The 144,179-nt window shown below is 37.7% G+C and overlaps 1 pseudogene; it reads left to right on the plus strand.

Moving 5' to 3' along the window:
* Positions 1-57,460: 57,460 nt before the first annotated feature.
* LOC103567125 (ADP-ribosylation factor-like protein 5A pseudogene) lies at positions 57,461-58,292 on the plus strand (annotated as a pseudogene).
* The last annotated feature ends 85,887 nt before the right edge of the window (positions 58,293-144,179 follow it).

Raw genomic sequence — 144,179 nt, forward strand, 5'->3', positions numbered from 1 at the left:
ATGATATTTTTCTTTTTCTGACATTTTACTTAGCATAATGCCCTCAAGTTCCTTCCATGTTGTTGCAATTGTACAAGATTTCATTTTCTTATGACCGAATAATATTCCATTGTTTATATACATATACTACATCTTGTTTATCCATTCATCCGTTGATGAATGCTTAGATTGTTTCCACATCTTGGCTATGCTGCAATGAATATGGGAATACAGATATCTCTGTGATATCCTGATTTTGTTTCCTTTGGATATATACCCAGAAGTGGTATTACTGGATCAAATGATAGTTCTATTTTTAGTATTTTCAGGAAGCTCGATACTAGTTTCTATAATGGCTGTACAAATTTACATTCCCACCAAGAGTGTGCAGAGGTTACCTTTTCTTAACATCCTTGCCAACGTGTTACCTCTTGTCTTTTTTATAATAGCCAATCTAACAGGTGTGAGGTAATATATCATGTGATTTTTATTTGCATTTCTGTGATGATAAGTGATGTTGAACATCTTTTCATGTACCTATTGGTCATTTGTATGTCTTTTTTGGAAAAATGTCTATTCGGGTTTTCTATTTTTTAATCTTTTTGGGTATTTTTTGCTATTGAGTTGTATGAGTTCCTTATATATTTTAGATATTAACCTCATATCAGATAAATGGTTTGCAAATATTTTTTTCCATTCTGTAGGTTGCCTTTTCATTTTGATTGTTTCTTTCACTGTGTTTTTAGTTTGATATAGTTCCATTTGTTGATTTTTGCTTTTGTTGCTTGTCCTTTTTTGTGTAGTATCCAAAAAGTAGTTGCCAAGACCAATTCCAAGGAGGTTTTTCCTGATGTTTTCTTCTAGGAGTTTTGTGGTTCCAGGTCTTACATTTAAGTCTTTAATCCATTTTGAGTAAATTTTGGTGAGTGGTGTAAAACAGGGGTCCACTTTCATTCTTTTGTATGTGGATTTCCAGTTTTCCCAGTACCGTTTATTGAAAGACTATCCGTTCCCCATTGAGTATTCTTGGCTCTCTTGTCAAATATTAGTTGACTATGTATACATGGTTGTATTTCTGGGTTCTCAATTTTGTTTCATTGGTCTATGTGTCTGTTTTTATGCCAGCACCATATTTTTTGGATTACTATAGCTTTGTAATATAGTTTGAAATTGGAAAGTGTGATGTTTCCAGCTTTGTTATTCTTCATCAAGATTAGTTTGTGTATTCATGGTAATTTGTGATCCCATACGAATTTTGGGATCATTTTTTTCTATTAGCATGAAAAATGTCTTTGGAATTTTGATAGGAATTGCATTGAATCTATAGATGACTTTGCGTAGTATGGACATTTTAACAATATTAATTATTCCAATCCATGAACATGGGATATATTTCCGTTTATGTTGTCTTCAATGTCTTATAATTTTCTGTGTACAGATCTGTCACTCCTTGGTGAAATATATTACTACTAATTTTATTGTTATTGATACTATTGTAAATAGGATTATTTTCCTTTTTTAATGATATAATTTACATATAGCATTGTATTAGTTTTAGTTTTAGGTATATAACAATGATTTGGTGTATCTATATTTTGCAAAATGATTATCTCAATAAGTTTAGTTAACACCCATCACTGCACATAGTTAACAAACTGTTTTTCTTGTGATGAGGATTTTTAAGATCTATTCTCTTAGCAACATTTCAAATATACAATACAGCATTGTTAATCATTGTCACCATGTTGTACATTACATCCCCAGGACTTATTTATCTCATAAGTGGAAGTTAGTACCTTTTGAGCACCTTCATCCATTTTGCCCACCTCCCACCCCTTACCTCTGGCAACCACCAATCTGCTCTCTGTATCTATGAGGGTTTTTTTTGATACATTACACATGTAAGTGAGATCATACAGTGGGATGCTTTTCTTTATTTCTTTTACAGATAGTTTGTTTTAGTACGTAGAAATGAAGCTGATTTTTTGTATGTTGATTTTCTATCCAGAAACTGGACTGAAATCCTTGATTAGTTCTTACAGTTTTTTGGTGGTGTCTTTAGGATTCTCTATATGTAAGATCATGTCATCTGCAAAAAGAATCAATTTTACTTCTTTGTTTCCAATCTGAATGCCCTTTCTTTCTTTCTCTTGCCTAACTGCTCTTGCTCGGATTTTCAGTACTATGTTGAATACAATCGGTGAGAGGGCAACCTTGCCTTGTAGCTCATCTTAGAGGGAAAGCTTTCAACCTTTTACCATTGAATGTAATGTTAACTGTGGGCTTGTCATATATGGCCTTTATTATGTTGAGGTATGTTCCTTCTATTCCATATCTGTTTTTTTTTTATTATGGAAAGATTTTGAATTTTGTCAAGTGCTTTTTCTGCATCTATTGAGATGATCATATTTTTATCTTGATTTTTATCTTTCATTCTATTAATGTAGTGTATCACATTTACTGATTTGCATATGTTGAACCTTCCTTGCATCCCAGGGATAAAGCTCACTTGATCCTGATGTATGATCTTTTTAATGTGCTTTTGAATTTGGTTTCTTAATACTTTGTTGAGATTTTCTCCATCCATATTTATCAGGGATATTGGTCTGTAGTTTTCTTTTCTTGGAGTGTCTTTTTTGGGCTTTGGTATCAGAGTAATGTTAGCCTCATAAAATGAGTTTGGAAGTGTTCCTTCCCCTTCAATTTTTTGGAACTGTTTTAGAAGTTTTGGCATTAATTCTTTAAATTGTTGATAGAATTCACCAGTGAAATCATTCAGTTCTGGGCTTTTCTTTTTTGACAGGTTTTTAAAAGTTTTTTTATTATTATTTTTTATCTATTTTTTAATTGAGATTCATAATAGTTTACATCATTGTGAAATTTCAGTTGTACATTATTTCTTGTCTGTCACCACGTAAGTGCTCCCCTTCACCCCCTGTGCCCACCCTCCACCCCCTTCCCCTGGTAACCACTGAACTATTTTCTTTGTCTGTGTGTTTGTTTATATTCTGCATATAAGTGAAATCATCTGGTGTTTGTCTTTCTCAGTCTGGCTTATTTTGTTTAGCATAATACCCTCCAGGTCTATCCATGTTGTTGCAAATGGGATGATTTTGTCTTTTTTTATGGCTGAGTAGTGTTTTTTGTATATATAATCCTACATCTTCTTTATCCAATCATCGGTTGATGGGCACTTGGATTGTTTCCATGTCTTGGCTATTGTGAATATTGTGCTGCAATGATCATAGGTGTGCATATGTTACTTTGGATTGTTGATTTCAAGTTGTTTGGGTAGATACCCAGTACTGGGATAGCTGGGTTGTATGGTAGTTCTATTTTTAGTTTTTTGAGGAATCTCCATACTGTTTTCCATAGTGGCTGCACCAGTTTGCATTCCCACCAGCAGTGTATGAGTGTTCCTTTTTCTCCACATCCTCTCCAACATTTGTTGTTTTTGATTATTGATTCAATCTCCTTACCAGATATTAGTCTGTTCAGATTTTCTGTTACTTTATGATTCAGACTTGGTTGGTTGTATGTTTTTAGGAGTATATCTATTTTTTCTAGCTTATTCTATTTGTTGTCATATAATTGTTCGTAATAGTGTCTTGTGATCCTTTGTATTTTTGTGGTATCAGTTGTAATATCTCCTCTTTCAGTTCTGATTTTATTTGTTTGAGACTACTCTTTGTTTCTTAGTCTCACAGGAAGTTTGTCAATTTGTTTATCTTTTTAAAAACTACCTCTTAATTTTGTTGGTCATTTCTATTGCTTTTCTGGTCACTAGTTCATTTATTTCCACTCTGATCTTTGCTATCTCCTTCTTTCTGCTAACTTTGGGGTTAGTGTATTCTTCTTTTTATAATTCCTCAAGGTATACAATTAGGTTGTTTATCTGAGATTTTTCTTATTTCTTTGTATAGGCATTTATCGCTATAAATTTTCCCTTTAAGACTGCCTTTGCTGCATCTCTTAAGTTTTGGCGTGTTGTGTTTCCATTTTCATTTGTTTTAAATTTTTTTATTTCCTTTTTAATTTCTTCTTTGATCCATTGATTGTTCAAGAGTGCCTTATTTAATTTCCACATATTTGTGAATTTTCCAATTTTCCTCCCCTTATTGATTTATAGTTTCACACTATTGTGGTCAGATAAATTATCTGGTATGAGTTCAATCTTCTTAGACTTTCAATTTTCTGAGACTTGTTTTGTGACCTAACACATGATCTATCTTAGAGAATGTTCTGTTTATGCTTGAGAAGAATGTGTATTCTGTTACTATTAGAGGAAATATTCTGTATATGTGTGTTAGGTCCATTTGCTCTAAAGTATAGTTGAAGTCCAATGTTTTCTTATCAATTTTCTGTCTGGTGAAAGTGGGATATTGAAGTCCCTTCCTATTATTGTATTGTCTATTTCTCCCTTCAGTTCTATAAGTGTTTGCTTAATATATTTAGGTGTTCCAATATTGTGTGAATGTATATCTATAATTGTTATGTACTCTTGATGAATTGACCCCTTTATCATTATATAATGTCCTTGTCTCTTTTTATAGTTTTTGTCTTATTTTGTCTGACATAAGTATAGCTAATTTTGCTTTCTTTTGGTTTCCATTTGTGTGGAATATCTTTTTTCCATTCCTTCACTATGAGCCTATGTGTGTCCTTAAAGCTGAAGTGACTATCTTATAAGTAACATATAGTTGGATCTTTTTTTTTCTTTAATCCGTTCACCCACTTCGTGCCTTTTGATTGGAGAATTTAAACCATCTGCATTTAAAGTAATTGTTTACAGGTAAGGACTTACTAATGCCATCTTATTGTTTTCTGGCTGTTTTGTAGTTCTCTTATTCCTTTCTTCCTCTATTGCTGTATTCCATTTTGAATTGATGATTCTTCATAGTAGTATGCTTTGATTCCCTTCTCTTTATCTTTTGTGTATCTATTGCACATATTTGCTTTGTGGTTACCATGAGGCTTACATAAAACATCCTATAGATATAACAGTCCATTTTAAGCTGATTATAACTTAACTTCAATTGCCTCCCAAAACTCTACCCTTTTATTCCTTCCCCAACATTTTATGTTTTTGATGTCATAATTCTCATCTTTTTATATTGTGTATCCATTAACAAATTATTCTGAATTTGACTATGTACTTGCCTTTACCAGTGTGTTTTATATTTTCATCTTATGAATTAGCATCTTTTGTTTTTCAACTTTAAGAACTACTTTCAACATTTCTTTTATGGCAGGTCTAGTGGTGATGAACTCATAAACTTTTCTTTGTCTGGGAAAGTCTATCTCTGCTTCACTTATAAAGAATACCTTCCAGGCAAAGTACTGTTGGCTAGCAGTCTTTTTTTATTTCAGAATTTTAAATATATCATTCCACTCTCTCATGGTCTGCAAGATTTCTGCTGAGAAATTCACTGATAGCATTATGGGAGTTGCCTAGTATGTGAAGAATTTTTTTTATCTTACTGCTTTTAAAATTCTCTCTTTGTCTTTCCTTTTACACAGTTTTATTATAATGTGTCTTGGAGAAGATCTTTTCAAGGTGAAATTTTGGGGCGACCTATGAGCTTCATGAACTTGGATGTCCAAACATCACCTCAGATTAGGGAAATTTTCAGCCATTATTTCTTTAAATAACTTTTCTGCCCCTTTCTCCCTCTCTTCTTCTCTTAGGCCTCAGATAGTGCATAGACTGTTTCTCTTAATGGCATACTATACTTTACATAGGCTTTCTTTATTCTTTGTCATTTCTTTTTTCTCCTTGGACTAGATGATTTCTTATGACCTTCTACTTCACAGATTGTTTCTTCTGCTTGATCTAGTCTACTGTTGATGCTGCCTATTGCATTTTTTATTTCATGCATTGTACTCATCAGCTCCAAGATTTCTGATTGGTTCTTTTTCATGATTTCTATCTTTCTGTGAAACTTCTTGTCTTCTTTGTGTATTGGTTTCTTGATTTCATTGAGTTGTCTTTCCACATTTTCTTGCAGTTCACTGAGCTTCCTTAGAACAACTATTTTGAGGTTTTTATTAGGCAAATTGTACATCTCCATTTCTTTTTCTTTTTCTTTTTCTTTTTTAATAAAGAGTTCCATGGTCAAATTTATTTGAGAAATCCTGGGTTAGGTCAACCTTTTTTTTTTTAGATTGGCACCTGGGCTAACAACTGTTGCCAATCTTCCTCTTTTTTTTTAAGGATTGGCACTCTTTTTTTTTTTTTCTGCTTTATCTCCCCAAACCCTCCCCCTGTACACAGTTGTATATCTTAGTTGCCAGTCCTTCTAGTTGTGGGATGTGGGATGCCGCCTCAACGTGGCCTGATGAGCGGTGCCATGTCTGCACCCAGAATCTGAACCCTGGGCCACCACAGCGGAGCGCACGAACATAACCACTCGGCCACGGAGCTGGCCCCTACATCTCCATTTCTTTCTGGTCGATTTGGAGAATTATTGTGTTCCATAGGTGGTGTCACGTTTCCTTGATTTTTTCCCATTCCTTGAAGTCTTACATTGCTGTGTTCACATTTGAAGAAGCCCTCATTCTCTCCAGTCTTTACCATGCTTTACTGACTGGCTGTGGGAGAGAAATACCTTCTGTCAGCCCCGTTAGGGATTCTGAGACTTTCCCAAAAATTTCTATGGATGTGTCTGCTCCATAGTTGTTGTTCTCTCTTGTTGGGGAACACTTAAGATTCTATGCCTGTCTCAATCCTATAAAGGCAGGTGGGTGCTGACAGCCTCTATTTGCTTTACCCTAAATTGCTGCTGAATGTGTAAATTTGTGTGCCTTCTCCCAATCCCACAGAATCAGACCGGGTTTCTGCACATGCTCATGAGACGTTTGCAAAGGCTCTCTCTCACCACCCTCAGGGGCATTTGCAGGGAGCCAGCCATGAGGTCGTTGGGTGTGTATGTGACACAGGGAGCACTGGGCTACTTGGGGGCACTCATTGGTGAGGTGTCCACAGTGGCTCATAGGCAATCTTCCTTATGGAGTCTGAAATGCGATAGTTGAATCCATGCCTCCTTGATGCAGTCCAAGAGCCTTGGATGCTGTTCTCCCAGCTGCTCCCCACTACGCAATCATGCAGCACACCTCAGTATTCTAGATGGGGTGAGAAGGAAGTGGATTGCTTTGTCAGTGTCCTGCATGGCTGGAGAAGTTAGGCACTCATTCACATACTCGTCCTTTCCCCCCTGGGAGAAATCACAGGCTGAGAAGTTCTCTCTTGTGGAAAGGATTATGTGGGTAAAGTGAAACTGTTCCTCTTACCCTGTCTAATGTGTCCAATATTGGATTTTCTTTGCACCAACAGTATGCTGGTACTTCTTTGCTGTAATCCTGGTCTTCCACAAAGGTACTTTTGTCTATGGGTGATTTTCAAAATTGGTGTTACTTCGGGGGAAGATAGTAGAAAATGCCAATTTTGCTGTTTTGCTTATATCGCTCCATTTATATTTTTAGAATTTTAAAATATAATGCTTATATTTTAATTTCTGGTTATATTACTTTTACTTTGATGAGTTGTGTGCCCTTGTTTTTTTTAATCAAGATCTTACAGAAGTATGTTTATTTTATAGTTTTCTTTTATTTTTGCTCCATAAAAGCCATTTGTTTTTGTATCCTAATGAGAATAACAAGTAAACTAGATTTCCTGTTTTCTCTATTAAGTAATTTTAGAAGTGTGTTTCTCTTTTAAACTAACAGTAAGGTTCACTTTTTCTGATACCATAATAGTTTTTATAGTCTCTATATAAGATTAGGGTATTTTTAATTTGGTTTGGCTCTGATGGAATTACTTATCATTAAATAAAGAGAGATCCATTTAGAGCCATAGTTTACCAATAAATAAGCATTTGGGTTATCTTTTTCCCTTCCCAATATTCATTTGGGTAACATTGCCAGATCATTTCAAAAGAAATAACTATGTAGTAAGGGTCACACATCTGTTAACAACATAGCAGACTGGGATAGTATAACACGGTAAAAGCATCTATGTGTGAAAAATGCTTGTGCAAAGATCCCTTCAGAGTACTTCCTTATATGTAGGACACGAAAACTGAAATTTTAGACTTTCTTGTTAAAAACCAACTGGAATTAGGCAATGGTACCTTTGGATGTCCCTTTTGAATCCCCTTCTCAGTTCTGTCATTGAGAACAGGTTGTTATGGACAACTTCTATTCCAATTTTCAGCTCTCTTACTTTGTTTTAGCATGGCTTTGCTCAGCTGAGGTTTAATTGCCAGTTCCTGTAGGGGATCAGCTACACCATGGTCCCCTGGCAACCTATCATGCATCTACCCAGGCCACACAGGCAAAGGCTTATACCAAAGCTTGTCTGAATCTTGGCAAACATCTTGTTTTCCTCCTGAAACGTGAGAATATGAGAGGCCTGTGAGTAGCTGCCATCTCCCACTCACCTACCTAACTCCCCTGAAATGCTGTCACGAGACAGTTTCATGTCACCGCCCATGTTCTGACAAGGTATGGGACTTTCAGTCCTGTGCCCCTCTGAATAAAGCTACAGAGTATGAAACCTCTTGGCTGCAGTCTGGAATTGGCTCCTCAGCAACACCATAGTCACTTACCCCTTTGCTTTCAGTGTCTTTTTGGTGTGCAGACCAAGGATCATGGGAAGCTGGCACCTTGGCTGCTCTTCCTTTTCTTCTCTACATGTCTGAATATAAAGGTGGCTCCTTTTATCTTTATTGGCCATATCAGCCAAGTATCGTCCTTAGCCTCAGCCTTGCTGTTTTGGGTGCTTGACGCCTCCACAATCCCTTTCTTTGATACTCTGAACTAAATAATTCAATAAAATAATATAATACCTAATATTTCTGCAATAAAGAAGTGGCTTACAATTTTCTGATTGGTAGAAACCTTGGGTCTCTAGTTTGGGTAGAGGCAATAAGAAAAGTACCATGTGTCTGCTTATTGTTTATCAGGACATTGTGTTTGCCTTCTCTCAAGTGATGCTGCTTAAATCAGTATCTAGTGATTGTTGTGATTCCCATTTTAAAATAAGAGGTTTTATAATTAGTGAAAATATCTCCAAGGATATGACGATAGGCAGGCTTGTGATTTTGGTTTCCAGAGCATTTTATCAGCTTTGGCTTTTGCTAAATATTCATTGAAAGCTGAGCCAAGGTCTGAGCATCAGATTTTACCTAAAACAAGAAGGCTTACCAAGCAATGTTTTTATTATAGTAATAATAACACTAGATAGGACTCACTGAGGACTTACTATGTGCGGGCATTGTGTTGAGAGCTTCACATGCATTATCTTCTTAGTTCTCTCAAGAACCTTGTGAGAGGGAGTTACCCTTGTTGTCCCCACTTTAAATATGAGGAAACTGAGGTTTTAGTGGGCTACGTGACTCGCCTAAAGACACACATCTAGTTATTCAGGATTTGATAGCAGTGGCCTTGTCAATGAAAAATTCTGGTCTTTGTTACAATTTGTCTTTTTAAATAAAGCAGGGGAGAAAAAATTTCCCTCTACCTTTCTGAGTTTTTGGCTGAGACCTCTGTCATAAAGGACAGATTAACAAGAGAAAAACAAGCAGAAGTTAACTACATGTATGCCTCATGTATACATGGGAGATTCCCAGGGAAAAATAAGTAACTCAAAGAGGTGGCTTAGAACTCTGGCTTAAATACCAACCTCACCTAAAGGCAAAAAAAGAAACGTTATGTGGGAGGGGAGGCCTGTTACGGGGGAGATTTCCAGGAAAAGTATGGTAAACAAGAGTAAGATGTGTTATGTAGATTTAAGCCAGTGCCTTTGGCGTTGATTTTTTTTTCTTCATGATTTATTCATCATTCTCTTCCTGGTACAGATAAGGAGACACCCTTACAAGTGATTATTTCCTTTATAAATGTAAATTTCCCTTACAAAAGGATAACTTCTACTCTGTTTTCAGAATGTCTATGTCTACAGGTTCTCAAAATAATTCTTATGCTAAAGGGATATTTTGGGGTGGAACATTCTGTATCCTTCAATAACAATGAATACTTTGATGTTCTGATTATACAAATCAATGTCTATGATATTGGCTTATCACTCCAACTTTGAGAGTTTTACTTACATTTGCAATTGAATAAAATCATTTTTTCAAGCCTGGCAGTGTGAGAATAAACCTTGGACTGTGATAAACTCACAGTGATGCCTCTTGGTGAGGACCTGTCTGGGAAACTAGATGGCATTCCCTGGCACCATCCCAGTCTCTTCATTGATTGGGCACCTTTTCAGGGGGACTTCTGAAAACAGTGATCATCAGTGTTTGTGACCAACACATGAGTGTCCTAGAATATCCTTACGGAGCAGAGAAAGATTATTGCATTTGTTGTATTATCCTTTGTCAGGAAGTGCAATGTATATTCTAGAATTAGTGCTATAATGAAGACTGAGGCCAAACAGGTTTTCTGGCAAGCCTTCAATTATTGGAGAAGACTCCATTGATGGGAATAACCTCATTCGATTTCAATGAGGTTTTACTGAAATACCTCTTGAACATAGTGGAGGTGGAGGGACATTTGTGCCATACAGCTGTCCTTTAATGGCTTCCCCAAAGATTTCTGTTGTTGGTCATCTTCAGTGCAAGTCAGTTCAGGGGGAACCTCAAGGCTCATATCTGCTCTCCAATCAGGGCTCAGAAACTGACTTTTACCCAAGCCTGCATTTTACTCTTCTCACAGTTGTTCAAGACATTAGAGTGTGTCTGATAAATTCTGAGGCACCCACATCCATTGCTTCGAAGTTGAAACTTTAATTTTGATGTAAACTTCAGACAAGTTGTATTAGCACATTTATTTTTTCCCTATCAAGTTTTGCCCTTCACTTGTTCACCCTGCCCAGACAAGCAGAAAAGACTCACTATTTACAAAAGATAATAACCTGGCAGGGCCAGCTCACTTGCTGTCCTGGGTCCCTGAGGTGTCAGTGATGCATTGTGCTCATCTTCTCAGGGTCGTTGCCCTTTATGTGAGGCTTTTGCAGAGGGATTGCTTATCCCACTGGAATGTATCTCCAAAGCTCTCTTGCAGTGTGGTTAATAACATAGGATTTTGTATCACAGAGACGTGTGTTCTAATCTCTGCTATATCACTAACAAGTGTGTACCTAGCACATGTCCTTAACCTCTTAAATCCTTGGTTTCCTTATCTGTCAAATGAGGATAGTGATGGTTTCTGTCTCATGTCATGTTAAGTGATTATAACAGTGCTTGGCAACAGTTAAGTAGTCAAAAACAGATAATAGTACTGCAAATAACATTTTTCTTTAACACAAGTAAGGATACAGTATACAGTCATAAGCAACAGTGGCTTAATTGGCAGTGATTCTCAATAAAGGGGAATGAGACAAAGTCTCAGAGAGAGGCAATTTGAAAAAATCCCTAGGAAATTCGGAAATATTTCCCAAAGGAAGTGTGCTGCCACAGAGCAAAAAAAAAAAAAAAGAAAATCATTGCTCTAATGGTAAAATTTCAGACATTGTGGCAGTCAGATTGTTTAAACATTTTGAGACAGCTAGGGAATTTCAAGGCACTCCTGAAATCACAGATATGGCATTATTTCTCAAAATGTGGTCTGTGGATCGCCTTCATAAGACTTGTTTAAGGAATCGGTAAAAAAAATTACACATTCCTGAGATCCTCCTCACTCCAAACCTACCGCTGTAACAGAATTTCCACAGGGCAGAATCTGGGGTTATATATTTTCAGAAAGCTTCCCAGGTAGATTCTGCTGCAGTAAGGTCTGAGAACCATTAAATGGTTGTGCTGTATACTCTGCCTACAGGAAAGGCCGGTCCAGAACCTTGGGGGAAGTGATTGATTGTCTCCAATTGCAATCAATATATAATAGCAATAATAATGATATATTTTGCAGAGCTTTTTACTGTGATACAGACTTGAGGGGTGGGGATCACAATAGAAAATTCTGTTCACTTTGTATCCGGGGCAGTCCCAACCTCATGTGGATAATTGCTTCTCAGTTGCAAGCTCAGTCTGGCCCTTCATTCCACTGAAGACTATACGTGGCTTGTCTCCCTCCCAAAAAACCTCAGAGAATATTCAGTCAACTCCACCCGCTGCTTACCGTTCTCTCCTGCTGTTTGGTCTGTCTAGCTACTCAGTGCCGCCTTCTGAATGTATTGTGACCTTCCCTTGTTGGGCCACAGCTTAGGCAGAATACAGACCCCCCCACCATCTGTAGGACACCCCTGAGGCTTTATTTCTTCTTCCTCCTCTTCCTCTATTTTCATCATTGCCACCATAGCCTACATTCCTGGCTGCTGCCACACTTGATCTCTCTCTGAGAGGTCAGACACCATTTTTCTACATCAAAGCAACCACAAGAACAATAACCAACAATAAAACAATCAAGTTGAGACCTAAAACTCTCCAATGACATGCACCTGGTTTCCCTTAATTCTCTCCCCTTATCTCAGAAAGGTGAGAAGTAACAATCCCCGGAGGTACTGTTTTGCCATCCTTCACCATGGGTTTGGAAGATTGTCTTCTTAGGAAGGTGTTTGGGTTAAGACAGTATCCTAATCATTGACATAGAATTACTAAATAGTACCCCTTACTTTTTTGAGTCATGATTGAAGCCAATTTGGGGCAATACTTCTAAAGATACTATGCTACTACTACCTATGATTGGTGCCGCTGCTACAACTACTTCTACCATTACTAATACCACCACCAGTACTACGACTAGTTAACATTTATTGAGTGCTTACATTGTGTCAGGTGCTGTTCCAAGTGCTTGAGCTATAGGATAGCATTTAATCCTAACCACAATGTGAGTTAGGTTTTATGATTATCACCGTTGTTTTTAAAATGAGGAAACTGAAGTATAGAGGAATTAGATAACTTATCAAAATTCACACAGCTAGTAAGTAGTTAAGCTGACTTTAGAATCCAAGCAGTGTGCCTGGATTTCTGCTCTCAGTTAATCCAATCTTCCAGCAAGAAGGAAATCATTTTTCCCCCTCTGAGGAGTCCTGGCCCATGTATATAGTCTTTCGGGAATAGTCCCAGTGCCTGATACCTTTTGTCCATAGCCTCCCTCCAGTGGTGAGCAGTTTTTTTTGTATGTGTTTTGTTTTGGTGAGGAAGATTGGCCCTGAGCTAACATCTGTTGCCAATCTTCCTCTTTTTGCGTGAGGAAGATTGTCGTTAAGCTAACATCTGTGCCAATCTTCCTCTATTTTGTATATGGGATGCTGCCATAGCATAGTTTGATGAGTAGTGTGTAGGTCTGTGCCTAGGATCCGAACCTGTGAACCCTGGGCCACTGAAGCAGAACACGTGAACTTCATCACTATGCCACCAGCTTGGCCCCTGGTGAGCAGTTTAATATCATTGATTTTATTGTTGGTTTATGAAATTCTTGGTTATACTTTTTCTTGGTAAGGAAAACAGTGCAGGGTTTGTTTGGTTTTTTTGTTCACTAACATTTGTATATTTTGAAAACTGGGGCTTGGAGAGATTATCCTAAGGTTAGTCTTTGCAGAACCAAGACTAAAGCCAGACTTTAAGCCAAGCCTTCAGTACTCTATTGTCAGAGTAGAGGTTAGCAGAGACAGGAAGAGGCAACAGGGTCTAACTGTAGAAACTACAAGTTCCCAATCATGGGAGTATTTTCTATCTAGTCACTCAGGAGACAAAAATACATCACAATACAAATTTATGTTGTGATGGCAATTAATTTCCTGTCATCTATCTTGAACTATTAATCCTATTTATCATGTAAAGATAAAGAGTTAAAGAGTTATACAACTTTTGAAGACAGAATTTATGAGACAATTGATCTGTACCTTGACAGCCCAAGCACATTGCTTTTGCTTTGTATTAAGCCTTGTTTTGTGTAGCTAAATTGCGTCTTATGTTGTGTCTGAGACAACTAATCAGGATAAAAATTATGGGAAGAAAGGACAAAAATGGGAGGACCCCAGCTGAAAATTCAAATCTGTGTATATTTTCAAAACAAAATGAAAATGATGGAAACAACCAGGTTTGAAAACCTTGAAATGTCCTATAAAACTGTATTTTATAGGAGACAAAATTGAATTTAATCAGTAGAAGTAACTTCCTGATATGAAGACACATGCTTCCAATGAGTATGATTTATCTTGGAGTATAATTTGACTGAGTAGTACTGGCAGAAAGACACGTAAAAATACGTGAATTGAAAAGTCAGAAAAATCAGATATTGTCTTATATCCTGAATATGAGAACGTGACTAGAGAGCCCACAGAATTGCTCTTTGACTTTGGCCTTGGGAAAACGTGCAATCTAATGTTTTCATGACACACTGACGCATATAGAAATGAGATGTTATTTTGAAAGTCGATTGGCAGAGGACAGAGCTGAAGAACCAAGAGGGTTTTTTTTCTGTTTTTTCACTTATAATATGTTATGATTGAAGATATTTATACTTCAGAGTCCACTGGAATTGGTCAAAAGCCTATGTATCCAGCTAACTCAAGAGTTGTATATTAAGGATACCAGGTACTGAATTGCAGCAGTTGAATTTCTACAAAATCCTAAGAAATATTTAATTGGCAAAGAAAGTATAATGCTCAACTGATAATCACAGAACTTAGAATTTCTGGAAACCAAAGGCTGGATCTGCCGTAAGAATGGAGAGACAGCTGAGAAATGTAATCACGACTATGATTAAGTGGTATAATTAAGAATAAATACAGAACCATTGAATGGAAGACATGGAGAAAGAATTTGACATCCTATTGATGTTATACTTATTGTATGAATTACTGTAAGTTATTGTATTGGGTTGAATAGTGTCCCCCCCAAAATTCACGTTCACTGGAAACTGTGAATGTGACCTTATTTGGAAGTAGGGTCTTTGCTGGTGTAATCAAGTGAAGGTGAGGTCATACTGGAGTAGGGTGGCCCCTAATTCAACAACTGGTGCCCTTATAAGAAGAGGGAAATTTGGACACAGACACACACACAGGGAAGATGGCCATGTGATGATGGAGGCAGAGATTCAAACTATGCTACCATAAGCCAAGGAATGCCAAGGATTGCCGGCAACCACCGGAAGCTGGAAGAGGCAAGGAAGTATTCTTCTCTAGAGACTTTGCAGGGAGCATGGGCATGGTGACACCTTTATTTCAGACTTCTAGCCTCCAGAACTGTGAGTGAATAAATTTCTGTTGCTTCCTGTCCCCCTGTTCGTCGTACTTTGTTATGGCAGCCCTAGGGAGGTAATACAGTTATGTTCCTTGGATTCTGGATACAATGTGATGATATCTGTTAAAGTGCTAGAAGATTAGCTTAGCTTTGTAAAATGGAGTTCCTGCAAGGACAAATTCTTTAAAATTCTGATGCCAGTAATGATGAATGGACGACATTTAAGTAAGGAAATGGTGTGTTCCCTGGGATGCTGCATGAGGGAGTGACAAGACCATACAGGAGAGAGAAGCACAGACCAATAGAAAGATTCTGGGAGGCTAACTTCCCAACTTATCTGAGGCCTACAACAAATGCAAGGAATATAAGTAAGGATTTTTAAAGCTAGGGTGACCAACCATCCCAGTTTTCCCGGGACTGAGGGGTTTCCTAGGACATAATACTTTCAATGCTGAGACTGGGACAGTCCCAAGCAAACCCAGATGAGTTGATCACCCTATTAAAGCTACGAACAGAACAATAAAATGGTCAAGAGAGAGACTTTCTGCTGCTTGAGGTACATTAGGTAATGTTTATAGATGCCAAAAGATCACAATTATTCAACTTTTATTTGACTCCTATGTGCTCGGTCAGTGAGAATTATTTTACATGGAAAAGGTGAGAACATAAATGGCTATAAGGAATTTGAACTTGGTGGAAAGATTGAAAGCACATAACTGCATCAAATTAGTTCGCATTTCATTTATTCAGCATTCAATGCACCAGACACCATTTTTAAGTCCTGGGGATACACAGTGAACAATGTATCTTGCTGTCTTCTTGGCACCCTGTAAACCAACAACACTGGGAGAGTCTAAAACTTGTCATTGGCATTGTCTGTGCCTCTCCTTCCCCAAACCATCCTGCAGAACTGCTGCAGTCCTGCTTCTCTGCAGTGCTCCCATCCTCCCAGGATTCATGACTGTCAGGATGCAAAGCTCTAAAAGCACCCGATTATTTCCTGTCTCCAGCCTTCCAAATACAGTAACCAGCTTCCCATTCCTCCCAGTTTCACTCCTGGTCAGAGTCTCAACCTGCACTGAGGTCTTTGAATTTGAGTCCTTCCCTTCTTTTGGAAATCTGCTCAAAACTCACCTACTTTTGTGTACTAGAAATTTTCTAAGAGTATATTAAGTTTTCTGAGAGTAGATTTCAGGTGTTTTCACCACAAACACACACACACACACAAAGGTAACTATGTAAAGGGATGGATATGTTAATTAGCTTGATTGTAGTAATCATTTCACTATGTATATCAAAACATCAAGTTGGGGCCAGCCCTGTGGCCGAGTGGTTGAGTTTGCACGCTCCGGCTTGGTGGCCCAGGGTTTCGCCAGTTCAGATCCTGGGTGCGCACATGGCACTGCTCATCAGGCCATGCTGAGGCTGCGTCTCAGATGGCACAACCAGGAGGACTCACAACTAGAATCTACAACTATGTACTGGGGGGCTTTGGGGAGAAGAAGAAAAAAAATCTTAAAAAAAACCAGGTTGTACATCAATAATACAATTATTATAAAAAAATTAAAACTCACCTCCCCCAAGAAGTTTTTCTTGATCAAACTCACTCTAGTCACTCATTATTTCATGTCCCTGAGTTATTATATACCCTACTCGGTAAGTATTATTAATTGTAACTGCTATGAAAAAAGCATACCAAAAGCACAAGCAAAAATAGAAAAAATAGATAAGTTGGACTTCATCAACATTAAAAACTTTTGGGCTTCAAAGGACACCATAAAGACCTGAGGAGGGCTCTCCCTAGATGTTTGATTCTTTGATTCTATCCTGCAAACTAGCTGGCCTCCAGTTTAGTCTGTATTTCTAATCTCCTCCCAGTTGCCCTTCACCACAGACTCCTTTGTGCTTGAAAGTGCTTTTAGACTTGAAAAATCTTCATTCTCTCTTAGAATGAAGTCAATTCCTTTGGAAAGAGATTAGGAGTTATCTGTTTCATGACCTGTTTCTTCCCCCAGGCTAAATCTCTGAGTCAGTGTTCTGGAGCTGGGACAATGGCAAGCTTCTTTCTGAGTGATATCCCTAATCAGTGGAGAGGGTGCATAGCAGCCTTAGGTTCCTTCAACTTGCTTCTCCTGGCATGGAACTACCACATCACACGTTAAAGCAAGAGTGGGCAGGGCCCAATAGCTCTGTGTGCTGTACGCAAGGTAGGGTCTCTGTTCCACGAGTGGGGGTCAGGCAGAAGGGAGCCCAACCTCTTAACCACACTTGCCTGGGACTTAGTTTCAGTATCAGGTAGCTGGGAACAGGATGAAAAACACTGATATGCTGCTCCTCCCACGAAGAAGACCCTCTGTCAGGATGCTGGGTAGAGAGGGAGTCCTGTGTTCTTGGTTAAAAGTCTAGAGTGGAGTCTCTGCCTTGCTGAGTGGGATGGAGAGGGAAGATGTAATCTTGGTTCAAATACCACAGTCTCTTGCTTTTCTTACTGAATTTTCATAGATATTCTTGAATAGATTTTTCATCATTTGCTGTTTTGTCCCTTAGGACCATTTTCAGAGGCTTTAAATACATATTTTTTGTTTATATTTCTCACCAGTTTCACTAACAAGTGCATCACTAGAGCTCCTCAAGCTGTCATGCCAGAAGCCAACCCCCCTGACTGGTATTTGATATGGACCATTTTGGTAGCTGTGGGTAGAGTTGATGGGTGATGAAAACAACTGGAGTCAGTTGTTACATAGTCCAAGATACAGATAATGAGAGCCTGGACAAAGATAATGGTTTGAGAGATTTGAGAGAGAGATGGAAGAGATTGAATATGGAGGATTTGCTGATTGTATGAGTGGAACAAGGGAGAGAAGGCAACAACACCACCCTAGGTTCTAATATAGGTGATTGTAGATAGAGCTAGTTCCTTCCAAGTAATGAACACGGGAGGAGGAATTTGGTTTGGATATGTTGAGTTTGAGGAGTGCTTGTGGTTCATTCAGATAGAAGTGTCAAGTAGCCATTTCACACGGATGTGTGAATCCTAGGGGAGAGATCCAGGATGCATATATATATATGTATGTTTGGAAATAATCACCATTTAACATGGTAACGGAAACCACAAAAGTAAATGAAATTGCTAGAGATAAATATAGAGAGAGAATAAGAAGAGCAGTGTACAGAGAACAGAACCCTGGAGAAGAACAACACTGAAGGGGAAGAGGCAGGACCAGAAGGAGCCTATGAAAGGGAAAAGGAATGGCTAGAGCAGAGTGCGGTGTAATAGGAACTTAGTGTTTCAAGAAGGAACTGATCAACTTCTCTGATGTGGCAGAAAGTTCCTACAGAATAAAGATGTTAAAATATAGATTGATTTCAGCAACTTCTGCTCCTTATCCCCTTGTTCAAATGGAAAATTCCTATGGAACTTTCAAGACTCTGCCCAGGCATCACATGCTAAGCCTTCTCTGAACCTTTCCCTTGTCACCCATTCTCCCCTCTCCCTTCCGGGTAGATTTAGACACTCCCTTCTCTGTGTCCTCAAAGAATTCTGTTCATAATTTTATTATAGCACTTGTCACAGAGGTTTGTAAATGTTTGCCATTTTCCCCCATTGGACTAAGAGTGTCCTGAGGGATGGGGAATTTTATACTGTTAATCACAGTGCCATTTCACCTAGCACAGTGCCTGGCACATAGAAGGTACAAAAATCAATATTTGGTAGTGGGCAAGATGACTTGAAACAATGTTTTATAAAAAGCAGTTGAAGGAACTGAAAATATTTATCAAAGAGAAAAAATAATCTCGAGTGGCCTACTGTCTTCAGATATTTGAAGGGTTGACATATGAAAGAGGGATTTAACTTGTTTTCAGTGGCTGCTAAGACTAGGATGAATAGAAAAAAAGTGTCAGAAAAAGAGAATTTGCTTAATTTTAGAAAAGGTTTACTAAATGATCGAGGCAGACATCAAATGAGCTGTCTTTTAGGTAGTGAGAATTTCCTGCTATTGAAAGTATCCAGTTATAAGATGGATGACTTCTTGTGGAGGACATTGTAGGTAGCATTTACACTTAAAATGTGTGGCTGAATTTGATGATCTTAAAAAAATTCTTAGCCATCCTGGAGATTTTTATCATCATGTTTCAAAATTTCATGTATTATTAGTCAGGAACATGCTTCAAAATCAGCAAACCATAGCTATGGGATCTTGGTCTCAGAAAAATATAAAAATATAATAAGCATTGTCAGATTTACCAAATAAAAATGCAGGAAGTCCAGTTAAATTTGAATTTCAGATAAAAAAAGAATAATGTTTAAGTATATTTTTATCCCATGTAATATTTGGGATGTACTTATACTAAAAAAATTCATTGTTTATCTGAAAGTCAAATATAACTGATTATCCTGAATTTTATCCGGCAATACTATCTGTGATGTTATGTACAAAATATTCAACTGCTATCAGTGATGATGATATAGAGGGTGGATTTTTAATGTTGTGTCACAGGGAATGTCATAATTCTCACATGTTTTTCTGTAAAGAAGAGATTCCATTTTCAGCTCATATTCTAAAGAAAAGTGACTTTTCTCCTTAAAAGTGGTTTATAATACACCACCATCACCACAGTGACAGAAGAATATTTAGTCTGCAGAGACTGAAGACATGTCACATGTGGATTAAAGAGACACAGAGCTGCAGCATCATGCAGCTATAGGCAGCTCCTTGTTGAGCATATGTAGAGGCAAAGCTGCCCTTAGAAATAAATAGATAAAAAACTCAATACTCAACATTTCTAGTTTGAGTGAGTGTATACATAAAAGCAAGAGTTGGTAATAAAAGCTTTGAAGTAAGAAATGGATAGCCCAGTGCATACCAGATGACATGAGACAACTCGTATACAAAGGATTAATCACTCCAATATATAAAGAACATCCTCAAATGAATAAGGAAAAAGTAAGCTAATAGAAAAGTAGACAAAGGATATGAGCAGATAGTTGGCAGAAAAATAAGTACATACGGCCTTTGTGTTTGATTTAATCTTATTCACTTATAAAAGACCTAATTAAGGTTATATTGAGATGCCATTTATCACCTTTCAGATTGAAATGAATCCAAAGGCTAGTTAAACTGTGGCATGGGGAAACAGGAACTCTCACATATTGCTCATGGGAGTGCAAAATGGCACAATCTGTATGAAGTCCAATCTGGTGATATCCCTCAATATTCAAATGCATTTACTTCTCAAAAATCGATGCATATACTCTTACAATGTGCAGAATAAAATATGTATTGATATATGTTACCTGTTTACTGATTGCACCATTGTTTGTAATACCAAAAGCAATGCAAATGTCCACCATTGGGGGGTGTGACTAAATAAATTGTGGTATATCCATACAATGGACTATTAAGTAGCTGTAAAAAAATGAATGAGGAAGCTCTGTATTTACTGATAAAGATCTCCAAGATATATAGTTAAATGAGGGGGAAAAAAGATTCAGAAAATTGTGTTTAGTATGCTGCCAGTTTTATAAAAAGGAGAGAGCAAAAAGAATAATTATTGATATTTGTATGTGCCTAAATAACCACCAGGCAGCTACACAGGAAACTAAAAAGAGCATTTACCTGTTTGGAAGTTGGGTTGGAAATTGAGTGGAAACAAAAGAGGTATGAGGGGCAGACTTTTCACTGCATACATTTTTATACACAACTTTTGCATCATTTTCGAAATGTTGAGTGGTCATTTTCAGAAATGTTGCAGAAAGAATTCTGTGATAATTATCTTTGGTTGAGTAATACATTTTTTTAATAAGAATCTCTTCTTTCCACAACCACATAGACCTATCCATCTGGAAATAGTGACACCATTGGGCTAGATTGCTGCAGTGCCAATGGTATTTGTCAACATGGAGAAGAACTCGCCCTTTTAATCGAACATGTCTTAATATCCAAAACATTAATATATTAGCGTGAAGCTTTAACTTGTTTCTCTATGACGTGTTTGTGTGAAATTGTAGGTTGTTCTAATTCCTTTGCTCTGTGACATTTCATTTCTCCTTATGTCAGTCCCTGTTCCCTTGATTTCATTGCCTTTATTTTTCAGCAACCATAATTTAAAAATTTCTCATTAGTTCTACCTCATCTCACCTTGCCTCTTCCTGCCCCATCTCCCTGCCCTTTCATTTGCACATACCATCTCTATTAATCTCTCACTTTTAGTGTGAGTGTATGCATACCCTTACAAGCATGCATATCTGCATGGAATTGTGCATTGGATTGAGTTATTTGTACAAAGTTTCATAGCAAGTCAGTGACACAGTTAGGATATGAACCATGAACTATGATTCTAGATCCCAAGCTCTTAAACTTTAAGAACCAAAGCAAAAACTATGGACTCAGTACTGGGATGGCAGTGGCAAGGGAAAGCTGCAATCTGAGGGCAAGTCAGGGATCTAGGTGTCTTTAGGCACAAAATCACAGGCATATTTGACAGCCATGTAGAACTAGGAAACAATTTAGGGGCCTCTAACTTGTGACTGGAATTCAGCCTAGGGTTGGTAGCTTACTTCTAAGCCCCACTGCCTGTTGTGGTTGAGATTACTGATAAACCGTCTCAGTCAGGAGCTGAGGCATACCTGGGCCTGGTGGAAGCACCCATAAAACTCAGCTTTGAGAAACTGAGAGAAGCAGAGGCAACATTGTGGGGTAAAAAGCCTGCTTTCCCAGTCTAGTGCAAATCCTTTTCACACAGGAAGGAAGCCTGAAGAAGGCCTCCCTTTGTCTGGAAGTCCTGTTATTCTGTAATTATCATCCAGATTCCATAATATTCCTTTGGATCTAGACATCTATGCTTGAGAATGACTAGATCTTTTAGGTCATCATGGTACCCTTCAATAAACAACTCAGGATTTGTTCAACTGGGCCCTTTGTGACCTAAAAGGCTATACATTCATTCTGACAGTGAACACTGCTCAGAAGCCACCAGGGAAGCACAAAGCCCTCTACCTCGGTGAAAGACTCCTCTACAGCAGATTTTGGCCTTCTAGCTTTCCCCAAACAGGAACAGCTGCTGAAGGGGGGCTGTGGCTTTCTCTTATTGTGAATCACTAAGAGCCACAGACATTTCAGGAAGAGACTTTGAATTACGTATTAGAACATTGATTGGCATCCATCTAAGTTTGAATCCTCTGGGCTTCCTCCTTAAGCAGTAGCACCTCTTTGTAGATACTGATTGGGCTTTCCAACAGTGGTAAACAAGCAGGCGGCATGAGTTTGCACATTTGCTTTTTCTATGTTTGGGTAAGCAGTGAATATAAAAATAAAAATTAATATATGACCTGAGTCATCATGTGCCTCTTTTAGGTTGAGTCCTATAGTGCAAAGGCAGGCTGAAATCAGCACAGTTCCAAAACCCACAGGAGTTCTGTGTTACTTGTTCAGCAATCAGCTAATGGGCAGACCTTGCACAATAACTTGCTCACTAAGGACGTTGGTACTTCTCACAGAACACCAGGTCTGTAAGATGAGAGAAAATTGAGACAATCACTGTAGCTAGGGACTTCAAGTATCTTTCTTCCTTAGGAACTTTTCCAAATTCTCATCATTTGTCCTCTTCGATAGTTGCCTTGAGAGGTGACACTATTGATGGGCGATTTGGTCAGTTATCAAGAAAGAAACTTAGCAGCCGCCTCACGCTTCTTTTGCTGAGTTCTCTTGATAGATACAGAAATCATGTGCATTGTGGAGGTTATCGGTTGGCTGGATGTTCTTAGGAGACAGGAAATAAGTCACACTGATGGATGAATCAAGAAAGACCTCCTCAAAGATCACTCACTGCCTGTGGGCAGCCAAGAAAAACCATTGCATACCATGACCTAAAATCTTTCCAAACATAAATCTGAAAGACCTTGTCAATTGTTTTGAAAAAAACAAAAACAAAAAACCCACTGCTTTATTAAAACACAGAAACTCCAGATGAAGTTCCTCCTGAAATAATCTGTTCCTTGAAGATAAATCCCTGATCAGATCCCAGGGCCCACCTCCCAGAGCAGAGTGTTGGAGTCCCTGTTTGGAATGCAGATTTAAGTGGGAATACAGTGGTGCTCTTGTTCTGAGTTTGGATTCAGACAATCTATATTCAAATCCTAGCACACAATTTCCTGGCTTGGTGGTGGCAGTGTCTTTATCACTGCTTTCCCCCCACCCATAATTCCGATGAACCACTCACTGAAACCACCCTCGTAATCTAAGATAACGGTTTACACAGCCAACAAAACTTCAAGACAAGTCCCGTGGCTTTTCCCTTTATTAACACTCCTAAACCCCTTCTTTACAGAAATCCTAGAGTTATTCTCTGACTGTGGTCAAGGTACTTGAGCTTTCATTTTGAAAAAGGTGATAATGACTGACTAACCTACATTTCAATGTGGGGGAGATTAATCAAATAATGTATGTAAAGAACTTACAATAATTTTTGAGATATATTCACCACTCAATAAGTGGAAGGTTATCACCTTTCAAAATTAATAGCACTAATATTTTTAATAATAAAAATAACAATACTCTTTGTCTTTATTATTGGTTGTGCTTAGCTTGACTCAGGGGGTTCCCTTCTTCCTGGCCCTATGTTACTTCCTGATTTTTTCCTTTCTTGGTTCTGATGGTATTTTTACCGCACACAGGACATCCATACCTGAAACTGAGAAATTAAGACTTATTGCATGCACATTTTTTAATGTTTCGTATGAAGAATTACTATTTGCATAACCCCATCAAATATGTATTTATCCCTACTATGTGCAAGGTTCTGTGGCAAGCATTGTCATATTTAGACCAGGCTGATTTGGTTAATGGCATTAAGATGGAAAGGACTGATATAGATCATATAGATTGATAGAAGTGACATGGATTCTGAAGCCACATGAATCTGGTTAAAACTCCAGATCTGTCACTTATTTACTAGATGACTTTCTTTCTTCTGATTGCTCAAATCTACTGTTGAGGCTCATCTGGTGAATTGTTTGTTTCAGTTGTTATACTTTTCAACTCTAGAATTTAATTTCTACTTGGTTCTTTTTAAAATAATTTCTATCTCTTTTTTGATATTCTTTATTTGGTAAGACGTTATTTTCATACTTTCCTTTCATTCTTTAAACATGATCTCCTTCACTTCTTTGACCATATTTAAAATAGCTGATTTAGAATCTTTGTCTAGTGAGTCTAAAGTCTGGGCTTCCTAAAGGATAGTATCTGTTGACTGATTGATTTCCTATGTGTGGGCAATAGTTTCTTGTTTTCTTGGATGTCTCCCAATTTTTCGTTGAAAATAGGACATTTTAAATAATATAATGTGGCAGCTCTGGAAATCAGATTCTCCCTGCTTCCCAGGGCTTGTTGTTATTGCTGTTTGTTGCTGTTTGTTTATTTAGTGGTATTTCTGAACTAATCTTGTGAAGTCTGCATTTTTTGTCATGTGTGGCTACTGAAGTCTCTGGTTAGCTTAGTGATCAGCAAATAAGTTTAATTTAAAATAAATTACATTAATTTAAATTTAAACCTAAATAATCATTTGTGTCTACTCTATTGAACAGTGCAATTCTAGGTTCCTAAAATTATTTGTTTTGACAATATATATGTATGAAAAGCTGACTAATAATTCATCAGCTTAAAATAGTTGTCAACTTAGTATCATCTCACATGATTAAAAAAATAGCTTTCAGGGACCAGCCCTGGTGGCCTAGTGGTTAAGTAAAGCGTGTTCTGCTTCAGTGGTGCAGGTTCAGTTCCTAGGTGTGGACCTACACCACTCTGTTAGCAGCCATGCTGTGCTGGTGGCTCACATACTAAAAAATAGAGGAAGATCGGCACAGATGTTAGCTCAGGGTGAATCTTCCTCAGTGAAAAAAAACTAGCTCTCACAGTAAGCTCATGAAAGAGAAGTCTTTTCCAAAGAAGTAGGATTTGATTTGGCCTTGGGGGAATTTTAGAGTTTGCAATGAGGAAAAGGAGCAGAGATTGTAAGTGGTGAGCAAATGATATGAGCAAAGCCACAACAGAAAGCATTTTCCAGAGATCATGCTTAGATTAAGATCTTTAAAAAAGAGTTCAAAAAGGTGACTGATCAATGACAACTTTGAGAATTTAGGTTGAGGACAGATCATAGACAGCCTCAAATTACCAGACTGAGATTACAAACTTATGCAGAGTGGGCAGCCATTGGAATTAAAAAAACATGGGGTTTAGTATTTTCATTTTTCTGCTTAGAGAAGTAAATACATTTATGTTGATTTGCTAATGGTTTTCAAGAAACAGAGACTGCTACTTTCTTCCATTTACTTATAGCATTCTTCAATTATAAAAACAATATGTATATATTTTAGGACATTTGGAAAACATAGAAAAGTATGAAGAACATAAAAATTGTACCTAATTCCAGACCAATACAGATTTTCCAACAAGAGATTAACATGATTAAAAGAGTATTTAGGGTAAATTAATCTGGTGATGGTGTGCAGGATTGACTGAAGGGGGTGGGAGTTATCTAGTCTCCTCCAAGGCAGAGACATTTCTGAAACTTAGAACATATTGGAGCAAGCCTCTAAGAAATCTAGAGCAATAGTTGCCAGTTGGGACCCACATATAGGTAAAAAAATTATAACGGGAGAAGGATGTTCTTCCAAATAGATGACTCAAATCATAATTCTTACCGGAACGTCTCTTCTATGCTGTGTGTTCAAAAACAGAAACAAAATCCTGTATTTGGCAATATATATCCAAATTAAAAATGCATACACATCTGGCCCAATAATTCCACCTCTATGAATTTATCTTAAAAATATTCTTACACAATAACCCAAAGTTGTGTGTACCAGATGTTCACTGAACATTAATAGCAGTAAAATTGGAAACATTGTTAATGACCATCAAAAAACAAGTTATTAACTAAATACAATGGAATAATATTAAGCTGTTAAAAAGAAAACAATCACTATGCACTGCTTTGGGAAGATTCAGAGCAGTATGATTGATATGATCTGATTTATTCATTAAGTAAACACTTATTGAGCCTGGCATTGTGCTGGCACTGAAAATCTAATAGTAATAAAGACAGACGTGGTCCCTGCCCCCATGAAGTTCACATTATAGAGGGAGCATTGTAAAATTCATATGATAAGAAAGTACTGTATCAATTTAATTTGTAAAATAATAGTTTGTAACAATATCATTTTAGGTTTTACAAGTTACATAGGTAAATAATCATAAATTATAGTGTGTAATAAAGACAAAAAAAACAAAAAAAAAGGGAACCAATAGAATGAACAAGAGAAACAGAAAGGGCTGCTTTAGAAAAGGAAGGCCTCCCTCACTGAAGCTGCGTCCTACAGAACGGGAAATGGCTAGCCATGAGAATAATTCAAGAATATTATAACTGTTTGTACGACGTGAATTTTTTTTAAGCGTGGGCCTATATTTATATAATTAAAAGTATCTTTAACCAATGAGTTATTAACAAATATAACCCCACTATACTTGTTATTTTATCTTCAGTATTTATTGTTCTAAGGTGTAATAATGATGCCATTTTCTAATGTCATGGGTAAACCTAAGGACCCATCCAAATGTTAGATTGTCTGTGGGCCCGGGATGTGTTCCTCCCCGAGTTTTAGGGGAACTTGAAAAAGCTGCTCCTTAGGGTTTTTTATATTAGATTTAGGATACCTGGCAGTGCAATCCATCAATACCACGTACTGTTGGATGAAGCTGGGCAGCTTCTTACCCTTCGAATGCCTGGCATGTAGTTGGGGTGGGGTGGGGTGGTATCTTCAGGGGGACATCAAACCCTTTTTTCTAAATGCCTCTTAACTCCCTAAAGAAACACATGTGAATTTGGAAAATAAGTTTCAATGTTTTTCCTTTCGCTTCATGTTTGTTTTTCCCAAAGGGTGAGACGATGATTGGGGATTGGAGAGAACTTCTTCAAATTATTGTGTCCCAGCCCTGAAAGGAGTCCTTGGGGCCGCGTTTTGCTGCATTCTGAGTCTGAGCCAGGTTACAGTTGTTCCTGTATAGCTGCTGTCCACAAGACGGGGAGGTGGACTGATCTGCAGGGATCCTAGGCATGGCTTAAGCATTTCTAGCGAATTCGATTACTTGTTTTGGGAAGTAGTACCACAAACTTTAAACTGTCTATTTGGGTCAGGATATAGCATCCTTTTGGGGAAATCAACTGTGGTGTAAATGACTGCATTGTTCCTCTGAGTGACTTCAGGTTGCTAAGTGACTCAGTGATGTGTATTTGTCCTGCTGAATCTTCCCGGTCTATTATTAGAGTCACGTTATTGTAGTAGTTCACTCCGTTGCTAGAGCCAGATTATTTATCAGCAGAGAGTTGGGAAAGTGTGAGTAAAGAAAACAGAAATGGCGGAAAGTGATAACGTTGATGAAATTAGATATATAGGAGAATATTTTTGTGTACAAGCAAAGCCATTATCTGGAAACATCTTGGCTGTTTCTAGACATTTGGGACCTTTCCTAGTTCAGCCTTTACCTCACCTTAGAAATCATATGTGGGGATCACATTTGAAAAAATCTTTCCGTTATTTAGTTACAAACAATGGTGTGCTGATAAATGTTTAACAACTAGCTGGAGGGAGTGGAGTGAGGGAAGCTGATTATAGCATTTGCTGATTGCTATGGTATAAACACTCCCATTCCCATGGCTGATTTTAAACTACCAACATAACATCCCTGAACACAGAGTTGGGAAGAGATGTGCACAACCCACTTTTGAGATCAATGTTGATTGATTCTGCTAAAACATGGGGGGAGGTCGTCCTGAAATTGCCACTGGTATTTAGTTCCAAATAACCCCTATCTCAGGCTCTGCTTCTAGGGGACCCAACATAATAAAGTCCCCCAAATACTTTTTGCCTTTGTCACTTATCTAATTGCTAAAAATAATTGATAATATTTACTGAGCTCATATTGAACCAAACGCTATGCTAAGTACTATTTGTATTTATATTATTTCACATAATCCTCACAGCAATCTATGACAGGCTTATGATTATCATCACTTTGTAGATGAGAAGGCTAAGGCTTAGAGAGGTGACTTAGTCTGTCTGGTGTCACACAGTTTTTAGATGGCGTAGATAGGATTCAAGACCACTGTTCCGTCTGGTTTCAACGCTCCTGTGTTCTATGAAATGCTCAGGACGCTCGGGGGCCTGAATTTTCTGGGTTAGTGCTTCAATTCTTGCCTTTCCTTTATCATTTTGCAGACACAGAATCAGCTTGGGGGCCTGTAAGTTGTCTCATTAGCTCTCCAACTGAGCTTTCCAAGTTTTCTCTTCACACACAATATGTTAGTCCTGCCCACATGCTTTGACCTGCCTAACTGTCCTGGCTGTCTCTCCATTAGAGAAGGCAAATACAATTAGACTTTTCATCACACAATTGCCATCTGCTCACAAATGCCTTTTTAGCTGTTTGGGATCCAAGGACACTTTGAAACCCTCATTCAGCTACCAGGGAGATGTTTGAGCACCGTGATGCTCTGTACTACTGCCATGATGTCTGAATATGCAAATTAGGAAGGCTGGAGTCTGTCATACCCTCTTTAGGTGGCCATGAGAGGCATTTCCTGCTTTATTGTCCAGAAGAAAAACAACTGTATATAGAAACTACTTCTCTCTCTAGTTCCCTAGCAATCCTTTTGTTTTCTCTCACTCCTCTGCCCTCAGACCTATTTTAACCTTATGAAGAACTCTTAATTTTCTGTCCAAAAGCTCAGCATTTCATCAAGAATGATCTTGTCGCGGGTGCTTTATCAAAGGGTGGCTGGTTTGACCTTCAAGCATGAGTGAAAATCATTTAGTTTAAGAACATGTCAATAAGCAATACACCCAGGCCTTGTACATTTAATAGCATCTATCAAACATTTTCCCTTAAGAATTTGCTGACCTTCCTGTAAGAAGGTGTTCTCTGAAACACACGGGTTCTATTCATCACATTGATCAAGGAGATTGACATCTATTCATTTCACTAACTGATATAAATTAGGTCAACAATTAGTAGAAGCAGCAGTGAAGTTCCTGAGTTCACCTTTTTGTATTGTGCTAAGCACAGAGTCTCAAGTCACCTTTTAAATCCCAGAATATTATATTTGCATGCCTTCCCTTGGTGTCACCAAGGAGAAAAGAAATGTACGTGTCACACAATCTTGATGTCATCTTTGTTTTAGTATTAAGGATCAGTAAATAAATAGATAAGTCAGTTCTGCAATATTGAACTTTTTTTTTTTTTTAAAGATTTTGTTTTTTCCTTTTTCTCCCCAAAGCCCCCCAGTACATAGTTGTATATTCTTTGTTGTGGGTCCTTCTAGTTGTGGTATGTGGGACGCTGCCTCAGCGTGGTTTGATGAGCAGTGCCATGTCCGTGCCCAGGATTCGAACCAACGAAACACTGGGCCGCCTGCAGCGGAGCGCACAGACTTAACCACTCGGCCACGGGGCCAGCCCCTGCAATATTGAACTTTTAACAATAAAATAGGTTTGGTTTTGTTTTTTCTTCTTCTTCTCCCCAAAGCCCCCAGTACATAGTTGTATAGTCTAGTTGTAGGTCCTTCTGGTTGTGCTAAAATAGGTTTTAATGTTAGTCATTAAATTATTCTGTAGTTGTCATAATATAGAGAAATGTCATGGGAATTTTACAACTTGCAATTCTTAGTAAGATAGCTTGTGAGAATAGATTTTAAGAATCTAGACTTTTCTCTGATTCAGATTAATTTAAACCTTAGGAGGAATTTTTAATTCCTGAAAAAACATACTCTCCTTTTTCTGAGGGAAAGAAAAGAGATTCTAAATACTGACGTGAACATTTAAACTTGAAACTATAAAAGCTTCCTGAATATCTAATGAACTGTTATACGTAATGATGAAATTCATTGAAATAAATTCTACTGGCATCTAAAATTGGAAAAGGAATCTGCCCCAAATAAGAGCATGAGATCAACTCATATTTGGGATTTTTTGATTAATAGTTTATAAACTTTGATGAAATCCACAGTGATGTCTGTAAGGTATGTCAATAATTTCAACTAGACTGTCTGATGAAGAAAAGTAGCCGCCTTGATTTCTGAATCAAGACAAATGACATCGACAAAGCCTGCATTGGCTGCACAAATATTACTTTATTTTATTGACTCAAATTGCCATATTTTAAGGAACAAGCATGATGATACTTTTCAGTAGTAGTATACTTCAATCTTTTTAAAATATTCTAAAGCTGTACAGCTCTCCGATCCCTCTGTCACTGAGATGGAACGTGCAGATGCACTGAAAGAGTGAACAGATGGTGTGCTGGAGGAATTTGAATATTGAAGGGCCTTACAGAATAAAAAAAGCATGTTTATGAGTCCACTATGAATTAGCTGAAAGGGCAATTAATTTTCATTTATCTCAAATTCTATGTAAATATAGTGAATTTCTATTTAATGTCATTTTGCCACAGGTCCTTCCAAAACAAATTGGGAATATGCAATGTAAATGTTCATACTCAGATCAAAGCTTGAGCATTAAATTAAGTTACACCAAATTCTCTATCCAAAACTAGTCTTTCAAATGTTTTCACCATCCCCTTACGCTACTTTGAAAGACTATTCATTTTTATCTCCTTTTGCAGTCGTCTTCCAACCTCCTTTATTTTTCAACTGCACATAAAGTTGTCTTCCTCAAATATGTCTTGAAAACACAGGGAAAATATTAGAGTAGGCAACTTTTTCTTAGAAATGGTGGGAGCCAGTTGATATATTTCCACCATAACTGCAATCATGAGTCATTATGTCTGAGAGCATGCAAAATTTTATGACTTTGATTTTGCAAGGCTAACCTTATAGAGTCTATATTATAGACTCCTGAGGTACATCAGAATCTCCTGAGAGATGTCCTTAAAATGCAGGGGGTTCTTTTCCATTGGAGCTAGTGCTGAGCTCAGAAATTTTCATATTTAAAAACCACTACATTCTGAGAAACACAGAGATGATGTTTACAGAACACCTAGCACTACATTTTTTATCACATAACTATCCATTCTTTTTGTCCATATTGTTGCCTACTCTTCAGAACTCAGCTTAAATGCAGCCTCCTCTGTGAAGCCCTCCATGAATTCTGCCCCCAGGCACAAAGCTGTGATCGCTAGTGTTGTGACATGGGGCTGCGGGAGTGGGTGAGAGTACTGGAGTGAGGCGGTCATGAGGAGAGAGAGGAGTGTTGGATATTGGGATGGGATGTTTTACATGGATCTGGAGTATTTTATTCTGGGATTTGGTATCTTGGATTGCGCAGTAGGGTTGAGGTTGTTAAAAGGTTGTAACCTCGATCAACAAATAACAAACACTGCCTCTGGGTGACTGGAGCAGTGAAATCCAACCACAGAGTTTTCACGACTGGGAGGAGGTTTAGTAGATATTTTATGGGAGTATATGAAGGAAACAAAATGGCTACCCATTAGACAATTAATTGTACACATGTAATGAGGAAGGGGCAGGTAGCACTCAGCGAGGTGGCTTAGATCTATTACACGTAGGCAGAGAATAGGCAGTTTCCTAAATCCCTAGTAAGATCCGCCTTATATGCATGGTGCACGCTTTCTATTCAGAAGCAAACTGCTACTCACTGAGGTGTTGCCTTCCCCACCTCCTGAAGTAATTTTCAATGTATTTTCTAAGAAACAAAAGCAAATAATATTTTTTAAAAATACAGTTATGTAGTGCTTTTCTTCCACTGTTCAGTAATTTGCAGTACCTGAAAGAACTATCCATAATAGTTCCTGTGATTGAGACCAATGGGTGATGACTGCATGTTAGGAAGCCAGAGGTCAAAAACCTTGAGAAAATCTTTAATTCCTCGAAGGGGCAAATAAAAGAAAAAAAGTTTCCTGGAATAATAACAACAACAACAACAAAAATTATTATTATCTAATACCTCTATTTTTTTCTACCAGAAGGAGTTCATTCTAGACATTGGCTATAAAGTACATATATTAAGACTGCAGATTAGGAACTGTGTAATGCTCTTCTCAATGTAGCCAATCCACCTAGGGACCTATTCGCTGAAATATTTGTTTGTAGGAAACTTCCAAGTATATAGATGATATTACATCTAAGAAAGATGCACATCTTATAGCTAAAGTAGATAAATTTGAATATCTTTCACATTACGCCAATGCTTTCCAAGAAGCCTTTTTTGGAATTATGAATCATCATCATCATCATCTATCTGCATAAGGATGTTGATGGCTATTATTCTCCTGGTATCATTACAATAATTTCCTTTGGAGTATTACTGAGTTATGGTGTCACTGTTGTTAGGAACTCCTAAATTTCTTCCTTTAGCCAAATTCTGTGGATATTGCAGTTTTGTAAAAGAGGAACTTTGAGTCACAAACACCCACATATTGAAAGTCTTATCAAGACAGAAATGGAAAACAGTAAATTCCTGGTATAGTTTGAATTTCAAACTGAATTCTGATTACATCTTTTGCACCTAGGTCTCATTTACAATTCTTTCAAGTTACATGTGTTTGTCATATCAGTTTATTTTGCTTCCCTCTTATAGGCTGTTAAGGAATAAACACAGATTAGAATAACAGTTCTAGCCCTAAGCTGCTCATTTGTATGTCTGTAATGTCATCCCTCCATGCTGATGTTTTTGTCAGCTGTACTGGATGGTTAGTCCTCTCACTATTCCCACAGCCTTCCTTAGGAGTAGCTGGTCATGCTTAAAGCCGAACTGGTTTTCTACCTTCTCACATCTTTCTGGCTGACTCAAGGAAGTAAAAATTAAAGAACATAATTATGATGTGCAAAGTTAAGATGTGTTTAGTTCCCTCTCCTCTCAGTTTCCTCTTACATCTTTTTGGAGATGCCTGTTTCTAAGCCTGTCTTCCTACCAGGTGCCTAATCTGGTTTTCATTCTTCCTCTTAATTGCCAGCTAATCCCTGCCCATTCTATTTAATTCATACTTACATGTATGCGTATCATATTTCCTTTCCCAAGGTTACGAGGTTCTTGAAAGTAGGGATCAGATCATATTCACTTTTGAACCCTCTCAAAGTACATTGTGCCTAGTAGAAACTCAATATATTTATTTTTGAAAATGAATAAATTAATGAACAGAAAATGTTTTAGGATGTGGCCCTACAGGAGAAGATTGCTATTTTAATAAGTAACTGGGGCAGATCAGAATGCTCAGGCCCAAAGGAAAAAAAAAAAATGGGTCTTTTTTGAGGGAGATTAGCCCTGAGCTAACATCTGCTGCCAATCCTCCTCTTTTTTTGCTGAGGAAGACTGGCCCTGAGCTAACATCTGTGCTCATCTTCCTCTACTTTTTATATGTGGGACGCCTGCCACAGCATGGCTTGACAAGCAGTGCATAGGTCCACACCTGGGATCCAAACTGGCGAACCCTGGGCTGCCGAAGCGGAACATGCGAACTTAACCACTGCATCACCTGGCCAGCACTCAAAAGGAACAAACTTTTTGACGGTAGCCCTGTATGGTGCCTCTTAAGCACACTATACAGGCAGCACCTACTCATTAGGCTGCCACTAGTAATCACTGTATAGATTAGCACAATCAATAGCTCAATTTCATAAATGGCTTCTTGCAGCATTGCAGGGATTTACTATCTATGAAATCAAAGAAGCTTTGTCAAGCATTCGTGCTTAATGACTGAACACATCAATTTCAAAGCTATTTCACATTCTTGAACAGAGGCAAGATTTCTATGATTTCAAAGAGAGCAGTATTGGTTTTTTCCCAGTGGACAGTCTAAAGTCTTTAAATTTCTAGGAATTATACAATTATATTTAAGAGTCAACTCACTTGAATTTAAATGAACTGATGTTCTCAAGCCAAAGCATAAAACATGTTTCTCTGTCGAAGATCCACGATACGCATTGCCTCCCTCTATTCCTCTTTAAAAAACATCTTTACTATATAACACCTGCATGCTTCGTGGTGATTAATTATTATTTCTGAGGGTTGATCATTCTGTGCCCAAGCAAATCAATCATCCTATATCTCATTATCAATTCATTGCTTATTATTTTCTAGATGCAATGTATGGAGGAAGCGTTAGGCCAAACTCATTAGCATTTATCATTCAGCACAGCTTGTTTGTTTGTTTGAACAAGTACAATTGAATAGATGGATGTGAAGTATCTTAGTGTGGCCTAAACAGCTCTTCCTTTTTATGTTTTTCTGACAGTGTCCTATAGACAAAGCCTTGTAAAAAGTTTGTTTGCAAGAGATTTCCAGAAATAAAGAGAACCTGAGTTCTCATGGTCATATGAGATCAAAGAAACTTCACCTTGGAGATTTCTAAGTAAGACAGACTTTCAGATGGGCAGATCAAAAGAAAGAAATTCAACAAGCTTGTGTGCTTGGCATAGCAATAAACTAACCCAATGTTTCTTTTGGGTGGCTGGACTGAAGAGTTCATGGATTAAGTGTTTCTCTAAGAGACATAATTGTTATATTTAAGACATTTTCTCAAACTAACAACCACATGAAAAAGACCAGTTTGTTTCCTTTCCAATAACCTATGGAACCAGAAAGAAATCACAAGGATTACATTTTTAAATAATGGGGCTGAGGTCACAATTATTCATGGTTCCCTAATCTGTATCCTGTTAGTAAGAGAACAAAAAAAAGAATAAAAACTGCCCAAATAAAATGTCTTATTGAGTTAATCCATCTGTCAAATATATGTTGTCACAAAGGAAATAGAAAACTACATTTTCACACACCAGAAAAATCTTGGTTTAGAATTTTGAATAGCTGGTTTGACAGGGAAATTATGCACCCAAACATTTTTACGTAAAAGACTATTCAAAGTCTGTTATAGATGTGGTTTGTCACACAGGTTTCTGCTATTTCTTCCATTCTGCCAACATTAATTTGAACTCTTACTCAGATTCTGTGCTGGTAGTCTCATTTTCTTTAATTTATTTCTTTCCTTCTCTATTATCAGATACCCTTTCTCAACTACATTGGCTGTTACATCACTGGCAAAGAGTTCTGTTTCATCCTTACCAATGAAGTCTCATTGTTTCCCTATGAAAAATGAAAAGATACAGTCTGCCCCTCATTCCTGCTCAGCTATGAGAATCTTGTCCATATGAAGGAGGCATTTTATGGCACTCATTTCCTTAGCAACCAAAAAAAAAAAGACTTTTGGGTCAAATTAGTGCTTTGGTGGGTGGCCATCTGCACAATGGGAGTGGTTGATTCAGTTGACTGGACTCCTGGAGACTGCCATCAACTTGCAGAAAAGGGCTGGCTAGCCAACCCATATTTGGAGAAGGGTAGATCCTTCCAGGCCTCCCTTCCCCATAGCAATCCTGTCTGGGTGAGGATGGGAGCCAGACATATCTATTAATTACACCCAACCACAAGCAGACAGCCCTAACAGAAAGCCTGAGCTACCTGAAAATACCTAAACTGGTTTTCTCTGCCATACTGAAATGGAGGTCTTCCTGTTTGAATGAACATTTTCTTTCTGTCACTCTGTTGGCCTCTCTTTCTCTTCCTTCCCATTCCCACCCCTCCCTTCCTTCCTCTCACTCTCTCATGGCCCTGCTTCTCCCTCTGTGTCCTCCTATGCAATCACTTACGCGTAGACACAATATCAGTAGAGTTAGTCATGGGGAATGTTGAGATTGAATGCTTTGAGAATCTCATTGCCTACTGAATCAGGGTCTGTTTTTTTTTTCTTTCAGTTATCAAGTCAGAGTTTACTTCTAAAAAGCTACAGCTTCCTATTTTTCTGCTTTCATGAGAATTTAGGTAATTTTTCAAGAGACATTGTTAATACCCCTTTCATTTTGCTAATCATCTTTTACGCAAAATGTGACCTTCTAACTGAGCTAATATTTGCTGACAAAGAGGTAGCCACAGTAATTACAGAGCATAGTAAGAGGATCTTAGCTGCATCTCTAAGAGTTCACTGAGGCTCTGGGTATCCAGGCAGCTTTATGCTTCTTGGTACCCTACCTCTGTAATTGTATTAGGCGGGCACCACCTCGTTCTTTCTCTCTCATCACAAAATATTTTGAGAACAATTTTCTGTGCCCTTTGGAAAAGATTACAAATATTCTGACTGGCCTTAGTCTTGGCTCCATCTGGATGAAGAAACAAAAATGAGATCAATTATCTAGATTTTTCTAAACATCTGGGTGTGTAGTATCACAGATAGGGTCTGCCTTTCTCTAAAGTTAAGGCGAAGTTTGACTTAGGTCTTCATGTCATGTGGGCTAAGATACACCTTACTTTGAATGTTCACATAATTACCATGAAGGCGTGAAATTTCTGGAATTATTTAAAAACCACCTCATATCTCTTCACTTTGCGTGTTTAGAGACAGCCTTTGCCAGTCTCAGTGCCAGCTGCTAGAATGCTTTACATATTTGGCTTTTTTCCCCTCTGCATTGAATTCAAGCTCTTTGATGTAAAATTTGTTTCCATTTGAGAACAGCAATTTCACTTTCTAAAAAAGGAATGTAATGCCTCATCAAAGTTACAGAAGATGTTTTAAACTATCTAGACTATAAAAAAGCAAGAACTTTTGGAAAGAAAAAAAAAGATTTGGCATTATAGGTAACCCACACGGAAATGTTAAATGAATAAGTAAATCTGGTCAAATCTGCTTTATGAGTAGTCAGTGGAAATCTCCCCTCATGCCACCTCTGCCATCTAAGCTGAGTACCCTTTTTCTGAAGCCTCTGCAGGGTATTCCGGCCCACTAATTTGGGACTGGGCCTATCCATTGAAGGCAATTCCCCATAAGACTTCAGAGATTCAGTATTGGATGGGATGAATCTCCTGTCTGACTCCATGTGACACTTATTAGCTGCTCTTTTTCCTCAAGACACAAACTGAGGCTCTCCACCAACCTGTCATGTGAAACACCTAAAAAACTGCTCTGCAGCTTCCAGTTACTTTCTTATTTAATGTCATCCATTGTGTCCCAAATCTGCCTTTGTCCTCCATACAATTGTATTGGCATTTCCCTCCATTACTTGGGATACTGATCATTAAGTATTAATAAGATAATGTTTTTTGTATTATGGGTTGATAGGCAAATAGGGACTTGAGACAAAGATAGCAATTGTTCATCATGGAGTTGCCTTCTGTAATAAATATCCTTTCCCTAAGGGTCATAATGGATTTTAGCCTGGTTATAAATAGATAACTTGGCCTGGAATTAAAGTGTAGTGCACCAATTGACAAATAGAAATGGCAAGCAATAGGATATATCAGGGTATATGAGGAAGCCATTTCGTGTAAATCTAATTCGGCCTGACTTTGTTTTTCCAAAAGGGCCTGACATGGCCATTGAGCATGCATTGTATGTCGGCTTTAAGCATTTGCTGTGGGAAGAACAAATGCCCTTAAGATAAAGGTGCAACTTCCCCCCACATCGGCATTTCCTTAAGGATAAGCCTCTTTCCCTAGGCTGGGAACTGACTGCTGCACTCACCTGTGACCACCCAACTCACCTGTGACCACCCAGCTTGAGATAACAGGCCTGCCACCCTGCTGTGTCCACTGAGACAGACCTACCCACTGTGTCCATCAATTGCTGTGCCCACAGAGCAGTCTCATGACTATTGTAAAAGAGACATTTCAATCATATGTGAAACATCCTCTTTGAGGGCATATAATCACTCTGTAAACTCTACTTCTTTGGTGTCCTTCCTTCCTTGGGGAAGAAAGGCCCTGGGCCATGGTCCTCACATTTTGGCTCATAATAAACTCACCAAAATTTTCATTTATAGATTGGTTATGGATTATTTGTGTCGACACAATTGAGAGTTTCTTTAGTATGTTAATTGTGTACATGGCAAACCAAGCTTTGGAGATGCTGATGGAATCTTCTTGGGTAGAAATAGGACTTCTGGGCATGAACAGTTCTAACAACGTTCAGTACTAAAGAGGGCAATTAAAGAAACGTTGGACAAATCACTATTAGTGGAGAGACTGAGTGGTAATAAGTTCACTAAAAGAGTAAAAGAGAAGAAAATTAAGCACAAAGTTGGGCAACAGAGAAGGGAAGGACATGAACTAAAGGAAATATGTGTGTCAGTGGAGATAAACCACTCATTTCTATTCATTCAGTGAATATTTATTGTTCATTTTCTGCCAGGCATTGTCATTAGTCTTGGGGACATAGTTATGAATAAGACAGCTCAGGCAACTTCCATACTCAGAAACTGCCCGGGAGTGGATGTGTGCACAGAACCTTGAGAAAGTCCTGATAGTTTCTTTCAGAGCATAAGTCACGCTGTTTGAGTCAGAATCGATGGCGAAGCAGAATAGGGAAAGAGGCTGTGTGAGACCCTACTTGGACTTAAAAATCAGTGAACAAAATCAAAGCAGAAACCAGATTTTCTAGGACTCTAGGTAGCAATGAAAGTCAGGGAATCTTAGAAATAAAGACATAAGCAAATGGAAGGTGAATACACAGCGTTTGCCTTGAGGAACAAATAAAACAAACTGTCTCAAGGATCAGGGCTCCAAAAAGTCTGCAGACTGAAGTGTGGCACTGGGAAGGAAATGGTGCTATCTTCTAGAGCTGTGCCAGCTCAGCACTGTGGTGCTTATCTTTAACATGCACACAATGTACTGACAAGGCCAGGAAACTAATTACATAATCACTGGGTGAGAATAATCTGACTACTTTGTATTTTCATCTCACGTAGTTTGTACTCTGTGAATTCAACATGCTGTAATGGTTTCATCTCAGAGTTTGTGCTCTGAGAATTCAACATGCTGTAACAGAAATTATTTGATCCCCTAGAATGGACTGGGAACAAAATGGTAGCTGAGGATTGCCACCAGCCGGAGAATTTTTGGAAGGGCCATGAACCAGAAGCATAATGATGACAACACCACCCCCACCCTTCTGCCCCTCTACTTATACACTTACCATGCACCAGGCACTGTTCTAAGAACATTACTCACGTGACCTCGTTTAATCCTCACAACTAGTGAGGAAGATTCTAGCCTCATTTTAGAGAGGTAGAAATTGAGGCAAAGAGAAGCTGTATATGTTTCCAGGGTCATACAGCTAATAGGTTGCAGATTTTGTATTTAAACCCAAGACTTCTGGCTCCAGGATCAGACTTCTAACTACTACAGTAAATTCACTGCTTTCATTCCCACATGGTGAAAACAAAAATTATCCAAGAAATTCTGCCACATCATTTTGTAGTTGATTCATCTTACTTCCTTTTGACAAGATGGAAATCCAGACTTCTCAGAGCTAACTCAGAGTAGAGACTCAAAGATATTGGGATAATGATAATAGGATAATTCCTTACAAAAACGTGTTTTTGATTCAAACTCAAAACAATTCGGGTACTTTTTTCCCTCCTAGCCATCTCTGAATGTGTGGATGTGTCCTTATGTGATATTTGCATACACAGGAGTTTCAATGATTCATGATCAGGTCAGTCAAACGCTAGTTCTGCCCCCCCCCCCCCCCCCGCCAAAAGCAGTCAATCTTTGGTCTAATGACCAAATTTGACCAATTTTTTTGTCTAATGAACAACTAAAGTTGAACTAGCTCCGCTTACAGTAACAACGTCTGGTGAGGGTGTTCAATGTTAACTTTAGACACACTCTAAAGGGGAAGTATTGCAATATTAAATTGGGAAACAAGGACCACGGCGGAATAGCGAATCCTCACTGGAGATGAGCTCTGCGCATGGGTTGTATGTAGTGCTCTCTTACGTTTTTAGAGTGGCAGCTGAAGAGCAGATTGAATGGGATTAAAATATTAGCTTTCTCTTGTCAGAACACTGCCCCACACTGCTTCTTCCCCATTCGTTTGTTCTGTTATTGCCGTGTCTTATATTCAACAAGTCATTTCCCTTTATTAAAGAGAAACTGCATTTTATTTCTTCTATAATGCTTTTATTCATACCTGAATATGATTAAGTTGAATTTTCTTCACTTTCACAAAAATTAATGAAAACCAATTTCATGACCAATTTAGCATTAAATATGTGTTAGTCAAAAAAGTGTTAGCAGAGTAGTCCAGATTGGGTCTTTTGTGTGGTTAGAACAGCAGTGTTCAATTTTTAGTACAGCATGAATGAATGACAGGTGGGGAAACTTTGTCAGGTAGGTAGTCATGATTTCTGCATTTGTAGGAGAAAGTCACAGTGTTTTTCAAAGTATGGTCCTAGAACCACCTGCATCAGAATTACCTGGGTGGCCTGTTAAAGGTCAAGATTCCCTGTCTACATCCCTAACTGGTAAATCAGCATTTCATAGAGTGTAGCATGAGCTGCAACATTTTTAACAAGTTCCCCAAGTGAGTTTTGAGAAGAACGAAGTTTGGGAACCACTGCCTTGCAAGCATATATTTATATCTGTTCCACAAATGCAAATAGCTTGCCAGGCTGGTCCTGCAACAGAAATATGGATGTTTCCAGCTGGAAGGTCCCTTAGAAGTTATTTATGTCAATCCCTTCAGAACTTACCATTTTGCTATAGAGTTGCCAGACTTAGGAAATAAAAATACAAGAATCCCAGTTCAATTTCAATTTCAATTTCAGATACACAATGAGTAATTTTTTTAGTGTAGATGTGTCCTGTGCAATATTTGGAACATATTTATACTAAAAAGTTATTTGTTGCTTATTGAAAATTCAGGTTTAAATGGAAATTCTGTATTTTATCTGGCATCCTATGAGGAAATTGAGGTCCAGAGAGGTGGAGTGACATTCTACAATGCTATCCTGTCCCTAGGATTTCCAGCACTTCTTTCCTTTCTATGTTTGCTATAAATCATTGATTTCTGCTTTACTGAAGGCTTTCTTTTTTGACATGTAAATATTGTTGTAAAAATACATAACTATAGTATCAACTAACTTTCAAATGCCTAAAGATCTAGAATATTTACTTTATAACAGAGAAATTCATACACATCCAAATGTCTTTTCATAAGTCATTCAATGCTACTTTAGTTTGTCACAAGAAAAAAATGATAGAAACATGATTCTACACAATTAAGATGATTTTATATAGACTTCCTCTTCTTCCTTAGAACTTCCTGAAAGTCCTTTTATCTATCTATCTATCTATCTATCTATCTGTCTGTCTGTCTATCCAATCATCTACCTACCTATCTCACAAAGAGTCATTGGCTGGCAAAGGGAACATGGGTAGAATTCTGAGACCTCAGTTCTGCCCATTTCCCAAATTGTGAGGTTCCAGGAACTGAGGCAGGCCAATCTGAAAACAGGATCCTAGAATATAAGTGGTTTGAGCATGGAAAAGCAAGGTTGCCCTTATGCTTTCAAAAAATGTATTTAGGGACAGAGCCAAGGAGTCATGTGTGGGGGAAGGGGGTCATGCCGCCTTCCATCTTAAGGATAGAAGGATCCAGACAACTTGTTAAAAATGTTTTATCCCAAGAGTGAATATTTAAAGGTAATTGGTTCAATTCATTCATGGGCTATATCTTTGGGTGCTAAAAGTGTGGCAATTCATTAAAAAACAAGAAAAAAACAGTTTGATATATTTGATTTTTAATTGAATTGATTCCCAGAGCATTTGGTCTAGTTTTACACACTCATCCAAACTGCATCATCCTCCAAAGAATTCAAATAGTTTGGGAAGAGATCATTAATTCATGCAGATAAGGGTGTTCACTGAATATAACAGGAACCAATTGTACTCTGCAACATGTTTAATATACAACTCTACTTCAAATACAGTACTCTATTTTGCCTATAGAAAAATCTTCTCAGGAGTAGTTATAGCACACTTGGCCTCCTCTTTATGCCCAATTCAGGTCCCTATAAATGCTATGGAAGAGGTTAAGAAGAAGCTTTATGTCAAGCATCACTTATCTTTATTACATATTTGTCTAATACAGGCTTCACAGAATGTTTTTTAGGCTTCTATTGAAATTAGTAGATATCAAAGGCCTTTCGTATCCATTATTTCATTTAATTCTTACAGCAGTCCTGTGAATATGCATAGCAATTATTATCATCAGATTCTAGATTTTATACGTTAGAAAATTGAGGCAGGCTCAAAGAGATGAACTAACTTTCTTGAGGTCACACAAGTATTGTGGCAGAAACCCATGTTCTTAACCTCCATTCTGTTACTGCCTACAACCATAGGTTCTTTACTCACCACAAGAGGAGCCAAATAAAAACTGGGATGCCAGGCTTATGGCAAGGAAAGGGTTTTTATTTCCGGTGATATCAGCCAGGAGATAAGAGAGAGTCCTCAAATTTGTCTTTTTTCATCTCGTCTCCCTTAAATAGGGGAGATGAGGGGTTTTAAAAATTTGTGAGGAATGTGTCTGCTTGTAGAGAGGTGGGGGGAGTCCGTGGCCTTGCTGGTCAGAGCTTTCCCACCAGCCTGTGTTCGGCCTTGGGACACTGGTTACAGGAAGGAGGAGGAGATGATATGGAATCCAGGTGGCTGTCCTTGGCCATCTGTCTCCATGGTAGCAGATAGTAGATTCTGGAGCCAGGGAGCTAGGGAGTAAGCAGGGAAAGAGTGCTTTGGTTTTAACCCCATATATGCTGAGTTTAATGTAGGGGAACTAATATCAGGTCCGGCACCAATTCCACCACCACCAAAACCACCACTACCACTTCTTACAGCTTCTCGTCCTCCTCTATCTATCTGTTCTTCCTCCACCATCTCTTCCTCCTCCTCCTCTTCAACCTTCTCATCCCCCAGTTGGATTTGTTGAGCTTAGTAGGTGCCAGGGATGATTCTAAGTGCTTTAAATACGTGTTTTCACTTAATTTGTACAATGACCTTATGATTGTCCTTTTAAACAGAAATGGAAGTCTAAGAGAGTGAATATCACACAGTTAATATGTGATGAGCCATAATTTGAACACAGGCCTTCTAACAGCTAGTTCATTGTTCTTTGATATGAATATCTGATCCACCAAAGCACATTACCTAAGTGTAATAATGCATGTTCTTTCATTGAAACAAAGGGAAAAAAATGTGATATAGAAAAAACATCTCTGGAGCTTGTATTTCTTCTGCTTTGTTTGACTCTCATTTGATTCCCTCATAAGTTGAATATACCTAATGCTATAATGGTATTGTATAAATAATGGTTCAGGTAAGACCTTGAACATAAGGGATCAAAGCAGTATCCTGGTACTTACTGAAAGTAGGAGGCAAGTCAGTGTGAACGACAGTATTTCTGACTTAATACTAAACCTCAGAAGTTTGGATCTCCGAGTGCGGTTCTTATTCTTAACTCATTGAGAAGCTAGGTTTTACCCTAGAGCTGCAAACCAGGCTGAACCTGCAGGCAAGAGTTAAGTGGCTTTTGCTGAAGATCGTAACAGTGGAGACAGTAAGCCAGGCTTGTCATTATAGCATGTGGATAAAGTGCTGCTTTCATGCTTTGAGTGGTGAGAAAATATTAACCTGCCATAAACTCAGAAAGTTTGCAAGTGTCCTCACTCGCCAGTGTCTGGCAGATGTGCCTACAGAGCTTTAGTAGCCTGTTACAGCTGTCTTTAGTTTGCTTTGGATGAACTCTAGATGTTAAACTTCCATATAAATATCAGTATTTTCTACATATTCTTAATTATCCTCAGGTTGTGCCTTCTGGAACCTTACAACTTTCTATTTTAAATTAAGCTTGGAAAAACAACAAACTGCTTCCAGGCAGGCACTTCTTTTCTGGGTTGTAGAGGGTAATTATACATGTTGCAGTGTGGGGTTTTGGAAGTACATGTAATATTAATATTAATGGATAGCTAGGACACACATTCTTCATCTCAATATAAGCAATGGTTTCAGCATATCTTGGGGGATTTTTCATTCTTATTAAGGAAATAAAGATATCTCTAGTTCATTTGTGTGAGACAGAATCGATATTTGAGCTTCTTGGACTTAAATGATATTCCATATGTACCACCTTGTTTCATTTTCTCTAAGTGCTGTTTCAACATAGTGGTTGAAAGATTCATTCTGAAGATCATTCTTGCCATCCCTTGTTTTAGGGAAAAGATATAGGATGAGTAGAAAGACCACAAGAAGTGGTTGCCCAGTATGAACAACATTTCCCTTGGGAGCATTTGTTGAAAGCAACCAGAGGCAATTGCTGAACATTGTGGTTGCCTGAGGGGGGAGATAATAGTGGTGCTACACAATAGACTGCCAGCCCTGGTGGTCTAGCGGTTAAGATTTGGCACTCTCACCACCACAGCCTGAGTTCATTTCCAGGTCAGGGAACCACACCACCCACCTGTCAGTTGTCATACTATGGCAGGTGTGTGTTGCTGTGATGCTAAAAGCTATGCCACCAGTATTTCACAGCAGGGCCACCCATGGTCACCATGGTGGACAAGTTTCACCAGAGCTTCAGTCTAAGACAGACTAGGAAGAAGGACCTGGTCACCCACTTCTGAAAAAATGGGCATAAAAACCCCATGAATAACCACAGAGCATTGTCTGGTATAGGGCTGGAAGGTGAGACGATGGCACAGAAAGACTGGACAGGGTTCTTCTCTGTGTACACAGTGTCACTAGGAGTCAAAAAAAACTCAATGGCACTAACAACAAAACACAATAGACTAACAAAAATTAAGAGAATTTGTTGCTAGCATATCTGCCCTACAAGAAATACTGAAGAGAGTCCTTCAGGCTAAAATGAAGAGAGATAGACAATAACTTAAATCCTCATGAATAAATGAAGAACACCCAAAAGGGTAACATAATAGGAAATAGTATAAATTTATTTTTATAATGTTTTTCCTATCTGATTTTATGAAACAGCTGTACGAAGCAATAACAAAAATCTTTGCTGATAGGCATACAATGTATAAAGATACTCAATATCATTACTCACTAGGGAAATGCAAATCAAAACCACTCACTAGGATGGCTATAATCAGAAACATGGATAACAGGGGCTGGCCCAGTGGTGTAGTGAATAAGTGTGCTTGCTCCGTTTTCAGCAGCCCAGGGTTCGCAGGTTTGGATCTTGGGTGTGGACCTAGCACCGCTCGTCAAGCCACACTGTAGTGGCATCCCACAAAAATAGAGGAAGATTGGCACAGATCTTAGCTCAGTAACAATCTTCTTCAATCAAAAAGAGGAAGATTAGCAACAGATGTTAGCTCAGGGCCAATCTTCCTCACAAAAAAGAAAAAAACCCCACAGATAATAATAATTGTTGGCAGGAATGTGGAGGAAATGGAACCCCCTTACATAGATGGTGGGAATATAAAAAGCACAGTCTCTTGGAAAGCAGTTTGGAAGGTCCTTAAAATGTTAAACATAATTACCACATAACCTAGCAATTCCACCCCTAGGTCTATGCCCAAGAGAATCTAAAACATATGTCCACACAAAAACTTGTACATGAATGTATATAGTAACATTATTCATAATAGCCAAAAAGTGGAAACAACTCAAATGTCCATTAGCTAATGAATGGATAAACACAATTTGGTATATCCCTACCATGGAATATTAATGGAATATTATTCAGTCGTAAAAAAAAAAGGGAACAAAGTACTGATTCACGCTACAGCATGGATAAACCTAGAAAACGTAATGCTAAGTGAAAGAAGCCAGACACAAAAGGCAACATATTGCATGATTACAATTGTATGAAATGTCCGGAATAGACAAACCTGTAGAGTTAGAAAGTAGGTAAGTGGTTTCCTAGGTCTGGATGGCAGAGTGAAGAGATCATTGGTGGATGAAGGCTAAAAGGTACACAGTTTCATTGGGGCGGGGGGATGAGAATGTTTTGGAATTAGATAGTGGTGATAGCTGCAGACTTTATGAATATACCAAACACCACTGAATTGTACACTTTAAAGAGGTTAATTTTATGGTACGTAAATTATATCTCAACAAGAAATTGTATGAAAAAAAGAACCGATGTGTAACAAAAGGTTAGAGAAAATATATCAAAATATTAATAGCAAAAACAAAAGTTCAAGAAAATATTTCTCCCTTTTTAAGGATTCTCTGCCATTGATGATACTCAACACCCTAGTTAGAAAATGAAGGTAAAATATCTGAGCAGAGAAAGGTCATTAAGAGGAAATTATTTTGCACTCCACTCTACTGTTAAATCTTTTGAGTATGCCAAAAAGAAGTCCAGGGGCAAGGACGAGAATCTGTGCCATTAGGCCACATATGACCTGTGATTTTTTTTACATGGTTTGGTTAAAATGGTTTTCCTTTTGTAAGCAACTAGAGAGGTGACAGCTTTCAGAGTTATGATATTGATGTTAGAGGACAATTAAGATTTAAACAGTTGGATAGTCATCCCTGAATTAGCTCTTTTATCTGTATATAAGATTTATTCAGTTTAATATATGTTTGTATGTGTTATTTCAATAACAAAAGGTTACGAGAATAAAAGGATCATGCCACATTCCTGTGGTATTTAAGATCCTGGAATGACTACCACTGCACTAAGGATAAATCCAAACAGTGAACCCTGGCTTACAAGGTACCACTTGACCCAACTGCCTGCTTCTCTAATCTCATCTATCACCCCTTCTCACACCTCTGCAGGCATCTTCCTTTCATTACCGGACCCTTCTCCTCTTGGGTCTTTACCCTTGTGGTTTCTCTGCCTTAATAGTTCTTCCCTCAGTCACATGGCCAGCTCCCATTCAGGTCACAATTCAAACTGTTACCTCCTTAAGTGATTTTTCTCAGATTTCACCCTCTATTGCATTGTTCCATTTTAATGATTTTTTTCATAGCTTTTTGTTGAATTATTTTATTTGGTGGCCATGGTGGTGGACAGCTGAGGAGGAGGCAATTCTCATTCTTTTGGTGCAGGTTGACCTCTCAAGATACACCCAAACTTGTTCAAATCGAACAAGAGAAATGCCTTGAAAACACCACTTCCTCAGAGTGTTGAATCTGCCATCCATACCACTGCCAGGAAGTAGCTCATTCTCTGAGGCAAGGAAAAGTCGTAAAAAAAAGGATTGAGAATTTCAGCCAATCTCGCTTAGATGGGAGTAAAATGGCTGTGATGGTTTCTCGCATTTTCCTTGCTTTTGATAACCTTAACATTTCTGAGGATTACTGATAGGTATTTTGTAGAATGTCCCTCAATTGGGATTTTTCTGACGTTTTCCTCATGACTAGACTGGGATTATGGGTTTCGGGGAAGAAGACCACAGAGGTAAAGTGCCATTCTCACCATATCACACCAAGGGTTCACTCTACCCACATGTCTTATCACTGATGATATTAACCTTGATCCCCTGGCTGAGATTGTGTTAGTTTCCTTGACTGTAAATTTACTAATTTTTCTCTTGTTGATAGTCTGTGAAGCCCACGCTTAAGGACTGAAAATTATGCTCCACCACCTTGAGGGCAGAGTGTTTACATAAATTATTTGGGATTCTTTTTCATGAGAGATGTATCTCTTTTCCTTCCTTTATTTATTCAGTCACTTACTTATATCACTATAGACTCATGGTTATATATTTTATACTTTGAGCTGTAATTTAATACTACTTTATTTTGCTACTCAAATTGTTCCAGCTTTGGCCATTGAGCTCTTTCAGTTGGCTTCTGTGTCGTTTTGACATACTCCCATCATTCTGATACTTTGAGCATTCCTTTATGTGGGACACAACAAGATGCTCCACGCTCATCTTGTATATTACCTGTCCCAGTCCTGGAATTCGCCATTTCTCCAAGGAACTCTAGTACCTTTTATTAGAGAACAATATTAGAAACCAAGATCTCACTGGGTATGCTCCTTGCTACTGGGATCTCATTACTTCTAGACCCTCTCAGCTGATAAAGCAAAGAAATATGTGTGTGTATATTACACATATCTATAAATATTTTTAAATGCATGTATCTATATTCAACTAAACATAAGTTCAAACTGATGTTTCCCATACTAATCCTTTACCACGTCATCATTCCAGCCTTCTCCCACTGCTTGTCTGTAACTTCCCGCTCCAACAGCAAGAAAATTGGCTCCCACCACTTGCCATCCATTTGCTTAGCTGTTCAATTCTTGTATACATAATATAGTCATCTCAGAATTGTTAACCTGTACTTCTGTGGGAAATAATTTTGTCAACTAGAGTACTGTGTTTATGTACAGTTCCTTTTGCTTTTAATTTTACAGTCATTTATAAAACTACTTATGTCGATGTCTACTCTCCCCTCTTCCTTCAGCGAGGTTGTTGCATACATTGGTAATACAGTTAGATTCTTTTGTCACAGTCTGCGTTCCATCTTGGGCTCTTCTGACCTCCTAAATTATTTAGTTTAAATTTACATACGTTAAGGTTCACTCTTTCCGCTGTAAAGTTCTATGGGTTTTGACAAATGCACAGTGTCATGGATGTACGGATATAGCTTTTTTGAACTTGATCATATTAACACACATGAGACCAGGACATATTTTATGTGGAAGGGATTTTTTAAAACTGATGCTTTCAGTGAACACATGACTTTAAAACACTTTTGATAGAATTTTCCTGTTCTAGTTTCAAATATTTTATTATCTCACAAGATATTTTTCTCCTGAAAGGAAGGCGAATAAGTTAATTCTTAGTCTTTTTATACAATGGTGCCTTATGAGACTGTAAACGTTTTACCTGTTTTATCTCCTGAGTGTTTGTTCTTTCCATTTTGATATCTGTGTGTGGTACATTTCTATGTGGAACATAGCAATCACCTCTGCAACTTCATATCTTATCAAGCTGGCTTTTGTTGGTTGGTTCTGTCCTTGTTTTCATTTTCCTTTTTTGCAGCAATAGAAATACATAGTAGTAGAGTCAGAAAGGAACCATTTGATAGCCTAATATCAGCAGCTATTTACTGGATTAAAAGTCCGTATTTTACAAAACCCATCAAGCTCTAGGTAGTTTCCTTTTTCTTCCTGTCTTCCTGTATTAGTGCCAGCCCGCCTGCCTGATTCCAGCACAGCAGAGTATCTTCAACTAAGTTATATATGAAAAGAATTGAAAGTCAATTTGCACTCAGTCAAACCTAATAAAGGCAAATATGCTGATACTGTGGTTTTTAAAGTGTGGCTCCAGGAAACTTGTTGAAAATACGAATTCTCATGCCCCACTCTTTACTTGCTAAATCAGAGACTCTGGGAGTAGGGCCCACCAATCTGTTTTTAGAAATTCTCCAGGTTATGCTCAATTTTCAGAACCACTGGACTAGTGGAAACTATTACAGAGCAATGCTGCTGCTTCTCTTTCAGTAGGACAGTGTCTTTATCTCACCATGAAAACCTTTATCTTTTTCTTAATTTCCAATGGAATTGATTATTTGTCACTGAAACATTCAGATATCTACCTCTTAATTACATTGTTATCTATTTAGAAATGGATAAAAGCCTTGATTACAGTACTATAGGTAGAGACTCGATTTATGCCTCTGGAATGGGGCAAACTATAGAAGGAAAGAAGTGTGCATGTGGTCCCAATAGAGATACCAAGGACCATTCTCTTCTTTCTATGATTTCTGTTCTTTTGTTGGTCATTAGGGTTAATAGCAAATCCATTTGGTCTAATGTGATTTTAATCTCCTTAAGGAACACAAAGAAGACTTGAGAGTTGCGGGGTAGCCCTCTTATGCCATGTGTAGAGATAAGTTATGAAAGCCAGTCTGTAGAGAAAGAAAAATGAGAAAGTCAAAAAGACAAGCAACGACGAAAGGCCAAGAAGCCACAAGCAAAGAGAAAGACAAATGGGATGAATAGTTTTCAGATGGCTTTTCAATTCATGTTTCCATGAGTTCATGAGGTCTGACTGTGTTTCTGTCCTTGGGGTCTGGGAGAAAGAAGTGCATCTTTATAATAAAATCCACTTTTGCTTATGCTAGTGTGAGTTTCCATTGCGTACCAACCAACCACCCCCTCGCCTCAACCAGCAACATTTAAATTCTTCTTTTTGTGCCAGAATCTGTTCCACACCTTCTCACACTGCTATGGCTTCTGTTTATTTTGAATATGCTATAATAACAGCTGGGAATTGTCTTTGAGTAAATGATACTGCTACATTGCAATAAAAATTGGGAAGTAATTTCTTCTAATTGTGACACTATATATCAAAGCTAATAAAGAATAAATGCATTTTCTCCACTAAATATTAATAGGTTTAAAGATGATATCCTATTATATAACCTGAAAGGCTCTCAGACAATAAAAGAATATTCCACAACTGAGGTGACATTGCTATTGATCATTCAAACTCCAGAATTAATATTCTTGCTTCTGATCAAATACTTTCCCTAAAATATAACATGAAGCCCTTGGGGTTTTTATGAGAAATACTCCTCATTAGAATTTTGTGTCAGTGTTTTATGAGATGAAAAAGTATGTGATTACAGTCATAGTTAGCCTTATGTTGTTATAATTTCATTTAGGAAATTACTGTAAAATTAAAGATGATGAAAACAATGCCGCAAATGACTCCGTGAAGAGTAAGAAATAAGTTGTGGTGAAACAGCAGAGACCACCGTGCATTACTTTGCTACTGCCATCCCAGGGCTGAAATGAGCCCCGAGCTTCTTCTGTAGGTAATAGTCTTGTAAACACAATCCCCTCACCACGTCATAACTGCTTGTCATTTCTCCCCGTCAGTACTGAGCCCACAGCAATAGTTAAGAGTGCAAGAAATTAATCGCACAATGTGCCTAATCTTGGGCTACAGTTAGATCAATTTCCAGGTCACAGCTTAGTTACTGCATCTAAGACCCTTATCTCCTGCCTCCTCTTCAGGGTTTCCTTCTTAATTCTACCCTGCTTTTTACCCTGAGGCCAGGTAGACCTCACTTCCTCAGCATTTCCAGATACGAATTAAGGCTCTTCCTATCTGATCACCTAGGCACAATCGGAATTTTCAGGAGACTGTAGGGATTAGGTCATATTTATCACCAGACTTTGGGGGCCTCCATCAGTTCATATTTCACTAATGTGTAAAACAGGAAAAGTACTTCTGTGGCAAATTTATGCCCTTAGGTTCAAGGCTTGGCGGGCAGATCATGGGCTGGGTTTTAACCACTGTTCTCTCTCGGCTGGGCACCTTGTACAGAGCACAGCCTGTGCAACCCTCCTGGCAACTGTGCGTATGTTGCACAGAAGCCTGCACAAGGCAGGCAGTGGATACATGTGTACATGCGGAATAAGAGGAGCATCTAAATTTAACTAAATTGCAGGCCATGCCTTCACAATTTAGGGTAATTTTCCCTTTCCTCTGGTCTTTCAATCCAGAAGAGTCTTGGTGAAAGAGTCAGATGTGCCTTGATTTGAATACTCACTGGCACCTGATAGCTGTGCTCTGCTACTTCTGTTACTTGGCAGCTTCTTAATCTTGGATAAGTTCCTCAATTAAAGCTTCCTCATTTGTAAAATAGGAATACGATTTACTTAGTCTGCTAGGAAAGTTAAAGAAAATTATGTATGCAAAGCACCTAAAAGAATATTTGGCATTTTAGAGTATAAATACATGCCGCTTTCTTTCACTGTCTCTCTCCTTAAGCCTTCTTTCTCCACTTATTTGGATAGCTGTTTTCCTCTGGAAAGACTAGCGCCTGAAACTCTTAAATTGTGTTCTCTTCTGTCAGGTAATAGTGATCGTAATAATAACAGTTAAAATTTATTAGGCGCTTACTGTATCTAGGTACTATTCCAAATCCTTCCATGTATTATCTCATTTAATGCTTACAACAGCTTTGTGAGGTAGGGACTGATATGGTCACTGGTTTACATTTGATGAAATGAATCTAAGACAGGGTAAGTGACTTAACCCAAATTACACAAATCACTACTGGCTGAGTTGGGATTGGAATTTAGGCACTCCTACTCTGGAGTCCTCATTCTTAACTACTCAAATTACACTATCTCCCAGGGCATCTCTGGTTCATCACAAGTCAATATTTATCCTTGTTAACATTTCCATCTATCATCTAAAAATTTTCTGCTTTGTGATCAAAGAGAATGTAACACTACAGACAAAGAATGTAGTCTCCGAGTTAAACAAAGATTAATAGGAGAGGTGGCATATTGTTGTGGTTGAGATGGTGAGTCCCGGATTCTGAGTGCCTGAGCTTGAATCTTCTTTGTGTGTGCCGTTGGGCAAGTTGCTTAATCTCCATTGCCCTCCATGCCTCAGTTTCTTCATGCGTTAAATGGGAGTAGAAAGTTCTACTTAATTAGCTTTTTTGTGAGGAATGAATATGGTAATACATGTAAAAAAAAAAAAAAAAAAAAAAAAAACAAGGGCTGGCCCCATTGTGTAGTGGTTAAGTTTGGCACACTCTGCTTCCATGGCCCAGGTTCGAGGGTCGGATCCTGGGCGTGGACCTACACCACTTGTCAGCCATGCTGTTGTGGCAACCCACATACAAAATAGAGGAAGACTGGTGCAGGTGTTAGCTCAGGGCTCATCTTCTTCGAGCAAAAAGAGGAAGATTGGCAATAGGTGTTAGGTCAGGGTGAATCTTCCTCAGAAAAAAGAAACTTTTAATAGTGCCTGGCATATTTTAAGAACTCAGCAAAGTTTACATATGGTAGGCTGCATCTTTCCACTTATGACCCAGCTATCATACTTCAAGTTACAGTATGTACCCTAAAGTATGCCAAACCTTATGAATTCCTCCTATGAGAAAATTGAATTTGACAAAACGAACAATTGGGGGTGATTACATGTTACTAAGTTACCTTTTATTTTCATAAAAAACACCCCTGTGCATTTTTAAATAGGGACCTTACTCCCCCCATACATGTAAAATGGAATGGTTTATAAATCTTCAAACTAAACATAATTTTTTAGGAAAAAATTCACTGACATATTATGCATTTTTTGCTGCATAACAAGTCACCCCAAAACTTAGTGGTTTAAATCAACAAACATTTATTATTTCACAGTCTCTGTGGGTCAGGAACCTGGTCCTGGATCACCTGAGTGCATGTGCTTGAGTGTCTCCAACACAGCTCAAGAGAGAGATGGGGGATTTGCTTTCAAGCTCACTCACATGGCATAAGGCAGACCCTAAAAGACTCACTCACAAGCTCACTCGCTTGGTGTTCAGCAGGCCTTAAGTTCCTCTGTGGGTGGGCGGGGGCGAGGAGGTGGTGGGCAGAGAGAGAGAAGTGACTTCCTATTACTTTTATTACTTTTGCTATATTTTATTTGTTAGAAGCAAGTCACTAGTTCCACTCCACCCTCAAGGAGAAGGGATTACACAAGGGTGTTCATCTCAGAAGGCAGGGACCTTTGGGGCCATTTTAGAGACTGCCTACCATAACTGAAATGGAGTAAAGCAAGAGATACCTCTTCATTCATTTTATCAAACCCAAATTATTAGTTAAGGACCACTTTTTGAAACGTTATTGATTAGAAGTCTCTTACTAGCAGCTTTTCCTTCTCCATGCTTAAGTATAACTTTCATTACTATGCCTCCTTTACATCATTCTCCTTTCAATATTTAGTATCACTTCCCCTGGACGCCCACCTTCTCCTCCCCTTCTATTAGCTTTCCACCTATGTTTCCCACCAAAAATGTTCAGGAAAAAGACCAACTGTATTAAATCAAGAGCCTAATTATTTCCATTGCCCCAGATGTGGTGCATATGGCTGGGGAACTGAGTCCATTGTTCGATCCGGATTTAATTAAAAAGACCATGAAATCAGTATTAAAATTGGGTCAAGTTTTAACATTACTATGAGACTCTAGATTAGAACAAGAGAAATCACACCCAGAAATGACTTTATGGATGTCAGCTGAGTGACCTACATGATACTTGAAGTTCTTTACTTGAAGCTCTTCTAGGATGCTATTTTTCTGCCTGCTTATACACATTGAAAAAATTGTCAAAATGTGTCAGAAACGTTTATACTTGCTCTCATTTATGTACACTAACAGTAGTAAAGTTGGAAGCTGGCAGAGCTTGAACATTAATATAAATTTCTGTGAATTTCAGAAGCTATTTATGATTGTCCCTCACCTTTCCACATGCCTCTTTGGCAAAATAATTGCCATTACATTATGGAAATAGGAAGATTTAATGGCCTTATAATATCCTGTACCTTCTACACTTCCATTTCAGTGTTCAAATAGCGCTCTTGTCAGTGGCATCTGGGAATGTCAAGAATGTTCTGTGGCCTGTTATATATGTATTCAACTAACCTGACTTTGTGTCCTAATCTGGTTCCACAGACAAAGTTAAGAGTAAACCCAGGGCCTGCCTCATCCTGATCTTGTGTACCAACCCCTTAAAATCATTGATCACTCATTCTGTATTCATTGATGCTGGCAGTGGCAAAAATACAATGTGGAAGCTAGTATTTAAAAAAAAAAATACAGGCCCACTCATTTTTAATTTATCACACAGGCAACAAAGTAAAAAGTAAGTGTAGTCCCATTTCTCAGTCCACTCTTCTTCCAGGAGTCCTCACTTTAGCATATGCACATACTTTGAGGACGCTTCTATGTATTTAGGAGCAGTTATATCCATCCATCCATCCAACTTCAGTGGGTCTCATATATCTTGTTTAGGTGCCCACCTGGGGTCATAAATGCAATTTGTGTGATAAATTCGTTCATTTGCTTAACACTCTATATTCAGTGACTTTTCATGGCACTATATAGATAGAAGCCACTTTAATAGTTGTATAGTATTCCTTTTTTTTTTAAAAGAAAACTGTTTGGAAACAATGGTTCAATAAAATCAAACTGATTTGAATTTAATTTTGGCCTCAGCATTTTTACCTACTTTTGTTGTCTTTGTCTCATTAGTACATCTGCTAGTCACCAAGGACGTATGCAAGTGGAGATGTGGTCCAGAGAGGGAGGGGGGAGGAAAGATAACAGAAATGCCATAGTATGACTGAGATAATTTTATCGCCAAACATATGCTCTGGAGGGAACATACTTTTTTTTCTGATTTCTGGATTTTTTTTATTGCAATAACTTGCAGGTGTACATCGTAATATATTTCAAATTCTGTGTAGGTTACATCATGTTCACCACCCAAAGACTAATTACAATCCATCCCCACACACATGTGCCTAATCACCCCCTTTTGCCTTCCTCCCTCTCCACGTCCCCTCTGGTAACACCAATCCAGTCTCTGTTTCTATGTATTTGTTTGTCATCGTTTTTATCTTCTACTTATGAGTGAGATCATACAGTATTTGACTTTATAGTACTCTATTGTATAATTGAACCATGATTCATTTAACCAGTCTTATACTGATGAACCTTTCTATTGCCACCAACTTTTCCATACTAAAACAATGCTACTGAAAATTCTATTATCTATCTTTTTGCCTACTTATGAGATTTTCTACAGCAAATTGCTTTTGTCAAGCAATATATGCATTATAAATTTTTATAGAGATTGCCAAATTGACCTCTGAAATGTTTACAATGATATATAAATGTGTGAATTAGTTGTGTAGAATTTTCACAATTACATAAACTACCTACAGAGCTATATAAAGGAAGGACAGTTATTTCTGATCATTGAACAGTAACATATCTGAATAATCCTAAGAATACTTATTGCTTACCTTGCTTGGCTTCATTCTGAATTTGGATTTTGACCCAAGTTTAAGTAATTTCACATGAGTTCTAATCCTACCCTGATATTCAGAAGGCAAAATCTGTTCTTTCAATTAAATAATTTTATCTCAGTAGGAGTTGTTACATTCAAATTAAACCCTTAAATTGCATACTTAGTGATAAGGATACTTTTTTCATAAGATTTAATATTCTTTTAGGGAAACTAGACTTAGCCTTAGGATGCATTAACAACATAAGATTAAACTACAGGGGCCATAGGCAAGATGACAGACTAGGCGGTCCCAGCCCTCGTACCCCAACAAAAACAACTACCCATGTATGAAAATAGTGCTGGGAGAGTTCCAGAGTACAATTAAGAAGCTACAGCAACAAAGTAAAGCACAAAAACCAAGGATGACATCATAGAAAAGTGTAGGAAGCATTTTCCCTGTACCACCCCATCCCCTAGGCCAGCACAGCATGGCAGCAAGGGGGATCCCCTTTGCTGTCTTCTCCCCGTGAGGCAAAAGGACAACAGCATCCTTCACCACTGAGGACCCCAACAGCTCTTGCTGCCACCACAGAAACTCACAGCTTTTGCTACCGAGGCCCCCCCATAGTCCTTGTCTGTGCCGACCCTAGCATTGATGCTGATAGACCTGCCTAAAGTACACACCACTGCCCCAACCCTTCCCCAGAGCCAGAGGCACTGCTGCATCCCCCTGGAGCAGGGGCTGCCACTAGACCCCCAATACACACAAGGCTAGAGCCACCCCCACCACCTTCCCAGCCTTGATGCTACTGTGGGCAAACCTGTGCTCTGGTAGCACCACTGTGCATGTGCCTATAGCCCTGTCTTGATATTGGTACTGAGTGGGTACCTGTACTTCAACCCTGCTGCCACCCCCATCCCATCCTCAAACTGGCATCTCCACGTGCACCTAGCATCCCCATGTGTCCCTGTACTCAGTGCTGGACCCTGTGCCACCATGCACCCCACACAGGTGGCACCCTTGTGCCCACCTTAGGTGAATGGCTTTCCCCACTGAAGTTTGTCTATAAAGGCAGTAAAAGATGACTGCACCTTCAAATGTGCAGACACGAATTCAAGATTACAAGGAACGTGAAAAATCAAGGAAACGTGACGTCACCAAAGGAAGACAAATTTCCAGTAACCAACCAAGTAATAAAGATCTACGAATTACCTGACAGAGAATTCAAATTAATTGTTTTAAAGAAGGTCAGCAAGCTACAAGAGAACAAAGATACAAACAACATCAAGAAAGACACATGAACAAAACAAGCATTGCAACAATGAGATAAAAATTATAAAAAAGAAACAAATTCTGGAGCTGAAGAATACAATAGATAAAATTAAAAAATCAGTAGAGAACTTGAATATTAGACTTGATCAATCAGAAAAACAAGAATCACTGAATTTGAAGACAAGTCAAAGTCATTGGGGGACAATAGTAGCCTACAAGGGTCGTCACAGACAATGCAGTGGCCAGGCGTGCCATGCAGCATCGGGGCCTTCCATGCGGTAGGGCAGCCTGACCTTGGGCCTCCCTCTGGTTCCTAGGAAGTTGGCCATTGGTCAGAGCAGAAGCAGCAGCAGAAGCTCCAGCACATCTCTTCCCCTTCAGCCTGAGCTGGGGGAAACCAGGCTTCCCAGGTGCCTGGGTGGGGGATCAGCTGCCCAGGAATGAGAATTCTTTCCACCAGGATATGGAGACTGTTCAAGCACCAAAAGCATAAAGTTATCATTGTTGGGCTGGATAATGCAGGGAAAACTACCATCCTTTATCGGTTTTCTATGAATGAAGTTGTACATACGTTCCCTACAACAGAAAGTAATATAGAAGAGAGTGATTAATAGTACACGTTTCCTAATGCGGGATGTAGGTGGACAAGAATCTCTTCATTCTTCCTGGAACATTTACTCTACTAACAGAGTTTGTAACAGTTGCTGTGGACAGTACAGACAGAGAAAGAATTTCTGTAACTGGAGAAGAGTTCTATAAAATGTTAGCACGTGAGAACTTAAGGGAAGCTGGATTGTTGATTTTTGCTGATAAATGAGATGCTAAAGAATGCTTGACTATAGCAGAAATCTCCCAGTTTTTAGAACTGACTTCCATTAAAGATCCCCAGTGACTTATCCAGGCAGGCATGCTGTGTTCTTACTAGTGAGGGACTATGCCAAGGACTTGAATGGATGATTTCACGACGTGAGATTAAATGATCTCTACTGACCTCTTCTAACAGACTTTGTATAAATGAAGTGCTGGACTTTACCTGAAAGCAGCAAAAATTAATGGTTTAGATATATTTATAATAAACTGATTTAAACTTTTTCTATAAGAGGAAAAATTAAGACCACTTATTTGAAAACAAACACAAAGTCTCACCTTCCAATCTGCTTTCTCATCAGTTCCTTCCAAAGCAAGGTCTTAAAGCTATGATTGACACTATTCTCATAACGAATCCTCTCAGGACGTTGTCTAGCCTGTGCTCAGTATAAAAGAGGAGGAAGGCATTTTAACATTAAGAGCTTTATTATCAGCATAACCCTCCCTAGCTGAATGTCCTTCTCTTCTTTTTCCATGAAGTCAAAAAGACAAATCACAAATATTCAGTTTATAATATTTTAAAATGTCATGTTACTTATGGAAAGTATTTTGGGTAAAGTTGTCTATGTACTGTCTATATACCTCAAGTTCAAGTTAATGGCTTTGATTTATGTTCTAAAGAAAGAAAAGTGAACAACAAAAATTAATAATATCCTTAGTTAGGGGCCGGCTCCGTGGCCAAGTAGTTAAGTTCGCGTGCTCTGCTGCGGCAGACCAGGGTTCGGATCCTGGGCGCAGACATGGCACTGCTCGTTAGGCCTCGTTGAGGTGGCATCCCACATCCCACAACTGGAAGGACCTGAAACTAAGATATACAACTACGTACGGGGGCAGGGTTGGGGAGATAAGCAGAAAAAAAAAAAGGTTGGCAACAGTTGTCAGCTCAGGTGCCAATCTTTAGAAAAAAATAAAAAATAAAAATAAATAATATCCTTAGTTATAACCATAATGAGATGAGTACGGGCATTGGTTTTAAGTGCCATTTTGTACATTTCCCCTATGTTCTCTATATTATACTAACCACCCCTTGATATCATTGAGCTGCTCTTTAAAAGAAAAGAAAAAGGGAAAAGCTGGAGATTGTGTACCTGTTTTTTTGTGATTAAGTCACATACATGGAAATAATGTAATCTAAATGAGTGGACTATCTATCAAATTCTTGCTTAGTATTACTAGTGGGCAGAATTGCACATTGGAAAATTATCAGATTATTCCCTTTATTGGAATTTATGCCATCTACATTGTGGAATACACTGTTAATCCATTAATCAATCGATCATTAATTGTGATTAAAATTCTCAAGTGATTTTTTTCAGCATTAATTGAAAACTGTTGTGTGAAACATGTATACCCAGAGAAGTATCATCCTATAAATATTATCAAATAATTTAGCTAGAGTGTTCTTAGGTATTAAATTACATGTCAAGCATTTCATGTGAACTTGAGATTAAAATTAAAGCATGTTTTCCAAGTAACAAATATTTAATTCAAAAATTTCTTATTTCCCATCTTAGGAGTTGGAATAGTTTGAGACTATTTTTATATGTTTTCTTTTATCTTATACCACGTGAATGCATTGTTTGACAATTATAAAATACAATTTTTTAGTACAATTTTTTTAGTGCTTATAAGAATTTAGCTTAAAAATTAATCAACATGATATATTAATTATTTTTACTATGTAACTTGGCCCAAAATATCTTTTATATTTTCTTAGGGTACTTTTTTTCAATATTTTAAAGTTGAAGGTATTTCCATCATAACTGTAGAGATATTTACCTTAAATGTGTTAAAACATATTCTTGGGTACTTTGTGTATCTTTCATGCCCTGAAAGTCTGAAAGCTAATCCAGACTGGCATGTTTTATAACATTCAAGGAAAAACAATAGCTACTTTTAATACCAGCCTGTTATATTTCATGAAGATTTTGATGAGGAATAATAGTACATACTATACGTATTGACAAAGCTTTGAAAGTTCCTTTCTATGAAATATAAAATACTCAATATCTAAATCATAGTCAAACATGGGAGATCAGTGTTTAACATTGGATGTTTTGTGTTTTATATTTATAATTTTCGAAATGCAAGTATAATATTTTAATTCATCAAAATGCTTTTACAAAAGTAAATCCTAAATTACTAAGCTTTGAAGACAAGTCATTTGAAATTATATAGTCAGATAAAAAGGGAAAAGAATGAAAAAGAGTGAAAAAATCCTATAGGATTTATGGAACACTATCAAAATATATATATATGCATTATAGGAACCCCCATAGAAGAGCGAGAGAAAGACAGAAAGCTTATTTAAAGAAATAATGGCTGAAAACTTTCCAAATCTTGGGAGGGAGATGGACATCCAGATTAATGAAGCTCTAAGGATTACGAAGAGGATCAATCCAAAGACTGCATTCAGACATACTATAATAAAACTGTAAAAATTCAAGGACTAAGAGAGAACGAGACAACTCTACTCAGCAAAAGAAACAATCAACAAAGTAAAAAGGCAATCTGTGGAATGGGAGAAAATGTTTGCACACCATATATCAGTAAAAGGATTAATATCCAAAATATATAAGGACCCCATACAACTCAGTAGCAAAAGACCAAATAACTCAATTTTAAAAAAGAACGAAGGACCCAAATAGACATTTCTCCAAAGAAGACTTGCAAATGGCCAATAGGTATATGAGAAAGTGCTCAACATCACTAATCATCAGGGAAATGCAAATCAAACCCATAATGTGATATCACCTCATACTTATTAGGATAGCTTTTATCAAAAAGTGAAAAGACAACAAGTGTTGGCAAGGATATGGAGAAAAAGGTACCTTTGTACCTTGTTGGTGGGGAGGTAAATTGGTGCAGCTATTATGGAAAACAGAATGGAGATTCTTCAAAAAATTAAAAATAGAACTACATTATGACCCAGCAATCCTACTTCCAGGTATATATCCAAAGGAAATGAAATCAGTATATCAAAGAGATACCTACACTCCCATGTTCATTGCAGCATTATACACAATAGCCAAGATAACCAAACAACTTAAGTGTCCATTGGTGGATGAATGGATAAGGCAAATTTTAGCTATATATATACATATATATATATCTCACATGTATCTTTTGAGTGTGTGTGTGTATCACACACCCACACACAAAATGTATGATCTCACTTAAATGTAGAATCTAAAATAGTCAAACTCATACAGGGAGTTGAATGTCAGTTGCTTAGGGTTGGGTGAAGGGGGAGAAATGGGGAGATATTGGTCAAAGGGTACAAAGTTTCAGGTATACATGATAAATAAGTTCTGGAGATCTAGTGTACAGCAATGTGACCATAGTGAACAATACTGTATTTTACACTCAAGATTTGCTGAAAGAGTAGATCTTGTGTTCTAGCCACAAAATAAGAAAAGAAAACTCAAAGCAAAGGGTAACTATGTGAAGTGATAGATGTGTTAATTAGCTTGATTGCGTGATTATTTCACAATGTATATGTATACTGAAACATCGACTTGTGCACTTTAAATGTATATAATTTTTATTAATTACACCTCAATAAAGCCAGAAAAAAGATTAGATGAGCGAGAGGCAGTGGTGTATGGTGGTTAGGTGCACCAGCAACTTTACGACTGGTGTCAGGCAGCACTTTGTTCAAATACTAGCTCTTTTACTAACTATGTCTGTAAATTTGTGCGAGTTAATAAATCTCCCTGAGCTTCACTTTCCTCTGCTCATGTAATGGTGGTAGTAATAATAATACCTATTGTGTAAGGATTTTTTAAATATTTATGAGAATTGATGTATTTAAAATATTTAGCACAGTGTCTGGTCCACATTAAGTATTTATTCCTTTTATTATAGAGCCTTAATTGAATGACAAATGAAATGAACTGCTTGAGTTTTAATCATAGCCTGGCATGAGTCTGCATGATTGATCCAAGTTTGTAAATTCAGTGTTTTCTGAACATTACCCCAGCTATGTCGCTTACTATATTAAATAACTCTCACAAATATATTTCATATCTATATTCTGACTCTTGCCCCAGGTCGACATTGTCTAGTCCATCTTTTAAGGTCATTTCACGTTCTCAAAGAGTAGAAATTCAAGTATAAATGGATTTTTTAAATTTTGCCGATCTGTTTTATTAGGGTTTTATTGACATATAAATGTGTTAGTAAATGGTTAATAACTGGCTGTCTGGAAACATGCATGCAGGCATATATGTGCATAACTTATTATATATTTGATTAATAAAAAGTATATATAGTAACAATTTACAAATAATAATAAAATATACTCTTTATCATAAATTCCCTGTAATTAATTGATTCTCACTGAATGCTATCATTGCTTTTGGTAAACTTGTGTATTCATAACCAACCTGTGGTTGTAATTGACAAATGAGTGTAGTTCCGACATCAACACTGACTGATATTTTTGTTTATATTAACATAGCTTGTTCGTCAGTGATTTGAGTGACTTTTTTGCTGAATTGCATAATAGTTTTTGAATACTGGAATGATATTTCCTCAATTTTTGGAACAGGTCACAATGTAATGTTCACAGACAGAATTTTTAAATTTAATCAACATTAATATTTTCTCTATCATGTTTTTTCTAGACAATCAACAACAACAAAAATGAATAAATGAAGCCCTTATTTGTAGTATTTGACAATTTTTATGATGTAAATACTCCCTCCATGGCCAATTTCAAGTAACAAACATGATGTCATGGAACATAGAGTTCAGAAGAGATGTGCAGTAGTAAATCATTATATATAATATTCCTACCATACAGATACAATCAACAGAAATAACCTCAAGAGTATAGGTAATAGTACAATATAATTAAATTATTAAGAAATGATGATTTTTTATTTTTTTGGCTTTAATATAATATATTTAATTCTAATTTTATATAACAATTTTTTTAAATGGCTATGTTTAACAATGGCTTGCAAAATTTCTGAAAATTTAATGATTGACTTTCATAAGCCAGCTAAAGCACAACATTGTTATAAATGTTGTAATATTTTTCCTCAACTAAAAAAGAAAAAAGCCTTCCATAACTCCTCTTCTCCCTCTGGCCACTTCCATCTACATCTGCTTTCTGTTTTTATCTGGCAAAAATCTTTTAAAAGTTTATTTTATTTCCTATCTCTATTTCTTTATCTCCCATCAACCCATTGCGATTTAGCTTTCTGCCCAATTCCTCCATAAAAACAGATCTGGCTGAGGTCTGCAGTGTCTCTAAATTAAATAGACTTTACTATTCCCGTTTGACCTCTTAGCAGCAATGTTTACCGTTAACAAGCTGCTCGGTCCTTCTTGAAACACTCTTTTCCCTTAGCTTCTACAATACAATACTTATTTCTCTTGTGTGCCTCTCTACCCATTCCTTCTCTTCTCCTTGTCAAGTGCATCTTCCTCCACCCAGCTGTTACATGTTGTAGTTAATCAAGATTCTTCCTAGATCCCACTGGCTTCTAATTCTGTAATGCTTCCCATGACTTCAGTTACCACAGATACTCAGATGACTAAAAAATATATATCCCCCAAATATTTAAAGTATAAAATTTGTTTTGTTTTGTATAGGTGTACCATCACCACAATCAAGATAATGAGCATAACCTTTACGCTCAAAAGTTTGCTGGTGCCCATTTATAATTTCCCCCTTCCTAGCCAACCCAACCATCATTCCCCAGGCAACCACTGATCTGCTTCCTGTCACTATAGATTAGTTTGCATTTTATCACGTTTTATATTTAAATGGGATTCTACAGTATGTACTCTTTATTCTCTGGCTGTTTTCACTCAGCACAATTATTTTAAAAATCATCTGTGTTGTTGCCTATATCAACAATTTATTGTTATTGCTGAGTAGCAATCCATTACATGGATATACTAAAACTTGTTCACTCATTCACTCACAGCAATAAGACATTTGAGTTGTTTCCAGTTTTGAGATTATTAAAAATGAAGCTGCTATGAACATTCATCTACAAATCCTTGTGTGAACATATGCTTTCATTTCTGTTGGATAAATACGTAGGAGTGGAATGACTGATTTGTAAGGGAGGTGTATTTTTAATATTATAAGAAATGGCTGTTTTCAAAGTGGTTGTATAATTTTGCATTCATACCAGCAGTGTATCTGATTTCTGCACACTTAGCAATATTTAGTTTTTCAGTCTTTTTAATTTTAGCCTTCCTAGTGGTATCTTATTATGGTTTTAACTGACATTTTCTTAATGCCTAATGATATTGAGCATAATTTAATGTGCTTATTTGCTGTCTGAATTTCTTCTTTTGTTAACTTCTCAAATATTTTGCCCATTTTTAATTCAGTGGTTTGTATTCTAATGATTAAGTTATAAAAAGTTTTTTTTATATATTCTAGATAGAAGTTCTTTGTCTGATATTTGCTTTACAAACATTTCCTCCCAGTCTATGGCTTACCTTTTCATATTTGTATCATTGCCTTTTTAAGAATGAAATCTTTAACTTGATCATCTGTAATTTATTATTTTATTAATTTGCCCTTTTTTGTTGTATTTAAATAATCTTTGTCAAATCCAAGGTTGCTAAGATTATCTCCTTATTTTCTTCTAAAAGTTTTATAATTTTCATTACTATATTTGAGTCTGTGATACATTTTCTGTTAATTTTCATATATGGTGTGAGGCAAGGTTGAAGTTCAATTTCTCTTTTTTCTTTTTTGCATATATCTAATTTTTCCAGTACCGTTTTCTCAAAAGATCATCCTTTCCCCATTAATTACCTTGGCAAATTTGTTCAAAAATCAATTGACCATATATGAATGTATCTACTTATGGAATATCTTCTATTCCATTGATCTGTCTATTTTTCCATAAGCACTACACTGTCCTGATTATTGTATCTTTATTTTTTTCCAGCTTTATTGAAATATAATTGACAGATAACTGTGTAAGTTTAGGGTGTACAATGTGTTGATTTGATACACTTGTATATTGCAAAATGGTTACCACCACAGTGTTAGTTCTAACACCTCCACCACATCACATAATTACCATTTCTTTTTTGTGGTGAGAATATGTAAGATCTAAAATAAGTCATGAAATAAGGCAGTGAGTTCTCCAACTTTATTTTTTTTCAAGTTGTGTATATATTAATATTTGAGTAAAGGGGTATACGAAAGCAATTACCAAGATAATTCTGATGATGCTCAGTATTCTGTTGCTGGTGATATCCATTGCTTATTGTCTTCAATGGATTTACTTTTCTACTTTATTTTCCTAACCTAGAAATGGAGGTGAAAGTTATGTAAGCCAAAAAATCGTACATGGAAGACTCCTGTTTGGGATAGTCAATTCTAATTGTACTAGGCCCTCATTAATGAAGCTGAGCCAGGGCATTTATCTGCCAAGAATATTATGACATAAATTCATGGCTTGAAAGGGCTACCTAAAGGAAATTCCCAAGATTCCATGCCACTATATGATTATATTTTATTAATTTCAACAGCAAATTTCACTCAACTTTTTCATACTTTCTGATTAATGAGATAAAAGTGACTATTAATGAATATTTATGTTGCACCATTCTCTTAACTCTTCTCAATATGGAAGCAACTTTAATGTTATGTCTATACAAGCATAAAAGCAGCCAGCTACAATTTGAATAATTCATTCAATCAAGTAACTGGATTTTTTATGACATCAAATGACCAGTTTGACTTTCACTAAATTGACTGGTTGGTTGACACTTTGAGGAGCATTAACTTGTCATCATCATCATTACCATGAAATAGTATTTATTAAGCATCCACAGTCATAAGCGACATAAAGTTAGGCAAATAATCATAGACTCTGCCCTTTAGGAGTTTATGATCTGGAAACTCAACACATCCAGATGAGCTAGATGCCATTTAGCAGAGTACTGCTGTAGGACTCGGAGAAATGCTACTAAGTGGCTGTAAAAGATCAATTTTCTTCCCAAAGTGCCAAACTATCAACCAGAAAGTAGAGCAGTGCACATGTTGGGTGGGTATAAGAGGTCTTCTCACTTGAGGTGGTGTTATTCAGGCTGAATTTGAGCTAGAGATATCCATTCCCCTGAAAAGATTGAAATAGCTCTGTAGAGAGAAAATAACATATCTGAGCTTATCAAAAGCAAATTAGGCCTTTAGGAATCTGGGAGCGGGTAATAATGGTGAAGGATGCAGTGGGGAAAATGAAATTTTTGGCATTAGAGTAACTATGCTCTATTCCATCTTTGTCCCTCATGGGCGGGCACTGGGTAATTTATTTAACTTTTCTGCATCGTAGTTTAGTTACTCACCTGTAAAATGAGAAAGCTGTAATCATGTTCATGGCTTCATGATATTTGAAAATTGTGTAGAGATCCTGCAATAAAAAGTGAGCCCAAAATAAATTTATACAAGAATAGTCACAATAATGTTTCTTTCTACTAAGCTGAGAGGTCTATACTTTTGAAGAAAATTAAGTATTTGTATAAAATGCAGTTTTAATTTTGGGGGAGTATTTACGGGTTGTGATAGTTTTACCTCTTAAAAATTACTCTAATCCAGTTAAAGTAGTTTGTTACATGGTTCAATTTAGAGCTTATTTTTTCTGTTACAAATGAATGACGTCTAATCAATAATTCATCTATTAGATTTCCTTCTTTTGGAGGAAGTGCAGAATGTAAGATTTGGGAAGCCCACTAGAAATAATGCGATCCTACTCTTTATATGAGAAAATAAGGAAGCTTTGAATGTGAGCTACCGGTCCAAGGTGCAGCAATAAGCTGAAAGGAAAGCCCGTGCTAGCATCCAGGTTTCCTGACTCCTTATCCCACTACTTTTCTAAGTATTCATGTCTCATAATCTTTCATTTCTAGAAAGCATGTGACAGAATGAAAAACCATTATAGTAAGGCAAAGTTTATGAACTCAGAAGGGACAGCTGATATTTGTGGGTAGGCCCTACTATGTGCCAGGCATGGCGCTAAAGGCTGTGCATATGCTGCTTCATATAGTTCTCACACTGAGCACTGAGGAGGCGCTGTCAACTATTCAACAGATGAGGACACAGTAACTTACTCAAATTCACACTGCTTGAGGTGGTAGAGTGAAGGCTCACACTCCAGTCTCTCCAACACAAAAACCCGTCAACTTTCCACTGCACCATACCCTCTCCCGGGAAAAACTTCCATGACCATTTTGAAAAATTTTTCAGGCCCAACCGGATGAGTCAGCAGCACTGATCAGAGACAACATTGGAGAGTTCATCTTGAGCAGTTATCTGTTTTCTCTTACCATGGCCTTCTTCCACATTTCATTGATCCTGTCCATTCTTAGGCATCCAGCTCTACTCAAGCTGTTCTTAGAATCCTTTCTGGGCCTAGCACCCTCAGGCAATATAGGAACTTACCTTTACACATGCTTTTCCCCCATTTATCCATCACATTACCTTTTCTCATAGTTTTTCTCTATTTAAACTCTTTATTCCCTAAGTAATAAACTTCAGTATTTGTTTAGAAGGAAAATAATATGACTTTTATACTATACAGAACTGATAGAGGCTTACTGTGCTTTTTGTCTTCCAGACATTGTTCCATTTGCCCAATGACATCTAACAATTGATGTGACACGTTTTCCATACCCATTGGGTAAGAACCAGGCCCTCCTAGTCCAGTTTCAGTGCTTCAAACTATGACTGAAAAATAAGCTGAATGAATTCAGGAGCAAATAGCCTGAGAGCAGCCTATTTGTTTGGTGTTCCCAAGGAAGAATTATGGGTAGAGATTAAATAATAGGCATTCAAACTCTTAGTAATTTTGTTTACATTAAGTAAGATAATGAGTGTAAAGTGCTTTGCACATATATAAATGCTCATCAAGAGTTAGTTACTATCATATATTGCCATGGATATTATAGAAAGATGCAGAAACTGAAGAGAATCTGATTTAGTTTGGAGTGAGAAAATACTAGGAAAGGTCCGTTTAGGTTTGGTTATTATTAGTTCTTTTCTGAGTCAATAGCTGTTTAGAGATTGACTCTGTGGTGGGGGTCAGGGAAAGAGGAAGTAACTAATTATGCACATGCAATGTATAAATTCTAGATTGACTTATAAAACAAACTGGTATGATCTCAATTTTTCCTTGATATTTGAGGTAAGTTAGTAAAAAGCATCCTTTTGTACTGCTATAATAACTAAATCCTGAGGCCCTTAATTGTCAAAGATCAAATGTTTTCCCCCAGGCAGATATGTGAGAAAAAATATCATTGCTTGTCTTCCAATGAAACATGTTTAAATATAAGGATGAAACCTGCATATTTGCATGCCCTGATTACTCACAATAGGAGAGAATACTGTATATTTTAATATATAATTAAATAACACAGCAAATAAAGAAGGGTTGCTCATTCTCATTCTGATGAAAAATAGTTTCTAAAAATATCCAGGATTGAATCTATCTTGGGACATGTAACGAAAGCCTTTACTTGGCTTTAAAATCACTGATATGATTTGGAGCTGTCAGGCAGGTATGTTAATAGAGGCTACGTTTCTGGCCAGGGTAGTGTCTATTTTGCCTGAATAGACTCCTCTGCCGTCACTGCATATTTATAGAACAACGTGGCACAGGGTAGGCCTATCTGCGGGGCAAAATTTTGTTTTATCTCAATTATAGGGTTGCATATTAACCTGGGAGTAGGAATCTATCTTTTCCCATCACTTACTTTTTTTAAAAAAATATGCAGAGCAATTTTTAAACTTTTATAATTCTATCACTTATAACATGGTAGTAGCTTTCAAGAAAGAAATATCTCATATTTAGCTGAATGACTGTGTAATTTGTTCCAACTCTTTAGGGAGTTTCACTATTTATAAAGCTCAAAATTTTAATGAAATTAGACTTCAGGTAAGGGATAATATAAAATCTTTTTTTGCAAATACGTGACATTAACCAAGAGAAAACTAGAAAAAATAGGAGGTCTGTGAGAAAATTTAGCATTGTATATAGGCATTTTTACATAGTGGATCTGACAAATAGCATTTCTCTAGTAGGAACTGGACATGCCTAAGTAGATATTACTAAACACAGTGATCGATCAGACAAAATAGTGATTTTGGAGACCTTCTGATTTAATTTTCAGAGAGCTGTTATTCAATAATTCAAATTAGCGGTATATTTTGAAAACCTTTTTAGGGGAATAAAATTGCACATAACCTGACTATCTTCAGCTAATCAGATCCTTAAGCATGATTTTGAGACATGTTTGAGGATTTACTAATCTATATGAAAATGACCAACTAGTAATTCGAAAAATGGGATCTGACCTTAGGAATGGAGAATCCATATAATTCAAAATATGTGCTTGATCACAACCTGGCCTCAGTCAGCCTAACCAAAAAGCATTTACTGAAGTACCCTGGTTTTGGAAAGGGCATTGTATGATACAAGATACAGTGGGGTCTGTATAAATGTGTATGTAAATGTGAGCGTGCTGGGAGGTTGATGGAAGAATTGATACCAGTATAAAAGAAGCTAAAGACTATCACTTCTATAAGAAAAGTCTCCTATTCAGTCTCTCTCTCTTCCCCTACTTCCAGTATCATGCTGCTTTTAACACAACAAATAGAGAAGTAGGAGACAGACTGGCTAGTCATGGTTAAAAAGGTTTCTATTGATGATAATAAGTTAATGAACAGACAAAAGAGCTTTCCGGGCCTTCCCCTTCATGCAAGGCATACAAAAAAGACATTATGAAAAGACAATGAAAAATAACCCATGATTTCAATCACTTTTTTTTTCTCCTGACTGGTCTTTTTGTCTCAAAGAACTGTGTCAAATCTGGGCTGGTTTTTCCCACAATGTGCCTACTGTGTGGAGTCTGCATTGTGTAGCCAAAAAACATGAACTTTAGAAACAGACAAATCTGAGCTTCATCACTGTATGTCCTGTGCAACTTGCTTAACTTTTTTCTGAGACTTAGGTTTTTTTTCTTCCATTTGTAAAATATGAGTGAGGATATAATGATCTCTACATAATCAGTTTACTATGTGTCAACTTTTAGGGCACGGGACTTACTTCTGTTTACCTCTTCCTTAGCCCTAAAAATTTTTGTACAAGTATTTATCTGAATTTCAAATCATACCTGATTAGGATAATTATAAATGGAGGAAGTATGGATTGAACATGAAAGTGGAAAGTAAAGTAAATGAAAGGGTAAGGATAGAGGGATTTTATACTGAAAGTTTAGGAAACATAAAGGAAATAAGGAAAATTAAACCAGCCTTAGGATTCTCTCCCTCTGTCTGTTAGACATGAGAAAGCTAAGTAGTGGCAGTGTCGAAGAGAATGTTTAGCCCCTCCATAATCTCCACTGGCCCATCACATACATCAAGTTACCCCCAAATAAGAATACTTTTAAAACAAAAACAATATGCTGGCTATGCAAATACAACCCCAAGATGAATGGCCTACAGCACCCTTAGAATTGGATAAACACATGCAGAACAATGAAATTGGACCCCCTATCTTGCACCACTCAGAAAGATCAACTCAAAATGCATCAAAGACTTAACCATATGATGTGATACCATAAAACTCCTTGCAGAAAATGAAAGGAAGAAGCTCTTCAATATTGGTCATGACAATGATTTTGGGGATATGACACCAAAAGCACAAATGACAGAAGCAAAATTCAAGAGATGGGACTACATCAAACTTAAAAGCTTCTGCAAAGCAAAAGAAACAACTAACAAAATGAAAAGGCAACCTACAGAAAGAAAATTTTTACAGACCATATATCAAATAAGGGGTTAATATCCAAAATATATAAATAACTCATATAACTCAATAACAAAAAAAATTTACTTAAAAAATGGTCAGAGTAACTAAATAGACATTTTTCCAAAGAAGACATCCAAATGGCCAACAGGCACATGAAAAGATGCTGAACATCACTAATCATCAGGGAAATGCAAATCAAAAACACAATGTGATATTCACCTCACACCCGTTAGAACGGCTATCATCAAGAAGACAAGAGAGTTCCAGTTCAAGATGGCCACATAGCAAGCTCCTAAACTCACCTCCTTCCATGACACACTGAATGTACATCTCCATATGGAACAATTTCCTCTGAAAAAAAGACCTAAAAACTAGCTAAGCAACTCCTAAACAGTGTGCAAACAAGAAAAATCCACATCAAAGCAGGTAGGAGAGACTAAGACACAATCGTGCCATAAACTCCACCCCTGGTGCTGTGACCCAAAATCAGGAGGGAACTCAGACACTCTCCCTGAGGAGCATAGGGCTTGAACCCCACATCAGGTGCCCCATCTTTTAAGACCTGCACCTGAGAGATAAGCCCCCCAAACAGGGAGCTTTGAAAACCAACAGGGCTCACATCCACAAGACCCACAAAGCTATAATGATCTGAGAAAATAGCTCTTAAAGCACTCGTGTGCTTGGACTCACCAGCCCCAGGGCCCAGCAGAGAAGCAACTATCAATGATTCCAAAGATGACCCACACAAAGAGACATTATAATTAAAATGTGAGAAGTTAAATACAAAGAGGGAATCTTAAAAGCAGAAAGAGACAAAAAACTTTTAAGACTATCAGCAGATTTTTCAGCAAAAACTTTGCAGGCCAGGAGGGAGTGGCATGATATATTCAAAGTGCTGAAAGAAAAAAACTTCCAACCAAGCGTACTCTACTGGTAAAGTTATGTATCATTCAGAACGGAAGGAGAGATAAAGAGTTTTCCAGATAAACAAAAGCTAAAGAGTTCATCACCACTAAACTGGCCTTCAATAAATGTTAAAGGGACTTCTTTAAGCTGAAAAGAAAGGGTGCTGATTAGTAACAAGAAAACATATGAAAGTATAAATCTCACTGGTAAAGGTAAATATAAAAAGTAAAGGTATTGGATTAATCACAAAGCTAATATGAAGGTTAAAAAAGAGAAAATTAGTAAAAATAACTATAACTACAATAATTAGTTAAAGGATACACAAGATAAAAAGAGGTAAAATGTGACATCAAAAACATAAAACACGGGGGGAGAGTAAACATGTAGATCTTTAAATTGCATTCAAACTTAAGTTGTTATCACCTTAAAAGAGACTGTTATAAATACAAGCTTTTAATATAAGCCTCATAGTAACCACAAAGCAAAGGCCTATAGTAGATTCACAAAAGATAAAGAGAAAGGAATCTAAGCATACCACTAAAGAAACTGATCAAGCCATAAAGGGAGAGAGCAAGAGAAAAAAAGAAGAAAAGAATGGAGAGGAACTACAAAGCAGCCTGAAAACAATTATCAAAATGGCAATAAGTACATACCTATCAATAATTACTTTAAAGGTAGTTGGACTGAATTCTCCAATCAAAAGGCACAGGGAGGCTGAATGGATAAAAAGCAAGATGCATCTATATGCTGCCTACAAGAGACTCACTTCAAATGTAAGTACATGCACAGAATGAAAGTGAAGGGATGAAAAAAAGATATTCCATGTGAATGGAAATTAAAAAAGCCTGGATTAGGTATACTTATATCAGACAAAATAGACTTTACCACAAAGACTATAATCAGAGACAAAGACGGGCATTACATAATGATAAAGGGGTCAATCAAACAAGAGCATATAATGTTTGTAAATATTTATGCACCCAATATAGGGGCACCTAAATATAGAAATCAAATATTAACAGACTCAAAGGGAGAAATAGACAGCAGTAAAATAATAGTAGGGGACTTTAATACCCCACTTACATGAATGGATAGATCATCCAGACAGAAAATCAATAAGGAAACATTGGCCTCAAATGACACATTGGACCAGATGAACTTAACAGATATACAGAACATTCTACCCAAAAGCAACAGAATACACATTCTTCTCAAGTGCACATGAAACATTCTCCAGGATAAATCATATGTTAGGCCACAAAACAAGTCTTAACAAATTTAAGAAGATTGAAATCATATCAACCATCTTTTCCAACCACAATGGTATGAAACTAGGAATCAAATACAAGAAGAAAACTGGAAAATTTACAAATATGTGGAGATTAAATAACGTACTACTGAACAACCAATGGGCCAAATAAAAAAATCAAAGGAGAAATCAAAACATACCTTGAGACAAATGAAAATGGAAATACAAAATACCAAAACTTATGGGATGCATCAGAAGCAGTTCTAAGAGGGAAGTTCATAGTGACAAATGCCTACATCAAGAAATAAGAAAAATCTCAAATAAACAACCTGACAGTATACCTCAAGGAACTAGAAAAAAAAGAACAAATGAAGCCAAAAGTTAGTAGAAGGCAAGAAATCACAAAGGTCAGAGCAGAAATAAATGAAATAGAAACTAAAAAGAAAATAGAAAAGATCAATGAAACTAAGAGCTGGTTCTTTGTAAAGATAAACAAAATTTACAAACCTTTAGCTAGACTCACCAAGAAAAGAGAGACAAGACTCAAATAAATAAAATCAGAGATGAAAGAGGATACATTACAACTGATACCATAGAAATACAAAGGATCATAAGAGAGCACTATGAACAATCATACGCCAACAAATTGGATAAATTCCTAGAAAGCAACAACCTACCAAGACTGAAGGGAAACAGAAAATCTGAACAGACTAATTACTAGTAAGGAAACTGAATCAGCACAGTAGTCCCTTATCTGTGGTTTTGCTTTCTGAGGTTTCAGTTACACACAGTCAACCGCAGTCTGAAAATATTAAATGGAAAATTCCAGGAACAAACAATTCATAAGTTTTAAATTACACTCCATTCTGAGTAGCATGATGAAATCTCTTGTTGTCCTGCTCTGTCCCTCCTGTGAATCATCACGTTGTGCAGCATAGTGACACTGTATATGCTACCCACCCATTGGTCACTTAGTAATCCTCTATCAGATTGACTGTCACAATATTACAGTGCTTGTGTTCAAGAAACCCTTATTTTACTTAATAATGTCCCCAGAGCACAAGAGTAGAGATACTGGCAATTCAGATATGCCAAAAAGAAGCCTTAAAGTACTTTAAGTGAAAAGGTGAAAGTTCTTGACTTAACAAGGAAAGAAAAAAATTCATATGGTGAGGTTGCTAAGATCTATGGTAACTTTTATTACAGTATATTGTTATAATTTTATTTTTATTATTCTATTGTTTTTATTTTTATTATTACTTATTTTATTTATATTATTATTACATTCTATTTTATTATTACTGGTTAATCTCCTACTGTGCCTAATTTATAAATTAAAATTTATCATAGCTATGTATGTATACGAAAAAATATAGCATATATTGGGTTCAGTGCTATCCATGGTGTCAGGCATCCACTGGGGCCTTGGGACATATCCCTTATGGATAAGGAGGGACTATTGTATTCAAAAACCTCCCAATAAACAAAAGTCCAGGACCAGATGACTTCACTTCTGAATTCTACCAAATATTCAAAGAATTAATATCAATCCTTCCAAAAACTTGTCCAAAAAATAGAAGAGGAGGGAAAACTTCCAAACTTATTTTATTTTATGAGGCCAGCATTACTCTGATACCAATACCAGAAAAGGATGCCACAAGAAAAAAAAATGATAGGCCAATGGCCTTGATAAACATAGATGCAAAAATCCTCAACAAAATTTAGCAAACTGAAGTGAACAATACATTAAAAGCATCATATAACATGATCAAATGGGATTTATTGTAGGGATGCAAGGATGGTTCAATGTCCACAAGTCAATCAATGTGATACATTATGTTAACAAAATAAAGGATGAAAATCATATGATCATCTCAATAGATGTAGAGAAAGATTTGACAAAATTCAACATCCATTTATGATAAAAGTTCTCAACAAAGTGCAAATTGAGGCAACATATCTTAACATAATAAAGTCCATATATGACAAGCCCACAGCTAATATACTGAATGGTGAAAAATTGAAAGCTTTTTCTTTAAGATAAAGAAGAAGACAAGGATGCCCATTCTCACCACTTTTAATCAACATAGTATTAGAAGACCTTGCCAAAGCAATAAGGGAAGAAAAAGAAATAAAAGTCATACAAACTGGAAAGGAAAAAGAAAAACTGTTACTATTTGCAGGTGACATATTATATACAAAAAATCCTAGTTAGATCTAATAAACAAATTCAGTAAAGTTGCAGTACACAAAATAGTATGTAAAAATCAGTTGGATTTCTATATACTAATAATGAACTACTAGAAAGAGAAATTAAGGAAACAATCGATTTTCAATTACATCGAAAAAAATACAATACCTAGAAAAATATTTAACCAAGGAGGTGAAAGACTTATACACTGAAAACTATAAGGCATTAATGAAAGAAATTGAGGACAAATAAGTGGAAAGATATTCCATGCCCATGGACTGAAAACTTTGATATTGTCAAAATGTCCATACTACACAAAGTGATGTACAGATTCATTGCAATCCCTATTAAAATTCCAATGGCGTTTTTCATAGAAAGAGAACAAACAATTTAAAAATTTGTATGGAAACACAAACGACCCCAAATAGCCAAAGCAATCTGGAGATAGAACAATAAAGCTGGAGGTGTCATGCTCCCTGATTTCAAACTACATTACAAAGTTATAGTAATGAAAACAGCATGGTATTGGCATAAAAACAGACACATAGATAAATGGAACAGAATAGAGAACACAGAAATAAGCCCATGTGTGTATGGTGAATTAGTTTACAACAGAGGAGCCAAGAATATACAATGGGGGAAAGGACAGTCTCTTCAACAAATGGTGTTGGTAAAACTTGAAAGCCATATGCAAAATAATGAAACTGGACCACCGTCTTATACCACACACAAAAATTAACTCAAAATATATTAAAGACTTGAATGTAAGACCTGAAACTGTAAAACTCTTAGAAGAAAACATAGATGGTAAGCTCCTTGACATAAATCTTGGCAATGATTTTTTAGATCTGACACCAAAAGCAAAGGCAACAAAAGCAAAAATAAATGAGACTACATCAAACTAAAACACCTCAGCACAGCAAAGGAAATCACCAACAAAATGAAATGGCAACCTACTGAATGGGAGAAAATACTTGCAAAGCATCTATATCTGATAAGGGGTTAATATCCAAAATATATAAAGAACTCATATAACTCAATAGCAAAAAGAAAAAAGAACAATCCAATTAAAAAATGGGCAGAAGATCTGAATAGACATTTTTCCAAGGAAGAGATAGATGGTCAATAGGTGTATGAAAAGATGCTCAACATCACTAATCATCAGGGAAATGCAAATCAAAACCACAATGAGATATAAACTCACACCTGTTAGAATGGCTATTTTCAAAAAGACAAAAAATAACAAATGTTGGTGAGGATGTAGTAAAATGGAACTCTTGTGCACTGTTGAGGAGAATGTAAATTCGTGTAGCCATTATGGAAAACAATATAGAGGTTTCTCAAAGAATTAAAACTAGAACTACCTTGTGATCCAGTAGTTCCACTCCTGGGTATTTGTCCAAACAAAACAAAAACACTAACTCTAAATGATATATGCACCCCAATGTCCATTGCAGCATTATTTACAATAACCAAGATATGGAAAAAGCCTAAGTGCCCATCTATTGATGAATAGATAAAGAAAATGTGGTATATATGTACAATGGAATATTATGCAGCCATAAAGAAAGAATGAAATCTTGTCATTTGCAACAACATGGATGGATATAATGTATGCAGATGCTTTTTTTCAATTTACATAGTATTGCACTTCACATAATATTATGAAACTTTCTTTTCTCATTTAACAGTATGTCTTAGTGATCACCACTTGTCAGTGCATTTATATATGCCTACCTTATTCATTTAAATGGCTGCACAGTATTCCCCTAATATGTATGTGCTTTATTTAGATAGTCTCCTCTTGATGAACTCACAGGTTTCTAGTTTTTCACTATTGCAGGCAATGCTGCAGGGAACTTCCTTGTATATTTTGTACAATGTGCTAGTCTCTCTATGTGTTTAAAGCCTTCAGGTGCTGTCTAGCTCTGATTCTTTGCTTCGTCAGTATTTCTGGAAAGATACAACCAGAACTGACATCAAAGTATAATTTTCAAAGGCTTAAAACATGACTTTCATGTAAATAAAAAAATTAAATATCTAAGATTTTATGTAATTCATTAGTTAATGAAGGAAGGAATATGATTTTTTTTAATTGAGGTAATATTGGTTTACAACATCATATAAATTTCAGGTGTACATCATTATATTTTGATTTCTGTGTATTCTACATCATGTTCACCACCCAAAGACTAATTACCATCCATCACTGTACACATGTGCCCTTTTACCCATTTTGCCCTCCTCCCTCCCTCCCTCCTTCCCCTCTGTTAATCACCAATTTAATCTCTGTATCTATGCATTTGTTTGTTGTTGATGCTGCTGCTGTTTTTATCTTCCACTTATGAGTGAGATCATACGGTATTTAACTTTCTCCATCTGACTTATTTCGCTTAGTGTAATACCCTCAAGGTCCATCCACGTTGTCACAAATGGCAAGATTTCATCATTTTTATAGCTGAGTAGTATTCTGTTGTGTGTATATACCACATCTTCTCCATCCATTTGTCCCTTGATGGATGCTTAGGTTGTTTCCAGGTCTTGGCTATTGTGAATAATACTGCAATAAATATAGGAGTGCATGTATCTTTATGCATTCGTGTTTTCATGTTCTTTGGATAAATACCCAGCAGTGGAACAGCTGGTCTATATGGTAGTTATATTAATTTTTTGAGGAATCTCCATACTATTTTCCATAGTGGCTGCACCAGTTTACATTCCCGCCTGCAGTGTATGAGGGTTCCCTTTTCTCCACATCCTCTCCCAACACTTGTTATTTCCTGTCTTATAGCCATTCTGACGGGCATGAGGTAGTATCTCATTGTAGTCTTGATTTGCATTTCCCTAATAATTAGCGACGTTGAACATCTTTTCATGTGCTTGTTGGCCATCTGTATATCTTCTTTGGGAAAATATCTGTTTAGATCCTTTGCCCATTTTTTAATTGGGTTGCTTGTTTCCTTGTTGTTGAGCTGTATGACTTTTTTATATTTTTTGGACATTAACCCCTTATCAGATATATGGTTTACAAATATTCTCCCAATTTTTAGGTTGTCTTTTCATTTTGTTGATGGTTTCTCTTGCTGTGCAGAAGCTTTTTAGTTTGATGTAATCCCATTTGTTTATTTTTTCTATTGTTTCTCTTGCCTGGTCAGACACGGTACTTGAAAATATGCTGCTAAGACTGATGTCAAAGAGCGTATGCCTAGGTTTTCTTCTAGAATTTTCATGGTTTCAGGTCTTAGATTCAAGTCTTTAATCCATTTTGAGTTAATTTTGTGCATGGTATAAGATAATAGTCTACTTTCATGCTTCTGAATGTGACTGCCCAGTTTTCACAATATCAATTATTGAAAAGACTTTCCTTTCTCTGTTGTATGTTCTTGGCTCCCTTGTCGAAAATTAGCTGTCCTTAGATGTATGGGTTTATTTCTGGGCTCTCAATTCTGTTCCATTGATCTGTTTGTCTATTTTTGTGCCAATACCATGTTGTTTGATTATTATAGCTTTGTAGTATGTTTTTAAATCAGGGAGTGTGATACCTCCAGCTTTGTTCTTTTTTCTCAGGGTTCTAAAGGAAGCAGTATGATTTTGAGACCAGTTCAAATAAGAGTTTGGAACATAGATAGATAATCATGAAGGCTTAAATGAATTTACTTGTAATTGCAACACTAGTTAATATCCTATAAGGCAATAAAATGTAGTGTTTGAGATTATCTTTTCTACAGAGCAGAATCTCCCCAAAGTAAATGTATTCGTTCAGGAACCATTTTCGTTGCTATCAGTTTCCTACAACTAAGGGCTACCCCACAATGTTGTAAAATAGCAAGTTAATGGAAGGTGCCTACACCTATGGAATCAAATAAACCCTAGAGGATCTACTACATAACTCCCAGTTCTCCTCTGGAATGATACTCAGTAATCTCTTTTGCCCATTTCAAGTCTTAGACAATTATCTCTAACACTGGAATTGAATCCTTACACCACAGAGGCTCCATAATTATACCCAGAAGCATGAACCATTGTTCAGTCACTCTTATAAGAAGAGAAATGTCCCCCTAATTAGCCTCTATGAAATTAGTAATACCATCTTTGGTCTACATACTGCTGTTGCTTTATATATTTGACTTCATAGGTATGAGAGAGCAATAGTTTTTTCTGGAGAACTTTGCTTGCAATTAAGACAAACTACCACTAGACACAGAATGGTGCTTTGATTAGAGCCTACCATAGTAGGGTTAATGTAGAGAGCAGTTAAATGCTAATTTTGTCTTCTCTTACCCAGGACTCTGTCCTTTGAAGGTAGCATTAACAGAATATGTGTATGAACTGTGACAGATACAAAATGAGATACAAACTTGCTAATAGTCTTCCACCAAATTAGAAAATAACCTCAGTTATAACATACATAACATTTCAAAATGCTTTTTAAAATAATTTAACAATACTTTAAAACAGATATGAAGTATAAAACTCCTATGATGAGTCTAGAAATTCAAAAGCATTGAACCTACATTATTTCATTTAATTCCCCCAATAACTCAATGAGGTAGGTAAAACCTGTTTACAGATGAGGATGCTGAGGAGTTGCAAAGTTGTGTCACTTATTCATGGCCACACAATGAGTTAGTTTCAGAATTGGGATTAGAAGTTCAATTTCTTGACTATTAGTCAACTCAGTGCTCTTTCTATTGCAGATCACTTGGAAGTTATTCTGTAAAAAAAATTAAGCATCTTCTTCACTATCTATCAAAAATATTTATTAAGTATCTAATAACAGGGCACTATGTTAATGCTGTGGGTGATGCTGAGAGAGATAGAAAGAGGATTTTCCTTCAAATCACTTGCAAATCTAGTTATGCTCATAATATTCATTAACTTAACAAATAATTATTGAGCACCAAAATTGTGCTGGACATTGTTCTAGGCACTGGGAGTATATTAAAGATCTTGATACAAGATGTGAAAGCCAAGATCATCAAATTTGCATGTCTATGGGTACTAGCAAGTAACATACATAAGTGAAACAAGCCTGGTGGAAGTGTCCAGGACAATGGCAAATAAAAGAATGCATGCACTATCTACATGGGATAGAAACTACTGAGTTCTAGTTGCACGTGGGAAGGCAGACTTGAAGTTGCCAGCTCTTCAGATTTTTAGAAAAGAAGGAAATCTGGATTTTTATGTGAAACATTGGAAACTAAGTTTATTTTTTACGTAATGCTGAGTGGGCCAAACAAAACACTTCTGCATGCAAAATCTGGTTCATTTGCTTGACAACTTGTGACCACTGCATTAAACGGTAAATGACAAATGAAGAACAGAGAAGACCAGCACTGTTGGAGTACCAAGGAAAAGAGAGTAACCTGAGCCTGGGGTAGCCAGGGTAGATTTCATAAAGGAGGTCGGTATTGAGCAGGACCTGGGAGACTGAACAAAGAATGTAGGAGTCCTGGCTCCAAAGCACTTCACGTACCTATGTCCTTGTTTGTTAACTGAAATCACTGTGAGTCAATGGCATCCACTAGCTGCAATGACATTAGTGTAGCATCAGAACATAAGACCTGATAATCCCATGTCCTCTGCCAGGGACATAGCCCAAAACCGTAGGGTCAGGTTTGCAACTGGAGTCTGCCTGGAAGAGAAGCATTGAAAAAATGGAGCATACCCAAATTCTGGCAACAAGACTGGTAAAAGAACTAGAAATCATAAGAGACAGATATATATAGGCAGAATGAGCCATTAAATATATGGCTTATATGTGGATCATACTACCTCCTTACTTAAAATCTTTTGAAGGGATTTTTAGGGCAGTGTACTTACAACGAAATTCAAATTTCTTATCGTGACCTACCAAGGCCCTAAAACTCTGGCTCCCGTCCAGCTCTTTGCACTCATCTTGCACCGTACTCTCCATTACCCACTATACTCCAGCTAGAATTGCTTTCTTTCCATTCTTCATAATTTTCAAACATTTGCATATGCTCTTCCCTCTGACTGGGATGCTCTTCACCATGGTTGGTTTGTTTTAATAACTGGTTTGCTTCCAGGCTTCAAGTCTTAGCTTAAATGTCACTTTTTCAGAGAGATCTTACCTGACCACCATATCTCCAGTAGCTTTTTGTCCTTATTCTCTGGCACAGCGCCCTCGTCTTTTCCTTCTTAGCTCCAGGAGGGCAAGTACTATGTCTACGTGTTGACTGTTAAATCAGCAACACATAGTACAATACCTGGCACTGACATGGTACTCAATAAATAGTTGTTGCATAAAGAAATGACTGAACAAATGAGTCATGGGCACTTCCTTACACATTTGAAGGGATATTATGAGGAAGGTGGAACACCTCATGATTATGGCTCCCTACAGGGTACATGGATACTGTCCTGGAAGCAATATATGTGGAGAGCAAGGACAAGCAAAGTATTGGGTGCAGAAATGGTTGAAAACATTTACTGGGCTCAGGATCCTGTTAATCACACACATTCATAAAATAAACTTTCTCTGGTAAAATGGAATAGATTTTTCCAAATGCAGATATAAGATCATCTCTCTCAGTCCCTGTGAGAATAACCTTTAATTACACTAGTACAGTAGGTATATTTGCTAAAAGCAACATGTTATTAGTCATATCACAATTGGGTTCGGTTATGTCTGGCAAACACTTTACCAGTCCCCGTCCTCAATGAAATGCAATGACAGCCTCCCTGCTGACACATCTCCCTGTACTCTTCAGTCCCTCCTTCATCTGGCAGCCAGTGAGTTAGCCAGCCGAAATGTGAACACTGCAGTGAATCCAGGGAATAAAGACAATGTCACTATCTGAGAAAATTTCAGAAGGTCACATAGGAAGTTAGTGAAGAAAGTAGAAAATGTCTGGGGGATGCAGAAAGACAATGAAAGTGTCAACAGTAAGTGGCAATAGGTGCACATTATTCTACTAAATCAGCGTTTTAGCGACTGAAAATGAACATTCCAACGCAGCATCTACATGCCGAGAATGCCTAACAATGAGCAAGCACACAAATAGATTAAATCTGTGGACTACAACTGCACAAGGATGAAAGAAAGACTAAGAGGGCATGATATATTGAGGAGGGATTTGAATAATTTAATGATCCTAATTTTGTCTTCAATGCTGTCTTCATTTGAGGTACTTCCAGGAGCAGACAGCTAAATAAATGATGGAACGTTTATAATATATAGCCCGGATGTTAGACCCTTTAATAAAATAGCTCATTTTGCCCCATTCATGTACTTTATTCATTTTGTTAGAGCCAGAGGCCTAATACATAAAAGTCTTAATTATCCTAATGAGGAAAAAGTATAAGCTAGAGAAATTCAATAGACCAAAAGTGGATTTGAGCTTTGAACTTCAACTCTTTCAAATGCTAAGCCTTCACAGAAACTACTAATATATAGTGTCACTTGCTTAATAGTATATTTCTCTACTTTGACTCAGTCTGAGATGGCCCAAAGGAACATGAAGAGAAGGAAAAAGAACAAAGGTAAATAAGGAGAAGGGAAAAGAGAAATAAGATCAAGAATAAATGAGAAAAAAAAGAATAAATGACTAATGAAAGGTTTGTTTACATATACATCGTCCACAAAGAAGCCGAGGGATGAAATTGTGTTGCATCTCCCATTTCATAGGGGAGAACACACTGGGATCGTTTCTTTATGATGACTTGATTCTGACCCAGCAGATGAGATTAGTTGGCTATAGAATTCTGCTCAAAGGGTTGAGATCATGGGTTTGATTCCTTATTCACTCATACACCCCATTCATTCATACTTTGAATGAGCAAAAGCTTTGAATGAACATCTGAGTAGCAAAAAGGGTATCGGACCTAGAATGATAAGACTTGGGTCCCAGTTGAAGCTCTGACGCTTACACATTTTAAGTGACTTGACACTGGACAAGCGACTTCAACTTTCTGAGCCTCATAAAATCAGTATGACCACAGCTTTTCTGCCTGCCTTAAAGTGCTGTTATGTGATAATGGATATGAAAAGGCTTTGTAAACTGTCAAATGCCACTCAAATGCTACGAGTACATATCAAATACCTCTTATAGAGGACAGTTCTGGTCCATTTTCACAGGGTCTAACATGCTGGATGTTAGGCAAAGGTATAATTTTGAGATTGGGCTGGAAGAAGTAAGACAAAGACAGGAAACAAAAGAGAAGTGCTTGTCTCATCCATAGAGGATATAAAAGCTGGATTTTTAATAGATTTTTGCAGAAGCAAAGGCAAGCTTCCACCTGTCCTCTTGATTTTCATTCCTGTCCATCTTCACCATTACATGCTATCATTCACTCCCTTCTCCTATATCTTCAATATCTCCCTCTCTGCTCTTTTCCTCAGCCTTACAAACATGTTTCAATACTCCCCCATCCCCCTCAGAACAAAGCTCAAATTTTGTGAAACAAAAATGTCTTCCATGACTTGTCTTCTGTCTTCCTATTTTGTGTTTCATTCTTTGCCACTTTCTGTACCTCAGAATTCCTTGGGGTTTTATTATACACGATGTTCTTTGTTAGCCCTCTTGCCTCGTGCTATCCATTCTGCTAACATGAGCTTCACCTTCACTTCACTTGGCTAAACCTTACTTCTCAGACCCAGTTCGCATCTCTTTTCCATGTCACTTTCCTTGACACCTCAAGATTGAGTTAGGCGCCCTTCCTCTATAACATGTTGCATCTCTATCATTGCAAGTATCACATTGTATTATATTAATAATTTCTTGTTCATGTGTCTTTTTCACCCTCAAGACCATAGGCTCCTCAAGAATTGGGACTTACCCGACCCATAACAAAGCGTCTGGCACATATCAAACTCTTTTACTGGTTGGATGAGGTTACCTAAAGCCTGCAAAACTATCTGAGAGGATAAGGAACTCTCAGTCAGTCACTGACAGACATATCAGTGTGAATGAATTCAAAACCACGCCTTTCTCTTGATTCACAACTAAAATAAGCTGTGCCAAGGAAATGAGAATTTCGATTGGGACAGGGATTCACAAGTAGGTAATTTGAGGACATGGGACATTTGGGGTCTTAGAGAAAGCCAGACAAAGTGCCACAATGGAAGGCACTGATCAGAATGGGGGGAACAACCAAGGGCTGGTAACTTTGGATATGATCATATCCAAGGACCAGTTTAGTCCCAGGAAGCACCCAGATTCAGAGTCTCATAATCAGGAAAGCAGTCTGTAGAGCAGAAGCAGACGGGACAGTGAAAACTCTCTCTCTCCCATTCTCTTCTTGCTATAGAATGGCTTGCCTAGGTCTAGAAGTGCCAATGCTGATGTGAGCATCCAAAAAAGCAGAATAGGGCCCTGATGACAATAAATAATCTAATCTTCCAATAAGAGCTGTCTGCCTGCTCCCAGTGCATTATCTGGCTCATAACAGCCCATGACTACCAGTGGGAAACTCCCAGGTCCTTAAAGAGGGTCAGTGGTATCATTTTCATATGGTGAACGTATTTTCTTTCTTTTTAGTATGACAAGAGGCAGGCAACAATTGTGTTCATTTGGCTATTAGTTAGCCAGATATTCAATTCAGCTGATTGACACAGACAGCTGCTGTAGCAGCCCCAGGACATGCTCCCCAAGCTAAATTACAGAGTGTGTCATTCAGCACTTTCATTAGCAAATGTAACAAAAATCACAATATGAGCTATAGCCTTCTAATGAAAACGTTGCTGGTAATTAGACTCTTCACTTGTTTATCTGAATCTCTTGCCACTACTCCAGACTGCTTATAACATTATAGCCCATAAGTTGAATTAGAACTTTTATAGGTATGTTTTTATTTGGAAGTGGTCATATCACTTCAAACCAACTCAATTATCAGTGTACATTTTGAAAGGTGATTAGCAATAACAGGAATATTAAGTGCCCAGTGACTCTGAATCTTCTAGAGAATGCATTCATTACAATGAATGTGTGAATTTCTGGATAAGTTATTATAGAGAATAATAGCAGTAGTAGTAACAGTAGCAATCATTCATCAAGTATTACTATATGCTATGAGTTTTACATACATTTCATCAATTCCTCACAACAATGCTGGGAGGTATGATTAACACCTCTGTTTCACAGATGGAGAAACTAGAAATCAGAATGATTAGAGGACCTGTCCGTGGCCACATGGACGTAGTAGTAAGCACAGAGCAGATCCTGGATTTGAAGTTAAGTCAGTAGAATTGCAAAGCCTTTGCTGTAAACCATGATGCTGCACTCTTCCCTATACTTCTCTCTATTTTCCCAAATTTTATAGAGTAGTTGTGTGTTATTTGGCAATAACATGTAAATATCATTTAAAATGTGTGAAACACTTAGGATTTCAATTCAATTTAATTCCAAAAAAAATTTGTTGAGCCCTTTTTACAATATAAAAGACTGTGCACGATGCTGGGGGAACAAACCCTCATTTCTGTCCTTCAGGCAATGCAACTGGTAAAATTTGTAGGAACAACCCTATAATATACTATGAAATGACTGAAGTCTCAATTTGGAAGTGTAAACTAAGTGTTAGGAAAACACTAAATGAGGAGAGATTATTTCTGGACAGAGGAGGACATAAGAAAAGGCTTCATAAAGAACACAACTTATAATCACAATTTTAAAAGGTACCTAGGATTTGTTTTTCATAAATTTTCAAAGTAATAACCAGCTCCATGTTGAAAATATAAACGTTAAAGGAAATGTAAAAAGTGCAGAAAATGGCCTGTAAAGCACTGCTGTTAACATTTTGGAATATTTCCTTACAGACTTTATTCTTGTCAATCATCTTCCTTTAAAGAGTTGATATCCTACTGTGTATATTGTATCTTGTTTATTAAGTAACATCATAACCTAAGCATTTTCCTGTGCTTTTCTGACCACTGGCATATTTCTTTTATCTTTGCCCTCCCCTAACTATCAAAGCAACTCTCGTTCCAGTGGCTGTCAAAGTGTGATCAGAGGGTCCCTGTGGATCTGAAAGCCCCTTTCAGGAGATCCACACTGTCAAAATCATGCATACAGGATCCATTTAAAGTGAAAAGTAGACTAAATTATTTTAATGTAACAACGTATGAAAAGTTCATTGATAGAGTTTCAGATTCCATATTGCAACTAACCTTCGAGAAATTACCACTTGTTGAGTTTTGGTGTAGTATCAAAGAAGAATAGCCACAATCATCTGACAAGACTATTAAAATACTTCTCCACTTTCCAGCTATGTGTCTGTTTAAGGCTGAATTCTCTTCATATTCTTCAATCAAAACAGCATATTACAAAAAATTAAACTCAGAGACAGGTGTGAAAATCCAGCTGTCTTCTATTAAGCCAGATGTTATAAACAGATTAGTAAAAATGTAAAACAGTGCCACTCTTCTCACAAAATTTTTTGTACTATGGAAAATACAGTTATTTGTCATAAAAATGTCTATGTGAAGTTTTTTTAATTTCTCAATTTTAATTTCTAATACAGTAAGTATTGGTATATATAATCTACATAAACAAAAGCTCTTTGTGGTCCTTCAACTACTTTTTAAGAATGTAAAGGGGTCCTGAGACCAAAAAGTTTGAGAACAGCTACCTTTCCGTGTGTAAGACATGGCTTAAACATGGCTACCTCCAAATAGCTTCCCTTTCCCTTTAGACTAGGTTGAATGTCCACATCACCCCACAATTATTGTTCGAACACTCAGCACACCTCCACTGAGTTCCTCAATGTCTAACTGCCATACGTTTCATGATGGCATCAACAGTGTCTGTCTTTTGAACCTCTATATCTTCAGCACCTGGCAGAGTGTCTAGAATGGAGGAGATATTCTATAAAATTTACTATATAAATAAATAAAGGAAACTTATAATCTTTTGTAAACCATCATGTTAATAGCCACAAAGTATTCCATTATATGGATACAGCATCATTTACTTAATCATTCAAAATTGATAGGATTTTGGGTAGAACATGTAGAAGACCTTCTTGACAGGAGAAAATAATATGCAAAGGCACAGAGGGAGAAAGTATAATCAAATTGTAGGGTACCTGGGTACACTGCAGCATGGGGAATACAAAGGGAAGTAGTAGACTATAAGGACAGATAATTAGGTGGGGGCAGACTATCAAAGATTTTGAATGCTATATTAATAAATTTAGACATTATCTAGTAAGTAACACAGAGCTGTTGGCTGTGCTTGAGCATGAGGACAACATGTGAGATTTGTGCTTTAGGGAGATTACTCTAGAAGTAGTGTATAGGATAGTTTAAAGGAAAAGACCAGAGGACGGGAGATCAATAAGAGGCTCACCTTCCTGACCTCTTCCCTACAAAGAGTTATTGAATAAATGCTGTATCACAGAGAATAGAATCAAGAGTCATTGGATGATAGAAATGCCTAAAATAATTAGTCAGAATGATCCAGGGAGAAAAAGAGTTAAAGATGTGACCCAAGTTCTCAGCCTGAGTGTGGTGCCATTAGGACAGTAGTGCAATTAGCAGAAACAACACAGACACTAAAGCTGTCTTACATGGCAAGCTGTTGACTTTAGCTTGGCTATGTGAATGTGAGACAGTGGTGGTGTGAGGTACCACATGGCATCCTGAAGATTTTCGGGCCAAGAGTCAGTCAGGGACACTTAACCCATTATAAATAGAAAAGCCCAGGTAAAATAGAAAGTCTAGAAGAATTAGATTTCTTTAGCATAGCTGATTCTCAAAGTGGAGAGAATGGGGAAGTCTGCCACCTAGAAAGGTATATTGAGGCTTGCTTGGGGAGGAGGTGAGGTATGAAGAAGGAGTAAGAGAACATGTACAGGGGTTGGCCCCATGGCCAAGTGGTTAAGTTCATGTGATTCACTTTGGCGGCCCAGGATTCACCAGTTTGGATCCTGGGCACAGACATACACACCGCTCATCAAGCCATGCTGTGGCAGCATCCCACATAGAAGAACTAGAAGGACATACAACTAGGATATACAACTATGTACTGGAAATTTGGGGAGAAAAAAAAAGAGGAAGATTGGCAACAGATGTTAGCTCAGGGCCAATCTTCCTCAAAAAAAAAAAGTAGAAAAAAAAAGCAAGCATATATAATTTGAAAAAGCATTTCCAAAAGACCTATAGGTATTATAGTACAAACAACTGAGAATAATGTTCTTTAACAGTTTCCCCAATGTCTATCATTTATGTGTCATATTATTTTCTTTAAATTAAGCCACTTTCTTTTACTTAGCACCAATGATATATGTTGAAACATGGATTTTCAATGAAACTAAGAGCTGGTTCTTTGAAAAGATAAACACAATTGACAAGCCTTTAGCTAGACTCACCAAGAAAAAAAGAGAGAAGCCTCAAATAAATAAAATCAGAAATGAAAGAGGAGAAATTACACTGGACACCTCAGAAATACAAAAGATTGTAAGAGAATACTATGAAAAGCTATAGAGCAACAAACTGGATAATCTAGAAGAAATGGATATATTCTTAGAATGATACAACGTTACCACACTGAATCAAGAAGAAATAGACAATTTGAATAGACTAATCACCAGTAAGGAGATCGAAGCAGTAATCAAAAACCTCCCAAAAAATAAAAGTTCAGGACCAAACGGCTTCCCTATTGAATTCTACCAAACATTCAAAGAATACTTAACACCTCTCCTTCTCAAGCTCTTCCAAAATATTGAAGAGGAGGGGAAGCTTCCTAAATCATTCTACAAAGCCAACATCACCCTAATACTAAAACCAGACAAGGACAACACAAAAAAAGACAATTACAGCCCAATATCCCTGATGAACATTGATGCAAAAAATCCACAACAAATTGCTAGCAAATTGAATACAACAATAGATTGAAAAGATCAAACATCATGATCAAGTGGGATATATTCCAGGGATGCAGGGGTAGTTCAACATCCACAAATCAATGTGATACACTGCACTAACAAAATGAAGAATAAAAATCACACGATCATCTCAATAGATGCAAAGAATGCATTTGAGAGGATGCAGCATCCATTTATGATAAAAACCCTGAATAAAATGGTATAGAAGGAAAGTACCTCAACATAATAAAGGCCAGATATGACAAACCCATAGCTAATATCATTCTCAATGGAGAAAAACTGACAGCTATCTTTCTAAGAACAGGAACCAGACAAGAATGCCCACTTTCACCACTCTTATTTAACATAGTTTTGGAAGTCCTAGCTAGAGCAATCAGGCAAGAAAAAGAAATAAAAGGGATTCAAATTGGAAAGGAGGAAATAAACTGTCACTATTTGCAGATGACATGATTTTATATATAGAAAATCTTAGAAAATTTTATATAAAGAATCTAGCAAAAAAACTTTTAGAAATAATAAATGAATACGGTGAAGTTGCAGGATACAAAATCAACATACAAAAATCAGTTGCATTTCTATACACTAACAACGAAGTAGCAGAAAGAGAAATTCAGAATACGGTCCCATTTACAATTGGAACAAAAAGAATAAAATACTTAGGGATAAACTTAACCAAAGAGGAGAAAGATCTGTACACTGAAAACTATGAAACATTGTTGAAGAAATGGAAGAAGACACAAAGAAATGGAAAGATATCCTGTGTTCCTGGATTGGAAGAATTAACATAGTTAAAATGTCCATACTTCCTAAAGCAATCTACAGATTCAATGCAACCCTTATCAAAGTTCCAATGATATTTTTCACAGAAATAGAACAAAAAATCCTAAAATTTGATGGAACAACAAAAGACACCGAATAGTCAAAAGAATCCTGAGGAAAAAAGAACAAGGCTCAAGATGTCACACTGCCTCATTTCAAAATAAACTACAAAGCTATAGTAATCAAAACAACATGGTACTGGCACAAAAACAGATCAATGGAACAGAATTGAGAGCCCAGAAATAAACCCATACATCTATGGACAGCTAATTTTGGACAAGGAAGCCAAGAAAATGCAACAGAGAAAGGAAAGACTTCAATAATGGTGCTGGGAAAACTGGACAGCCACATGCAAAAGAATGAAAGCAGACCATTATCTTACACCATGTACAAAAATAAACTCAAAGTGGATTAAAGACTTCAATCTAAGACCTGAAACCATGAAAATTCTAGAAGAAAACATAAGCAGTATGCTCTTCGACATTGGTCTTAGCAGCATACCTTCAGGTCCCATGTCTGACCAGGCAAGGGACACAAAAGAAAAAATAAACAAATGGGACTACATCAAACTAAAAAGCTTCTGCACAGCAAAGGAAACCATCAACAAAACCAAAAGACAACCTAACAATTGGGAGAAGATATTTCCAAACCATATATCTGATAAGGGGCTAATATTCCAAAATATACAAAGAACTCATACATTTCAACAACAAAAAAAACTAACAGCCCAATTTAAAAATGGGCAAAGAATCTGAAGAGACATTTCTCCAAAGACGATATACAGATGGCCCACAGGCACATGAAAAGATGTTCAACATCATTGACTACCAGGGAAATGCAAATCAAAACTAGGATGAGATATCCCCTCACTCCGGTCAGAATGGCTATAATTAACAAGACTGGAAACAACTGTTGGAGAGGATGTGGAGAGAAGAGAACTCTCATACAACGCTGGTGGGAGTGCAAACTGGTGCAGCCACTATGGAAAACAGTATGGAGATTCCTCAAACAATTAAAAAAAGAACTACCATAGGATCCAGCTATTCCACTGCTGAGTATTTATCCAAAGAACATGAAAACGAAAACACGAATGCATAAAGATACATGCACCCGTATGTTCATTGCAGCATTATTCACAATAGCCAAGACTTGGAAGCAACCTACCTGTCCATTGAGGGACGAATGGATAAAGATGATGTGGTATATATACACAATGGAATACTGCTCAGCCATAAGAAACTGAAATCTGGCCATTTGTGACAACATGGATGGTCCTTGAGGGTATTATACTCAGTGAAATAAGTCATAGGGGGAAAGTCAAAATATAATGATGTACACCTAAAACTTATATAATGTTATAAACTAATATTGCCACAATAAAAAAATTTTTAATATAAATAAGAAAAAAAGCTTCAAAGAACAGGTTGACTCTCTTGTTAGGAGCTAACGCAGCTGGTGACGTTAAGCTGAAGCCAGTGCTCATTTACCCTTCTGAAAATCCTAAGGCCCTTACAAATTATGCTAAATCTACTCTGCCAGTGCTCTATAAATAGAACAACAAAGCCACACTGATAGTACATCTGTTTACAACATGATTGATTTACTGAATATTTTAAGGCCATTGTTGAGACCTACTCCTTCAAAAAAAAAAGGATTCTTTTCAAAATATTACTGCTCATTGGCAATGCACCTGGTCACCCAAGAGCTGTGATGGAGATGTACAACGAAATTAATGTTGTTTTCATGCCTGTTAACACAGCATGCATTCTGCAGCCCATGGATCAAAGAGTCATTTCAACTTTCAAGTTTTATTATTTAAGAAACACATTTCATAATGCTATAGCTGCCACAGATAGTGATTCCTCTGATGGATCTGGGCAAAGCAAATTGGAAACCTTCTGGAAAGGATTCACCATTCTAGATGCCATTCAGAACATTCACGATTCCTGGGAAGAGGTCAAAATACCAACATTAACAGGAGTTTGGAAGAAGTCGATTACAGCCCTCATAGATGACTTTGAGGGGTTCGAGGCTACAGTGGAGGAAGTCACTATGGATGTGGTGGGAATAACAAGAGAACTAGAATTAGAAGCGGAGCCTGAAGATGTGACCGAATTGCTGCAATCTCATGATCAAACCTGAACGGATGAGGAGTGGCTTCTTACGGATGAGCAAAGACAGTGGTCTCTTGAGATGGAATCTACTCCTGGTGAAGAAGCCGTGAAGATTGTTGAAATGACAACAAAGGATTTAGAATATTACTTAAACTTAGTTGATAAAGCAGCAGCAGGGTTTGAGAGAATTGAGTCCAATTTTGAAAGAAGTTCAGTGGGGAAAATGCTGTCAAACAGCATCGCATGCTACAGAGATATCGTTCGTGAAAGGAAGAGTCAGTTGAAGTAGCAAACTTCATTGTTGTCTCATTTTAAGAAATTGCCACAGCCACCCCAACCTTCAGCAACCACCACCCTGATCAGTCAGCAGCCACCAAAACAGAAGCAAGCCCCTCCACCAGCAAAAGGACTCCGACTCGCTGAAGGCCCAGGTGATGGGTAGCATGTTTTAGCAATAAAATATTTTTAATTAAAGTACGTACACTATGTTTCTAGACATAATGCTATTGCACACTTAATAGGCTACAGAATAGTGTAAACATGACTTTTATATGCACTGGGAAACCAAACAATTCATGTGACTCGCTTTATTGAAGTAGTCTGGGACCGAACCTGCAATCTCTCTGAGGCATGCCTGTACCAGCTATGTTTTACTGTGCTAAATGCTTTATGACTCATTCCATGTAATTTGAGCCTCATTGATAACACTCTGAGGTAGACGTTATTTTCCTATTGTAGAGATGAAAAAACTGAGGCTGAAATAAGTTAATACATAATTCCCCCAAGAATTCCACAGTACTAGAGCCAAGATCTAAACCAATCTGCCTGACTACAAACCCCACGTGCTTAATACTTATTCTATTCCATCACCGTCTACTATACTCTACTTCACTATGAAATATTACATTATTTTAAATTAGTAAAATAAATTCCAAATCAAAGTTACTGTAAATTGAAAATAATAAAACCTAGGGGTAGACATATGTCATGATTTATGGTTGTATAGCATATGATTTACGTTCAATGAATTGGGTTTATTTCATGAATATGATTTAGTGTTGTATCCCAAATGACTCAAAGAGATTTGCTCTAATAAATCCAAGTAGAAGGGAGAATGTCATGCAAAGCAATTATAAATGCAATGCAAACTTTATTTAGTGAAAATATAAATTGTGGACAAGAGAAAAAGTTAGTGCTGTTAAGGTCATGTCAAAAAACAATTATAAGGAGAACTGAAATATTTGTGCCAAGCATCGATATGTTTATTATGAGACATGTCACCAGTTTAAAAAATTAGCTGCACAATGTGCAAGGTACAAAAAAAAGACAAAATTTTCTACTAAGAAAGAATACATTTAGGAAAATATATTTTAAGAATTTTCATAATAACAATAGCTATTATTTACTGAGCAGCTACTATGTGCCTGGCACTGTGCTAAATGATTCATGATGGTACAGTTTCTTAAATCTAAACCTCATCTTAATCTCATAAAGTTTGATTTATTATCCCTAGTTTAGAAATGAAGAGATGGAATCAAGGATTAATAATAAAATTAGGTGCTTAACATGTTTATAAATATGTAAATTTTCAAAGATCATTAAAATTGAACAGGAATATGAGATCGTTTAATCCAACCTTTCATCAAGTGCAGACATTCTAGCAAGTTCCTCACCCTATGCCTTTAATCTATAAGGCCTACTCCTATAGTAGCTATTACCTACCTTACTCCTACACCTACCACCACACGAAAAGAGGCTGCAAACACCCTCTTGAGACTTCCTACCTCTATGCTGGGCTGCTCACTCTGATCCACCTTGTACTTTAGTTCCTCGCCTGTTCTCCATCATCCCAACCTTGTAATTCATTGACCTCCATTTGCCCTTCAGACTAGACACTTCAATAGCTTTAGCCCTTTGCCTCCATACTCGACCATATGTTAAACTCTCTTTGGGAGTCAATACTGTGTTGGATTGACTTCCAGGACATTGTATCTCATATGAGGCACTTCCATCTGAAAGCCCTTTCTTCTTCCTGACTAAAATTTGCCTTCCTACAACATTTGCCTTTTGATCTTAGCCAATTATAAAATTGCTTTTAACAATACAATGCAACTTTTGTACCCAACTCCCACCTTTATTCTGTTCCATTCCCAAAGCAAAGCGATGCAGGAGAAACATTAGCATTAAACACAGGATGACCGAATTGTCCTGATTTTCTTGGACTGTCCTGGTTTTGAAACTGGAAGTTCCCCTTCTCATGAACTTCCATAGTTCTGGGGAAACTGGGATGGTTGGCCATCCTATGATATATTTTAAACTCCAACGTTCCTGTGCTATACTATAGTTTTCAGAAAAACACATTCGATGAGCACAGTCTAAATGAATTTCACACACACACACACACACACACACACACACACACATACTCACAATTCTGTAAATGTAGAAAGAACGCTAAGGTCATGACTGTGCTAAGCTTAGAGCTGTAAATAACACAATCTAAGCATTACAGGCCTTCCTTACTCTCCAGATACGTGCAATAGGTTGAAAAAAATTGAGGACTTCACTGGAGATCTATTAAATTTATTATTAATAGCCAGGGAGGGACCTTCTCTAGAAGTTTGGTTTGGGGGTGACAGGAATTAAGCATGTGACACTGATTTAATCCACAATCCTTCCTGTTTTTTGTTTTATCCCTAAAACTAATAATATACTAAGGCTAGGGTAACTTATGTCGAAATTACCTTTTCTAGTATTCCAAATGTTATGGTTTAATGAGTTATTCAGGATATTGAGGGGTGGGTTGGGAAATATCACTAAGACAGGAAGGATATTTCAAAACTAACCCTTGTAAGATAAAGACAATTGAATGGTTAGCCCAAGGATGTGTTTTCTTTGGCTATAGGGTGTTTGAAAAAGAAACTGAATTAATTGCCAATCTTCTTAACCCAGGAGATATTCAGAATAATCTGAGCAAAGGAGATGATCCACAAACATGCATAGGACAATTTAAAGGTACTAAATAAAAGAAGCCCAAATGCTTTGCTTTTATTGAAAAATCAGAAGATCTGGCCACACTGGGCCTGCATTACTATAACGCAGTGGTTTGAAAACGTTATATTACATCAGAATCCCCTGAAGGGCTTGTTGTACCACAGATTGCTGTCCCCCTACCACCAGATTTGGATTCAGTCAATTGGTCTGTGGACAGGGCTTGAAATGTGCATTTCTAACAAGTTTTCAGCTGATGTTCCTTGTCCAAGTCCAAAGACAACACTTTGAGAACTCTCCTGTACGAGAACAATTGGCTGGATTACAGTCACGGCTGCCCCCGCCACCCTCACCTGAGATGGGGTCTGTAGTCTCCAGGTCACCACAGTCTCCATCTGGCTTGCTTCGCTCGTTTGTATTACCCATTTGTATTTGAGGTTTTGACTACTTGATTACCCAGATCTTCCCTTCACTCACTAGAGTGTGGATATTTTTCTTATGAGCCCACACTCTGATACTTAAAAGGGATTGGAGTGCCCATAGGGATAGAGCGGAATGAGAAAAGGAACGTAGATTGTACTTAAAGCCAAATCTCTGGTAGTCTTTCTTTTTTATTGCATTCCTTCATTAGCTGGAAGCTTGAATGGGATAAGATGCTAGACCAGTGGCTAAACTGGCCTGGCTGGACAATAAGAATTACCTGGATGAAAACGACTACTCTACCCTCTGAACTCCAGGGAAATATCTATTCTCACTCAGTGAAACACCTTTTATCTCGGTCTTTTTGCTCTGGGCTTTTCAAAGTAGTGTTTCCAAATATAAGTCACAAAGCTCTCTCCAGAGAAAGAATACTCTGAACACAGGAGATGCTCCATAAACATGCATAGCACAGAATAAAGGTGCTCAATAAGTAGTTTGTTAAAAGAATTGAATGCTGGAGAACAATCGCCAGCATTCTGAAGTTATGTAATCTCTCTGAATTCTAAAACAGGTACAGTTACCTAAAGAGATAAGTGCAGCTTTCTAATTGCATGCCTATGAGCTTTGCCTGTTGCTTTGAGAATCAAGACATGCCACCAATTATCTTACATTTCACTTAAGCTTTTGCCACTTGGAAAAGGTCCATTATAGCCTTAGGCTTTGTCTACATGCTGCCAAGCACTGGATAAACAGGGATAGCTTCAGCTAGTCATCTGGGTAATAATAACCCCTTCCATTTTGATAGTACTGGTAGGTTTTTAAAGCACTACCACAATTATGGCCTCATTTGAGTCTCAACAGTGATTGGAGATCATTTAAAAGAGCTTAGTGGATGAGACTCAGGCTATAGAGTCCAACAGATTTGGGCTCAAATCCCCATTCCTACATTTACTAGTTGCCTAACTTTGGGCAAGCTACTTAACTTCTCTGAGCCTTAATATGTTTGACTTAACATGAGAATAATGATAGTAATGGTCTCATCAGACTGTTGTGATGATTAAGCAATTATGCAGGTCAAATACTGAGCAGGAAGCCTGGAACCTAGTAAATGCTCATAACTGTTAGCTGCCATTATTAGAATTATTGTTGCTGATATTAATTTGGATATTGATTAATCAGGTTCTCCAGAGAAACAGAACCAGTAGGAAATGGATATAGATATGGATACAGATAAGAGGATATTTATTATAAGAATTAGCTCACGTGGTTATAGAGGCTAAGAAGTCCCACAGTCTGCCATCTGTAAGGTGGAGAAGCTGAAAACAGGTCGTATAATTCAGTCTGAGTCCAAAGCCCTGAGAACCAGAAGCTCCAATGTCTGAGGGCAAGAAAACAGAAGAAAGTGGGAATTCACCCTTCTGTCACCTTTTGGTTCTGTTGGGGCCCTCAATAGATGGGATGATGCCCACCCAAATTGGTGAGGCAGATCTTTTTACTCAGTCTACTGATTCAAATGCTAATCTCTTCCACATACACCCTCACAGACATACTCAGAAATAATGTTTCAACAGCTATGTTTTCATAGATATCTGGGCATCCCTTAAGCCCAGGTAAGTTGACATATAAAATTAACCATCACAGATATTATCCGTCTCATAGTCAAATGTTCACGTGCTTGACTGTGTCTTCCCTTTTACTGTGTAGGCGGAGCACAGTAAGCTGGGGAGAGAGGGAGATTTGTTACGTTGCTTGTCTAGCCTTAGAGAGGCATATATCAGAAGAGTAAGAGCTGCAAGCACCTTACACTCCTAACATGGACAGCTCTAGACTAAACACAAGAATTAGTCAAGAGATTGGTGGCAGCAATAGTATACAAGATGATTCTCAGTGCCACAACAGACAGAACTAAGGAAAATGTATAGGCAGCCTTCTCCCTCTGTCTCACCTAACTTTTGGCTTTCCTATAGTGACGAATAGTTTTAGCATAATCAGGGTCATTACTGAGTACCTACTCTGACAGGCAATAGGATAATTTTCCTATTTAACATATGAGGAAACTGAGGCTAATAAAAATCAAATAACTTACATAAGATCCCACTGGTAGAAATAGGTAGAGGTAGGAGTCAAACCCATACCTATAGGCCTCCAAAACCCATGCTCTTTCCACCATATCATGTGGCTTTTCTTTGTACCTCAGGATGTCAGCCACCACGTTTTAAATGGTGTCAGCTCTGTTGGCTCTCAGTGGGCACAGGCTTACTACTTGTCCTCTCCTTTGTGAAGGAGGATCACCACGGCCTACTCACCCATATGCTTGTGAGATAATAACCACAGAGTTGGCATGCTGTTCCAGAAATATTTTGGCACTTATATTAGCCCGCAGTTGGTGTGTTTTTATGGTCAGCTGTAAAAATGTCTTCAACCTTTTGGTGAAAGGGCTAGGGAAAAGTATTAGAGTGGAAGGTCCTGGGAATTAGAGAGTAAGATACTTTTCTCCAGATATCTTCCACAGATGCTGGAAGGAACTTTAGAGATCTAACAGCCCCCTATTTTTATAGGTAGAAACATTGTCATACTAATTGCAGATGAGCACTCATTCATTAATTTATTCATTCTCCCTGCTTCCCTCCCAAGTCCCTACCAAAACCAGAAATGGCATCTATGGAGGAACTTCCTCTCTTAGGCGGTCTGATTTCAAATGCTGAGTAGGCCTAGAAGGCAGGCTTCCAAGTAGTAAGCTTCCATATCAGGTGGTGTCTATTTAGTGTACATTCGAGAGAGCTATACAAATGTATGTGGATTAGTAAATTAGTAAGGCTGCCATTACAGAACAAAATGTCCCCCAAAATCAGGACATCAAAGGCTAAATACTATATGACTTGTTTATAGCCTGTAAAGTAGGATCAGACCATTTAAGATTTTAAATGGTGAATGGAACAGGCAGAGGCAGAACAAATGAGATAAAGGGCTGACTTCACTGTATTTCCCAGGTAAGTCTCATTCTATTAAGATGATGCCATGGCCCAGAGTTTTTAATGATCTAGACAGGTTTATTTTTTCATGAGGAAGATTGACCCTGAGCTAACATCTGTTGCCAATCTTCCTCTTTTTGCTTGAGGAAGATTGTCGCTGAGCTAACATCTGTGCCAATCTTCCTCTATTTTGTATGTGGGACACCACCACAGCACGGCTTGATGAGTAGTGTGTAGTTCTGCACCTGGGATCCGAACCTGCGAACCCTGAGCCGCCAAAGCAGAGTGTGTGAACTTAACCACTATGACACTGAGCCAGCCCCTAGATAGTTTTTTGATTAGTACAAGTAAACTTATGTATAGACTTGTATGATACTTTAGTTCTCCTTAACCAAAACAAAAAACAAAACAAACACAGCACTAATATATCTTTTTCATTTGGAACAAACTAGAGTTAATAAGAAAAGACTTCTCATGATACTCGAGGACAGTTACATCCTACCATGAAAGACCACATTAAACTATAGACTGCACTAGAAATAGCTCAAAATGGAAAGTGACTGATGCAATGGATGTGTTTAATTCCACATTCAGCTGATAACTTGCAAAAAAGAAAGAAATCAACAATTAATCAACTTTTGACACAGCTTTTCTTCAGATAATGCTGCTGGGCAAACAGAGTCATCATTTAAGCTGATCCTTTTTTTTTTCTAAAGGGATTTTTAATTTAATGGGATTCTAAGATGTGTTCCTAGAGATATGTCGAACATCATAAAATAGTGATTATCTTCATATGTTGGATTTTCCTCACAGTACACCTATAATGTGCTGTCTAGCCTAAGAATGCCCACGTAGTTTTATGTTTTCCCTTTGCTCATCCCTAAATCTTCCCCACAGATCCTGCCGTAGGAATCCATCAAGGGAACTTTCCAACAGGTCGCTCTCTGTCAGTCTTCTCCATTAGACTTTTCTGGAGCCCTCCAACTAGAATCCAGCCTCCTTTCCCGTAATGCCATTCAAAACATATGCAAGTTTCAGTCATCTGCTCTGGAAAATTCTTCCTTTTAGTGTTTCAATTGCCACCCACTCTTGATGCACTTTGAACATTCAACCAATTTTTATTGGCTAACTGACTTTATTTTCCAATTCTTTAGCTTCTTTTTCTCTTTCATTTTCAAACTTAATGGGATAAACAGCAAATTTAGTAGGCTATTTCTAATGATTTATTCATAAGGTTTCAAAATTCGAGCAGTTTTACACAACTCTTCCAAAATGTAAAAATAAAATTTCTACCTATGCCAAAATAAACATAGAAACAAAGCTCCTTTTTGAATGCAAAAATGGCTACTTTTAGAAATATAAGGAGCATTTTCAAAATGCAAGTTTTAATTTCTAGTCTATGATATAAAGTTGACATTCAGAATAACCAACAGGCATATTAGATATAAATGGAACTGCAATTGACCCCATCTCTCTCCCTTCCCTGTCCCATCCTGTTCATTACCATCCTGTTGATTTTGTGTCCTAAATAATTCTCCAATCTGAATACATCTCTCCATCTCCATCGCTACCTATTCCAAGTTCCATCATCTCCTGCTTTGATTGCTGCCAAAGCTTTGTAACTGGCTTTGGCTTTCATTCTTGACTCCTGTGATAGACTGAATGATGCTCCCCAACCCCACCCACCCACCCTCACACACACACAGAGGTCCAATTCCTAATCCCTGGCACTTATGTCTATGTTACCCTACACAGGAACAGGATTTTGCAGGTGTGATTAAGTTAAGGATCTTGTGATGGGCAGATTATCCTTGACTATACGGTTTGTTGCAACCTAATCACAAGTTTCCTTTAAGAGAGAGGCAGAGTCAGAGAGAGAAAATGTAATGACTGGAATGATGTCAGAGAGGAGAGAAGATGCGACATTGCTGGCTTTGAAAACAGAAGGTGGCCTCTAGAAACTGGAAAAAGCAAGGAAACAGATTCTTTCCTAGAGCCTCAAGAAGGAAGGCTTCTGCCTTGATCTTAGCCCAGTGAACTGATTTTGGACTTCTTACTTGCAGGACCATAAGATAAATAAATTTGTCTGTGTTTTTTAAGCCACTAAGTTTATGTTAATTTGTTACAGCAATAGGAAACTAATATAACCCCTACAGTAGATTCTCCACACAGCAGAAGGTTCTTTTTAAAAATTAAAATCCTTCAATGGCAGCCCTAAACACTCAGAGAAGAGTCCAAAATACTAACATATCCTCCAAGGCTCTGTGTTATGGGTTGAATTGCATCCCTCCAAAATCCCTCTGTTGAAGTCCTAACCCCCAGTACCTCAGAATGTGACCATGTTTGGAGATAAGGTCTTTACAGAGGTAATCAAGTCAAAGTGAAGTCATTAGAGTGGCCCCTAATCCAATAAGACTGGTGGCCTTATAAAAAGGGGAAATTTAAACATAGAGACACACGGATAGAGGGAAGACACTGTGAAGAGACAGAGGGAGAAGATGGCCACGTACAAGCCAAGTAGGGAGGCCTGGAAAGGTGTCCTTCCCTCATAGCTCTCAAAAGCAACCAACCCTACCTATAACTTTTTTTGGACTTTTAGCCTCCCCAATTATGAGAGAGTCAATTTCTCTTGTTTAAGCCACCCAGTTTGTGGTACTTTGTTACAGCAGCCGTAGCAAATGAATACACCCTGCCTGACCTGGCCTCTACCTGCCTTTCCAGGTTTACTTTGAGCTATTCGCCCCTCTCTCTCCGCCTGCTAGCCACATGGGCCTCTCTCTTCTAGGCCTTCACGCAGGCTGCAGAACTTTTCTCTCCCTACTTCTCTTTACCTGGTTGACACCTACTCATCCTTCAGGTGTCTGCTTAAATGTCACTCTCTCAGAGACTTTCCCTGATCAACAATCTAAAGGTGCCACCAGTCTCCATTATTCATTCATAACACCCTGACCTTTTCTGTAATAGCTCATATAAAAGTTTTAATTACAAGTATATTTTGGAGATTATTCTATTAACGTCTGTCAGTGACTATGTCTATAATGTTAACTACTGTATACACTGTGCCTAGCATTTTGGCTAGCACATAATAGGCATACATTAAATATTTGTTGAATTAATGGATAAATTCATGCCCAGAGACAAATAATCTCTGACTAAAACTGCTTCAAATTCACATTCTCTCATCTAGGCCTCACTTTTCAAGAAGATAAATCATACAGGCCACCCCTTAGAGTCTTGGTAAAAGGCTCCAGAAACAGGGTTTCCTCTCTCCCCACCCCTACCTTGAGGACCCAGCTCTCACATAAATGGACATCACTATTGACATCTGCTCAGATGCAGTCCTGTTTCAAACCCAGGAAAACTGGTATACTGTGTCCTCAGGATGGTAACATTTCTGATACAGACAAAGCAAGGAAAAAGTTCAATTAAAGAAATGAAACTACTACATATTCACCATGACCAAAAAAAAGAAAATTTAAAAGGAAAGCAAGTTTTAAGGAAATTTGATTCTCATAAAGTTTGAGGATCTCATGCTCCTCCGCCAGCATCAGTTTCCTTATAAAGAGCTACTGTAACAGACACAGTGATACAGAGTCACTTTGATAATTACTCCAACCCTCCATTTCACATTATATGTGTAGACATTGCCATCACATTCATAAATGGAGCCAAAAGGCATAGAACTAGATGGATACTTAAGCCTTAATGTATACCAAACTTTGCTTCACAATACTGCCTTTCTTTTTAACTCTTAATGTTAGTTCATTTTCCTACAGTTTCTTAATACCTGCTAAAATCTCACTTCAGGATGTAAGGGAGCAAGGAACACAGGTATTAATTTCCAAGGACTCCTTTTAAAATTGCTCTTGTGTGACAAACTTATGAGTCACGATGTTTGTGCTATAAATTCATTATAGATTCTCATATCATGGTCCATCATCATTTTAGCTTGGCATGCTTTCAAGGCTTCTCAATAGCACTAGCAATTTGTTGTTTTGCTTTCTGGCTGCTTTAATATTCTACCCTTTAGAATGTCTATTTGCATTGTGGAACATTTGAAAATACCCCCAATTAAAGTTGTCTACTGCAATACTAATTCTGAGCTAGCTGTCAAGACTAAGTTGCCTCAGATGAATCTGAAAATCAGGCTTTGAAGTTTCTACATTAGCTGTCTCTGAGACATTGGATGGTGTTAGCATATCACCATTGATTCAACTGTTTTCACAGTTGAATTTGTTGTTTCAGTCATCATTCCAATCAAGCCATCTGGTCCTCTTGGCCATTAAGAAGACCAAATCAAATCAACCATTCAATCTCTTGGCAATTGACCCATGAAACGGTCAATATCATCAATCCTGTCAAGCTAGCCTCAGTCCTGCAGAGGAAAGCTGCTAATGCACCACCCTTCCAGGGAAGGCAGATTGCTTCGCTTTCCCTGGCAGCTAGTGCAAAATGATATTTTACTGCTTCTATGGTAAAGGCATCTTTAATAAATAATGACAGCTCAGTACTTATGTTGGTTGAGTTTCAGGTATTTAAATATTAAAGTTCAGAAAACACCTATGCAAATGATGAATCAGTTTTTAAATATGTATATAGTGATTGGTTTCCTTTGGTCATACATAAAATTCCATGTGCATTCCTTTATGTGACCAGAATCTTAAAAATGAAATAGCTAACAGACTGGCCCCATGGTGTAGTGGTTAAGTTTGGCACACTCTGCTTCAGTGGCCCAGATTCATGGGTTCAGATCCCAGGTGTGGACCTATAACACTCGTCAGCTATGCTGTGGTGGCAACTAATGTATAAAGTGGAGGAAGGTTGGTACAGATGTTAGCTCAGGGCTAATCTTCCTCAGCAAAAAAAAAAAAAAATTAAATGGCTAAGAGATGAATGAGGAGATGGAAATCACACTGAATTACATAAAGGCAGTTATTGAACTACTGAACACAAAAGAAAAACAACAAAACACTGTTAAAAATTAATTATTGGAGCATATGCATATTTGGGGGCAAGAAATGAAGAATTTTGAGAAAGTATGGATATTCTTAAAGGTACAAATAAATCATCATAAAATGTTGACTGAAATATTCCTGAGAATTAAATTGAACTGTTTTTTCAAACTAGAACCCATAATTCTTTGTGACTTTTGTTAGAACTCAGTTTCAGTAAACAACATTTATAATATTTGCAAATGAGATAAGGAAACTATAATCATGTTGTTTCCATCCTAAGATTTTATATATTAGGAGCTGTATAATGTCTTAATGTTTGTTACTTCTTGTGGGGGAGTCAGGCTAGCTACATTATTTCCATATAAATTTAGAGTATTCTATTTTACATCTTAAAATTGGGTCATTGCAGCCAGAAAATTCACACCAAATTGTAGTTCCTGGACACACAGGCAACATTGTCAAAATATTCTCATCAGCTGAGTAAATTTTTGCTCAGAGCAAAAACAACAGACTGGAAAACACAAGTACCCTGTAAGCCATCAATTAGCCCACAAATGAGATAAACTCATATCAAATAGAAATTATGTCTGTGACATAAAATACATACACATGCACACATACACACACACACACACACACCTACATTCACATGCACACAGAGCTACACACTTGACGGCATTCATTTGAAATAAACAGTTTTTTAGAGAAAGTCTCCTTGGCAGAAATCCTTGTCCCCTGACTAGACAATAGAAGATATTATCATTTAATTTCAGTGTGTCAAATGCCAACATAACAACAGAATCAAGAGTGACATGCCAACCTTTGATAACAGAACCTATAAAAAAAATCTAGAACTGAAGAAAACAATAACAACCCAACATCCTCATCCATCTCAAAGGGTTGCAATGCCAGGCCGAAATCAGAGATCAAAAAAGGAGGGGCCCCATATGGATTCTCCAGCAGGAGGACTGTTTCTGGAAAAGATTTTGGGAGAGAATTCTACCGGCCACATGCAAAGAAGATTTTGAATGAAGGAGATTACAGAGAAGGAGACGAATCATAAATTACTCAGGTAAAAAGCAATGAGGTCCTAGATTAGGGTTGATTAGAGCAATAGCTATGACTGTGCGGTTTTATGATGGATGAAGATTCTACACGACTGAATGCAAAATGGGTTAAAGTATTGTAACGTTTTCCCTGTTATGATTAAGCCAGTTACCTGTGTTCTTTATCTGCTACAGGAACATGCTCTATTAATTTTTTTCTCTCCTTTATCTTTAATCACTTCCTAGTTATTGGGTCTTTGTTCTCTGCCTACAATTAACCATAAATGTATATGGCTTCAAATGATGAAAAAGAACAAAACAACACGAAAACCTTCCTTCAGCCCTGAATCCTCCTCACCTATCAGACTGTCATTCTCCTTCCCTTTGCTACGAAAGCCCTTCAGAAAGTAGTCTAAAATTTGTCTTCCTCCCTTAAGCTCATTTCAACAATTTAGTGAATATTTAATGAGCCTCTACTGTGTATCAAGTGATGTGCAAGGGGCTGAGAACATAAAGGCAAGTAAATACATAATCCTCACTCTCAAGTAGCATGCAGCTAGTAGGGAAACAAATACAAGTATCCCACTATCTGAACTCTTGTTATACAAACTCAGCAACCAAACACTTTAGGATACATTTTTTGAGTTAAGACAGATATCCCTCATTATCTGACCCTCACTGCTTAAAACTCAGGAATAGCCAAAGCAATCCTGAGAAAAAAGAACAAGGCTGAAGATATCACACTCCTTGATTTCAAAATATACTACAAAGCTATAGTAATCTAAATAGCATGGTACTGGCACAAAAACAGACACACAGATCAATGGAACAGAAGTGAGAGCCCTGAAATAAGCCCATACATCTATGGACAGCTAATTTTCAACAAAGGAGCCAAGAACATACAATGGAGAAAGGAAAGTCTCTTCAATAAATGATGTTGGGTAAACTGGACAGCCACATGCAAAAAAATTAACTCAAAATGGATTAAAGAATGTAAGTCTTAAAACCAGAAAACTTCTAGAAGAAAACATAGGCCGCATGCTTTTTGACAATGGTCTTAGCAGTATCCTTTCCAATACCATATGTCCTCAGTCAAGGGAAACAAAAGAAAAAACAAACAAATGGGACTACATCAAACTGGAAAGCTTCCTCAAGGCAAAGGAAACTATCAATAAAATGAAAAGACAACCTAACAACTGGGAGAAGATATTTGCAAATCATATATCCCATAAGGGGTTAATATCCGAAATATACAAAGAACTCATACAACTCAACAACAAAAAATCAACAACCTGACCAAAAAATGGGCAGAGGATATGAACAGACATTTTTCCAAGGAAGATATACAGATGGCCAACAGGCACATGAAAAGATGTTCAATCTCACTAATTATTAGGGAAATACAAATCAAAACCACAATGAGATACCACCTCATGCCCAGCAGAATAGCTGTTATTAAAAAGATAAGAAATAACAAGTGTTGATGAGGATGTGGAGAAAATGGAACCCTCATACACTGCTGGTGGGAATGTAAATTGGTGCAGTCACTATGGGAAACAGTTTGGAGATTCCTCAAAATATTAAAAATATAGCTACCACGTGATCCAGCTATTCACTTCTAGGTGTTTATCCAAAGAACATGAAAGCACTAATTCAAAAAGATGTACGCACCTCTATGTTTATTGCAGCATTATTTATAATAGCCAAGACTTGGAAACACCCTAAGTGCCCATCAACAGATGAATGGATAAAGAAGATGTGGTATATATATATATATAGATCTATCTATCTATAATGGAATACTGCTCAGCCATACAAAAGATGAAATCTTACCATTTGTGATGGACCTTGAGGCTATTATGCTAAGAGAAACTAGTCAGATGGAGAAAGACAAATACCATATGATTCCACTCATACATGGAAGATAAACAAATGCATAGATAAGGAGATCAGATTAGTGGTTATCAGAGGGAAAGTGGGTGGGGGAGAGTGAAAGGAATAAAGGGGCACACATGTCTGGTGACAGATGACAACTAGACTTTTGGTAGTGAACATGATATGGTCTATACAGAAGTTGAAATATAATGACGTACACCTGAAATTTATATAATGTTATAAATCAATGTTACCTCAATAAAAATACAAAAAAAACAGCTCAGGAACCAAATAGATTCAGATCACATAGTGTTCTTTCTTATCCAAACCCTCACAATTCAAACTTGAGAACCACACAGACTTGGACAGTGAGGGATGCTTGGTTTTATAATATGATGTGACACTTCAATAGGCACAAATAGTACAAGAAACATAAGTAGTAATAACTTCTACTATAAAGCTAATTTCATGTTTGACAAACTTAATCTTGGAGCCTTTAAAACTGTTTGTCACCCCCTTATTCTTGATACTCTCCTTCATTGGCCTCCATGACAAAATTCATTCTCTACATTTTTCCTTGCAATTCTTTTCCTTTCTTAGCACACTTCAGTAGTGTCTCCTCTTCAAGCCGTAGGGGCATACTCCAGGCCCATGCTATTCAAGGTGTGGTCCACGACCAACAACATCATCTCAGAGCTTATTAAAAATGCAGAATCTCAGGCCCCATCCCAGACTGAATGACTCAGAATCTGCAATTTAATAAGATACCTAGGTGACTCATACATACCTTAAACCTCAATAAGTGCAGAAAAAGCATTTGGCGAAGTCCAACATCCATTCCTGATGAAACCTCTCAGAAAAGCAGTACTATAAGGGAACTTCCACAAGTTGAGGAAACTACAAAACTAGAGCTTTCATATTTAATGGTAAGAATGTTTACTTTCACCACTCCTATTCAACATTGTTCTGGAGGTATTAGCCACTGCAAAAAACAAGAAAAGAACTAAAAGGCATACTGATTGAAAAGGAAGAAATAAAACCCTATCCACAGATGACATGATTGTCTATGTAGAAAGCCTCAAGGAAAAACGAAAGAGTTGATAGAACTAATAAGTGAGTTTAGCAAGGTCTCAGGATACAAGGTTAATATGTAAAAATAAATCATATTTCTATACACTAGCAGCGAACAATTTGACATTGAAATAAAATGTACCATTTACAGTAGCATCAAAAAAATACTTTGATATAAATTTAGGAAAATATGTGCAAGATCTGAATGTGAAAAAAAACCACCCTGCAAAACATTGTTGAGAAATATCAAAGATGACCTAAATAAATGGAGAGATACCACACTGATGAATTGGAAGACTCAATATTGTTAAGAGATGAAATCTCCCCAAACTGATGTACAGTCAAAGCAATTACAATAAAATCCTAGCAGGAATATTTTTGTAGAAGTAGACAAGCTGGTTCCAAAAAAATTCATATGGAAAGGGAAAGGAACTAGTATATGCAAAACAAGTTTGAAAAAGAACAAAGTCGGAGGAATCACTCTACCTGATATTAAGGCTTACTCTATAGCTACAGTAATCAGAGAGTGTGATATTGGCAAAAGGATAGACATATAGATCACTGTGATAGAATAGAGAGTCCAGAAATAGACCCACAAAATATGGCCAATTGATTTTTGACAAAGGATAAAGGCAATGGTACTTGTACAATTGGATATCCATATGCAAAAACAATGAAGTTGATCCATACTTCACATCATATACAAAAATTAACTCAAAATGGATCATAGACCTAAATGTAAAACTAGTAGAAAATATAGAAGGAAATCTTTGTAATCTCGGTTTAGGCAAAGGTGTGTTAGATATGACAACAAAACATGATCCATGAGAAAAATGACAAATTAAGAACTTCAAAAAAAACTATTAAGATAATAAAAAAGAAGCCATAGAATTGGAGAAAAGATATGTAAATCATATATCTCCTAAATGAGTTGTATCCAGAATATATAAAGAACTCTCAAAACTCAATATTTCTCAGAAAGTTAAGTATAGAGTTACCATGTGACCCAGCAATTTCACTCCTAGGTATACATCCAAAAGAATTGAAAACATATGTCCACATAAAACTTATATATGAATGTTTATAGCAACATTATTCATAATAGCCAACAAATAAGAACAATTCAAATGTCCACCAATCAATGAATGGATAAACAAATTGTAGTATATCCATACAATAAAGTATTCAGCCACAAAAGGAATGAAGTACTGGTACATGTTACAACATGGATAATCCTTGAATAAATTTATGCTGAATAAAAGAAGCAAGAAACAAAAGGCCATATATTACATGATTTCATGTATATGAAATGTCCACAATATGCAAATCCATAAAGATAGAAAGTAGTTTAGTAGTTGCCAGGAGCTGGGGGAAGGGGAAATGGAGAATGGGTATAGGCTTTCTTTTTTGGGGTGACAAAAATTAGATAGTGGTGATGGTTGCATAATTTTACGAATATACTAAACCCCAGCAAATTGTATACTTAAAAGGGTGAATTTTATGGGATATGTATTATATCTTCATTAAAAATATATATGTAAACTGGTGCAGCCACTATGGAAAGTGGTATGAAGAGTCCTCAAAAAAATAAGAATACAACTATCACATGATGCATATATACTTCTGGGTATTTATCCAAAGAACACGAAAACGCTAATTTGAAAATATATATGCACTCCTATGTTCATTGCAGCATTATTCACAATAGCCAAGACATGGAAACAACCTAAATGCCCATCAATGGATGAATGGATAAAGAAGGTGTGGTGTATATATGTATATATACATACATACAAAATGGAATACTACTCAGCCATACAAAAGATAAAATCTTGCCATTTGTGACAACATAGATGGACTTTGAGGGCATCATGCTAAGTGAAATAAGTCAGACAAAGACAAATACCATGTGATTTCCCTCATATGTGGAAGATAACGACAACAAACAAACACAATGACACAGAGAATAGATTGGTGGTTACCAGAGGGGAAGGCAGGGACGAAAGGGGTAAAATGGCACATGTGTATGGTGATGGGTGGCAATTAGACTTTGGGTGATAAACATGTAGTCTACACAGAAATTTGAATATAATGTACACCTGAAATTTATATGTTATAAACCAACCTTAGCTCAATAAAATATGGAAAAACTCCTCAATAATAAACAACTCAATGAAAAATGGGCAAAACATTTGAATAGAAATTTTACCCAAGACACACAGATGGCAAATAAAGACATGAAAAGATGCTCATATCTAACCATAGGGAAATTCAAATTAAAACCACATTTAGATACCACTACACGCTATTTAGAATGCTATAATTTAAAAAAAAAAGAACTGATATTACCAAACACCAGCAGGGATACAAAGCGACTAGAACACTCCTGGTAGGTACAGTCACTTTGGAAAATAGTGCGATAGTTTCTTAAAAACTTGAGCGTAAACTTACCATACAACTCAGCAATCCCATTCCTATATTTTTACTAAAGTGAAATTAAAAATCGCGTTCACACCAAACCTGTACACCTCAGAAGGAAAACAACCCAAATGTCTTTAACTGGTGAGTGAATATACAAACTGCGATACATCCATTAAATGGAATATTGCTTGACAATAAAAATGAACTACTATTTCACTCAACAACACGGATGAATCTCAAATGCATTATACTATATTTAAAAAGCCAGAGTAAAAATGCTTTATAATGTATGATTCATTTTTATGACATTCTGGAAAAAGAAAAACTATAGAGACAGCTAACGGATCAGTGGTTGTCAGGGGCTGAGGGTAGGGAGAAGGTTTGATCACAAAGGAGGAAGGGGGATTTATGGGAGTGATTAAATTGTACACTAAAAAGGGTGACACTGTATGAAATTTACACCTAAAAAGGGAGGGAAACATGCAGCTCAAATATACCTTTCTCTGTGAAACCTTTTCTCATTTCTAGTGTCAGAATTATTTTTGTCTTTTTCTTGCAACATCATTATAGCATGCACCAACCTTTGTAAGTATTATTAACATAGATATCCTTATTTTACATCTGACTATGAGCTCCGTGATGGCAAGAGCTATAGTCTTCTAATAGTTGGCACAGCTGGTCTTTACACAGAGTAACTGCTCCAGGACTATTTTAAGTGAAGTAAAGGAAGACTTCACGTGTTTATAAGCCGAGGTGAGTGAGGCAATGATGACACCGCTAACAAAGACAAGGAGCAGTGAAAGGAAGGCAAAGAGTTAGGTAGACAGAGCATGAAATGGCGCGATAGACATGACCCATTGCATTTTCCTCACCCGACTATATGCCACAAACTTTTAGATTGAGCAAAAATCAGAACCCAGTGGGATTGATACTAGGATTACCACCTATAGAGAGGAACTAAGAGAATAGGCAAGGCTGGGACAAATACGATAAGCAACAGGAAGCTGCAATATAGAATACATATGCGAACTGGGAAGACAGTGACCAAAATCCAAAGGCCACAAAATACAATGGGTTTTCGCCAAGGAAGACAATAAAGCAGCATCCTTGAATAGTTTAATGCAGAGAGAATAATCTGGAGTCTAAAGCAGAAAACTTAATGACAACAGCAACTACATTTGCATAGCGCTTTCTACTTTTCAAACTGCTTTCCCAGTCATTATCTTGTTTGGTCCTTGTAGGTTTTTAATTAGCAAAGTTATTTACATATTATACATATTTATCATCTTTTTCCACCACCAAATAAAGCAATAACATTTTCACAGACATTTATGATTCATTTCTTATTAGCTCAATACTCTCAAATTTTCCATATTTTCCTTTCACATACATAGTTCAGTCTCCTCTTTTATCTAAGACGGTTTGTTCTATGGGTCAGTATTTCTCCTGGATAACTTATTTATCTACAGTACATCTACCATCACAGCAACTTTTTTCTTTTGTATATATATATTTTTTATTGAGATTTAATTGACATATAACATTATGTTAGTTTCATGTGTACAACATAATGGCTTGATATTTGTATATATTGAGAAATGATCACTACAATAAGTCTGTCTAACATCCATCACCACAGAGTTACAATATTTTTTTCCTGTGATGAGAACTTTTAAGATCTCAGCAACATGCAAACATACAATACAGTATCATTAACTGTAGTCACCATGCTGTACATTACATCCTCAGCACTTATTTATTTTATAACTGGAAGTTACTACCTTTTAACCCCCTTCATCCATTTGGCCTCCTCCTCACACAGCGAATTTTTATCATCTCCCCAATTACAATTCTAGATCTTTCTTCTTTTCTGCTCTCCTTGAATAGGCCCTGATTAATTTTTCTGAAAATCCAGCAGTCCTGTTATTGCCCTCCCCTAGTGTCTTCCATAATCCAACTAACAAAAAAGATATTCAGTGAGACCCCTCCAAAGATGAAGAGCTAAGGTACCTCTTTCTCCTCTTCATAATCTTCTCTGGAGCAGGTATGGCGCCTCCTCAGAAACTTTGCATTAATTTTAAACACTTGTTTATTATATACGGAAAAGCATTATAGTTGTGTCCTGGTTCTTGCAACCTCTTAAAGATACTTAAAACTTTTCTCATCATTGAGTTCCTCAGTTCCAATTTCACAAGCAGAGTTTTCTGATTACTTTTCTTATAACCCTATTTCTCACTTGTCCTAAATCCTTAGTGTTTAGTGTCCACTCTGCAACACTTATTTTGGTTTTTGAAAATCCTTTTCCTATTGAGCAGAGGGCAGGCTTCTCACCAGTCATTTATGCTTTTCTCTTTCAATGCTACAAAGACAGTCTATGCAATGAAGTATCGACATGGATGCACCTCGAAAACCTTACACTAAATGAAAAAAGCCAGTCACAAAAGACCACATACTGCAGTGGTCCCCCCTTATCCACAGAAGATATGTTTCAAGACCCCCAGTGGATGCCTGAAGCCGCAGACAGTACCACCCTATATGGAATCCAACGCTGCAAAAGTTCATCTGATAACCGAGACGGCTACTAAGTGTCTAACGGGCAGATAGTACATACGGTGCAGACACACTGAACAAGGGACGATTCACATTCCGGGCAGGACGGAATGGGACAGTGAAAGATTTCCTCATGCTACTCAGTACTGCTTGCAATTTAAAACTTATAAATTGTCTATTTCTGAAATTTTCCATTTAATATTTTCAGACCACAGTTGACCGCAGGTAACTGAAACCACAGATAAGGGAGGACTACTGTGTATGTTTCCATTTATATGAAATGTCTAGAATGGGCAAGTTCATAGAGACAAAAAGATTAGTAGGCGCTTAGAGCTGAGCAGATGAGGGAATGAGGAATTATTTCTAAGGGATATGGGGTCCTTTGCGGGGAGATGAAACTCTAAAGCTGGCTTGTGAGGATAGCTGCACAACTCTTTAAATGTACTAAAAAATCACCAAATTGTACATTTAAAATAGATGAATGTATGGTATGTAAATTACACCTCAAAAAATCTGAATGGGTTTAAAAGGTATAAAAGGTATAAAAATTTTTGTTTACGTTGCACTTATCTAATTACAATTGAAGTTGATTTGTTTATCTTTAAAATTGCATTTTCACCTTTGCACAATTTTATACTGAGGTTTTGGTTTGGGGAAATGATTTCAAAATGCTTTATACATGTCCAATATGTACGCTACTGAGTAGATGGCCCTGGGGCACCAGTAGACCTGATTTGTGGCTGCTTACGTATGTGGAATTGTTTGTGGCCAGGAACACCTTGACTTCTGACTAAACCTGGAGTCTTCATCTCTAGGATCCGTCTGTCTGTCTTTATTTACCTCTTTAATTTTCTGTAGATGTTGCCAAAGTTTTCTCTGTATTCCTGAGTTGCTGAGCCTACCCCTCTGACCTTAGGTAGCCAGAACCATTGTGATTGTGATTTCTAAAACTACATGCAATATAACGTAATAGGAGGGGGTACAGAGCAGTCAAGAAGAATATAGGTACTGGAATTAGATCTGGATTTGAATCCCAGTTCTGCAACTTAGCTGTCCAACCCTAAAAAGTTTACTTGATTTCTCTCAGTATGCTCATTTATAAAATGGAGTGAATGATAATGTCCCCCTGAGAGTGTTATTTTGAGAATTTAATGGGATATTACACGTTATATACTTACACAGTGACTGCTAAGAAAAGTACTCAATACATAGCAGTTTTAGTATTACTAGCTGCTATAATAGAGATGGAGGACAGAAGAAAATAACTGGATTCTTTGGAATTGGAACTTCCTCTTGCACGTATATTAGAAAATGAGTGACTAGGCAGAAATCTGCCTGAGTTTCAGCATCTATAGGAGCGTCACTGAACTCAGAAACCACTCACAAACCAAGTAGACATAGTCCTACCTAGTTCTGCCTCTTTATTCCCAGTGTCAAATGGCTTCACCATGCTACACTCTGCCATGCTTCCAACCAAATTCAAAGTCCAAAACAGAGATCACCAAACATATCAAGCTGAACAAGGTGGGTAGTGAGAGCTTCCATAGTAAAATACTAACTCTACTACTACTAATAAAGAGGCTGGCGCTGAACCATCAGGCTCACAGTCTTCTCTTTCCTCCGAAGAGTAGCTCAGTTTTGGCCTAGGGCCCTACATGTGGGCCATCCAGAACTTTCCACCTGGCTGCTGGAACTTAAAAGAACCTCTTCACCAAAGACCTGGGCAAAGAAGCAGGAAAATAGATGTCTTGGATAACTACAGTTCCAGACTTGCCATCCTTCAATTCAAGGACCTATTCTAGGGTCTAATCTTGAGTTCTGTCTTCCTCATCACTCTTTTGGCATTTGCTGAATAAGCAGAATGAAAAGAGGCAGGCAATTTGCCAGTCTTCGTTCTCCAAGATGAGCAGAGTGCCAAGAGGCACGTTCAGGGAAAAGAAGGGAGAACCCTCCCCCCAAGTCAGCTTCTGGCATGCCTTTAGCCCAACCAATGCTGCACATACCTCAGTACTACAGCATTTGTCCTGGGAATCCTAGTATTGCTCAGCGGCAAGCAGTCTCTCTGGTATTGTAGCAAATGCTGGCTGAGGATTGTATTTTTTGCAAATATTTACGTTGCATAGGCAACTTAGAAGCTTCCATAGCAACCCAGCTGGTTCTGAGAAATAATGTAACATTAGTCTAGCCCTAGGGAAGGCACCAGGCTGGATCTCTGCATAGAAGCCAAAAGTCATACACACAGTGTGGTTGAATCTGGGATTACAACCCAGGTCTCTTGACCCCTATTTTCTGAGGCATTTTCTCCTGTGCCACCCACTATTTCATGAGTTGATAACCTTTTAAGTATTTTAAGCCAAATATCTGTGTTCCGATACAGGGAAGGAATGTTGCTGCTGCTTGCTACTTCTTTTTAAGAAGGGAGGCAGCGTAGGAGTGTCTGTCAACTGCTGCTTCTCCTGGCCCAAGATGGCACCCTCAAGCAGCAGGAATGGTGGGATGAAAATTTGCTCAGCTTTCTAAACATGGCATTACAAATCTCAGTTCTTCAGACTGCGGGTGGTGGGCACTAAGTGAGGATTATATTGCTTGGGGGTTGCAGACCTTTGGATTCATTCATCAGATTTAGTTTTTGTGTGTGTGCGAGGAAGAGTTGCCCTGAGCTAACATCCATTGCCAATCTTCCTCTTTTTTTTTTTTTTCTGTTTTTTGGTTGAGGAAGATTAGGCCTGAGCTAATATCTGTGCCAATCTTCCTCTATTTTGTATGTGGGAATGCCTCCACAGCATGGCTGATGAGTGGAGCAGGTCCATGCCAGAGATCCAAAGCCACAAACCCAGGCCACCAAAGCAGAGCCCGCGGAACTTTAACCACTCAGCCATGGAGCAGGCCCCCATCAGATTTAGTCTTTAAAGAATAAATGAACCGAAAGACATGAGGTAGGGTCAGGGAAGTTTCAGGGTCAATAGGAACATAGACATGACCGTAACAAGGCTTGGCTAGCGTTGGGCATCATAAAATCACAATAGGAGAAGGCAGTCCTTGAATAGGTAGCCCAGCAGTGAGCTAGGCTCTGGGCCCTACATGAGAAGAAGATAAAGATAAACTGTAAAGGAGTATATGCCCTAAATATGGGCGAAAGAAGTAGTCATTTACACCTTTTGGGGCTCTCTTCTCAGTCAACACATCTTGTCTATATATACCGCACCACTACCAACCCACAGAGGTAGACACTCAACTCAAGAGTAGCCAACCCACTAGATGACCAGTAGCCAACAACATTTCTCTCGCAGAAATTTGAACTAAACACAGAAAGTGAGAGTGTAGAGCTTAAGCTGATTTAAGATTAGTTTTCTAGCTTGCAAACAGGAGAGACTTGCCTAAGACAGTGAGAAATGAAACATATATTTTTGTCCCCAACTTAAAAAGCTCAACAAAACTCTCCATCATAGGTAAATAAGCAACTCTTAGAGTTGCCTTAGATATAGGAGTTGGATGTGGTTAATAGATTTTGTAATCAGAAGAAGCAAAACTTTTAATTTCAGCAGAGCAAAGCAGGAAACCAATGTTCCAAACCTGGAAAAGGCTGGTATACCTGAAAAGCCAGAACTATGGGTTTGCCAAATAACTTGGCAAGCAGGACGATCCCCAGTGATTATATAGGAAAGGTTCCCTCTGCTTCCTACTCCTTGGAAAGAACACATAAATGTTCTTGATTGGTGGAAAGTCCATAGTCTTTCTAATCACAAATAGAAGGGACTAGAGGCAGAATTCCTGAACTACCCTGAGAGTTCAGTTCACCCCACAGTGGGCCACATGGCAGCCCCAGGGAACAACCTCGGGAAGTACATGGGACTCTTCTAGTCAGAAGAGTAAACATAGTTGGAAGACTAATAATAATTATTATAGGAAAGTAATAATAGCTAACATTGCTATAACATCTACTATGTGCTTCTAGACTGTTCTAAGAGTTTTATCCATACAAACACATTTAATCTTCACAATAAGGCACTATTAGTATTATTATCCCCCATTGTATAAGTACAGAGAGGTTGAGTAGCTTGCCCAAGGTTGCAGACTTGTTAAAGAGTAGTCAAGATTGGAACACATGTCGCCTGGCCCCCAAGTCCATGTTAGTGACTAGTGTACTGTGCTGCCTCTCTACTAAGACTAATGCTTAGCCGACTAAATTGGAAAGAACCTGGCAAACCAATCTCTATCAGTTCAGGAAACAGCATCTTAAGAATTGGCCTCTCACAGGCAAATTTGCAGGAAGAAACTCTAGAAAATAATAGCAAAAATAAAATTAAAAAGGAATATTATTAACGGTAAAATCTTAGACATAATGGCAGGTACTGGAGGAAATATGTGAAGAGAGAACTTCTAAGCATCCTCTGTCTTAATAAACACCAGGCCCAGGTTAGGCGGACACTGTGGTATAATTGTTATTTAATGCCTTATATACCTTTTTCTGAAGCTCAACTCTTCAAACACCTTTGTCTTTCCATACATCCTGCCCCGCTACTGTCTCATTTTGATGGGTCTTGCTTAAACTCGCCTAAAGTTTTCCACATATCGTTTGAATTAAGCAATTAAGGCTATCATTTGAATTAAGATAGAGTGCTCTAGGGAAAGGCCAACTGCTGCTGCATCGACTGTGACTTTGAGGGCCTGTACTTCTTTGGTTCATTAAAACATTACACAATGAATCACCGGCACAGTCCTACCTTATTATGTCCTCGATTATTTTTTTTTAAGATTTTATTTTTCCTTTTTCTCCCCAAATCCCCCCAGTATATAGTTGTATATTCTTAGCTGTGGGTCCTTCTAGTTGTGGCATGTGGGACGCCGCCTCAGCGTGGCCTGACAAGCAGTGCCATGTCCACGCCCAGGATTCGAACCGGTGAAACCCTGGCCCACCGAAGCAGAGCACCCGAACTTAACCGCTCGGCCACGGGTCCGGCCCCGATTACTTTAGCAAGGATTCTTAACCTAGACTTCAGCTGTAAGAACCCACGAATGGGTTTCAGGGAGTCTATGAATCTCCTACAATTATATTTAGCATGTGCATGTGTCTGGCTGTGCTTTGAGGGGAGAATTTCTAATGTTTTCATTAATTCTCAAATTGGTCTATAACAAACAAGCAAAACAAAAACAAAGAAAAAACACCTCTTCTATATTCTTTCTACCACTCTCAAGCTAAGCCAGAACAAGCAAGGCATTTCTTTCCTCTCCAATTGTGTCACAATGTATACGTTCCAACTGAACCTGAATCACAGAACGATGGGGCTTGACGGGAGCACAAATCCCAACTATAGAAGACCTCTGCAGGCTACCTCCTTTCACAACTGGGGCTGTTACCCCCACCCCCACACACAGACTGACAGTGCCCTAGTCTAGGTGTTAGGATGGGTCCTTACCTTAGGAAGAACAAAAGTTAAGATGTTTCAGAACACCTTATGGTACGTCGAATCATCTTGGCTTTATATCCACCCATAACTTTTTTTTATTTTTTACGTATTTAACAGTTTTATTGAGATATAATTTATATAACATAAAGTCACCTGTCATCTGTAATCTTTTACCTCAGTTCTAATAACTAGATTTCTGCTTCATTCCTTGCTTCTGGGTTCAAATAAGTGGATTCTTTACTTTGTTCTGTGTACCCAAGTCCCTGTCTTGTAACCTGGCTGGGACCATAGTGACTCTAAGTTTCTCTGCCCCTTCCGATGGACTGGAGTCCTGCTCCTTTTCCTTTTCAAATGTTATCAAGGAAAGTAGCACTTATTAGGCCTTTACTGTATTTTGGGCACTGCTTGATACTTTTTATATGTTTCCTTATTTAATTCTCACAGCATTTGAAATACAGAATATGTCCCTACTTTTCACATGGAGAAACTGAGGCTTCAAAAAGATAAATAATTCACCCAAGGCCATCCAGCTGATACGTACCAGAAGAGGAAATTTAATAGAGAGATGACTGGTTGCAAAATCTATGCTTTCGTCACTGCTCTACATTCTTCACATCAAATGTCTACTTAGATCTTCATATTATTTGATCTTTTATTCCATTTTCCACCTGGAAAATGTTTCCACTTTTTATTCCTTTGTCCATTTTTTATTCCATTTCCCATTTCTCTGGATACCAGCTACGTTTTCTATCTAGAAAGCTCATATTCTTTTCTTTTTTCCTACTCTACAATCTCTTTCAATTCGCATCTCCCATCCTCCTCTCCCCATGCCACCACCTTGAGCCAGTCGAAAAGTTTTGTTAATTCCTCCTCCTTTCTGTCCCTCAAATTTATTCCTGGCTGGCCATCCTTGCTGTCACTGTCTTGTTCAGACTCCACTATCTCTCAATTACTCTTACCTTTCCAACTGCTCTTTCTGTCTTCAGTCTTGCTTCCTTCCCCCTCCATTTGTCCTCCACCCAGCGTCTCAGATTTATCATGACATCTCCCTATTTAAAACCTTCACTGGCTTCCTATTGCATGCAGAATAAAGTCCAAACTCTTTACCACATAAAAAGATCTTCTGTGATCTGAATCCTGCCTGCCTTTCCATCTTCTGCCAACACCTAGCTCATGCACTGCCACCCCATCAAAGCTTTAGCAGCATCCAACTACTATTTGCTCCTCGGACACGCCATGATCTTTCATAACTTTAGGCCTTTGCACAAGTTGTTCTCTCTGATTATGATGCTCTGCGTTTTGTATTCACCTTATGAAATTTTAACCTTTTAAAATTCAGTTCAAAAGTTAATATTCATTGTGAAACTTTCAACTTCCCTAAGAAAATTAATTTCCCTTTTGGGGCTCCTATTTGCTTTTTCGTACGCCTCTATCATAGTACTTACTGTGCTATAACCACCTAATAACATGTCTCTCATCCCCACTAGAGTGCAAACTCATTGGCATAGACTGCTTTCTTGACTTTCCATCCCCAGCATTCAGCACAGTGATGGGCATACATTAGGCGCTCAGTAAGGTGCCTATTGAATGAAGGAATAAATCATCTTTGCCTGTGGCAGGGAAAATAAGTCCCCTCCCCAAAGATGTCCATTACCTAATCCCTAATCTGTGAATGTGTGACTTGACGTGGCAAAAGGGGAAATTAGTTTGCGGATGGAATTAAGGTTGCTATTCAGCTGACTTTAAAATAAAATAAGATGATTCTCCTGGTAGGCCCAAGGTAACCACAAAGGTCCTTATAAGTAGAAGAGGGAGGCAGAAGGACAGTCAGAGTCAGAGGGAGATGTGGCTAAGGAAGAGAGAACCAGAGACATCCCAGCGCGAGACCCAGCCGATGTTGCTCGCTTTGAAGGGGGACGTGAGCCAAGGAATGTGGGTAGCCTCTAGAAGCTGGAAAAAGCAAGAAAACAGTCTCTCCTAGAGCCCCCGGGAGTGAAGACAGCCCTGCTAATACTTTGGCTTGAACCCAGTGAAACCTGTGTCAGAATTCTGATCTATAGAAGTGTAAGATAATAAATTTATATAAATTAATACATACATAAATAAATTTATGTTGTTTTAAGCCACAAGTTTGTGGTAATTTGTCACAGAAGCTATAAAAAATTCATATAATGCCCAATGTAAGTTTTGCTATCCCAAGGGAGTACTACCATTCACTTTGTGAGAGTTACCTTAACTGCAGATTTCATGTCCATCAGGATTGCTTTAATATCCTCAAAATGCAGATTACTGGACTCCCAATCCCAGATGTTCAGACTGACTTGGCCTAGTGGGTTGAGGCTCAGAAATCTGCATTCTGACAAGTACCTACAGGTAATTATAATGCAAGTGATATGAAGACTACATTTATGAGAAACACTAATATTGTTAATGTGCATGGGCTTTGGAGTAAAAGGGACCTGGGTCCAAACTATTTACTAGTTGTGCGCACAGTACCCACCCCTCTCATTTACCACTGCTGCCTCTCTGCTTATAACTCCCCTTATCCTACCAATACCATCCTCTGTTGGATAAAGCAGGTCCCAAATCGAGATGCCCAGTTAGATAGACACCTCTGTCCCGGGCCGTGAAAACTCCCTCAGTGAATATTGTTACCTTCCCTCTATCCTTTCCACCTCTCTCTCCCCTGATACTTACTGTGCACATACAGCTAGTGCCCAGCTATTTTGTCTCATTTTCCTCCTAATCTCCTAACTGCTAAATCTCTTCCCAAACATGGTTGCTATGTAAATGGTTGTCATTCCTTATTCTGGCCAAACATCCAGTTGAGGTAACTTTAGTGTTGCTTTGACAAGCTTGCAACCCTTGAATGCGTGTGTTTCCATGACTGTGTTGAGGCAAAAGCTCTGACTCGATTTCCTATCAATGTATCCTGCTGCCCTTTAGAACGAGGGTTCTCAAACACTGGTGTGCAAAAGAATCACCTCATCCTGAGTCTTACAGGACCTTGGAAATCTGCTATAGGGTAAACTCTTTTGGGGGTGACACAGAGAGAGAAAATTAAAGTTACTGGGGCCATAGGGATTGGAGACAAGAAGAGATCTCTGGTCAGACTTTTCTCCAAAAAACATGGTCTTGTCTATTCAGGCAACGGCACTGGTTATTCAGACAGTGGTTGACTGACTTTTACTTATAAATTGCAAAATATCTGAAGAGCTAGTTAAAAATGAAGGTTCCTACCTATACTCTCAGAAATTCTGATTCAATAATTTTGAGGTAGTGCTCAAGAATCTACATTTTAAATAAGCAACCCAGGTGATGCTGAGGAAGGTGGTCCACGGACCAGACTTTGAGGAGTTAACTTTCATGAGGCTAACATTATATTCCTTATATTAATTTAGTGATGGAAATATTGCAACCTTTCAGAGCACCCTAAAAATTTTTGCTCAAGACACTTCCCTTCTCTTAGTGCTGATTTAATTTGATTCATTATACAAGGCACCCAAATTACTTCGTTGTGAATCCTGTCTGTCTCTAGACTTTAAATATCATCATAACATCTCCCTTGTTAAATGTCACAAAGACACTTTTTCTTGGAATACAAGGTTTAATGAAGGGTAAAATATCACTTTAGAAACACATGATCCTTCTAAGGCTATTAAGTGGAGTAGACCCAGGATGAAATTCTAGCACAGATAGGTGTAAAAGATATTTTCTAATGTAAAACATAGGCAAACCACCATTGTGACTATCCCCCATTACTTCTGCATCTATGGAGAAGATTGGCCTAATAGGATTACAGTATAACTGGGGCAATGTTGTGTGTTTATAAAACCCCATTTAGCAGATTTTAGCATGAGGAGTGCCTCCTAATTTAATCAATCTGAACATTTGCCATTTTCAACACTTTGTATCTTGACTGATTGCCCATTCTGCCTCTTCCTCAATTGTTATGGAGCCATTTAACAGAGGAAAATAGCATTAGCCTGCAAAACAAATTACTCCTTGAAAGGTCAAAGTACATGATTTTTGTTCTATTTCAAAAGAAGAGATGGAAATTCTAAATTGCATAGCCCTCAATCCCAACTGTACAAAGCACAAATGCTCTTCTAAAAGTTGGTCTTTGATGCTCATCAAAGCCCATTAAAACGCATCAGATTGTACTTATTCAGTCAAATCCTTTCAGTATATAAATTACTCTCTGGGGCTTTCAGAGGTGCAGTAACTCTTTGAGGCCCTGGTTGGTGAGTAAGTGCCTCACAGCAGTCATTTACTAATCGACCCTGTGGCCCAAATGCGTTAATGCACTCCCCAGGGGACAGGCTGGCTTAATAGTCTAGTCATCTATTCCTAAAGGCCTTGAAAAATGGATGTCATTACGGTGACACTATCCTTTCAATACAGATCTTAAGCCTGCCATACTATATTACATTTAAAATATTCTAATTCTCAGAATGAAACTTATTAGAGCTAAGATTCACATGCTCTTACCAGCTCATGCTTTCACCTCCATTAGTGTGAAAGATACTATCCAAAAATGAAACAATAAACAATTCAAATCTTCCCAGCAGCTAATATTTCATCCTAATGAAATATCCTACGGAAATGATTAGGATAGTTTAACCATTAAAATGATATGGAGTTGTGTAGGGCAAGTTTTAGAGTGGTTCTGAGTCTTATAAGACCTTGGAAATCTGCTACAGGGTAACGCTTTTTGAGGGTGACACAGACAATTAAAGTTACCGGGGACATAGGGATCAGAGACAAGAAGAGATACTCTGGTGAGACTTTTCCCCAGGCCTTAATGTAAAAACATGGTCTTGTTTATTCAGACAATGGTAACTGACTTTTACTTATAAATTGCAAAATATCTACATTAAAGCAAAAGTTGAAAAGGAAAGGAAAACTCAAATAAAGTACTTACTACTAACCTAATGTAATTCCTAGGTCTTAAAACATTGGGTTATCTTTTTCCCACCTACAGTCTCTCTCAAGCCCTTTACAAATTCTCTGGTTCCATGTTACCATTTTCTTCTCAGCTGCGATTTTGAGCACAGGTATTCATTTTACATTTATTTATTTATACTCCCACATTGTTCTTAAAAGGAGTTAAAGCAGGACAGGTATTAATTACCTATTTTAAATCTTTTTCAGTTACCTTGAGCATAAAGGACCAGAAGAGAGTAGTATTTTCTTAACCCACACACAGCCTTTTTCCTCTCCGGGACTCCAAACTTCTAAGACTTTCCTGTTCCTTCTTTCTCAAGCAGCTCTGAACCACCTTTTAAAGACTATACAAGCCTTTCCTTCTTCCACTTTTGTCTTCTCCTCCCCCAATTTTCATTGTATTTCTAATTCACTCATTCAAGTCTATTCCTTTTGGACATAATCGGGTTTTTAAAGGTGCTATCCAGAAAGAATTACAAAAATGTGCCTAAAAACACTTGAAGACTACTCATTGCTATGATTTTCACATAACCTTGTGTTTTTACTTTTCTGTACAGGCACTCTCTGAACATTGAATCTGTTTGTGTACATTTCCTCTATGGATGAAGCTGCTCACACAAAGTAAACTGGCAAGCATAAAATGAAATTTATTACAGTCAATCACAAGGATGGTCAAATACACCTTATCAACTACAACATGGCTGAATTGTTTGCATCATTTAGACATGGTGTTAAGGTTAAGAGAGTCCAGGAGATTACTAACAGCGTATATTTGCATGCTACTTTACAATTCATAAACCCTTTCACACACTGGGTCCACATTTAAGTGACGGAGGATTAAGGCTCAGAAGCAAATTGATTTGCCAAAGAGCACAAAGCTAATAAGTATCAGAATACGTATGCCAAATGCCAAATGTGGCATTTGGTAATCCGTGAATACACAGATTACATGAGTACACAGACTAGAGTTCATGAGAACACTGTAACCAAGGGCCCAGCATAGTGCCATTGTAAATTTTCAGTAAGTATTAACTGAATGGGTCCAAAATCATGCTGAGAATAATCAGTGTAATAAGAAGGAGCCCATGAAGCTTTAATTCCCAGCTAAGATTATAGACCCATTCTAACTGAAGCAGACTGAGCCAGTTCTTTCTGCATAAAGTTGCCATGGCTCTCATCATGAAAAATAGGCCCTGTCACCCTACTCATAAGTGATTGGTTCCAAGGTCATAGGCAAGAATATATGGCTTGGACACAGAGAAGGCCAAATACCTGTGGCTTGTTTGAAATTCTGCCCAATAAGGATGACCCAAATTGGATGATGGTTGACTGATTAGATTATAACTTTTGGTATGCATGAAGTTAGGTACATACAGAGTACAGAATGTACCCCAAACAGTTGTATCCTAAAGTCTCAGACTTCAAATAGTCTTAATGTACAGCCCTGTTGTTGAAACACTGACACTCAGAGTGAATATATCCTCAGACAGAGAGCATCTGTCTGTACCCTCACACGCACGTATGCTGTCCGTAGACACTTAGCAACAAAGGTAAATGACTACAACTCTTGTGTTCACTCTTAATGAGCCAGAATAAAATACTTAGGCTCACATTTCCCTTTTTATTACATTGAAAAAGGGATTTGAATCACATGGCTGTTATACCTCTGTGAAGACTATGCCTATAGCCATTGATTGGTATAGGCACTGTCAGGGAGGAAAAACTTTTCCTCTACTGTCATGTTCAGTGATTGGAGGCCTGCAAATTAAACCGCCAAAAGATAGATTAGCAAAAGAAAAAATAGATTTAATTATGTATGTATGCATGTTGAGTTTATGAAATGTGACTCAAGTAAATGGTTAGAATTTGGGGCTTATATATCATCTTAGTAGGGGATGAGGAGGGACAGAGGGGCACTTCTGGGAGAACAAATGACTTTTTGGAAAAATAAATGGGCCCTTAGGAGAATAGATGAGAAATATGATAGTTTTATGACAATGTCTACTCAGGCGATTTCTTATCCAGGTGCTAACTTGTGCTGACTTCCCTTCAGTGATAAGAGTCAATCTTCTGTGGTTGTGAGATTCGCAGGGAGGGGATTTATGACAACTGAATTCTTTTGGGAGGCTTTGCTTTGAGGAAGATAAAGGAAATTCAGAAAAAGCCTCTTCCTGTAGCTGTTGATTCTCAAATGTCTTCAGCTCAAAATAATCCTCATGCCACTGTGATATATTCTAGACTCCTTCAGCACATAAGCTTTTGCCTAATGGCAATGCAGACCCCCTTGTTAACTAAGGAGACTCTGTTTTAATTTTTTCTTCTCTGATGGACCCTTTTGGAAATCAGTTATTCACATGGACCCATAAATATTAATTGGTAGCTAGTCAAGTATACTTGAAGAGAAAATAAATCTTTACTGCCTTGGACAAGCAAGGGTCTATATATACCTTGTCTTTTAAAAGTATCCTAGTATTATTTAGAGTTCCTCTAAACATCTGAAATGCCAGCATAAGAAGTTTCTAGGGCTATAACTGGGTGACAGATTGTAATACGTGTGTGCTTTTTTGAAAGTAGGGTAAAAGATCATGGCTAGACTATTTGTTTGACCAACAGCCTATAGGATTTAAATGGAAAACTCAAGTGCACATGCTTTGCAGTGAAAAGGGAAGGATGTTTATGGAGGAAATATTAGGATTCCTAAGCGTTCTTTCTACTATATGTTTAAGTTTTATGTATGTATATACATTTTTTCTATGAGAACATGCTTCTGAATTCACAATGAAATTAAATAGCACTATATAGTTCAATATTGAAATATTTGCTTGATAAAGAACTTTTTAGAGTATCCCTGTGGTGATAGGAAAAAACAATTAGTAAATTTATTTGTGGTACACAGAAGAATGACCATCCCCAAGATAGCCATGTCCTAATAACCGGAGCTTGTGAATATGTTACTTTATATAGCAAAAGGGATGTTGAAGATGTGATTAAGTTAATAATCTTGAGATGGTGAGATTATCCTAAATTATCTGGGTGGGTCCAAAGTAACCACAAGAGTCCTTAGAAGAGAAAGGGGGAGGCAGGAGAGCCAGAGAAGGAAGTGTGGCAACAGATACAGAGGTCGGAGTGATGTGATTGCTAGAAGATAGAAATGAGTCAAGGAATGTCAGAAGCCTCTAGAAGCTGGAAAAAACAAGGCTCGGATTCTCCCCTAGATCCTACAGAAGGGAAGCAGTCCTGCTGACATCTTGATTTTAGCCCAGTGAGACACATCGGTTTCCTGACTTCCAGAAATGTAAAATAATAAATTTATGTTGTTTTAAGCCATTAAGCGTGTGGAAATTTGTTACAGGAGCAACAGGAAACTAACAAATTATTATTTATCATTCTGTTTACACTTTCATTTCCTTAAGTCAGGGCTTGCTTATGTTTTGACTGAGTTTAGTCCCTGGCAATAAATACAAGGATGTGACATTCAAATACTTTTGCAATGAAAAATACTGTTTTTATTAATTAATGTTTTCCATAAGACTTCAGTCAAACCATAATTAATTTTTAAAAAATAGCTTATTCCTTTGATGTTTAACAAAAGCATAATCCAATAATTTAATTGTTGTCCTTCCCTGCTGCATCCAAAGGCCTGAATTTGATAAGACTGGAGTAACAACTTCACTTTAAGAATTCACATTCTAATCACAGAAAAGGAAGCCAAAGTCCACCAGAGGATGTGGCACTACCCTTAGACAGCAACATGGGAGGATGCTAGGTAGATGAGGACACAGCCTCTGACCTTTCGGAGAGATCTGCTTGTGTCTGAGCTGGTGAGGACCACCTAGACCAGCTTTAGAAGGCAGGGCCTCATTTGCCTTGGTCCCTGATTGGAATGATCAGCTCCCATCAAAGCCTGCCTCCTTGCAATACTACCCTGCTTCTTAACCCTGGTTATGACCCAACTTCTGATCTAATGATCTGCAAACATAATGTGCCCCTCTATAACTTGTTTTGACGATTACATCCAGTAGGTACCCACAACCAGTTTATACAGAGCCTGTTCCCACCATATACTGATTCAGAATTTGTATCCCTTTACAACCCTACCTACGCCCCAACACATTTGTTCCCAATTTCCATTCTTTGTTGACCTAGCTCCACTATTGTTCCCTGGGTTGGACAATAAAAAATAGTTTAAGCATAAAACATTAAACATATTGCAGTCTATGCAGCAATATTAAGATGGCTTGTGAGCCCTATCAAAGTTCACAGCAGCTGCACCTAGCAAATGGAAAAGCTGGCACTCATATCAGGTCTGCCTGATTCTGAAGCCCATCTCTTAAACACTATAGTATATTGTCTTTCACTCAGAAAATCCCGAGTAATTTCTGATTCTGCCATCAACAGAGAATCCTTCAATCCTTGTGCCCACATGCTGCCGATGGGATATCCCCGCCACAGCTATCTTGTAATAAACTGTACAGCTCCAGCTATACTGACTCCTGCCCCAACCTTGCCCCTCCACTCACTTCCTAAATTATCTTAGTTAAGAGGATAAGCTTTTATGTACTAAATATTAACCCTACTGGGTCATAAGCCAAAGCAATGATGGATGTGAGAATTTCAGGACCTAAAACAAGTATACATTTTAGTGATGCCTTCCCATGTCCCTAAAAGATAACGCTTTAGTGGCCGATGAAAATTGGGAGAATCGCTGTGTATTGAAGGTTGATGGGCCCCAGCTAAATTTTGTGATTGCAGAATTTGAATTTCCTCTAATAATATTCTCTTTTAGAGTGGAGGCTGAAAAGAAGCAGCAGCCATATTCTTAAGGAAGACAAATGTGTAATAAAATCATGAGATAGGTAGCAGGGGGTTGGCATTCACTTGCCTTACTGTCATTTTTTTGTTACTGTATTTTTCCCCTCACACGGCTGCTTTGCAATGTGCTACACGGAAGCAGGTGATTGTAGTAGTTAAGAACTGGATGAGGGCTGGGGCTTTGCAGGCAAACCAACCTAGATTCAAATTCCAGTTCTGCCACTCAAAAACCAGGAGTCTCTGGAAAACTTAACTTCTCTTAATCTTGGAGGGTTGCTGTGAAAATTAAAGAATACAACAGAGTAGCTGACATATCACAATTCCAAAGGAATTTTTGTTGTTGCCATCAATCAAAAAAAAAAATCTTCCAAAACTAGAGGTTGTCTAGCAATTTTGCAAATCAAGCCAAATTGAGGAGCTTCTCTTCCACTATAAACATAGAGAAATAACTGATAAAATATATCAAAGCTTTATTTAAGTGTGGTGAGGTCTTTTGCTTCTGCTTATGACAGAGTAACTAGAACTGAACTTGTCCTCCTGCTATTAAAAAAAAACAGAAAACTGGACAAAAAATGTGAAACATCCATTTTCATCTATGGGACCATAGACAGTGCAGTTGGAAATCCATGAGAAGAAAGAAACAATAAAATGGGCCAAAGAAATATGCATATAGGTCTCCTTATGTCTTTGACTGAATAGGAAGTTGTTCATACATAAGGTGACACTCTGTGAAGCCAGGCAAAGAACTCCCTAAAGGGGAGTTGTAAGCTGAACAATTCCCAGACCTCACACCCAATTGGAAAATATTCTAGTTCTCATCAGCTAGCAGGGGTCAGCAAACACTTCATTAAAGGACCAGATAGTAAATATTTTAGGCTTTGCGGGTCACATACGGTGTCTGTCACATAATCTCTTTTTTTTTAACTACCCTCTTAAAATTTAAAAATAATTCTTAGCTCTCAAGCTATTCAAAAACAGTCCACAAGCTGGATTTGACCCACAGGTTATAGTTCGCTAAACTCTGAGCTAGATTGTAGAGACGCTTTTGAGCACCAGGGGTATTCAGTAGAGACCCAAAAAGGTCACACCTTAGCCCTAAACTAGACGTAGAATAAAGGATATTCTTTTGACTCATGCTAACAAAATTTAAACACAAACCTCAAGTGAATCAAGAATAAGAAAATGATTATAACATAAGAATAAAAGAGAATGTTACTAAAATCCTATAGATATTAATAGGGTAATTAGGCAATATCAACAATAATTTTATGCCAATAAATTCAACAATCAGATGAAATGGACAAATTCCATGAATGACACCAAGTATGAAAACTGACACGAGAATAAATAGGAAATATGAATAACCTCATAAACATTAAAGAAATTGAATTCATAATTGAAAAACCTTCATACAAAGAAAACTTCAAGCCCAAATGGCTTCTCTGGTGAGTTCTATGAAACATTTAAAAAATAACCAACCTTACACAAACACTTCCAGAGAAGAGAGAAAGGAACACTTTCCAACTCATTCTATAAGACCCATATTACCCTTGAACCAAAATAGACTAAGATATTACAAAACAGAAATCTATTCACTAATGTCCATCATGAACATAAAAAAGTCTTTAATAAATACTAGAAAATTGAATCCAGCAATACATAAAAAGGATAATGTATCATGACCAAGTCAGGCTTATCCCAAGATTGCAAGGCTGCTTCAATGTTTGTAAAACAATCAATGTAAATCACCATATGAACAAACTAAACAAGAAAAATCATATGATAATCTCAATAGATGCAGAAAAAGCATTTGTCAGAAATTCAACATGTATTCATGGTAAAAATTCTCATTAAGAAGGGCATCTATATAAAACCTAGAGCTAACATCATACCTAATAGTGAAAGACTAAATACTTTCCCTCAAAATCAGAATGTAAAGCTGTCCACTCTTACTACTTCTATTCAACATTTTACCTGATATCTCAGCAAGTGCAATAAGACAAGAAAAGGAAATAAAAGGTAGATATTTGGAAAAGTGTCAGGTACTTTTCTAACAGCATGGATGAGTTTTATCTGTTTTGTACAATTAATTTTTGTGTAGTGAGCTTGAAGCCTCTGAACTTACTAAATTCAATTATTCTAGTACTTTTTTGTAGATTCTTTAGGGCTTTATAAAAGACAATTTTAATTTTTCCTTTCCAACACGATTTCATATTTCATAAAAAGTACAAAAACAGACAAAAGTTATCTATGATGCTAGAACAGTGTCTAGTACTTGGAAAACACTCAGTAAATGTTAGTTACTATTTCATTTGACACATAAATATTTGAAATTAAATTGAAAGTACTAGAGTTATGCAACTTTATAGTATACGTATACCTTATGGTAATGACTTCTCAAATTCTTGAAATAGCCAAGATAACTCTGGAAATTATCTGTCAGATCTGCTGTAAAAGAGATTTTTCTGGGGGTAAGAAGTTGTTTTAGCCTTAGGTGATGTGTATGATTAAATTAATTCAAACTAAGCTATTAATGTTGCCCTCTAAGTGATTTTTTAAAATATTTTATTGAGGCATAATTTACATATGGTAAAATGTATTAATCTTAAGTCCAATCAGCATTGGCAAATGCATACAACTGTGAAACTAACACTCCTATCAAAACATAGAACATTGCCATCAAGCCAGAAGGTTCTGATATGTCATCCAGTCATCCTCTCCGCCATAAGAAAACCATTGATCTGTTATCACCACAAATTAGTTTTCCTTGTTTTAGAACTTCATATAAATAAAACTGTACAGTATATTCTTTTCTTTGCCTGGCATCTTTCACTCAGTATAATGTTAACCTTTTATTTTTATTTTATTATGGTAAGAACACTTAATATGAGATTTACCCTTTTCACAGATTTTTAAGTGTACGATACAGTATTGTTAACTATAGGCACAGTATTGTACAGGAGATCTCTAGACCTTATTCATCTTGCCTAACTGAAACTTTATACCTGTTAAATAGCAACTCCCTGTTTCCCCCTCCTGCCAGCCCCTGGCAACCACCATTCTACTCTCTGCTTCTATGAGTTTGACTACTTTAGATACCTCATACAAGTGGTATCATGCAGTATTTCCCCTTCGTAACTACCTTATTTCACTTAACATAATGCCCTCAAGGTTTATCCATGTTGTTGCATATTGTAGAACTGCCTTCTTTTTTAAGGCTATGTAATATTCCATTGTATGTATACATCCCATTTTCTTTATCCATTCATTTGTTGATGGATATTTTGGTTGTTTCTACATCTTGGAAATTGTGTAGAATGCTGCAATGAACATGGATGTGTTAAAATCTCTTCGAGATCCTGATTTCAATTCTTTTGGATAAATACTTAGAAGTGGGATTGCTGGATTATATGGTAGTTTTAATTTTTTGAGGAACCTCCATACTGTTTTTCATAGCAGCTGCACCATTTTGCATTCCCACTAACAGTCTGGAGAGGGCAGTACAGAATTGATTACCCTGAAAAAATGAATGCACCATAGAATGCAGGTCCAAGTGATCAAGGAAACGTAGGCCTTCCTAGCCTCTCTCATATGATAGGTGAGAATATAGACAGGTGGCAGGATAAGATTTTGAAATGTTAACCTTAGTTCCTTTCTCTAGTCATTTAGTACCGCCAGACCATCCCACATGCTTCAAACAGCAAGGCAGTTCTGTGGTCTTTACTTCATGTGAGGGATGTGACAGAAAGTAGGAAAAAAACCTAGGTTTGGTCTCTAGAGATCTTAGAAAAGAGAGAAGACTTCAGGCATAGACAGGAGTTTACAAAGAAACATCAGAGTTTTTAGAAATGTGAACTACCCTCTAAGAGCCAAAAGAAAATCCCCAAACTAGGGGAGGGGGGGCAAGGTGTTGTTGAGATGAATGGTGAGATAGAGAGGGAGAAAGTAGGATCTGAGGAGACAAGAACAGCAATAAGGATTGTACTACAAAGAGCTACTATGAGGAGCATTGTTCCACTGTCTAGGAGTTTCACGGGAGCATTCTGCCCAGCCCTTTCCTTAGCAAGCACAATCTGTTAACCACACATGAGGGCTAAGCTAGCAGTCCTTCTCCTTAGTATCTCTTATTAACCTTCTTTCAACAACCACCAGCACTTCACCCAGTGACTACCAAGCGTGATGTTCGTCTGGCCAGTGTGGACAACATCTTTAGCAGTGTCTAAGGACAGCTGGCAACCTGAGAGAAGGGGGGTGGCATTGTGGTGGTGTTTACAGAAAGCTCCCACACTTGTACCTGTGAACTGAGGGGAATCAGATCCCCCTTGAGCCAAGATATTGGTCAAATGCTCCCTCACCCCTCCAATCTCCCCTCCCATGAAAATAACAAATAGAGAACCATCTAGTCAACTAACCAAAGTCAATGAAAAGCAAGGTTTTTGCTTTTCCTTTTTCAAATTACTGGGATCTCAGGGCATAATGGGTACATATCATGCCATTCCGAAGACAAAACTCATATATTTTTGTTGGAGGTTAAGGATTGTATTACTATATATGGATAGAGGATCCCTATGTTCATCAGGTCGTTATATAACATTGGTGGTGGGGGGGGCAATATGGTATAAGGCAAGAATACAAGCTTTGTGGCAGACCTAGGTACCAATCCCAACTCCAGTGCTTACTACATGTGCATCAGTGGACATGTTACTTAAACTCTATGAGCCTCGGTTTCCTCATCTGTAAGTGGGGCTAATAGCACCTTCCTTGCCAAGTTGTAGTTAAAATTAGAGACAATAATTTGACACTTGGTACTAAAACTACCTATTACAATGCCTGGAACATAGAAGATATTTAGTAAATGGGATGATTAATGAAAAATCTTTCTGCCAAAGTGCCACCATTAAAAATCCACTCCTTTGGGTTAATGAGATACTCACTTAAACAGTCATTCCTAGACAAAGTTGTAAAATACATAATTTGTCTTTAGCACTTTCATTTAGACTCCCCTTTTTATGCCCTTCTGTCCTTAAATCGGCATTTGGTTAGAGAGAGAGATGAGAGAATGCTTGAGAGAATATGGAACAAAGCAAAATTCCCATTTGTAGTTTAGATTTGTGACTTCGGAAGTCAGGTGATAGATGTGACATATTTAAGAACTTATTTTTCCAGAAAATGGAGCTGGACCAGGCATACAATATAAATTTCCCTGATGTTATGATAGAGTTAGCGCATTATCATTTAAGTACTACTCTTCAAATATGACTAAAAATATATATGTATGTGTCTTCCCCCAACTTCATGTATTTCTGATTACCTTAATCATTCATTACTTTCTCAAACATTACAACATAAAAATGAGGAATGGCTTTTAGTTAAGAAAATTTGCAAGCAAGAACACCATAATGTAGAGCAGCTGCAGCCATGAATTTTATGAATGCTTTGTTGAAAATAACATTAAATGGCAAAATCAGTTCACAGATTTACCCTGCAGTGTTTTATGCTATGCGCAAAATTCATCATTCTTCCTTACCTATGACGTGAAGAGCATGAAATAACTTACCTTGATTTTTATTGGGTAGAAACCATCACCATCTTCTTCTTCATCATCCCTTGATTGAGGACCTAGTATATGGAGGGTACTATGAAGAAGCTGTGGACATACAGACAAGGTGCCTACATTCAAAGAACTTAAAATCAAGTGAGGAAACAGGCTGTACAGACAAACGTGAAAGCACCGTACCACGATCAGAGTTGATTGGTGAGTATCCCTGATTATCAGGCCTTTTCTAGCTCCTGGACTCTGGATCCCTTCTCTGCACAAAGTAGAAATCCCCAAACCCCAACCTATCCACTTAATTTCTGACCTTAGTAGATACAAATTTAAGGTTTTTCAGACAAAGTTTTCCAAAATTATGGCTCACAAGCCAAATGAGGCCCAGGAACAGATTTGTTACACTGTACATATTTTTAATTTACTCTTCAAATTAGTCATTCCCATTTTAAAATTGTTTCATTTCAGTTTATAATTCAGATTTCTAGCTTTTCTTGCAATATCAAAATATCAGCAACACTAGATCAAATTTCCACATTACAACAATTAGCTGTGCTAAACAGGAGAAGCTCTCTTTAGACAGGATGTAGAAACTCCATTTCTTTCACAGGCCTCACCATTCCTGTTTGTTCCTTACACCTGGCTTGCTTCACTCCCTTTACGTCTCAGTCTCTGCAGGCACTTGAGTCTATGACACATGGTCTAGCCACACTCTCAGACTCAGCATGAAATCTCACTCTGGTCTAGTTCTGACCTAAATTTCTATGTTGTTTCTTCTGCCACATTCCCTGTCTCAGAAACCCTTCTAGCACTGGCAACTCCTGACTTTTGACTTCCTGCTCCTACCCCCATCCCAACAATATTTCTTATTGAAAACCATACCCACAAAGTACTGACCCAGACTCTATTTAAAATCACTTAATGATTGGACCTTTACCAACTGCCACTGAATTTAGTGCAATCGATAGTGATGAGAAGGTGTGGTTGGCTGATTAGTTAAATGAAAACACTATTTAATTGTATGCATGCATAATCTGCTATAGCAAGCTCATAAAACTCTGAGGTAAGCAAAGATTTCCGCAAAACTACTGTCTCCCTTCAAATATGTAAGAATAGGCAGTGATGAAACCTCCATTGAAATAATTGATTTGGGTAAGGACCATCAAGGAAAACAAAAACTATTAGGTGATAGGTTGATGGGGAACTCCATATTTACGTAGTGCCAAAGTGTCACCTCCATGGATTACTTGCTAGCTGAAAAAGGGGTAAAGAGTAACTTTTCAATAGAGCAACCTGGCAGTCATCATCTTAACCCAGTCATCACATTAATCCCGTGATGCTTTCACTAATACGGAGTCAACCACACATCATATGTCTCTCACTGTGATGCAATATGCAACATACAGCGTCATCTATAAAGCAGTTCTATGAAAAATGTTTAACCAGAATCCAATAAGCTTTAGTTCTAAACTGCAGTTTTCAGAACTATTAGGAATAGAGGAACAAGTTCACTGACACCTAAGGAAGAACACATAAATCCAAAAGGTGGTTTATTCCACAGGACAATATTCCCAATCTCTTCAATCATCAAAATCATGGAAAGAGAAGAGGAGAGAGAAGGGAAGGGAAGGGAAGAGAAGAGAGAAGTGAAATATATATATGTAGAGAGAGAGAGATTGATTTGATTTTAATTAAGAGCATGTCAGGAAATTCATCAAAGACGTTTTCAATATAAGCAAAAAATGGTTTGATCATTCACAGGAAGAGAAATGGTTCGCATAACATCTGTGTACAGGGAAGGCTGTGAGTAGATACAGGTAACCACTAGCTCGGAATGGTTCTCTGTGTAACCATTACCCTGAAACCAATTAGATATTAAGCCAAGTCCTCCAGGATTCTGGATCACTCTTACCTACATCCTTTCCTTCACTAATGCCTGCTCATCAGGTGCCAACTTAGCCATTCCTCCCCTAGTTTTGCTTTAGCTTCCCTCTTATGTGTTTCTTATGTGCACTGTTCTGTTTCTCTATCATAGGACTTAATATACTAAATTACTTATCTGTCTTTCCTTATGGGTAGAGAGTTTCTACAGGGAAAGGCTAGTATTTCCCAAGTGTCTAGTCCAGTGTCTGGCCAAGCATAGGCATTCAGTAAATATGGCATATCTTGTTACTAAAAATTGAATTATTTCTAGATCTTCTCCTGAGATTTGGAGACTGACTCTTTTTTTTTTTTTTTTTTGAGGAAGTTTAGCCCTGAGCTAACTGCTGCCAATCCTCCTCTTTTTGCTGAGGAAGACTGGCCCTAAGCTAACATCCATGCCTATCTTCCTCTACTTTATATGTGGGACGCCTACCACAGCATGGCTTGCCAAGCAGTGCCGTGTCTGCACCCAGGATCTGAACTGGCAAACCCTGGGCCGCCGAAGCGGAACGTGTGAACTTAACCGCTGTGCCACCAGGCCGGCCCCTGGAGCCTAATTCTTAATCTCTCCTAATAACTAGGGCCCAGTTACCTACCAAGATTTCATCATCTAGCCACCTGCAAGTCTGTCTGAATATCGCCTCCTGGTGGAACCATATCATGCTGCTCTGTTCATCTGTCACTGTATCCCTGTTACTTAATTTTCTAAAACGTCAAACTCACTGTCATTATTCTTTCTTGTTCTATCAAAATGTTGAGATTTTCTGTGGGAATTTTTAACTACCTGAGATATGAGTAGGTTGAATGGCACATTAGTGATACCTCAGCCCTCGAAGTCCATTATCTGAGTGGTAGTGAAGTTTAATGTAAAAGAATGATTTTGAGTTATTTCTATAGAATGTGATCAAGATAATCATTTATCCTCATTGTCACTTTCCCCTAATTGTCAGCACTTTCTTCCTGTAAAATCCCAAAGAGGCTATCAAATGAAAGTCCAGTTTAAAATTTGAGTGTCTTTAACTATTTCTGGTCTTGTAGACATCTCTTTGACACAGTGGGCAGGTCGACAACTATTTAGTCCCTCTAATAGGAAGGAGAAATCAGTAGCTTTGCGTGAATCCAAAGATGAATATAGTTAGCAGTAAGGCTGCTATTGCAGGGTTGAATAGCGAAGTATTGCTAGAATTAGGGACCAGTTATCTTTAAATTTACCACTCATCAGGCAGCGTTACAGCATCAGGATGTTTATTAGCTAGTTATTACTTACACTTTTTGAAAGCACCATCAGCATGTTTCATGCCTAGAATAAATGAGGTCCCATAAAGGTCCACACATTCCATAAAATCTCTAGGAAGCAATGTAGGCCTCATTCTGGAGCCTAATAAACGACTATGATAACTAGTTTTGTGAGGTTTAAAAAACATGAATATTTGAATCAGTTTGTCTGGAGCAGGCAAAAAAATTAAAGAGTCTAATATATTCTCAGACTTTCACAAAGAAAGTACATCATCTCTATTTGCCTCGCTGCTGACTTTGGTTAATTGTCAATGGATCTTGCTGCCAAATGATGCTGCAGTTGGCCAAGTTGTAGTCAGCACCTCCAGCCTTTTTGATTATCTGCCATTCTAAGCTTCAAAGGCAGCACCCAGCACAAATGGTCAATGCTGTGATCTGCCAAACCAGCCTTTTTTTTGTTCCTTCATCAACATATTCCAATGTCATACCCACTCAAGGTCCTTGGGGGGTACTTATCTGACCACCCTATCTTTCTCCATTTTTATTCATAGCAATTACCACTGCATCTCTGTTCCCTATTAGAACAGAATCTCTATGTGGCTGAGCTCACCACCGCATCCCTCACCTACAACAGCACCAGATATATAGAAAGTGTTCAATAAATATTTGTTGACCAAATGAATAATCATAGCAGCCCACATTTATTGAAAACTTACCATGCTACTCACTGCTAACTGCATTACATGTTTTATTGCAGTTAATCCTCATGAATACTACTATGAAGGAGGTGTTATAATTATTCCCATTTTGTAGTCAAAGAAATTTAGAGTCAGAAAACTGATCTTTGCTTAGGAAGGCTATTGTTGTATAAGGAAGAGTAAGGGAGTAAGGGATATTTAGAAATTTACCCTGGATGCCTGTGGTGATTGCTAATAGGTAAATTTATTGAAAACTTTCTATGGGCCAGGCAATATGAGACAACTTACATCTCACAACAGCACTATGTGGTAGGTACTATTATTCCAATTTTATAGATTAGAAACCTGAAGCACAGAACATCTAAGCAACTTGCCCTAGATCTTACAGCTGGTAAATGACAGCTTGAATTCAAACTTGGTTGTCTGACTCCTGAGACAAATCTCTGTAGACGCCCATGAGTGGAGAGATTATGATGGGGTAGAGAGAAAGAAGGAGAAAGGAAAAGAAATCATGTTTTGTGAACATTACAAAATGCTAAGGACCTTCCATTTATTATCAAAATGATAGAAACTTGCACATATTTTATCCTCAAAAACAGAAACTATGTTCTGTTCAGTTCACGGATGAGACAAGGGCTTAGAGAAGTTTCTAGCCCAAGGTCACACAGTTTGAGAGTATTCTAATTTCAAGGCCTATCCCATTTGCACTAGCCCTGTACCATATGAAGGATGGGTTGGCTTAGGGATAGGGTAGAACTGAGAAGATAAACAAACAGAGTAACCAACTCAAGGAAAGCTTAGACTGGGAAGAGCAGAGCGCAAGAATTATACAGGAAAAAAAACAAGAAAAGACAGATTTATTTCCACAATGACAGAGGTGGATTTTGTTTGAGGTATATATATTAGTAGCATAAGGTAGTCATTAAGAACATTGTTCAACTAGGTTCGATTTCTAACTGGACTGCTTACTAGCTTTGTGAAACAGACAAATGCTTAGTTTCGTTACATGCACTTACCACCCAATCCTGGCCTGGTCCCTGCTTTTCACACAGTATTAGGCAGCAGAAATAGGAAACATAATTCTTAAACCCTTTATACATAATTGCTGAAATGCTTGAGCAATGTGAATTTGAGTAATGACTGGATTACCTTGATCAGATTTTTGAGTAATGGCTGATCCTTTCAAGCATGTCCATAAATTTACTAGGCATCTGAAAGACGGCCTAAGGTTGCAGATGGCCACCAGCCTTCATGCCCTGACATCTGTGGGATTCACATTGGCCCTTCCCTACCTATCTTAACAAGCTGAGAAAAGGCTCCCTAAAAGATAGCTTTCCACTACAATCCCAGTTGACCTACTTGCCACATGTGTTCTTTTCTCAAATACTCATAAATCAATCTTCTCCCAGTTACTTTGTCTTTTGTAGGGAATTTTCCAGTAGCATTGGCCAGTTCTGTATTTCCAACCTTAGTTCTGTCCCATCCGTGGTGTTTCAGCACACTAACTACCAGAATACAGGCTCTTCAGCCTCTGAAAATGGTGACTTCGTCCTTGGCTTCTTTAATAAAGTGGGAGCAATGTACTAGGAAGTGTGCTGGGAGCTTCCACAAGAATTATCTCCCTGAATGATAGCAATGGCCCCACAATATTGGGGTTCTCTATCCCCATTTTACATTTAGAAGGAAACTAAAGAGGATAAATAACTCACAAAACTACATAGCTACTTGGTGATGCTATGGTCTGAATGTTTGTGCCCCCCACCCCAAATTCCTATGTTGAAACCTAATGCTCAGTGTGATGGTATTGGGAGGTGGGGCCTTTGGGAGGTGGTTAGGTCATGCGGGTGGAGCCCTAGTGAATGGGATCAGTGTCCTTATAAGAGAGACCCCAGAGAGCTCCCTTGCCTCTTTCCTCCATGTGAGGACACAGTGAGAAGACAGCAGTCCATGAACCAGGAAGTGGACCCCACCAGACACTGAACCTTCAAGGGCCTTGATCTTGGACTTCCCAGCCTCCAGAACTGTGAGAAATAAATTTCTCTTGTTTATAAGCTACCCAGTCTATGGCATTTTTGTTATAGAAGCCCCAAAAAACTAAGAGAGATGGCAAAGCCAAAACAGGCTAATAGGGACCATCAGACTCCAAGTCCAGTGTCCTTTCTACTTTGGTAAAGGGTGACATTCAGCTGAGCTTTAGGATAGCCTACGCTTTGGGTTAAACAACTTATTTCTGCTTGCAGTGTAGGGATGTGAGGCACAGTGCATGTTCCTGAGGTCCTAGTGAATATGCTTTTTTGCTGGAGAAATAACAATGATAATAATTGTCTGCTGATGGGCTAGAATGTGCTATATTCTGTGCTTCTGTTCAGCACATTCTGCTCCTTCTGATGAGAGAATACTTTCCCTTCTTCCTTTTACCTAATGAACTCCTACCCTACTGTGGTAGGCAGAATAATGCCTCCGCCACAAAGATGGCCTAATCCTGGAACCCGTGAATGCTACCTTACATAGCACAAGGAACTTTTCAGATGTGATTCCCATCTTGAGACGGGAAGATTATCCTGGATTCTCCAGTTGGGTTCAATGTAATCATCTGGGTCATTATAAGGGAGATGGGAGAGTCAGATTTCAGAGAGAGAGATTTAAAGATGCTATGCTGCTAATTTCTAAGCTGGAGGAAGAAGGCCATGGGCCAAGGAATGCAAATATCTCTAAAAGCTGGGAAAGGCAAGGGGATGATTATCCCCTGGAGCCTCCAAAAGGAACGCAGTCAGGTCAACGCCTTGATTTTAGCCCAGTGAGACATGTGTTGGCCTTCTGATCTCCATAAGCGTAAGATGATAAATTTGTTTTAAGGCACTACGTTTGCAGTAATTTGTTACAGCAGCAAGAAGAAACTAATATGCCCACTTTCAGGACTTAGTTCAAATATCAATCCTCCTGAAAAGCTTTTATATCTCCAAGGCAGACCCAGGGTCCAGCTAGCTCAATAGAAGGAATTTAATGCAAGGAACAAGTTATAATGGTGTTAGAAGAACAGAAAGAACAAATGGGGGGCAGGGGATGAGGTAACCTAGCACTTAGTAGCTGCAAGAAGCTGCTACCAACCTGAGGACTGAGAGAAAAAGGCAGGAGATAATATTACCAGAGCCTGGATCCTGACTGATGCAGTCTGAAATAGAAAGTGGAAAAGACAAGGCTGGAGAGATGGTTAGGGCCAGATTGGTGAATGACTCTGTTTCTCACCCAGATAGGCAGGCTTACCACACCATAAGAACCTCGGAGGAAGAGCCACTTAACAGATGTTAGGACCCTGGGGCTTCCCAGTAAGAACTAGAGCCACAGAGGAGACACTGTCAACTACCAGAAACCCAAACGAAAGCAGAGGAAGCGGGGGACCCCATGGCTTCTCCCCTTCCCCTGCACTCCAATCTATGGCTAGCACCCCCTATCCATCAAATCTAACCGGAAGCCATTTGGCAGGGAAGCCCAGGAAATACAGTTTGCAAGGGTCAAAACCCTTGGAGAGCAACAGAAGGACAGAGAACGACTCTAAAAGCAAAACTAATCTTCTTGTAGTTTCCCAAATATAGCATACCTTTTTCTTACTCCCTTTGCTTGACTTGCAGCCCTTTCTCCTCTTATCTCAAATATTATCTCCTCTGTGAAGCCTTCTCTAACTATGCCAGGCTTCTCAAATCTAGTGTCTCTGCAGCCAACACTATTCATTTGGTAATTAGCATAATCCATATTGGGTAGCAGCACTGTTAGTTATCTTTGCTTGCATATATGGCATGACCACTTAAACATCCTGTAAGCTCTTATGGGGCAAGGAGATCTACACGTCTGTGTTTCCCACAGACATGTAGCACATGGCAGGTTTCTGCTCGGCTGCCTATAGCCTAATTCTAACTACAGTGTGGTATTTTCTAACAACTTAAGATTTCCTGTGACATTCAAGGGTAATATTCAAATATTTAGCAGTCAGTATGGCATGGGCACCATGCAATCAGAATGTACCCCAGCCTCAAAAGAACAGACCCTGGCTATAAACAGCTATTACAGCTATACTCGTGCATGCCTGCTGAATGTTTGGCTGAGGTACATGGGAAAGAAACAGAATCTGGAGCCAAGAGAAATGTCCTAACTGTACTATTTGGTTATATGAGCCTAATTATTAAAACAAATAGTGTTATTAAAACAGTAGATTAAAAATAGCATGTTCTCTAAAAAAAGTGTAAAACATATATATGGACATACACATATGTTGTGCACATTGCATTATAGTCTATATTTTTGTTCTATATCATATCTAATACATTATATATTTGTATATTATCTGTGATAGTTATATTTATATTTTTTCACACACACACAAATATATACATGCATAAAAAATATAAACTATTATGCAATGGTTACCTCTGGTACCCTTTAAGAGTAATCATATTTTCCTCTTGTTTTTGCTTATTTACTCTATCTGATTTTTCTACAACACTCAGTTATCACTTATGGGATAAAAAAGTTTATAAACTAAATGAACTTCTTTTCTTCAAATGTTTCATTAATCTCTAGGAGTTGGACGATGAATGAAAGGGAGAAGAGGGGATGAGGGTTATAATACATGCTCTAACAAGACAAAATCTTTTTTTTTTTTTTTGAGGAAGATTAGCCCTGAGCTAACTGCTGCCAATCCTCCTCTTTTTGCTGAGGAAGACTGGCCCTGAGTTAACATCGTGCCCATCTTCCTCTACTTTATACGTGGGACGCCTACCACAGCATGGCTTGCCAAGCAGTGCCATGTCCGCACCCAGGATCTGAACCAGTGAACCCAGGGCCACCAAAGCAGAACACGCGCACTTAACTGCTGCGCCACCGGGCCAGCTCCTAACAAGAAATTTTTAAAATACCCAGTAGCATGGAGAGATTTTGTGCTCTCCATGCTCTCTACTCCTCAGAGAATCAAAGTGAAAAATTAAATTTCATCCAAAAGCACTGTTCCTAAGCACCGTTCCAAGGGGAAAAAAAAGTAAAGAGAAAAAAAGCTTATCAAAAGGCATAGCCTAAAATTTTGAATAGAGCTCAGTATTTCATAAAATTGGTTTAGAAAATCATCACTCTTGCTTTTCACTAAACCCGCCTGCCACCTCAAATGACACCTCAGCGGTCTTTGTATTTCACTCACTGCCAAAACTGTAAACATCCTGCGGCTTGACTGCTCAGGTCAACCATAATCTTCGTCTCCTCCATGATCAAGCCAAGCTGGGAGTTCATGGCCGGCATTGGGATTCACAGCCAGTAAACACAGAGGCCAGGCAGACAGGCCAATCAAAGATGTGGCAACACAACCTATTTCTGTTCTGACCCCTCAGATGAGGTGAGCTGCCAGTTGTGGGTGCCCAGCAAGGACAACCCAGCTGCCTCAGACTAAAACACAATGTTTTCAGTGTGACATATTTGGTGATCTCCATATAACTATGATTGATTTGCTTTACTGAGACTCTTTATTGCTATTTTAGTTCTATAATTACTTCTCAAAAATCTCCTGTCATGGTGATGCCTCCATTCTCTCATCCTCATCTCAGGCTATTACCAGACAGCGACAAACCCTGTGTTTTTCCAATTCTGGTTGCTTTCCATTAACTTTCTCTTTGACGTGGACCTCTAAACTAGGTCAGCTCAAAGTCTGAGCATTTAATTTCTTCTTTTCCAGCAATTAACATAACTTATTAATAAGCCTTGTATTTTTAAAAAGGTTTAGCAAAATGTCAACCACATCCCTAGTCTATAAAGATAAGAGCTATATTTAGCTAGTTCTAATTAAAAATAGTTAAAACACCGCTTGGTATGGGAGGAGGGGGGAATCTGTTCGATTCATGTCTCATTTCAAAAACTTTGACATTTGAGTTTCTTCAGTGCTGTTTATAGTTTGAATTAATATTGTTCCATTTAGTTTGAAATACAGCAAGCATCTAAATTGTATTATTGATCCGTGTAAAACGTGTCAAGTTCAGCAGTCTCGCATGCAGTAAATCCTGGGCACGCAAAAGGGGTTTTGTGACTCTCATTGTTAGTTAAAGTTATCCTAACCGGAGAATTGGATCCTCGATGAATTGTCCCCTGATAGTCATGCAGAATGGTCCTTGTAGTAATGGATATCAGGCTGTCAGTCAGTTTGATGTACAATCATTGCCACTTGATCAAAACTATAAGCAAAAACAAAATCTAAACCAACTAGAGACCTAAGGCTCAGTTCTCTATGGAGCATAAAAAGAACAGAGATCTACATGTTCACAAGTCAGTGTCAGTGCATCTACTTTGCCCTCATGTTCCTTTTAAACATTTCCTCTTGATAAAACAAATACTCTCCACAAAAAGAAACTCACTCTGTGTTAAAGGGTTAAAGAGAACAGGTTGTTGTGTCTGGCCCTCCTTGGGATGAGTATTCAGAACCCCCGGGAAGAAGATTCCTAGGGAGAACACTTCCAAATCTGGAAGCAAGATACCAGTTGGGGGGGGGGGGGGGTGACATGTGGGACGATGAGACGTGAGCCATTCAAATCAACCTCGTACAATAACCTTATCACAAAACTCCATGGAAGACAGAAAGCAGCAGGAGCCACTGGCTGCACCCAAGGCTTTCCAGTGTGCACACGTGTGTACATGCACATATGTGGTTGTCACTGTGCGTGTCTGTGCCTGCGTGTGTGTGTCAGAGTATATGTGAATGTGGGTTGTGTATGTGTGTGTATGCATGTGAAGCCCTGTGGTCCAGGTTGTGTGTAAGCATAGGTCAAGGGAAGCTTTCAAAGCCAGGAATACTAATAGGCTCTAGATATCATCCTCTTTGAACTTTTTCTGTCATGAGAATACCCTTTCTATTTTTTGAAAGTAGTAACCATATTGTTGACATTACAGCTGGTGGTAAGGAGAGGTACCAAGGCATAGCAGGTGAAAAAAAATGTGACTTTCTGACGAGAAGGCCAATCTGTATATCACCTTCTGATAGCTGGTTCACAATTTCTGCTCTGCTTGAGCGTGCCTTTGGAATTATCAAAAGCAGCCAAGAACCTGCAACAGGAAGGTATGAAACAGGGCCTTGAAGAATCTGCTCTCATTTTAGCTGTCTCCAATGTCTAACTGGTATCAGCAATCTTGAATGGCTTTCCCTTTTGTTTCCTACTTGACACCTCTCACCTCCCCTACCTCCACGTTAGTAGACTGGGAGCATCTTCAAGACAGGAATTGTGTCTTATTCATTTCTCTACTTCCAGTACTAACACAATACCTGGCATGAAAGGTGAACTCAATAAATGTTTACTGAATCCTAACAAATTTTTCTACCCCAAAGTCAGATTTCCCTCTCTCTTCCAAAGCAAGATTAACCCTTCAATTCAGCTATGTGTCCTCAAACTCATTCGTGGTAAGACAGTACAGAAGCCTTGAGTTGATTAATGAAATTGTCTTTCCAAGCACCTCCTTTGCCTAACACCCTAAAGATGTC

The sequence above is a fragment of the Equus przewalskii genome, chromosome X (genome assembly GCF_037783145.1).
Source record: "Equus przewalskii isolate Varuska chromosome X, EquPr2, whole genome shotgun sequence".
Lineage (NCBI taxonomy): Eukaryota > Metazoa > Chordata > Mammalia > Perissodactyla > Equidae > Equus > Equus przewalskii.